The sequence below is a fragment of the Amborella trichopoda genome, chromosome 9 (assembly GCF_054954075.1).
Source record: "Amborella trichopoda isolate Santa Cruz 75 chromosome 9, AtrichopodaSantaCruz75HAP2 v2.0, whole genome shotgun sequence".
In the NCBI taxonomy this organism is placed as follows: Eukaryota; Viridiplantae; Streptophyta; class Magnoliopsida; order Amborellales; family Amborellaceae; genus Amborella; species Amborella trichopoda.
Genome location: NC_142344.1, coordinates 20,382,805 through 20,526,983, shown reverse-complemented (window position 1 = coordinate 20,526,983; position 144,179 = coordinate 20,382,805). Strand labels below are relative to the sequence as shown.

Genomic DNA, 144,179 nt, shown 5'->3' with positions numbered 1-144,179 from the left:
AGAGAAGTCAAACCATCTTAAGAATTTTTTATATCAAAATCACATTTATGATTTATTATAAAATTTAGAAGTACATCTTAATTGCATTGTTTAAGGTTGCAACCTTATGCAAACCACACTTTTTACCGAGATATGGATGTCAGTAAGAAGAAAAGGAGATATATAAAAAGAGAATTTATTTTACATATATATGAATATGAACATGCACTTCCGACATGGATACAACTGCGAAAGGTGCCATTCTAAAAAATGATCTTTTTTACAGAAAACTTTTATATGCAACTTAATTTGCATAGAAAATGATGAGCACTATGCGTAGAGTGATAAACATAACCTTCATATGTCACTAAAAGAAACTTAAATTGCATAGAGAATAATGGGCACTATTAAAATGGAAGAGCATGCGTAAACCAAATTTTAGCTTGATATCTACAACTTGGTTCTTCACTGGCAAATTTGCAACTAGGAACTTAGCCATTTGCATCTTATAACACCTCAAATAGTCTATTTATTTCGGAAAAGAGAGAGGTCTCCATAACAACAAGCATTAGTACCTCTTTCTATTGATTTTATTTTATTTTTTATTTTGGGTCAGCTAATTGCATTAGTACCCAAATCAATGAGTTAATTATTACAAAAAAAAAAGAAAGGAGTATTCTCCTTTGTAGAATAATAAACATCATTGTTTAAATATATAAAAAGGAGTTTAAAAAAAACAAAAAATAAATTCAATCACCTAGAATAGTATTCTCCTTTCTTGTCATGACAAAAATATTAATTAGAGTATTCAAATAATAGTCTATACACAATAATAATTGCATAAAAATATTGTCAGCCATATCAATTTGTTATTCAAAGAGGTCGCCCAAAAGAAGAAAAGACTTTTTATACCTACAACTTTTTAATGAATAGAGATAATATTCTTGCAGCACTTTCTCAAGGGAAATCTTTTTGTACCTCCCGTACTATATAAAAGTTATATGCTATCCCCTCTCCAGCCGTTCATTCTGAATGGACAGCTCAGATAAAACCAATCACAATGCCACATCTCTACTACACTATTTTATTTTTATCTTTTTTCTACATAACATTTTAACATCAAATTGTGGGCGTCCAATTCTCTCTTAAAATCGTATCTGCAAAAATTATGAAAAGTATTCTGGAAAAATTAAAATATCCAAAATGCCCCTAAAAGTATACTATTTTAAGTGTCCCCTATTGAGATGATGAAACATAGAAAATTTCATATTCATATGATTTATGGAAAAAATAAAAATAAAATACTCTAAAATACAAATCTAGATCAAACAGCTAGTAGCTCACTGGATTAAGGGAGAAGGATGTAAGTTCTATATAGTAGGGAAAATATAGAAAGCTTTTACTTTAGTTTAATTACATTTAAATATTAAAAAAATAAATTATAGAGAAAACCAGGAGTAGATCTCTATATTTTGAGAAATATGATGGGATTAGGGTTTTAGTTAAGAAAGAGAGTGCATGAAGTCAGGGTTCTAATTTACATAGAGTTAGAGATTGGGCTTCTGATTTACAAAGAGGGTACATGAGCTCGGGCTTCTAAATTCTAAATAATTCAATGAAATATAGTTCTGCAATTATGTGGGTAATAGATTTAGTTTGCCACAATTATAGAGAGAGAGAGGGAGAGAGAGCATAGGGTCCTGTTTGGTTCTTGGAAATGGATATCCTGAGGATATGTTAATCCATGAATTGTTATCTCTTAGAATTGGCACCTCCTAGAAAAAAATTATATAGTATAATGTTATACAATATTGTGATGTATAATAGTATATATATTATATTATATGTTATATTAATATATATTGTAATATTTATTAATTATAAAAATTATAATGATATATATTTATTATAATTTACAAATAACTTATATAGTAATATATAGTGAATTATATTATAATAATAATATATATTAACTGCAATTATAGGTAATTATTAGATACAATTAATGTTGATTATATATTATTTTATATTTATTGTTATTATGTTAAAAATATTATAATGTTATAACATATAGCATTATAATATTGTGTTATGCATGTTATGATATTATATTGTATTAGAAATAATATATAATATTATATAGATAACTAAGAATAATTGAATCATATGTAATTATTAGATACAATTAATAATGAATATATATTATTTTATATTAATTATTATATGTGTTAAAATATTATAATTTTATAACATATAGTGTTGCAATATTACGCTGCGTATGTTATGGTATTATATTGTATTAAAAATAGAAAAAGGTTTATATAAGGTTGTAATGTAGAATTACTGATGCACCTTAAAACTCTATCGAAAAAGTTGTTTTAATGTTTTAAAACCCTCTAATTGAGAATCTCAATATTGAGATTTATGAATATGAAAAAAATAAAATTTGAGTTCTGAAAATAATGCATCTTGCAAACATTATCTAAACCGTCCATTTGCAAAACATTATCTATACAGTCCATTTTCAAAATTTTATAGATCTACTTGATTTTAAACATTATTGAAGTTTAAAATTTTATAATTAGATATGAAAATAGAAATATTTTGCATCACAGTTAGATGTTATAATCAAATTTGAAATTGCGCCTTAATTAGATTGTTTAAAGTTGCAACCTTATAGAAACCACACGAAAAAGATAGGCTCAAAGTAGGTAAAGTTAGTCAAGTGGGTTAGAAGATAGGAACTTATAGATTAAAGTATAATTTAATAATTTTACCTGGTCTGTTCGTTAAAAAAAAGGGAAAGTTTAGAATAAGACTATTTACCTTTGGTACAAAGTAGTCACATTAATCTTGACTATTGGTTGTGAAATTCGGTGTATGCAATTATTCCATTGACCAAGCTCAAACTTCAAAAGAAATTTTCTCGAACTTTGTAAGACATCCAAGATATCAAATGTTACACCGTATGATTGTAAGTATTAGTGACCAAACTGTATCAAATGTGAATGGTCTTATTGTATACAATCCAAAACAAATAATTAAAAAAAAAAAAAAACTCCATTGTACTTTGGTTTTTGAAACAAATTTCAGCTTTGCACCTTGACCAAACTCAATTGATAAAATGGGCTGGATCATCTTGTTAGCAAGTCGGGGATTTTTAATAAATCGGCTTACTATAAAATCGAGAAAAAATAATTTTTATTACAAAAATTCGGATAAAAAATACGGATCAGCAAAAATACTTTATGTAAAGATATTGCTAATATATTGGACTAGGCTAAAAAAATCAGAGTCCAAAAATCGGATAAGTTAACAAAGATCACAACTACTTCATACCAAAAAAAAAACATACACGATATAAATTTTCATATTAAATAATTTAACAAAGATCACAACTACTTAAAAAAAAAAAAAAAAAGTACACCGTATAAATTTTCACATTAAATACTTCAACAAATATCAAATCTACTTAAATATCAACATACCCAAAAAAAGACACAATTGTTTACAAATATCAAATCTATTTAAATATCAACATACCCAACATACACCATATAAATCTTCACATTGAATACTACAAGAAATTTTTTTTTGTTTTTTAGAAAAATATAAATAAATATTCATTTTTTTGGGCCCGTTTAATTTGTTTTCCAATAAAATGCATTTTTAGCGTTTTAATAAAAAAAAGCGATTTTTTGACGAACTGTTAAAAAAAACGTTGTTTTAAACGTTTTTAAGAAAAACTCCGAAATTTTCAAAAAATGGGCGATTAATTGCCGATTTGTTAACTATGGTTCTCAGGGGACCAAATCTGGAGTTCGAAGCACTGAACTCCTTTCATAAATCGAAATGATTTTTGCTCTCGATGGAGCAAACTATCCATTTATTCTAGAGGGCAACAATTGAGCTAGTTGTATCTTTAGGACACCAAATATTTTGGGATGTATATGCTACCACGTGGAGACCAACTCCAAAATAACAAAAATAGATTTTATAAACCGCACAAAAATAATGTCCTAAAATTGAATGAAAATGTCTAATTTTTGGGCCGCACGATATAAGTGTGAAAGAGCTCATTATTTTAGTTCAATGTCTTATTTTTTTATGAAAATAATCATCTAATTATATGTAATAGATTCATATACAAAACCTTCTCCAAAGATGGCTTTTTACCCGACGGAGCAAATAAACAGCTTGCTCCCGTAGTAGCATAGCATACATTTCATAAAGGGCATAGCTTACCGAGTAGGCTAGACGGTTTTAAAAAAAAAAGGAGGGTGCTTGAGATGGAGTAACCAAAAATCCATCTGGATCGGTAAATCGGTATTTTAGATCAAGAACAGATCGAATAGGTTGGATTAGACTTTAAAAAGTTTTAAAAAAATTATTAAAAATCATTATAAATATTGTTTTTTAGGAATCCAATAAGAAATGGGGGTACTACATTAAAAGCTTTTATTTTTTTCATCAATATACGAATATTAAGATGTTCTTTCTCGGTATGAATAAATTTAAAATTTGTCTTATAATATCATCTAATTTTTTAAAAATATTATTTACAGCTATAATAAAAACAATACATTATATAATTTATAATGTAAATAAATAAACTAACAAAATATAAGAATCGGTGAGTCCGTGAAGAACACGGGTTGCAAAGTATTCTTCACGGGATTCTTCGAAATTTGTCATTTTTTGATCATTTTTCTTGTTTTTTTTAGCATGTGATCTAATTTGCATGCTGTAAACAGCTTTATTCAGCTTTTACAAGGATTAAATGGTTGAAAAATTTGGTGTTTTTGGATCACGAAACTTTCATTTTTAGGGTTTCCGCCTTTTCTGAAAGTTTCATGCCAAATAGGGCATGAATCTTTCAAAATTTGTAGGCATTTTGATCGTAAAGCTGTGAATCAAAACCTTTTGTTACTAATTTGTGATAATTGTTGAGAAAAACAGAGTTTTTTGGAGATTAAAGGCTTCGGTTCACAAAATCAGGTAAGAAGTTTGGGTTTTTTTTTTTTCCGCCATATGATTTATTTCACGACATATTTTGAACATAATGAGTTCAATAATTAGGGTTTTTAATCTTTATTGTGTCTATTATGATTTAAAATTTTCAATTTTATGTAATTTGGTCAATTACAGCATGAAATTTGAGATGAACACAGAGATGTCTGCGGAACAAAAATTCCGCTGTTTTTTTTTTTTTTTTTCCACCTTTTGATTTTTTTTTCATGATATATTAAAAATAATGTGTTAAAAATTTAAGGTTTTGATTTCTTATATTGTTGTTTATCAGAAAATGTACTCAATTGGATGTAATTTATTCACTTAGAGGTGGATTTTTGAGTTAAAATGGCTTATGTAAAATGGCTATGTGAAGAACAGAATTTTTTTTTTTTCTGTAATCCATGATCGAATGTTTTGTAATACTTGATCGATTTTTTTGTAATCCATGATTGAATTGTTTTTTTTTTTTTTTTTGCAATCCATGATCGAATTGTTTTTTTTTTTTTTTGTAATCCATGATCGAATTTTTTGTTCTTTTTTTTTTTTGTAACCCATGATAGAATTTTTTGTAATCCATGATCGAATTTTTTTTTTATTTTTTATTTTTGTAACCCATGATAGAATTTTTTGTAATCCATGATCGAATGTTTTGTAATCCATGATCGAAATGTTTGTTTTTTTTTTTTGTAATCCATGATCGAAATGTTTTTTTTTTTTTTGTAATCCATGATCAAATTTTTTGTTTTTTGTTTTTTATGTAACCCATGATAGAGTTTTTTGTAATCCATGATTGAATTTTTTGTAATCCATGATCTAATTGTTTTTTTCTTTTTTTGTAATCCACGATCGAATTTTTTGTTTTTTTTTGTTTTTTTTTTTTGTAATCCATGATCGAATTTTATGTAATCCATGATCGAATTTTTTGTAATCCACGATAGAATTTTCTGTAATCCATGATCGAATTTTTTGTAATCCATGATCGAAATGTTTGTTTTTTTTCTTGTAATCCATGATCGATTTTTTTTTTTTTTTTGTAACCCATGATTGAATTTTTTGTAATTCATGATCGAATTGTTTTTTTCTGTTTTTGTAATCCACGATCGAATTTTTTGTTTTTTTATGTTTTTTTTTTTTTTGTAATCCATGATCGAATTTTATGTAATCCATGATCGAATTTTATGTAATCCATGATCGAATTTTTTGTAATCCATGATCGAATTTTTTGTAATCCATGATCGAATTTTTTGTAATCCATGATTGAATTTTTTGAAAATTTGTGATTTTTTTTTTTAATCCATGATCGAATTTTTTTTTGTAATCCATGATCGAATTTTTTGAAATTTGTGATTTTTTTTTTTTAATCCATGATCGAACTTTTTGAAAATTTGTTAATTTTTTTTTTTAATCCATGATCGAATTTTTTTTTGTAATCCATGATCGAATTTTTTGAAAATTTGCTGTACTTTTTTTTTTTATTTCTTTTTATCCATGGTCGAATTTTTTGAAAAATGATGATTTTCCGAAAATATGTGAAAATCGTGATAAGGTTTTGATTATCATGATGTATTAAACCCAATTTTTAATTTTTATTGTTTGAGTTTGCTGTACTTTTTTTTTTTTTTTTTCCATGATCAAATTTTTTGAAAAATGTTGATTTTTCGAAAAGATGTGAAAAGCGTGACAAGGTTTTAATTATCATGAGGTATTAAACCATATTTTAAATTTTTATTGTTAAAGTTTTTGTTGAAAAAATTGTATGTTGATGGATTATTTATGCAAAAAAATGAATGTTATTAAATTTTTAATGCAAAACTGTATTTTTTTTATCTGTTGTTCATGGATTTTTTAGTTGGAATGACTGATGTTAGCTGGCTCTGTGAAGAATTGTTTTTATTATTAATTTTTTAATGCAAAAAATATATGTTCTTGATAATTGAGTTGTAGCCATGTTTTGAGCTTGCATTTTGTATTATATTATTCTGAATGTTTGTAATTGATATGTACGAAAATATGATTGTCATTAAAGGTATTTTGCAATAACAAATAACAACAAATATGACTACATGAACTACCGCAACATATTATCACTACACATGGTGATTATTTTTCTTTTTGAACTGTCAGGTTAATTTTATATTTTTTACATCTTAAAACAGTTGCATCATGTCAAAATCTGCAGAAGACCCTGCATGGCAACATGGGGTCAGACTTGATCCCAACAAGAAAGACAAAATTATTTGTAATTACTGTCAAAGAGTAATAAGTAATGGGTTACATAGGTTCAAGCAACTCTTGGTAGGGGTTAAGGGAGAAGTTTCTGCATGCACTAGTGTCCCTAGTAATGTAAAAAAACAGATAGCGGCAATTCTTAATGCTAACAAACGTAAAAAAATTGCCAAACATAGGATGAATGAGGAGATAGCTAGTTTATATATACCATCAAGCAGGAATGATACAGAAGAGCAATATAATAATGACCTAGAAGAGCAATATAATAATGAGCTGGACATAGCCACAAGATTGAGTTTACATGAACAATATCAGAGGGAACGTGGGTTTAGAATGCCTGGTGGGTCTAGCTCAGACATGCATAGTGGGCCTAGCTCAGATATGCATGGTGGGCTTAGTTCAAATATGCATGGCGGGCCCAGCTAAAGCATGTATGGCGGGCCCAGCTCAAATATGTATGGAAGGGTTGATGGCAATATGTATCAAGGAGAATCAGTTGTTGAAGAAATTGTTTCTAGGTTACCTAGGAGTGCCAGTATTGCAGGTCATGGTCGTAAAGACCCATTTCTCTCAAAGCCTAAGTCACAACAGATGACCCTAAAAGGCATGGTTAAAGGTACAAGAAACATGTTAGGGAGATATGTTGATAAATAGTTCTACGATAAAGGGATTCCCTTTGATGCAGCCAATAGCCCATATCCACCTATAGTTAGTGCAATCCAGAGAGTCGGGCCGGGGGTAAAACCCCCGACGGCATATGAGCTCAGTGGGCCAATATTAGATGAAGAGGTGGAGGAAGTTAAAAAGTGGATTGAAGAATATAAACATAGTTGGCCAAAGACAGGCATTACTCTCATGAGTGATGGTTGGTTGAATAAAGTTAACAAAAAGGAGTTTTTAAACTTCTTGGCCTATTCTCCAAAAGGTACAGCTTTTTTGTCTAGCAAAGACGTATCAGGGACAAAGAAGGATGCAAACTTCTACGTACGACTATATGATCAGATAGTGGAGGAGGTGGGAGATAAGCATGTAGTCCAGTTTATTACGGACAATGCGCGTGCATGTGTTTCTACGGGCAGCAAGTTGATGGATAAGAGGAAGCATCTAGTATGGACCCCGTGTACAGCACACCGCATCGATCTCATGTTAGAGGAGATCGGTGCGATCAAAATTGTGAAGGAGACTCTAGAGGAAGCAAGGTTGGTGTCGAGATTTATATACAACCACTCTAAAATTTTATTTTTGTTTAGGGAACACTCTAAGAAAAAAGAGATAATCAGGCCTGCCATAACCCGCTTTGCGACCGATTACTTAGCTGTGGACTCCATTCGAGAATCTGAAGGTGCATTAAAGAGATTGTTTACTTGTGAAGAGTGGTTAAATGACCGCCTCTCGAAGTCCAGTACCGGTATAAAAGTGGACAACATAATCTCAAATAGGCAGTTCTGGTCTCGATGTTCCAGTGTTGTAGAGGCCACTGCCCCTTTGGTTACGGTGTTAAGAATGGTGGATGCTGACAAGAAAGCTACCATGGGTATCCTTTATGAAGGTATTGAGAGGGCGAAATCAGCTATTGGGAAGAAGTGTAATTTTGCTAGCAAAGTGATCGAGATTATAGAAAGAAGGTGGAACACCAAATTTGGACGTCCAATTTATTATGCTGATAAATATATATTTATATCATTACAATGTTTCAGTTTAAATCATTTTTTTATAAAATTGTAAATGACATTTTTCTACCTATATATTTTTTAGGTTACTACTTCAACCCAAAATTTTTCTATTTGACACATGAACAACCCCACAAGATTATGGAAGGGGTCAGATACATTATTGCAAGGTTGGAGAGAAGCCATCGAAACCAAGTAGCAGCAATACAAGAGGTATTATTTAATGTTTGGGTAAGAACTTCATTGAGTTGTTATATTTGTGAGGAATAATGCACTAAAACGTAATATATTTGTTTTAGCTTGCTATGTATAGGGATGTTATAGGATCCTTCAGAACTAAACTTGCCAGAAATTCTCGAATTATGATGGATCCAGGTTATCCTCTCGCTAATATTTTGTTCATTCATATATTTAATCTTATGAATTGTTCTTGCCCTTACAATGCTTTTTGCATTTTAATCCAGCTGAATGGTGGGAGATATATGGTACTGATGCACCTCACCTAAAAAGGATAGCAATCAAGGTGCTCTCCAAGACATGTTCTGCTACTGGCTATGAGCGCAACTGGAGTACGTTCCAATGGTTGCACACTACTAGGAGGAATCGACTCGCTTCTGAGAAGCTTTATAAACTAGTCTACGTTCATTATAATTTAAACCTCAGAGAGCGACAAATAAGAAGGAAGCTTGAAGACTATGGGTCGATAGACTTAGACACAATATTTGTCACAGACACAGCAGACCAATGGGTAGTAGAAGAGGAGGAGCCAGTGTTGCACAAGAGAGCGTTCCTTGAGGCTATCGGTGATGAAGATATTGAAAAAAGTGATGAGCAGCATGAAAGAAGAAGCAGCCAGCCAACGTATCCACAATTCGTCGGAGATGTCGGTGATATTGTACCTAATGAGGAAGAGTGGGAAGGAGGTCTAAGAGAAAATGAGAGAGATGATGATTCTGAGGCCACCCTATCCCAGCCATATTATTCACATATCGAGTCCCAACAGTAACAGTGTAGGGATGAGCACAACAGTGCAGGTGAGCATGAAGGATGGACAAGCTTCAGAGATTTTGGATTGGGAACACAACAAAACACTAACACTCAGGGATTTGGGAATAGTCAGACGCCTGCTAATATCAATGATTCGTTTTTAGATCGAATCAATGAATTGTCAAACGAATTCAATCAATGGCACTAGTGTGACCAAGAATAATAACAACGTCGTCTATCATATTATTTTTAGATCGTATGTTACTAATTTTATGCTTTATTGTAGTCCATGTATGTTGATATACTTATTCCATGATAATTCTATGTTTATCCTTTTGTGTGATGTAAATTAAATGCTGAATGGCGGTTCATGCAGGGAAAGAACATATCAATATTCGCATATTCATTCAAAAACATAAAAATTCTTAATGGAGTATCTTTATTTCTTATTGAATTCCTAAAAAAAAATATTTGTAATGAATTTTAATAATTTTTTCGGATTTTTTTGAAACTTTATTCTGACCGATTCACCCGATTCCCGATCCAGATCACCGATTCGCCGATCCGGATCGGTTTCTTGGGTGCCCGATCCGGGTCACCGATCCGTTTTTTAAACCATAGGTTTTATTAGTGGATCCGAATCGTTCGATTTCAGATCGAAACGGCGATTTTTTAAACACCGGTCTAAACCCAAAGGGTCTAAAATCACATGAAATAAAAATATACAGAATCCATGGTCTCAACTCATAACCTTTTGAGACACCCAGCAAAATAACAGTTTGCCTTGATAAAATGAATGGTAAGGGCTACATTACAATTACAAGCACATTTGTTAATCTAAAGCGTCAGGAGGTAAAATAACGGGCCATTGGCCTATTTAGGCCACTTGTTATCGCTAATAATTTATTGTTAGGGTAAAAGATTTACTGTAAAGATTTTTGTGACACTTCGTTTGGGTTTTCATATAAGCTTATATAAAGAAAAAAAAAAATATCTAATGTTGCAACCTTATATGTAGTAGTTTAACTTATACCATCAATTTTATTTGGATAGTATAGATTTGACATTATTGTAAAAGGCGTGCTACTTTTTTAACTTGTCTTAAAAGTCATGTGAAATCTACTCCTCACTATAACAGACGGTGTAGAATATTGCACCTTTATGTCTATAAGCAAGGTTATAACCATATATAAATGGGGATTGTCTACAAAGAGACTCATCATCATTATAGTCGTTTTCTAATTAATTGAGATCTGCTACACGATATCTACAAGTAGGTTATTTATCTTTATTACAAGGAGATAACAACTCATTAGATGTTAAATTGGATGGCTTGGAGTTAGATGTCCAATTGGATGGCTTGAAGTAAGTCACGAAGTCTGAGATTTTCTTTTCGGAACTTTGTATCTATCAATGATACTCTTACAACCACTCATCTTGAAACTTAATAGATAAAAATGATTATGACCTCTTTGTACAAAAGATAAATAGCCTTTTTACAAACAATAAAAGTTATTATAACTATGTTTGTTTTAGTTGAGTCTATTTCTTTCGGACGAACCGAGTTATTTCCAAATGGAGGAATCCTTCATATTCTGATGGTACACTTTTCCCATAATCAATCAATTAGATAGATCACATATGAGCAATAAACACTAGATTTTATGGATTTCAAGATCAAAGTTTTGGACTTAAGTTTTTCCTGATTTAGGGATTATGGGCCTCTCACTCTCACCTCAGCTGCTGAGCCTGAATCTTGAGATTTGGTATTTTACACAAACCCATTCCTCTGTTTCTTTTTTTGATCTCTCTACATTACTGGGCTCCTCATCGCGTTAAATGTTTCTGATTTTACCTTTTCCACATCGGTACTGTTTTTCCTTTCTATATGTGAGAAAGAGCGAGAGAGAGCAACAAAGGTTATTGGGCATATAACACTCCAGCAAAAATCTAAAATTTTCATCTGAAAATGAAAGGTATAGTACGATACAGCCAAGTGACGCAGGGGAGATATTACCACACCGCAGACATGAATGAACGCATAAGCAGCATCACAACAATAACAAAATCGAGTAGGCTTAGCAAAGGATTTGACCACACGATGAGAACATGTGCTACTACACTTCTCCCTTGCTCAAACCTTGCTTGCTTTCTCCACATCCGCAATCATCTCATTTTTCTCTTCCACTTTCTCGTCGTTCTTATCGTCTTTGCTCTTTCCCCACATAACACAATAAAAGCCCACTATTATAAGAATTGCTCCAACCACACTGCAATTTAATAAGAAAAAAAATCAGCCATTACTATGTTTGATTAATCTGCTGTGCAATGTTATTCTTATTTCTAATCGAACAGGCCTGTTACGTTTCCTAAGTAAATTGAAAAATGGCACCATTTCTTGTAGTGACTGTCCTGAATTTCTCCATAAAGTTTGCCAAAATTGAATGAAATTTATAATCATAGGAGAAATGCAAACCTTCCCAAGTGAAGACGTTCCTTGAAGAAAAGGGCGGTAAGGATAGCTGCGATGATAAGTTGAAGGGGAAAAAACAGGGCGACAAACACCGGTCCTCTCTTGGCAATACACCAAGCTTGTAGAGAATATCCTACTGCAGAAACCAAAATCCCCTGCATCGCATTTCCATAATGTTAATTGGAGAGGATCATGACTCTTGAAATTCCATTCAATTTGACATGTTTTGACATGCATTGAGTTGGTTTTGAAGTTTTTAAGAATTTGGATTAAAAACTCTTCCAAAACTTTCTTGTGAAAAGTATGACATTGAGACACGGTTATCCTAAAAAGGGGTAAAAGAGAGTTCACATATTTTTTTGAAATGAGGCCACAGTAGAATAGGACCTCAATCAAACTCTTCCCTAGCTGTAATCTCCTCATATCCTTATAAATTCCACTGCTGTTCATCCAATTGTCATACAATTTCTCCAAATCATATATCAACCAAAGTAGGAAGGATGTTATTCTTCAATTCCAAATAATTATGTTACTTCTAATTTTATTTTATAAAACCAACATTTAGTAGTGGAAGAAGGTTCACTGCAAACCTATTTGTTTCTTCCAAATGTTCGATAGTGTTGTATACGATGACTGTTGCTCGTAAATCTTTTTAAGAAAATCCATATTCTTAGTTTATAATCATTTGATTATGAATATGGGACGTTTTGGGTTCTAATCTCTGTTGTTATAGTTGGAAGTGACACTGCAACATCATTGGCTGGATTGAGAATGGGACTTACATAATAGACATAGGATAAGAGTTCCAAATTCCAGCCAATCTTCCAAGGTGAAGCCGTCCTGTCGAAGATCACTGCGACTGCTGCAGATTGCATCACAGCAAGGAAAGAAATCCAAGCATTCATAGAAAGAGGGGCAGGATAGAGTTTGTAAACTGAATTCTGAAGGATCAAGAATACGCTCCAGCATGATGTAGCAACAATTGCAATGGAGGAGCCTTTAACCCAGTCTGGTTTGGCATGTTCTGTACCACCAGCAGAATTATAGCTATGAATGTTAATGAAGGGGATTTTTAATGGTGGAAATAGGTGACCCTTATAAAAGGCGAAGAGCATAGCGCCGCCTATGCATATCGAGGTACCCAAGAGCTTGGCTTGCCCTCTAGGACTTTTAATCTTTACACTTTCCATCCTGTATTTTGAGAAAAATACAAATTCAGTTGATGAGCAACTAAGATTATTTCACAAAAGAATCACATGCCATGTTCTAGTTTCGAAAGATATTCTTCATATTTCAGTAATTTTGAAAAGCAATTCCTATTTAATTGCTCAACTTTAGATAGTTGAAAGTTAATGCTGTCTAAATCCTGTTACTATGGTACTGTAACAAGGCATATCAGAGAGGTACCGTTGATAGATTGATACAATATCCTCAGATTTACCAGTAAAAGTGAAGGTTTTTAAGGTGATACTTAAGAGGAAGTATAATACCTGAAAATCATTGCCAAGATGAAGGTTATGGCCGGGCAAATGTTATTCATGGCACCGACTACGGTTGGAGAGGAGTACATGAGGCCAGCAAAGTAAGCATTTTGTGTCGCTGTAAACCCACATAAAGCCAACAAGAACAATTTGAAGAAGATCGGCCTCGTGAGAGACGGGCGTGTCTTCCTGCAACATATCAAACCTTTCATTATATTTTAATGGTCTATCTAATTCTAATCGAGAGCTTCTCCTTTAAGGTTGTGAATAATAAATGCTACTGCATCATTTCAGAAGATAAGAAGATCTGTTTAGATTATTTTCTTTTCTTTCGTACTCATGTGGTGACTTGTATTGATAATGACCGGTTCTTTTCTTAGAGTCTGATAATTACATCAAAAAGAGGAAATAAAAGAAAAGGGAAGAAATTAAAAAAGAACAACAGGAAGGAAAATTGTCTGATATTTTTGCTTGATTTTAAGTATTAGATCAAGAACTTCCCAGAAAAGTTAAGAAAAACAAAAAAAGAAGATTTGAAATCAGCTCAAATACTATTTATTTTTTTTGAGTAATTAAGTGGGGGAAGACAGGCTATACGTGGGGATACTACGACCCCAGCCCTTTTTCTATAATCGGTTCAATATGCAAAATAAAGATGCCTCTAGAATCTACTTTTCTTGCCATCAGATCGAAGTATGGAAAAGAAATGTAAGATGTATAAATAAATTATATCGATGTCTTCCCATAAAAAAAACTTGAGAAAACGAATTTGTTTTTAAGGGAAAAGATATTCTACTCCCTCGGGTAGAATGATTCTTCCATAATCTCACCTAGAGTTAATTTTAGGAGCCCAAAATTTGGGAATGCAACATATCAACCCATTGACAAGTTTCAATAAAAAAATATTTCTAATTGTACACTGCATGCACTTGAAAAAAAATAATGTTTGGAGATTGAAAAAAGATCATCTAATTTTTAGATGGAGAGATTGTTAGAAAACTAAAATTTCTTTTGTTTTGAAAATAATTATCTAGAAATTCATAAGTGGCTCCCAAAATTTCATATTGAAAAAAAATACATCCAAGTCTTCTAACCAAGGTAATAAAAATAAACTATGCTCCCGAAAGAACATACTATACGTACCTATTTCTTTATCAAATTCTATCCACTTATTTTTGATAGAGGTTATTTAGCACGTCTCTTTTTTTTATTATTTAATATTAGTTCAGCACATCTTTGTTCTTCCGGAAACCAGACAAATTTGTCACCCTTTTTCTTGAGTGGCTACTTTTTGATGAAATCACTCAAAGTGGGAACCTACAAAAATTGGATTCTAGTACGAAAGTTACAAAAGCATTTCATTAACACACAAAAGCAACAAAAGCAATCGAAATAAGAGGAATTGGTGTTTGTGAAGTGTTTCATGAATAGACATGCACTCGAATGCTTCATGAACAGTGCGCATGCCAAATATGGAAACCCTTACATATGAATGCAAGCATGCAAGTACACCCACGTACATCACACATGTCCACCTACATACACTTGCATTCAAGATGAAAATTAACATGACCTACATGTGTTGATGCTTTTTTATTTTTTTTCCGACAAATAGCCAATACAATCTCACATTGTCTTTCACTAGTTATGAAGCACTGAGGAATTGAGCTTGGGCTTCAGTGGTTAGCAATTGATGTCTAGCAACACTACATTTCAAGTTCGAGCAATTGATGTCAAGCAACACTACATCTCAAGTTTTATCCAAAAAAAAAAAAAAAAAGAGAGTTAAGAAGCACCCTATGAAATGCATAACGACCTGGCCACATTGGTAAATAAAATGGGGATTGGGATGGAGTATGAGAACTTCTACTCTAAAATATCTCAACAAAGAAGGCTATGAATTTGAAGTTTTTTTTGTTTTGGTTAATGAAGGTGTAATTGAATACTGGTTAAAAAGAAAAATGATGGTGTAATTAAATTAGGATTCATGTATGTGTGAAAGAGGTTTACCTCTCTAAATAGAAAGCAAAAGGAGAGAGAACGAGTGTGGAGACAACGTGTCTATACATAATGAAAACGTGGTAGCTCATGCCTCTCTCCATAGCTCCCTTGCTTACAATATCTGCTGTACCATATGCCAATTGCAGGAAGATCATCATCGCATAAGGAGCCCACCCTGCCATGTCTATCTCTCTCTCTAACCCTCTTTCTCTCTCTACCCCACTCTCTCTACCTCTCTCTCTCTCCTAATTGAAAGTTCAGAACTCATTTGGAGGGCTGTCTCCTATCGCTCCCTCTACTTGTGGTTCCAAATTTATAGCACGTAAACCATTAAAAAAAAAATTGTAGCATTGAGACTGTGGGGCCGCTGGACCATAGGGACATTGTGGGCTTCCCTTTTCCTTGTAGAATGGCACCATGAGAAGTGGGATGACGAAATGGGTTTGTGACATAGTTGATAAAGAAGCAGTCATTGGGCATTGTTTCGGATAAGGCTTCTCACTACAGGTGTTTTAGTAAGTTGGGTCTATTATTTTAGGAAATCTATTAGTACGTTACGTTTGGGAAAATTACGAGGCTAGACTTTACCCTCAATCAAACTTTTTTTCTCATTTTTTAGTCCAAAATATATTTTCTTAACAAATAACCCCTAATTAAAAAAAAAAAACAAAAATCTAAACTACCTTCCCTTATTTTTACCTACGCCTCTCTCTCCTCTTTCCCACGAAAAGGTGGTCCGGCTTACTCTTAGGGTGGTCCGACAGTGTAATGTCGGTCCAATAAATAACAGTAGCGGTCCAGCACTGACAAAGAACGCTCCGGTAATACGCCCATGTGGTCCGGCCCTGCCAAAGAGCGGTCCGACAATATGCCCATGTGGTCCGGCAATGTAAAAGAGTGGTCTGGCAGCCCTTGTAAGCCCACGTGAATATCAAGCTAAAATTAAATTTTTATGTATGAAAAAAGGTATTTCCTAAAAAAAAAGTACCTTTTTTTATTTGAGGGGTATTTACTAGAAAAATTTATTTTGAGAAAAAAAGTGAGAAAAAAGTTTGGTTGTGGGACCTGTATAAAAAGTCTAGTATTGGGGGTTATTTGTAATTTTCCTATTTGTTTTTACCTCGGAAGAAGCCACGTGATCATATCTTTGAGAGAGAGAGGGGGGAAGGCAAAGAAGAGCAATATCACACCCTCCACAAATAGGAATGCTTTCTATACTTCTTCTACTGTATAAAAATTATATTGAGCTGTCTGATCTGAATGGATATATGAGATGGGCCCAATCACAATGTCACACCTTTACACTGTTTTATTTTTAATTTTTTTCTACAAAATATTGCGACACCAAATTTTAGACTTGCACTCCTCTCTTGAACTAGCACCGGCAAAAAATATAAAAAAATTCCAAATAAAATAAAATGACCAAAATACCCCTAAAAATTTCAAGGGTATTTTGGTTATTTTATTCTATCAAGAATATTTTTCTAATATTTTTTTTTATGTGTATCTTTTTGAAACGATGTCACGTACCAAATTTTATATTCATATAATTTGTAAAAAAAATAAAAATAAAATATTCTAAGACGTTGGATCTAGGTCAAAGCGCAGCTTGATCTAAATTAGACGGCTGAATGAGGGCAAATTATATATATCTAGTAAAGGAAGTATAGAATGCTTTCCTTCCACATCATAATTTTAACAGCTCACTTGAAAAGTTGAAAATGGATGGGAAACAAAATTGAGCCCCAACATAAGAAAACTCTCCTTATTATGTTAGTCATTAACATAACAAAAGCACGATGGCTCACTTGCGAAGTTGAAAATGGATGGCAAATAAAATTGAGCCCCAACATAAGAAACGTCTCCTTATTGCATTACTCATTGTGGGTAGTATAAAAAAAGCATTATGCTTCAGTAGTTTGCCAACTTATCTCTCTCCCACTATGAGAAATTACCTTCTAGAAGCTTGGGAATACCTCTCCTCTCTCTCTCTCATTCTCTCTCTTCAATACATGTACTTTATGAAGTTCAAATGCCGCCAATTATATTTATTGGGAAAAATCTTGAAAATGAATACTCTAGATAATATATTATAAAATATATTATTTTTAATACTTGGAAACCTTTTTTTTCCATATTCATATATTTCAAGGTCACGATGATCAACTCAAGGTTTTTTAGAAACATCCTTTTTCCATAAACTTTCCCTAAACAAACAAAGGAAGCCACACCTTTAAATAGTATCGAAAGATGTTTTAGTCCTAGTAATTTCTATGATGGCCTGAAAATTTATTTTTATATTTAATTATAAACTTTAAAGCTTCAAAAGTAGTGTATATCAAGCATAACTATGAATATCTTAAAAATTGACGGTCCAGATAGTGCATTACATGATACACTACGACACGAAATCCATTTTTTCTTATGTCTATATATCTTGAGGTCGAGATGATCGATTTGAGGATTTTTTAACATCGAAACAACCTGTCACACCCCAAGAATTTACAATACTGCTATTCCTGAGATGTGACAGACATAACATATATACATCTATTGATAGGACAAATTTACAGTGGCGAGGTCTTACAAAGTAAATAAAGAAAGCTAGCACAACAACAATATCTTCCAAGGTTGATCTTGACTAGCACTCAAAATGAATCCGCAGTTATCCTGAAAAAATGTTTACCATAGTTTGATGAGTTTGGCTACTCAGTAAGTGATCATCATAATCCTAAAAATAATCATGATTGAAAGATATCAATATTTTCCAAAATGAGATTTATTAACGGAAATGCATCAACAGTTTCACTTTCAATAAATGCATAATTAAGTATAATCTGAGTAATTGAAATGCTTATAACACTTTTAACGGCAGTACATAATTCAAAGGATTTCACAAAATACCCTACTGGCGTCCCAAGTAGGTCACTTATATACCCCATCAGCGTCCTGATGGGTCCACTTAATCCCTATCGACATCCTAGATAGGTCCACTTAATCCCTGCAGGTCCACTTATACCTTACCGGCGTACCGGATAAGTCCACTTAATCCCTACCGGCGTCCCAGATAGGTCCACTTATACCTCACCGGCGAACCGGATGAGTCCACTTGCATACTTAAATTATTTCTAAATCTCTTTAAATATCGAAAGCAGCAATATCATGTACTCAACATATCACTGAAATCATTAATATGAATTTCACTTAAACCATTAATAACAGTCACTCTCTATAACATTTCAAAAATAACCAATCAAATATTTTGGGCTCAAATTTAGAAAGGTAGCAGTTTGTAAAGGCATTCTAGCATAATTGCCAATTTAATATGTATACAAAAACTCTTATAAAAATTCAAGAATACGGAATTATCACAATTTATGGGATATCAATCCACAAATAAACATTTCACAACAATACTATAATCAATTGCAAAAATGTCAATTTTTTTTTTAAATAATAAGGCAGTCATTTGCACATGAATTTTACAATGTCTAAATATTCAGAACAATAGAAAGAAATATCACAATTTTACTAAAAGCAGAAATATCACATTTATTTCTAATAATTTGATAGTATCTAAAATTTTCTAACAATAGCCAAGAAAAATAAATAAATTTATTTTTCTAAGAATTTACAGCATTTAAAATTTCTAACATAGATAAAATATCACAATTTTTATTAAAAAGATTATTTTTCAAGATAATGAGGTCGTGTGCGCATAAAATTTATCGCACCTAAAATTCATGATAATAAGCAGAAATAATTATTTCATTTTATTTTTAAAAAGAATGGATTATTTTTCGAGACAATGAGGTCACTTACACATAAAACTGATAAAATAAAGATCCTAGACGGAAATATCACTATTTATTAAAAATAGACTATTTTTCAGGAAGACGATGTCACTTACTCACAAATATTTGATAGGGAGCTTCCGATAAAAATTCGGTTCGAGAGAGGAGTTCACTGTGTTTCGACCAGAGAGAGAGAGATCTCAAAATTTTCTAGGGTGGAAGTGCTCACCTCCCCTATTTAAATTCTTATAACGTATTATTATTTTATTTTATTACGCTCTACCTCATACCTGAGGTGTCACGTTAAGAGTATGCTTTTAACATGCGAAAACCACGTCCACTAAAGGACGTGGCAAGCAGCAAGCAGCAAGAGGCAAACCGCAGCAAGCAAAAGTTTAAACCAAGTAAAAACCTTTTGAAAATAGTGATGGTCCCCAAGGACCATCATACTCAAACAGACCATCACCTATTTAAAAGCATATTTTCTCCTTTTTTTTTTTTTTTTTTTTTTTTTTTTTTTTTTTTTTTTTTTTTTTTTGAAATTTTAGGATTGTTACACAACCTCTTCTAGTGAATTTTTTAGGTGCGCCTTAATTTAATTGTTTACAGCTTCCTCATTGTATAAACCTTTTCCTTTCAAAAATGGAATCCTCGTTAGCTTCATAAGATTAGTATGCACCTTAGACAATATAGAGGTCAAGAACGTTATTTCCAACCGTAACCCTAACCAGATTTCGATAGGCCGTTTTAGTTATGCCAAGTGATTTAGGCTCTCACGGCTGCAAAGTGTCGATTTATTCTCCCTTGTAGATACCAAGATTGGGGTATTTTTAGGACCCCAATTTTTGAGGATACATGCCTTACTACCAAGAAACTGCTCAAAAATATTGATAAAAATAATAAGAAAAAGTGTTACATGAGTCAGCAGGTGTTATATGAGTCAGTCTCCACCTTTAAGATGGACATTGCGCAAAGAACATGGGTCAAATCAAATATGGATAATGCTAAAAACATTCCCAAAAAAAAAACACAATTTAAAGTTAATTTCTTTTGTCGTAGTTATGATCAGCCTCAGATGATGAATCTCTAAAATCCATCTTTAAGGTGAATTTTACATAGCCGCATGTGTACATATGAAGCTATTGACCCATAGAAACCCCATCCTAATAAAAAAGGGTGCGGGTATAGAGCTCTAATCAATCAAATAAGAGCCTACTTTCAAATAGTATCAAGAAATGTGATTTTAATATCGAAAATCTCTATGATAGCCTTAAAATATATTTTTATCTTTATTTATAAAGTTTAAAGCTCCAAAAATAGTGTCGATCAAAAGATATATAAAAACTTGAAAATCTTGACAATTAACTGTCCAAAAATGCGCTACAAAATACACTCTTTCCAAAACTTGAAATCGACTTTTTTCTCATTTCCATATATCCTGATGTTGCGATGATCAATTTGAAGATATTTGGGCATCAAAACAACCTCTTCTAGTGAAATTTTTGAGCTAAGTTCAAATTTGATTGTTTAGAGCCTCAGCTCTATATAAACTTTTCCCAATAAAAATTCAAACACACATTCTATGAGACTGAAAAAAATAATGTCCCATGAGACTGAAAAAAATAATGTCCCAGATTTCAACAAACCCTGACCCATTTGTAGACATCAAGATCTGAGTGTTAAAGAACCCAAAATCTAATTTCTTCTTTTTTTTAAATAATCATATGATGGTATTTAAATGAATTCAAAATTTTCAAATCCGAATAATCTTTCCAAGAACATTTTTGTGCCTATGAGAAAATGAACAGTTTGGTCGCACAAGAGCATAGTATATGCCCTCTTAAATAAAGGCTCCAATTATATAAGGGACCCGGTTTATGTGCAGCCAAGCCTGCATATGTAGAAATACGGGCCTCTTAACGGGCCTCTTAATAAATCAATTTTTGAGATCGATTTTAAGACTTAATTTTTAATCATATGTAATCTCTAACATGGAGATCATGAATATGAATAAATAAATAAATTTTAAAAATTAAAAAATAATAATTACAGTAAGAAAACATTTAGATAGAGCACCTACTTGCATTCACATTTAAAATGGATGTTTTACACTTTCTGGACCACATATGTAGAAATGCAGTCCAACTCGCATGAAACAATTTTCCTTATATATGTGCACATTCAAAGTCATCCTACTACTTTTGGAATACGCAGTTTTGATGCAAAAAATCCCTGCTATCCTTAACAACTATTTTTACCCCCAATTAGTTGTTTATTAAAAATCTCTGTTACGTCCAAAATAATGCAAATTAAACAAATCTATAAATACTTGAAAATTTGAAAATGAGTGGTCTAGATTATTTGTTATTACACCATTTTTAAGAGTTGAAATATTTTATTTATTTTTTTATATTCATACACTTTGGGGTCAACATCAATTGGAACAGCCTTTCCCATGGTTTTTTAAGTGCCCCTTGCTTTTATGGTATGAAACTGATGCTTTATATAAATTTTTTCTTTTAAATAAATACCATATTCATTGAATCCCATATCATTTCTTTATCATGAGAATAATCCCTAATATTTTAATTTTAAATTTTAGAAATTGAAATATTAGAATTCAAAGTTTTAAAAAGTAATCATTGTTATCTAAACTAGAAAACAAGGTCATATTTCAAAGACTTTGGCTGAATGAGCTGCTATGTCATAGAATTTATACTTATTCCATAATAAAGAACGGGATTATATACAATGAGATCATTTACCATTTACACATGGAGGTCACATTTACTTACAATCATCCGATGTAAAATCTGATAGCTTAGGTGTGTCATAAAGTTTGAGAAAATTTCTTTTGAAGTTTGAACATGGTCAATAGAGATGATCATATGAGACCCGTCCGTACCCATGTATGTAGGACCCCAAAGGATCACCATTAAATTTGGTACAGATCTTAACAAAAGTTATCACATGGGTGTGAGACTTGATTTTTTTATAGATTTGTGCCCAATTTAATAGTGATCATTTGGGGTCCTACACACATGGGTCTGGGAGGGTCTCATATGATCATTACTCATAGAATAAATACAACCATCAAATTTTATATCTAATGGTCATGATTAATTGTGATCACTTTGTACCAAAGATAAATAGTCTAGCTCTATACTTTTCCATAAAAAATATTATATAACTTTCATATATTGACTTCTTGATAAAATTTCGGTGATTACCACCCCAAAAAAAAGATAAAATTTCTCGATAATAATGATAACTGTGACTAAGCTTGTAGGCAGCTAGCATTTCCTCCAAATAAACTTTTACTGATGTTGGATTACTAAGGTTTACACGCCTACAATGCACTATTGCCAATGGAGCTCGTTTTGTGCAACTATTTTGTGAGTTTGAATCCACAAACTCACCATTCACATATTTTATTTTTTTTTGTCGCAAAGCTCGTTCTAGGGATCTGATATTGCATGTTCCGGAAAAGAGCTATTTATCTCCTAGGATAAGGTGAGTTGTGGTTCCAATCAGGTTGGGTCGATCAGAACCGGTACTGAGTTCAGACCAATTTTTGAACCCCGTGGGTCGTGTTTGGGTCCAAAAACCTAGACCCAAGTCGGACTCGGTCAGGTCTGGATCCAAGTCGACTCGATCCAAATCTGACCCAACACATACACATACACATACATATACATATACATATATATAATATTTTTGAAATATGTAATATTTTGATGAATTTGTGAAAATGTTATGGTAAATTTGACTATATATGCATGATATGTATTTTGGTAAATTTTCTTATATATTTTGATAAAATTTCCCAAATAGTTCGGAAAAGGTTTTGATGATTTAAAAAACAGATCTGTGACCAGGATTGGGCACCCCAAAAACTAGTCCGGATAGGTGGATTGGATCGTCATTCTACTATGCAGAGAAAACAGTGCACTTGCAAAACAATACGTGAAGAAATCGGGACCGACCAAAAAACTATTCCGAATTATTACCATTCCACTATACGGAACCTCCTATTCTCTTCTAGAATCGACCGTTTTTCTATTTATATATGCCGAACCGGAATGGGGCGTCCGATTCCTAAGTCGGACCCGATGACTCCCCCAGCATATTTAGATCACTGATGCTGCGATTGTCCTTTAGGGTACGGCATACCATATACCACTGTGCATGGTACAACACTAGCCTCTCAACTACTCATAAAAAGAAAAACAAGGAATAAAATACACAAACACTCTCTCTACCTTATGCATAAAATTATTGTGATATCAAAACCTGCGTGCTAGGATCCAAGAAAACAAAGTAGTATTGCAATAGTGAGAGAGAAACATTATTCAATGTCAGTAGTGGGCACAACGATGGCAAGTGCAAACCCTGATTAGATGCTGTCCATATATAGTCCAAACTTCTGATGACTCCAACCTGGCACAAAAATTCGAATTATTTTCGTTAGGTAAGATAAGCGTGGTACTAGAAGAGGAAAGAGGTCTCAAAATCTTGGATCATCTCCATGTAGTGGTCTTAGCAAGTGATTTACACGCGTTATGCATCACGTTGGTGCAACAAACAAGCATAGGGACCCATAGATACTGTTGGTCACCCATTAATGCACCTGAGCCATTGCTCCTAGAGAGGCAGGATCTGGATTGCACATAAAGGGATGGTTGAGATTTAAAGAGGTGAAACTCCTCTGTCAAATCAAAACCGTCCATCCCTCTAAGACCAATCATCCACTAACCAAGCGTATAGCCATCAAGAAATTGAAAATGTCTAGTCAAAACCAAAGTTTATGTGCTTGATAGATGACCCAAAACTTTGGTTGATGATATTTTTATGAGATTCATGATTGGATTTCGTTAAGTGCTACTTGTTTTTTGCGTTACATGATTGGATCGGCCATCAGACTCGTGTTTGGATGTTTTTCCAGTGTTACATGATTGGATTGGCCATTGATAAGGTTTTAGCCTAATCAAAACTAATTCACCAGTTAGATTGGATTTCAAAATAAAGATTTTTTTACGCATGAACCGGGTAAAACTGTCCAATCCAGTCCTGTCTGATCTCTCATTAACTATCAATTTTTCGCCTGCCAACTTGAATTTCGGCAAAACTCGAAATATTGCTGTGGCTTAGTGAAGGTATTACATTTATTTTTGGGCAATTAAATGAGGAAGACATGCCTCTGCCCATCTTTTCATGTAGATTCGGGAGTGCACAACGTGGTAACTATGTATGGGGGTGCAGGACCCACCCCTCTCTTAGATTGAGCCATTGTTATATTGGAACTAAAGCTGTCGACCACGACATTTACATGGGGACAAATGTATGGTCTAATTTTTTTTGACTTGGGCCTGAATTTAATCAAAGAAGATTTGGAGCCAAGTGTTGTCTGTTATATGTTCGGGCAGTGTCTCCCTCTCTCCATGCACTGATGAGCACCGTTTCTTCACCTTTTTATAAGGTAAGGCATTTTCTTCTTGCTTTTATTGTACTTATGTGTTCATTTCATCAATGAAAAATCACTGTTAAACCATTCAAAGAAAACAAAAAAATAACCAGAGATTTCAATAGGAGGATTTGGGCTCTCAGATTGGAGGTTTGGGCGTCAGTGCCATGTTGACAGTTTGAATCCTGTCCCAAAAAGGAAAGATGACCTGTCATAGAAAAGCCCTTTTCTTTTTTTGGTCGGCAAGCTAATTATAATAAAAACAAATCACATAAAGAAAAATATACGGTCACTAGTTTACCTTTCTCTAATAGGAAAAATGGGGAAAGAGAAAAAATATTTAGTAAATATTGAGATGTTCACCTTTTCCATGGGAAACAAGGAGATTATTAAATGATCCCTGAAAAGAAGGCAGGGTAAAATATTATTGGCACGTCGTTTCTCAAGGTCTAAGTGTCTATTAGTACTAAGACTCGGGGCTAATATGCACCTCAAAAATCCCTTCAAAAATATTATTTTAATGTTGGAATAATATATAATTGATCATTTTTGGCATCAAAATATTAAATATGGAGAAAATAAAGTTTTCAAGTCTTAAAAATAGTACATCATGTAATACATTATTTGGACTACCTATTTTCAAGATTTTCATTCATTTTAGAGTTTAATATATTATAATTAGATGTGAAAATAGGTTGTCACGCCATTCTTAAAATTTTCGACACCAAAATTGCATTTGTATGCCTTACTTTGATTGTCTAAGTTTGCAACCTTATGCAAACCACACTAATCACTTTGGTGATAAATTGATTAATTTAACTTCATTAATCATTCTTAATTGTTTAGACATGTTTTGTTAAAGAAATGTATACAATGAGACCATTTACTTTTGATACATAGTTATCGCAATTATTTACAACCATCCGATGTAAAATTTGATAGCTTGGACGTGTCACAAAGTTCGATAATTTATTTTTTGAAGTTTGTACTTGGTCAATAGAATCGTTGCAATTGCCCAATTTCAGATCTAATCGTCAAGATTAATGTGACTACCTTGTACTAAAAGTAAATGGTCTCATTCTATACCTTTCATTTTGTTAATAATAATAATGAAAATTGTTTCATGCGGCCTGCACCGCATTTTTACATATGCAGTAAAGTATAAAGCATCCATCTTAAAGATGGATGCAAGTAGGTGTTCCATCTAAAAACAATGGAAACTAACAGTCCAAATGTTTTCTTATTAGAATTATTATTTTTAGTTTTTAAAATTTATTTATTTTTTTCATATTCATAATTCTCTAACGGAAATTACATGACCTTTAAAATTAAGTCTTAAAATCCACCTCAAAACTATATTTATTAAAAGGCCCGCATTTCTACATATGCGGGCTTGGCCGCATACAAATCGGGTCCTAATAATAAATATACATCGGTTTGACATATAAAGCTAATCGAATTTTGTCATGCATAATGAAAACGATTATCTATGGCCTGCTCAAAGAAATATTTTCCCTCTTTCCCATGAATGATTTTTTATTCCTTCATTTTTTAGATTCCATATGATGCTGCTTAGGTCATAAAATATGTTTGCACGTGAACGTGGACCCACACGCTCATTCTAATACACTTGGACATTAGCATATACCAATAAGAAGTTGCATCGTGTGAAAAGCAAGTGATGTGAAATATGTGATAGGGTGCATTTTGTACACGCTCTCTTCAATTAAACTTAATTTAGTCACATCCTTACCTTTTCTAGGAGAATATCTTACGAGACGGTTAGGATGGGGATCAACACATGTAGAAATGGGGCGTCTCTTAAAAATTTATTTTTTTAGATGGATTTTTTTACTTAATTTTTAAGGACATATAATCTCTAACTTGCAGATCATGAATATGAAAAAATAAATCATTTTTATTAATAATTTTATTAAAAAAACATTTGGATCATTAGTTTTTATTGTTTTTAGATAGACCACCTACTTGCATCTATCTTTAAGATGGATGATTTACACTTCGGGTGCTGTTTGAATAGAGCATAGGCTCTAAACAATAAAATTAGAGCCAACCCTTCCAATAGTGTTGAGAATTGTGGTTTTAATATTGGAAATCTGTGATACCTTTTTAATATTTATTTATAAAGTTTAAAGCTTAAAAAATAGTGTAGATCGATAAACTTATGAAAACTTCAAAATATTGAAAATTAACGGTCCAAAAATGCATTACAAAATACATTATTTTCAAAACTTAAAATCCTTTTTTTCCTTATCTTCATGCATCTTGATATCAAGATGATCAATTTGAAGATATTTAGGCATCAAAACAACCTCTTCTAGTGAAATTTTTGAAGTAGGCTCAAATTTGATTGTTTAGAGCCTTGGTTCTATATAAACTTTTCCCTTACACTTTTGGACCGCATATGTATAAATGCCCGCATGAAATAATTTTCAAATATCTTAAATGGTCAACTTTTTCATACAAAATCATCAAAGGAAATGTAGAGGATAAAAATTAAGGTTTGAAAAAATAAAAAGAAAAAAAAAAACAGCACAGAAAATTAAAAGAAGTAAAATACCAAGTTTTACGTACTTCGGCAAATTACCTACATTTATGGGGCAGCAAAATTCTCTTCTACTAATTAGAAAAACACCATGCAAGCATGGAGAATACAAATGTTTGCAAGCTCTCTGTCACATGCTCTAAAATATGATCTTTCTCTCTCTAGTTCTATTGATTTCTTCTCCTATCCCTCCATTGTGGAATTTTCACAAATACCTTCTACACTTTTTTCCATCACAAACCATGTATCTATCTAATTTCTCCATTCATATATTTCTACACCAAAATAAACAATATATAACCTGACTCTAATACCAATTGTGGGGATCCGCGGAACCCTTCGTTTGCAAAACTAAGAATCTCAACTCCCAGGATCCCATCCAATATCGTGTGTGTAATTGGCTAAATGCAAAGTACATTAGTATAACTATAAATCAAGCACAAGAAATAAAGCAATAACAATCACACCTCTGCAACACACTTTTTTTGTGGTTCACTTCGTAAGGCTATGTCCATGGCCTCGGTAAATAGAAACCCACTATCTCAATGAAGTACAATTTTGAGTTACAAGATGTATAACTTTATCTAAACATCGGCAAAAACCTCACTTATCTTTCCTCCTAAACTTGCACTCTTTGATCAATATAATTTTTTCCACTACTGCATTGCTACTGAGTAGAAAACATTGAGAGCAACCAAGAGATTTTCTTTATCTAGGAGTGTAAGTTTAACCAACATCAAATTGTTGTGTGAGGAAGCTTTAAACCTGATGGATTGATTTTTGGCAAATAAAATAAGAGAAAAATAGAGACAACAAGCAAGAAAACTAAAACAAGAAAGAAATAACAGAAATAGAGAACACCAAAATTTACGTGGTTCATCACAAATGTGACTACATCTACAAGCAAAAATGATCGATGTTTTTCTATCAAATCAAATAAAAAAAAGTACAAGGCACGTACTTGAGAGAACCAGAGGCACAAAACTCAATCTGCCACTAATCCTTCTTCTTTCTATAATTTTCTCTCTAGAAAGCGACAAAAGTTTTCCTCTATTTTTTTGTTACTTTCTGTCTACAAAATAACCCAATATAAAGAAAAATAACAAACCCAAAGAGTGCATACAGATGGCCCCTACTTTTACCTTATGTTTCTCTCTAGAATATAACTTAAATACCGAGTATAAAAACCCAAAAAAGTAGATACATGAAAATCAAAGCTTTTACGAACTTTATGGAAAAATAGCATTATTTTTATCATCTATGGAACTAAAAGTCTATCCTAACCTGAATACGACTCATCCAAATCAACTCCTATAATTTCGTTAATCACAATTTTAAATTAATATGAATCCCAAAAATAAATGAAACGAATCTCATAAATAGGGATTCAAAATATAATTATCAACAAATCTTCACCTTGGCTTGAATTCTAAAAGAGATTCTAATTGACTATCTTCTCCACACATGCTCTCGTGGGTACTCACCTTGCGTTCCTCTGCGCATGGCTTTTTGCAACCAAATGTGTCTTAAACCAATCACCACCAATCTTAGATGACCTATCTTTCTTTTATAAACTTATTTACATCGAATGACTCTCTTGCCTTTAGGCAACTTCACAAGATACCAAGTACGATTCATCCAAAGAGACTCCACTTCTTCATACATGGGATCACTCCACCTGCTATTGTCAATATCCTGTGTAGCTTCTTTAAAACTAGATGGCTCTCACTTGTGACATCCAATGTACAAGCCATCATGTCTTCAAAACCGTATTCTCTTTTTCTTTTTAAGCTGATATTCTTCCTCAAGTGGAGTAGGTTCAACGACCTTCTCATAGTCAACAACTTGCTCCACTCTTGCAAAGGGACTTTCTGGCACATATTTTAAAGTATTTTTTGGAGTTTCTATTGCGTTTTCCTTTTCTTGTACCCTTCTGAATGTGCTTTAACATGACAAACTCATCAAACTTAAGTTCACAACTTATCATAAACTTAGGGGACTTAGGATCTGGGTACTAAATTCTATAGCCTTCAACTCAACCGCAAAACCAAAGAAAATATACTACTTTGATATAGGACTCAACTTATCATCCTTCACATGAACATAAGCAAAAAAAAAAAAAAAATACTTAAATGAGAACAATCAACTGGTTTGCCGAACCATACTTCTTGTGGTGTTTGTAGTCTATTATTGTAGATGTTGACTTGTTGATGATGTAACATGCCGTATTGACTGCCTCTCCTCAAAAGTCCTTTAAAAAAGCAGTATTACTCAATATGATGCAAGCTTTCGCTAAAAGTGCCATGTTCATGCACTAAACAACTCCATTATATTGCGATGTCTTTGGAGTGATGAAGTGATGAATAAGTTATTCGCTCTTGCAAAAATTCATAAACTCCACTGAAATGTACTCTTCATTGTTATCAGTTCTCAAGCACTTGACTTTCTTCCTATTCTGTCTTTCGATTATAGCTTTCCAATACTTGAACGTGTTAAATACCTATGTTTTTTTTTAGTGTATAAATCCACATGTTATTTGAGAAATCATCTATGAAGGAAACAAAGTACAAAGATCCAACTTTTCAGACAACTGATGCAGGGCCCCATACATCTGAATCAATATAGTCAAGACTGTCTTTTGTGGTATGTTCTGATGTGCGAAACTGTATCATATATTGCTTATTATAGACATAGTGCTCATAAAATTCCAACTTGCACTTCTTCATGCTTTTGATCAATTGGCATTTGTTAAATTCCACCAATGCTCTCTCTCCTATGTGGCTCACTTGCATATGCCACAGTCAAGTCAGAATCATCATCATTACCTTCAGATACGAAAACTGCTGCTCTACTTGTGATAATAATCCTAAGAAGCACATATAAATTTGGTCTAATCTTCTTACCTTTCATCACAACTAGAGCACCTTTTAGGACCTTAAGAACTCCACATTCTCCAAGAACTTTGCAGGCATTGGATTATAAGGTACCCAAAGAGATAAGATTCTTCTTCAGATCTAGAATATGTCTAATAACAATGAAGTTTCTCACAACTTCATCATACATTTTGATAGTAATTGTCCCAACACTAATGGTCTTGCAAGTTGTCAAACTGATCCATCATCAAAGCTCATGTATGTGGTGAACCAATTCTGATGAAGGAACGTATGATAGAAACATCCTGAATCAAGAACCTATGATTATTTAGTGTAGTCACAATTTTTCGAGGTTGACAACAAATTATCTGTTCCATTTTCTAAGCTTCCATCAATTGTATTGGTTGCTTCAAAGCGCCACCTTTTTTTCCCTTTGAGTTTCTGATAATATTTCGTAATATGCCCATTTTTTTTGTAATAATAATAATGAATATTACCTTAACATGATCTGGATTTGGATATGGATCTGCATTGACCTTCATATCCCTTTTCATTTCTCTTAACATATCTCCCTCTAGCCACAAAACCATTTGTATGTGAATGAGGATTACCCTATCTCTTCCTCAAATCATTAGAGAGAAGAGTCGAAGTCACATTCTCCATCTCTATGGTATATTTTCCATAAAGAAATGTTGTGATAAGATGCTCATACGAATGAAGGAATGGGGACAATAAAATTATAGTCTTATGCTCACATCCTTTTTAACTCCAATATTCAATAATTAATAAGTAACTTTATTAAAATAATTCAGGTGATCATGGATATTTGTACCTTTATTTATTTGTATGGTATACAATTTTTGCTTAAAAAATAATAGATTTGTGAGGGACTTTGTCATATACAAACTCTCAAGCTTTGACCAAGGACTTGATGCCGAATCTTCATTGACAATATTAAATAGCACTTTGCTCAATAAGCACAATCGAACAGTGCTAATAGCCTATAGATTTAAGTTTTTTTAATCCTCATCAGATATGGATTCCAATTTCTTCGACTTTTCTTTTAGAGCTTTATGTAAACCTTTGCACTAGTAAATCCCGAACATTGATTTGCCAAATTCCAAAATTGTTTTTGTCATCAAATTTCTCCACCTCAAACTTTGCATTCGAAACCTTTACTACTATACCGACAACCCAAACCAGCTTCTGATACCACTTGTTGATTTTTGGTAAATAAAGCACGAGAGAAATAGAACTAGCAACAAACAAGAAAAATTACGCAATAAAGAAATAACAAAAAATAATAACACTAGAATTTACATGATTCGTCACATATGTGACTTAATCACTGGCGAAGACAATCGATGTTTTTTCTACTAAATCAAATAAATAAAATTACAAGGCACTTATTTGATAGTACTAGAACCATAAAAGTCAATCTCCTACCAAGCCTTCTTCTCTCTACAATTTTCTATATTTAAAAAACCTTAAAAGTTTCTCTCTATTTTTCTAGTACTTTCTCTCTACAAATACACCCAATATAGAGAGAAAAAACAAATCTAAAGAGCACCCTCAGATGGCCCCTACTTTGTCCTCATGTTTCTCTCTCTAGAATACAATTTAACCATAGAGTAAAAAAACCCTAAAACTTAGATACATGAAGGTCAAATTTTTTCCTAACTTTACGGAAAAATAACTTTATCTTTATCATCTATAGAGCCAAAAGCCTATCCTAACCTAAATACAAATCACCCAAATCAACTCTTATAATTAGGTTAATCACAATCTTAAATTTATAAGAATCCAAAAAATAAATAAAACCAATTCCATAAAATAGGGATTCAAGACATAATTATCAACTCAAACTCCATGGGAATACCACCTCTTTAAGAGGTCATGTCTCTCTCCCTTGGAGACCCATCTCCTTCTTGGAGATCCCTACAACATGACCCCAAGGGAGTGATTCAAAAGGATGAGTATTATGTCTTCGTTGACCCTTTTTATAGAAATCATTAAGGCTTCTTTCTGGCTAAAAAAAACCGTTTTTCTTTTTAGCAAAATAGCCTCAATCTTTTGAAAAAAATATAAGTATTGTGATTTTGACCATCACCAAACGTTACAAAAAAATTCCCCAACCAATATTAGATTATCAACTTTAATTATTATTTCTAAGGTCGCTTCAAATAAAATTTAAAATATCAAATTACTTTGTTTAGGATTGAGGACTTTGAGTAAATAGACACATTTCAAAAAATTTCACCCACCACAAACATGCGTATTCTCTCGTTATTTTTGGGGGCTCCCTTGTGGGTAAATTACTGAAATGTCCTTACTTGTTCAAGATTTCTAGCCCATAATATGGTAATTTAGGCACTTTTAAATTAGAAACTTATCATTCAAGGGTCAAAACTTATTACAAAATTATTAAAGAGATCAAACCACAGTAATTAGCATGGAATAATTTATTTTTATTTTTCAAATCAATTAGATAATATCTTTAAAATTGGTTTTTTTTTTGGTTGCAGGGGAGACAAAGACTATTACTAAGAATGCGTACTAAATCTCCGACGACAATGTCGTTTGTCTGTTGTATTCATGTGTATATTTCTTATTCTCCTTTGCCCTTGGCCATTCTTTCCAATATTTCTTTTGTGATCCTATTTCTGTATTTTATAAACTCCATTGGCTATGATTTTCCATTATGTAAATTGTGACAAATATATTACTCCCATGCTTTTTCTTTTTGACTGTAACACATGTATATTGAGTATCAGTAAGCATATTTGATATTGTCACTTTCAACTCCTCAAAGCACCTGTACTTTACTTTACGCTGTTTTCTTCCATATTTTACAGTTTTGATTCCTACCTTCATATGTATCAAAAAGCTACTTTCATATGTATCATAAGGCTACTTTTTGAAAAGTACTTATTATTGCTTTTTTTCTTTTTGTGTTTTGTAATTGCATTTAAATCAGTGGAGGTGGAGGGGGTATGCGTCAAATCCCACATACTTTAAAAGGCAAAGGCTAAGGAAAATAAAAGGGAGAAAAGAGTCATGGTCCCCTTCTATATTTTGTTTGGTATATGAATCAAAGGTCTGTTCGAGGAGCACTTCAAGAGAGGATATTTCTTCCAAAGTTAGGGAAATGTATGCATTTCAAGCTCACGCGCTGGAACATAGTGTACACTTACACCCTCACATAGAAGTCCTAATTGTGAGATTCAATTTGTAATCAAAGTTTATAGATGCCTTTGTCAAAAAATTCGACACTCACCATTCAATCTGAGGAAGTTATCTTTCCAGGCAGAGATAAACTGCTTGCTGAGTGTTTCGCTTTTTAAGTCCTCAAAATATTTATTGAGAGGAACCCATCTGAGGGAGTGAATATACAATATGCTCGTGCATGTCCACGTGCAGGTCAAAAGAGAGAAATTTGGTCAAGATCAATGACTTTAAATAGTTCATTCTTAATTAAACTATATGAAATGAGAATTAGTGGGTCTTTATTGTATCAGAGATCATGAGTTATGGCAACTTTCCTAGACTCCTAGTTGTAGGCCTCTCAAAAGGAAGAGAAGAGAAATAATAAGCAACCCAGTGAGGTACAACAATTAGTGCTATCTACAAGTGTAATTTACTAGTAGAACTATACTTTTTCATGAGGCAACGTCCTCCACTAAATTGTACTACTAGAATTATACAAAGTGCAATTTTCTACTTTATTATTGCTCAATAGGATCATCATTTTCTTCAATTGCATCTCTTTCTTTCGAGATTACTTAGCACATTTCTAATAACGAAAGAAAGTTTCTTTCATGAACAATTCTCTATTCATTCATAAGGAGATAAAAAGCAAAGATCTTGTACTAAAATAGTTTAGAAAACCAATTTCGCTAAGTCCACTGGTTCAAGCAATCAACTAGTTTCAATGGTTTTCGGGCCCCAAAGAGAACCTGTTTCACTTCAAATCTATTTATTTAACAAATATACGAATTTAGGGTTCCAAAAATAGCATAGCAAAGTGCTTTTTTAAAAATTGAAATGAGCATTCCAAAAAATGCATTTGAGGCTAAATATTTCACTGTGGTTATAGATATGATCATAATGTTGGGTTTTTGTAGCTATTAAAGGCCTTATGAGAGCTTGTAATCAAAGTTTATATAGTGGAACATAAACTCAGTGGGAGTGAGGTCCTTTCTGGACCATGATAGGTAAATGTTATTTGCCGAAACTCAAACTTAGCTTGATGTGCTAGGCCGGTTGAGTTGGAAAACCCCTAAATACCTAGGCATAGAATAAAATCAATGAGTGTTTATAGGTTTTCCCTTGAGGAGGTCGGAGTTATCCAGGGGAGTGAGCCAAGGGACTATGTGATCCGTATATGTGATGGTTGGCCTAGAGACGGGGTCAAAGTCTCATCATTGAACCATCTTATGGCGTGTGTATATGATAGCCATATCAGGAAAGCTAGACACCATTGAGGGTGCAGTATGCACATATACGAGAGATTACCCTATACACCACAGAGCAATGGTTGCATCCGGATTTGGTGACCATGGGTCCGTCTCTAGGGGAGAACCTATAATCCATAGACTAGGATTATGTCCCCTTACTTATTGGCTGACTTTGATAGTCCAATCATGAACCCTGCAGTGGTTTGTAGGTCATGAAAACTATTTGGTGTAGACATCCCATTTTAAAATTGGCAAATTTTATAGTTTTCCTGAACCCATAGGACCACACTATTTCAGTTGACCCCTAGACCAAAGATCACCAAAGTCCATACGCCTGTCTTGTGACTCAGAATCTTGAAAAATGCCATGTTTTAGTAAAACAATAATTACAAGTAGCAAACACCTCGTTTTGACCCAAATTTTGGTATGCAGCATCACAAGAGCTCGTAGATCCCCCCAAAGCTAGAAATTTTCAATTTTGGGCAGCTTTGGTCTAGGTGACGTTCCCAGTGTCGCCCAGGTGACGCTCCCAGTGTCGCCCAGCCCAAACTAATGCAAATCAACTGATTTTGGACAGGTCATCCCGACAAACCCAAAATAGGAATCTACCGATTTTGGGCTGGTTTGGTTTGGGCAACACTCCTAGTATCGCCTAGCCCAAAAAGACCCAAATCAATTGATTTTTGGCAGGCAGGATCCTAACAGTTCCAAAATCACCTCAGACAGTAATCTGCTAATTTTGAGCAGATTTGGTTGGGGCAACACTACCAGTGTCACCCAGACCCAACTGCCTTAGTGTCGCCCAGAACCAACTACCCCAAATTGATAGTTTCCATATGCCAACACCTCTCGAATCATTTTGGGCTAGGTTTAATGAACCTGGACCACTTTGGTCACCCAAGCCTTACACCACCAAAACGGTAGTCCAAGCTAGGAAATCTTCTGGTTATGGTATGTTACTAATTCTTGATGATTTTTAGCTTATAAAAATGTCATTTTGGGATCATTTTAGGTGAAAATTTTGAGAATTTTGAGGCTCTTTAGACTCTAGAGACTCTTTAGGTCTAATTAGCACTTGTGCTCATAAAAACTTGGAGATTATGAGACTTGAGAAAACCTAGACCAAGGAAAACCCTAACTTTAGACCACTTGCAGCCCTTATATAAAGAAATCCATCCAACCAATCCAAGGCCTGGTCAAAACTTGAAGAGAGACAAAGAGGACGCACGCCATAAACTCATCTGGTCCTTATACAGGCGAGGCCTCAAAGCCTTGGGAGTCTCGGGCCAACTGGCCCGGTCTGGTACATATTTACTCTTTCTTGTTCTTTTTTTTTATTAGAATTAATTTTTTTTATTGCTTTTTACACTGTATTTCGTGTTTAGGATCAATGCTGGCTCTGCCATTGATTTGAGAGCAGATCTGCTCACTTTTGAGTAGATCTGACATTGGATCAGAATTTGATTGTCCCACTCTCTATCACACTTTTTAAGATCAGTTTGTCGTACGGAACTAAGGAATCTTCCTATGAAGATCTCTCTTATTTGCACTGTAAACAGTTTGGCGCCCACCGTGGGGCAGTTCGAGCTTCATCCAAGCTTCTAAATACGTGTTTTGTTCACTATTTTTCATAGTTTTTTGGTCCAAAATAGTCCCAAGTTCAGCTGCAACCAGAACCCAGGGTTTCTACTGCTGCGAAGCCCTGTCTATTTGGGGCAACGCTCCCTGTGTCGCCCAGGCGATGCTCCCTGGTTTGGCCAGGCAATGCTCCCTATGTCGCCCAGGCCAGGAGATGCTCCTTGTGTTGCTCAGGCGAGGGTCCCTACGTCGCCCAGAATCAAAGTCCTGGAAAAATCCCGGGGCACAATAGCCCTGTTCCAAGACCTTTTCTCTTGCTGCTCACCAATTTTGATGTCAAAGTAAATTTTCTAAAAATACGAAAAAAATAGTTTGCTAGGAAGCAATATTTGTGTTAACCCTGGAGGATTTTTATTTTATTTTAATTTATTTTTTCTTGCAGCCATAATGTCCCTGGTTTAACATGTTTAGTTTAACCCTACTTAATAATAATGATAATGATAATGATAATGATAATGATAAGGATAATGATAATGATAATGATAATTATAATTATAATGATAATGATAATGATAATAATAATAATAATATTAATGATAATAATAATGATAATAATGATAATCATGATCATGGTGATGATGATGATGATGATGATGATGATGATGATGATGATGATGATGATGATGATGATAATGATGATAATGATAATGATAATGATAGTGATAGTGATAATGATAGTGATAATGATATTGATAATGATAATAATAGTAATAATAATAATAATATTAATAATAATAATAATAATAATAATAATAATAATAATAATAATAATAATAATAATAATAATAATAATAGTAATAATAATAATAGTAATAATAATAATAGTAATAATAATAATAGTAATAATAATAATAGTAATAATAATAATAATAATAATAATAATAATAATAATAATAATAATAATAATAATAATAATAATAATAATAATAATAATAATAGTAATAATAATAATAGTAATAATAATAATAGTAATAATAATAATAGTAATAATAATAATAGTAATAATAATAAAGTGTCGAGTGCTCACTTTATTTCTTCTTCTTGTATGTTTGCTTGATTGCCATTTTCTTTTCATTTGCATGCTTGTTTACAAACTCTTGCACACAACGAACTGGAGAAGCCCGAGAAACCAACAAAAATTTTGAAAAATCCCCAAAATCCGGCATTAACTGTCGTGAGAGGAACCTAGCCTTGAGAGCCGAGGTGGTTGGGATTCGCATAACTTTAACTGTGAATGCCCCTCCATAATCCTTCACCTCAAAGCAACTCTACACATAATAGGACCTAGTTGATTCCTTTAACAGGTGACCAGGACCTACGTGGGGACCTACTTAGCCTAGCTGCATTTCAATTGTTACGAACCCACTCAGACCTAGCCTACCTACAGTTTAGGGCAAAGTTTTTGAGTATTTAGTTTGCTTATCTCAGTTGATTAGTCTTAGATATCAGTCCAGATCTACTTCTGGTTTGAGCTGAAACCATCTAGGTCCAAGTCCAGGCTTGTACCGGGTCTCACCCGGCTAGGACATTAGGAGTTCTCGTTGAAACAAAGGTCGTTAGCCCACCGAAGGCAAACCATCAACATGATCTCCCAGAAAACGGATTTTGGTGAAAACTAGAGAACGCCCCTCAACAAGCCACCGGACCACTAGAAGCCACTTTGGTCACCCCCCGGTCAACAGAAAAGCTTAGCAAAGTCTACCCCTCAAGGATTGCGCCGATGCCGATGATCAAGAAAAAAAATATACTTGAGAGCCAATAAACACGTCTTAGCAAGGATTTGCTAGAGGAGCTACAATGTTTAAGTTTTCCGAATGTTGCACTTCTAGCTTCTCTCGAAGCACAACATCTGTTGGGGAAGTTGTTGTACGTCATTTTTGACGTACTTTTGCAGCCCATAAGAATAAGGGGAGAGCCGACGACAGCTTGGTCTTGAAGGTGTCTGAGGACCAATGTTGTGCCAAAAAATAAAGCTTGGGGGCCGTGTGACCTGGGTGCGGTGCTATCCTACAGAAGAAAGACCCTTCAATTGTAGCCCTATGCTAGCAGCTGTAGAACTATACCAGGCCACTGCCATTGCACTCAGAATACCGAAAAACCCCCGAGGACCAAATTTGGGCTCAATCGGACCTCTCCGAAGGGGTTTGCACACATGCGGCCTTGCAACTGGTAGGTTTCATACTAGCGCAGTGCGGCTTCACCAAACCAGTCCCCGAAAATGGGGACTGCGACAACACTTTCTGATAGTAGCTTCGCCAACCCATGGCGCCTTCCTTTGAAACCGGAGAGAGCTCGAAAGTTGATATGTTCTAGATCATGCCAACCCCATCATTTTGACCTATGGCACACACTGTGGCATGATCAGGAACCGCATGGCTCCGAGGAAGAAGGTGCTCAAGGACTAGAGGAAGAACCAGGGCTCAAGGAGAAAAACCCTCAGATTCTGTGAAGCATAGCTCGACATTCAAACCTTGGATCATTGCGAAGGAGAGTTCAATGCAACCTCCTCGCAAATAGCTACACACGGGTACAATTCTTGCATTCAATCCAAGGTCCAATGAATGCAATTCCCCAGGTCACCAGAGAAGTAATTCCTGTTGGTTGTCAGAGTCCATTTTTCCGGTAACCTCCCAAATTAGGCAAATGCACAAACCGAGATCAAATCAGCCCAAACTTAGTACAAAATGACTGTGACAGCTCCTCTCTGACTTGCAAGCAGATCCAAGAACCAAAACAACGCAGCTCGAAGAAGCATTGGCAAACGAAATTCGCAAATCTGGTCGAACTTTCTATAAGGACCCAGACTATCCCAGCCGGTTGAGTTGAGTGCATGGTGGGATGAATAGAGGGTGGGTCACGCGGCGATTGAATGAGAGAAGAATCACGTGGCGATGGCTCGTGCGACAGCATGAGCCGCGCGGTGATGGTGTGTGTGGCGAGGGTAGGCGTGAGGTGAAGGGAGGTGCACAACAAGAGTGGTCGCGCAACAGTAGGTGTTGTGGAGGCGCACAGCGATAAATGAGGAAAAGAGAAGGATAGCATGTGGTGAAGCAAAGGCCGCACGACGCTGTGAAAGGAAGAAGCGCACAGTGAATGAAGGGCGCACGACACACGCAAGTGGTAACGCCACGCGAAGAATGGGCTATCGCCGGCTGGTCACTGCCCCCCGTGTTCTTGGCATGCATGAGTTGTAAACGCCACTTGGAGAGTGCATGCTGACTTGAAGCTATGTGTCCTGATGTTTAAGCCTTTTTGCACCACTTGAACAAGCCACCCCACCTCCAAGAATACTTAAGCGTCTTCCCTCTCTCACACCACTCATTTTTCCCCTTCATCTCTCTCTCTCTAAAGCAAGTTGGGGGAAAGGTTGGTGGGAAGCCATTGTTAGAGTGGGGGTGGAGCTGTGCAAGTGGAGTTGTGAGAAGACACCATTGCTATGCAGGTAAGTGGATCCTTCACCATTACACTATAGTCATAAGGATGCATGAAAATTTATGCATGTGAAATGAGAAATGGAAGTACATGTTGTCGAAAATCCTTACGCCTTTTTCACTGAAATTTGGGATTTTATGTTATGATGAATCTGAATGTTATGAGTGAATGCATGAATCATGATTGTGTGAGAAATGTATGTTTATGTGGTTATATTGTGAGGATATTGTGATTATCATGTTCATTGGCAAGAGATTGAAGTTATGAAGCATGTTCTTGAGGCATGCTTAGTACCACTGTGAACTTCCCGGAACTTACCTGTTTTTGTAAAAGGGTTTTGAATAGACAAAAGAGGTCCAATTTGCCTCAAATCACAGCCATTGGAAATCTATACGAGTGTAGTAAAATGTTTATGTTTTCCCCTTGTTGAAAGTCTTTACAAAAAGGGAGATATATTTCGAATTGTGTGGGTAGTTCAATGTTTGACTGTTTTCCTAGATTTTGCACTAACCCTACTATCATTAGTTTTCACCAACCAAATGAAGTCCAATTCCTACCAAACTGTAGCCATTTTAAAGATCCTTTGAAGGACTAAAAGTTTCATGGACAAATCATTTCCTCATAGATTGGAAGATATGTCTCATTTTGTGAAGATGTGTCACTGTTGGCAGTTTGATAAAAACCTAAACTATCACCTTATTTGGAACGGACTTTTGAACAACCAAATGGAGTCCAAATTATTTAAAATTGACCTTGTTTGAAAGATATGTGTCTTGGCATGAATTTTGGTTTTTTTGGAAATGTCTCCAATTACTCACAATTCTAAAGTTATAGCATTGTTAAGTAGGGTATGTCGTTGTTCCATGCACACAGTAGAGTACAGCGACTAAGCTGCATTCTCGTGAACCTTTGGGGGATCAAATAAGATTCAACTATATTTAAACCATCTTCCTTTGAAATATTGGTGCGTCTAGTAAAAAAATGGTGTTGGAACCGTTTTCAAACTCTAATTGGTCCAAGAGTTACGACCCAAATTGTGAGCGCATTTCATGGTCTATGAATGCAGAAATTGTGCTATATGCTTAAGTGTGATATTGCCATTGTTATCATGATATTGCCACTATTAATACGATATTACCACGAATTATGCTACATGTAAATGGGAACCTACTATGTGAATGATGATACTATATTATTTATGTGATGTTATGCTACATGTAAATGGGTACCTACTGTGTGAATGATGGTACCATACTGTTTATGTGATGTTACGCTACATGTGAATGAGTACCTACTATGTGAATGATGGTACCATACTGTTTATGTGATGTTATGCTACATGTGAACAGGTACCTACTGTGTGAATGATGGTACCGTGTTGCTTATGAGATACGGAGATGGGCGTCTACTGTGTGAATAATGGTGCTGGTAGCAAAGATCTTCCCTAACTCCCCATGATAGGACAAGAGTCAGGATGTGATTAGTTGGGAGGGTCGCCCCCCCAGATCTATATAGGCACTACACATTGGGTCACCCAATGGTAGTGTCTGGCCAAAAGGGCATAAGGAGAGGGTCGTGTCTTGCAAGGCCACTTTATATCGAAAACCCTAAAGCGCTTTGATGATGTGTGTGTGTGTATGTGTGTGAGGACATTACGAAGTGGGGTACCCACTTGTCATTGTCCTCCCTCTTGAATGAGGGTAGAGGTTTCATGCAACAGGATTGGCTTAGCCTGAGCAATAAGACTTCTGCTTTGGGAGTCAGCCTTACTGGTTTTGTGGCTGTGATCTGTGGCCCTTACTGTTCTGCTTTAAGTAGGTGATTGTGAATTATGCATTGTATATGGAATTGATTTTATTATACTACTATTAAAACGTTGAGAAGCATGTCTAGGGACTTCATTTGGTAACTTGTGAATGTATGCATATATATATGTGCATTGCATATTGTATCATTGTTACGCTAGTGGGAATGTAATGGTGTAAATCTGCGTACTGGGCTAGTTAGCTCATTCCATCCTATCTTCATAACTGTAGAGTGAAGAGTGTGGCATCCGTACTAAAGGTGGGTGGCCGTTTTGGGGACTCGAAGCTCGAAGTTCAGAAGTTGGAATGTGAATACTTTCATAGTATGTTTTAGTGGTCTCAGATTTATGATGAACATTTCATTTTGTGTATATTTTTTGGCCAGTAGTGCCTTGAGAAAATTGTAATAACTTTGATAATGAATGAATGAGATGGATGTACTTAACTTTTGATATTTTTTCCTGTTGGAGTGGTTTTTTTTTTATTCTAGTTTTCTTTCTTGTGTGCTCTTGATTCCATATATTATGCGTTGATCCACTCTTACCTGAGTGATGTTCGTGACCTTTGTGATCACGATCCCGTGCTCTGTCGCCCTCTGGCGGTGTATGGTAAGGCCAAGGGGCGGGGTCGTGACAGTGTCACCCCGACGGAAAACGGCACCACAACACGATTCAAGGGCATAAAAATGCTCACAATCAAGAGAACATTGAAGATACGTTGCTGAAACAACTGAACCATTGCCACAAGTTGCAGAACGATCTTCCAAGGTCTCGCTATGGCAGAGCAACCTGAATGCAAGGACGGTTTTGTCATTCGGGCAAAAGATCTCAGTGAAATTTTTGTCATTTGCGCCTAATTTCAGGATTTACTTTCAATTTCTTAAATTGTAATTAAGCTTGGCTTTTGAGCGTTCACCCCTGTTTAGTGAATCCTCTATATAAGCAAGCATAACCCACTTGTGAAAGGACTCTCTGGAGAGTCTTTTTCAACAACCCACTTGTAGAGGACCTCTGATCTCACCCCCTTTTGACTTTGTCTGGGAAGAATCAAGGCTAGATTGCGCTTGTCTCATTAGCTTGTTTTTCCTTGTGAGTCCCTAATCGCCCCGAGAGAGAGGAGAGGGAGAGAGAGAAGATACCCTTGAGTGTGCGGTCTTGCAGGCACCCCGGCCGCGGGGGTCACCTTCCCTCTCTCCTGAGGTGAGTCACCCCTTTTCTCTCTCTCTCTCTCTCTCTCTCTCTCTCTCACTCTTACCTTCGTGTGCAACCTCATCCGTGCGACAGTCTGCATCCACCCGCAAGCCCGCGGATGTGAGTAAACCAACAGGTCTTAACCCTCGGGTTTCCTCACGCCCCCTTTAGAGGCCAGCCAGTCCCCTCGGGAGGGCAACCAAGGAGGAGGGACATTCGGATCCCATTCCAATAGTTCAGAGAGAGAAGAGATAGGTAGAGAGCTTAAAGAGGGACCTCGTCCAAACCATATTGACAAACAGCCGAAGGGCTTCGTAATTGCTCAAAGAGGGCTATCTGCCCGGGCATGTCCCTGACGCCCCCAAGTGGCGTAAAGAAAGTCTGTGCTCTAGTCACAAAATCTCTCTCACCGTCGACACCTAACAGCAAGAAGCAGGGCCCACACGCAACACACCCGTCGGACCTCCGCGGTTGTTCGAGAGTGGGTTTTCGCCTCCTGGCTTGAGGGAAATCAAGACCCCACTGATGTCACGTATACATATTCGTGAAAGACAAGACCATGGGGGCAATGTTAGGACAATATGATGACCACGGAAAAGAACAAATTATGTATTACATCAGCAAAACCGTGGTCAACAATGAGACAAGATACACAGACGTGGAGAAGCATTACTTGACGCCTCTGTAGACTATGTAAAAATTAAGACACTATGTCTTATCTCATACAGTCAAGCTCATATCAAAAGTAGACCCACTCAAGTACCTATTAAAGAGACCAGTCCTTAACAGACGTTTGGAAAAATGGAGAATGTTACTGAGCAAGTTCGAGATTGAATATGTCACTCAAAAATCAGTCAAAGGACAAACCATTGCTGACCACTTAACTGAACACGCGCTGTCAGATAACACTCTCGTTAACACGGATCTCCCTGATGAGAACCTCTTCATAATTGAGGACTCAATTTGGGAGCTATACTTCGACGGTGCAAGAAATGAATACGAGTCAGGTGTAGGGGTCATATTATGCTCACCCGAGAATATTTTAATGCCAACAGCTGTCAGACTGAATTTCCCACATACCAATAACATTGCTGAATACGAAGCCTTGATAGTCGGACTCGAGAATGCCATGGAATTGAAGATCCAACAAATACGAGTCATTGGTGACTCCTTGCTAGTCATGAGCCAAGTTTAGAGGATTTGGAAGCTTAAAGAATAAAAGCTCAAACCCTATCAAGAAAAGGTGGAAAATATGATAAAATATTTTAAGCATATCACCTTCCAGAATGTAACTAGGGAAAACAATCGGTTCACCAACACCCTTGCAACCCTTGCTTCGATGGTCAACATTCCTTTAGGAGTCACCACGCTGCCATTTTACATCAAGCACAAGCACGACCCTTTCTAATCAAGGATCGAAAAAGAAATAGAGCAAGAAAATGAGAATGATGAGAAAGTGTCTTTCTTGACTTCAGATGCATCAGTCAAAGAGAAACCATGGTTCCATGATGTGTTATCCTTGTTGAAAGATGGGTCATACCCCGACGGAGCCACCAAAAAGGGTAAGGAAGCCCTTCGAAGGTTTTCTATGGGTTTCCTAATAAGAGATAACCTTTTGTTCAAGAAATCCTTTAACGGTGTCATCTTATGGTGCCTCGACCATCCAAAAATCGACCAAGTATTAACAGAATTACATAATGGAGGTCATTTTGGGGCAACTGCCTTAGCCTAGAAAATCAGATGCCAATGATATTATTGGACCACCATGGCTGAAGACTGTTGGAAATTCATTAAGAGGTGTCCCAAATGTCAGCTTTATGGAGACTTTATCCATGCGTCGTTAGTACCACTTAACTCAACACCGCCCGTATAGCCTTTTTCCATGTGGGGTCTTGATATCATCGGAATGATTTCCCCAAAAGCCTCAAATGGCCACTGTTACATACTAACGACTACATAATACTTCAAAAAATGGGTACGGGCCACATCATTTATCAAAATTGAAGGTCAGCATGTTGCCCATTTAATAAAGAACAACATTGCATTCAGATTTTGTGTTCTTGAATCAATCATTACAGACAATGGAACCAACTTAAAAAATGAAAGGGTCACTAAGGTGTGCAAAAAATTTGGGATAACGCTGAAATTCTCCACGCCCTACTACCATCAAGGAAACGGATAAGTAGAGGCCACAAACAAAGGACTTCTCTGAATTATAGATCGAATAATAGAGGTGGTAAAGATTGACATAAAAATCTAAACGACACGCTATGGGCCTACCGAACAACTGAAAAGGCTCTTACTAGCATGACCCCATACTCATTAGTGTATGGTATGGAGGATGTGCTACCCATTGAAGTCGAAATACTATCTCTTGAGTCCGCATTCATAAAGATTTAAATGAGGAACAAAAGATCGAAGCACGAGTCGCTGCCCTCGATACTTTAGATAAAAGACGACTGCAAGTAACGTAAAATATCGTAGATTACCATCGTAGAATCGAGATGGCATACCAAAGCAAAGTTGTTTCCCGTCAATTAAGAGAAGGAGACATGGTACTCAAGAAGATCTTCCACACTCTTGTAAATCCTCACCCATTAGGAAAATTCAAGCCTAGTTGGGAGGGACTATTCGTGGTAACCCGAGTATATGGAGGAAATTCCTATAAAATAAAAAATCTAGAGGGGTATGAACTCAATGACCCCATTAATGCAATGTATCTCAGAAAATACTACCTGTAACAGGCTAAAAAAAAAAAAGAGTGGTTTGTAGACATCCCATTTAAAATCAAGCAAATTCTGTGGTTTTCTTGAACCTTTATAACTACATTATTATAGTAAACCCCCCAAACTATAATCCGCACTGCCTACCCAATGATCTAGAACCATTATGCCTACCCTGTAACCCAAAATCCTGCAGATACCTTGTTTTCACCCAGAATCCTACAGACGCCTTGTTTTACCAAAAAAATCACCAAAAATAGTAAAATTACTTCTTTTTTTACCCAAATTTCTCTGGGAGCTTCACAACAGTTTGAACTACAAACCTGACAAAAGAAATTTCAATTTAGGACAATTTGATATGGGTGACACTGCCAGTGTTGCCTAGCCCAACTGGGCATCCCACTGGTGTCGCCCATCAGTGTGGGCGACGCCACCAGTGTCGCCCCACCCATTTTGAACCAAAATCATCAGGTTTTGGCAGGTCTGTCCAAGGATCAATGCTAAACAAGAATATGCCATTTTGGACAGTCCTAGATGGGTGACACTTCCATTGTCGCCCAGCCTAGACAAGTCCAAATTTAACTATTTTTGGCTTGATCTAAGCTCCAAAACATGAGTTTTATTTCATTGTTTTTACTGTTTTCAGTTACAAAAAAGTCCCAAAAATTGGTTGTGACGAGGACCCAGGGTTTCGGTGCTGTGACACCTTGTCGATCTTGGGCGACACCAGCAATGTCGCTCAGGCAACACCACTAGTGCCGCCTAGGTCCAGGGCGACAAGCCCCCCTGTCGCCCAGATCTTGAGGTCTCATAAAATTTCTGGGACCCCACAGTCCTATTTCAGGGCCCTTTGTGTGCTTGATCATCAATTTTTCAGTTAAAAATAAAATTTTAAAAATACTAATAAAATATTCTTCTTAGTATAGGTCTGTTCTATCTATGCTTTTCTGGTTTATTTTAGTTTAATTAATTTTGTTAGAAATCATGATTTTCCTACCTTTTCATGCTTAGTTTAACTTTGATTCATCAAAATTCATACTATATATAAATAGATTTTTTTTTTTTTTTTTATTTTATTTGTGGGCGACACCACCAATGCCGCCCTGGGTGACACCACCCGTGTCACCCAGTTTCAGTGGTCCCAAAACAATTCTGGGACCCCACAGCCCTGTTTCAAGAACTTCTTGTTACTGTTAATCAATTTCTAAGTCAAAATAATTTTTTTTAAAAATACAAATATTATTTTGCTTAAGATAGGTATGTTCTATTTGTGTATTCTGATTTTATTTTAGTTTAATTTATTTTAATAGAAATCATGATTTTCCTGCTTTATCGTGCTTCGTTTAACCCTGATTCATTAAGATTAAAAAATAAAAATAAAAAATAAAAAATAAATATTTTGTGGGTTGCTTGCACCCTCTTTGAACTGTGTCTCGTTCGAGCCACCCTTGACTCGGACCACGCTCGACTAGGCACGGACTGTGCTTGGTTTCACTGATTTTACTAAGTACCTTCTTTGGGGTTGCCTATCCGTCCATCTTAACTGTGCTATCGAGCGAGCCCCTCCTTGAAGCACACATCGCTAGACACGACTGGTGTTGAGCACTCGCTTTATTACTTTCTTGCATTATGTGCCTGCTTGCTTGCCACTTTATTTTTGCTTGCGTTCTTTTTTACACACCCTTGCACACACTAGATGGGGAATGCTCGGGAAACCAACAAATATTTTTGAAAACCCCCAAAATCCGTAATAACGGTGTGAGGGGAACCTAGGTTTGAGAGTCTAGGCGGTTGGGATTCGCGTAACTTTAACTGTAAGCACCCATCCATTATCCTTTGCCTCAAAGTAACTCCACATATAGTAGGACCTAGTTAAAATCCTATAACATGAGGCTAGGACCTACGTGGGGACTTACTCAGCCTAGCCACATTGCAATAGTTAGGAACCCACTCAGACCGAGCCTACCCATAATTTAGGGCAAACGTTTTCGAGTGTTGTGTTTGATTATATCAGTTGTTTAATCTTAACTCTCGGTCTGGATCTACTTTTAGTTCGAGCTGAAACCCTCTGGGTCTAAGTCCAGGCTTGTCTCAGCCTAACCCAGGTCCGAACCAGGTTCACACGCAAGTCCAAACCTAGGGCCCCTTGTGGTCCGAGCCAAGGGCTCGTGCCTAAACCATCTTTGATCCAATCCTGGTCCACACCTGGTCTAATCTTCAAAACTCTCTCTTGGTCCAAGGCCCGTCTTGTATCGAGCTTAGTCCAGGTCCAAACCAGGTTCACCCTAGGTCTGAACCTAGACCCACTCTTGGTCTGAGCCGATACTCGTCCCCTTTTAGTCTAGATCTTAGTCTAAGTCTTAGCATAGGTCTTAGCTTAGAATTGCTTCTAGAGCTAGACTAGGCTTACCTTAGTTCAAGGCCCAACCCAAAATCCACCGAGTCTAGCAGATTTCCTTCAGTCTAGGATCTAGCCTAGGTCTTAGTTAGGGTTTAGCCCCTAGAGTCAAACTAGGTCTACCTCGAGGCGTCCAGCCTAGATCTCACCGAGTCTAGGAATCATGACCCAGGATCATAGTAACACAAGGTCCAACCCTATAGCTCCAGCTCAGTCTAGATCCAGGAAACCTAGTCAGTCCGAGAGGCACCGTCACAGTGCTCACTCACAAATCATCCATAGCACTCGTGTCAATGAGCCAACTGTCGACCCGCAAGGAACCAAACCTAGCCGTCCAAGCTGCCTTCCAGGCCACCCTTTAGAAATCATGAGCCAATAGGTTGATAAAGTTCATAACACCTTGAATAATCAAGGGGTCAGGCCGGGGGCAATCGTCCAAGACACAGGGGTTAACCTCAAATCCAGTCGGCACAACAAGAATAAGGCCCCGGCCCAAATCTCTGAGTAAGCCAATCTCAGCCGTGTTAACCCCGATGGTTAATTACCAGCCCAACATTCCAGTCCTGGCAATCAGCCAGTTAGTGGGAGCGTGAGTTCACATAAAACTAGGGAAAGTCTACCCAAGCAACCCATCACTAGTAAAGATTAGGGTTTTAACCTAACTCGATATAAAGACCATCTTAAGGTGCATAGTTACTTTCAAGACCTGCTCAATAGATGATACACCATCCAGCGCACTCAATCTAGGAAAGTCAGATCAGAGGTTCAAGCCACAAGCCAAGTCCAATATTTTGGTTCAAACAGGATAATCCTAGGGCTGTTAGCTTGCCAATCCAACCCACTACGAGCCAGAAGTCTAATTCTAATCATCACTCGAGCCCAATTCTACCTCGAGAGCAGACTCCATCTGGCAATAGCTATGACATTCCTTCACTCTTTCAGTCCAGTGCCGGGGCAAGAGAACACCCTAACCCTAAGGATAAATCACCCAATCAAGGTCAGGGGCAAGTAGACCCTGCCACCCGAGGTCAGAGGTCTAGTCATCATAGCAGCTTGAGTCGTCCATCCCAGTTAAGTGGTGATCCTATCCTGCAGGTCTCCTTGCAGGAGTGATGGGTTATTCTCTGACCCAATTCAGCTCGGGTGAGTCTACAAGCCGACAACCGACACATCAAGTTCAACACATTCCTCAGGCTTAATCTTTGGGGCAACCCGCTACATGGGCCCAGCAACTAATTTATACGAGCCACTTACCATAAAGTCCAGTTCAACAGACCATACAGTCGAGCCAGCTCACAGCTATAATGATGGCTCAATTTGCTCGTATGAAACAACTCTAAGACTCATTAGAGAAAATGAGAATATGATATTTCTCAACTCCTAAAGCTTATGTACAAGAAATTCTAAGACACTTAGAAAATCTACCAGTCGGGTTTGTTATGTTACAGTTTAGAAACAGATTTTCAAGGAAAGAGGATCCTGAGGCACTCATCAACGCCTATTTATTGATGCCCCAACCAACTTAAGGTCATGTTCTCGCATAGCTTATTAGAAGAGCCCTGGATGTCGCACCGAAGATTCACGAATGATGACCCTCAACCAACTCCTGACGAAATGTTCAGGCAATTTTTCTCTCGTTATCATGGAGGAAGGCTAAGACCCGTCACCCTTGCTGAGTTAACTTCCACCGAACAGAAGTTGGGCGAGACTCCTTCTAACTTTATAATCAGATTCAGAGAGGCCGCTATGTAGGTTATTGAAACTTCACTCCCTGAAGCCGCGAAGGTAAGCAAGGCATTAGAGAACATGACTCCAGAATATGTCACGTTCTTCAATATGTGTGCAGTCCCTTACTTGTTTGATGTTATGCTTGAAAGAATATCACGATACGAGCAAGCCAAGGAAGATAAAGCCGTAGTCGAAAAACCCTCTCAAGAGGGAGAGGTGAACATGATCAAGAAAAGAAACTCCTCTGTAAATCATTCTCAAGAAAGGACTAAAATGCAGACTTCCACACCAAGAGAATTCACTTCCATTGATGAGCCTATGACTGATGTCCTTAAGAAGTTGCTTAAGGCAAGGCTCATAGAAATACTGGCAGAAGCCAAGATTCCTCCCCATGAGGGGGATACATCTTGATGGTGCGATTGACATCAAAACTATTCCCATAGCACTGAGGAATGTCGAGCTTTCAAACATAAAATTCAAGATCTCATCGATAATGGCATGAAAAGTGTCAAAAAGGAAGATGTTGACGAAAAAGAAGAATCATAAACTCTAAATGTCTCGAAAAATAATACTAATGTCAACCTGATTAACTCAGGAGAATCACAAGCTGTGCCCAAACCCGAAGAACATCCACAAAGGCCTTGGACCACAAGAAGAAATCAACTGGAAAGTCCAGTAGATGAAGAACAAAAAGAGCATAACCTCACCCAAGAGTTAATGACTAAGGATACTCAAGATCAAAGCAGTGAGGATGATCTTAGCTCTAAGCCCATAACCGAAGAAAGGGAGAAGAAAGGGGCATCGCATATGGAATTCCACTTTAAGATACACTCCCAAAAGTGGCACAAGAAATCCCTATCATCAAGAGTCACACTAGGGCATATGACCCCTTCAACTCATACTTCCAAGTTAACATAATAAATGGTTCATACGTGTGTGACAACGCTCGTAAGAGCAATATGAACTCGAGCATAAGCATAATCAAGGTTTTCAAGCTAAGAACTCCCAAGCCCATGATGGCAAGAAAAACCTTAATTTTGGGACAATAATTCATGAGGGGGCAAATGTGCAAGTAATAAAAGGAAGCTCTTCACCTCAAAACCTTAACGACCTACCTAAGTAGGATCAATATGATGAGGATGACGTGTTAGAAATTGAAGTGATCTAGATCAATAAGAAGGGATCATCTTCCAAACAAGGGGTCAATACCCAAAGTCTCCCATTACGCTTCCAAGCTAGGGGCCAACACCTCAAATATAAAAAAAAGTCAAACATTTGAAAATTGTAAGCGGCCCACCTGGGCCACCTTCACCAGACTTATTGGCTAACCCACTTATATGGGATGAAGAGCCAAGCTTAGAAGATTTAACCAAGTCACCTATCGAGGTGAACCCAGTTATAGAAGATGGAGAAGCAAAGAGCTCAAATTTGACTATTCCCAAAGATTTTGCATCTTCACTAGAGTTGATAGAGCTCGATCCTTTAGAAATTCTAAGGGGCCCACCTGAGCCACCTTCACAAGCTTTCTTGAATGATCCACCAATCTAGGATCAAGAATTGGATATTGAAAATCTGAACATGTTACCTCCTCAAGAGGCAGACTCTCTAAACGTCATTAACGATATGAGCACAACTTCGATAACTGGAGCATCACCATATCAAGAGAATTTATCATGTGATGAACAAGTTCCCAACGAAACAGAAAGCCCTGCAAGGGCAACCCCATCAAAATATTCAATAGGGAAAAACTCCTCTCATGAAGAGGATACAATAGGGGCAACTAATGAGATTGAACCCTTGTTTGTTGATTCTCAACACGTCATAAGGCAATTTAATACAACAGGGGGCAACTAATGAGATTGAACCCTTCTTCATTCACTCCCAACATGCCGTAAGGTCATATAATACTAACTCAATCACTTCTCTTGTGCGAGAGTCTTACCTAAGCTTGAGCACTGAAAAGGATCCTACCACGGAGTTCACCTCCGAAAAGCAATTCAAAATTTCCAATGAAAAAGATTACCGAACAGGAGTTGGGTGATCACTCGCCCTTTTGCAAATAACCAAATGAGGAATTCATGCCTCACACTTCAAGTACTCCATTAACGGGAAACCCTTATGAGCCTATCCATCGATACAGAAGATTGAGGGATTAAGAAATGAGAGTGATTTTTAGTCCCAAAATCAAAGTTCAAGTGGAGCAGTTTAAAGGGAAAAGTTCAATGGAGATTCAACAACCATTGTGAAAGAAATTTTGGATGTCAACTTGGGTCAAGGGAAATCAGAGGAAAACCGATATTAGAACCTCCTGCCACTTAGAGGAGGGAAAGATGGTCGAATTCTTACATGATCTTAAGGCGAATTGCTAAAAAAAAAAGGGCACCTTTGACTCTTCTTCTTCCCCCTCCTTTTCCTTTGTCGTTCTTTTCTTCGTCAAAAATAAAAATAAAACATCTCATCAGCTAGGCTAAAATCCGAAAGGATTTCCAAGTGTTGGAAAAAATATCGCCAAAGTAAAAATCCGAAAAAAACCTCGGGGCGATGAAAAAATAAATAAAAAATCTTATCCGTTGGGCTAAAAATCTGAAAGGATTCCCTAGAGTTAGAAAAAATATCACCGGGATAAAAATCCGAAAGGAACCCGGGGTGATGAGATAAAAGAAGGAAGTTCTTCCTTCTACTCTCCAAAGTCTTTTCTCTCTAAACATCTTATGTTCCTCCCCCTAAGTCAAAGTGGGGTTAAAAGAAAATCAATAAGCATTTGCCCGACGGAACATTATTAAGGACCTGATCGTCAGAAAATTCGAAAGGTGAGTGGTGGAGGAACGAAATCGGAAATCCAAAGAGATTCTGAACACCCAAGGGCAGCATCCTATATTTTCAAGACTCTGTTTCGCTCGAAACTCCAGAGAACTCTCATTAAATTACAATACAAGAGTTGAGGTTAGAAGATAAAAAAATACTCGATGATTCCTCGTCCCGAAGATTCAAGCAAGGACCCCGATACACTCACATAGGGTCCACCAAATGGGTCACAAGTGGTTAAACTGTAAGACTTATATTAAAAGAAAACCAACCCCCAATAGGGGCAGCAAAATAATAATAATAATAATAATAATAATAATAATAATAATAATAATAATAATAATAATAATAATAATAATAATAATAATAATAATAATAATAATAATAATAATAATAATAATAATAATAATAATAATAATAATCATAATAATAGTAATAATAATAATAATAGTAATAATAATAATAATAATAATAATAATAATAATAATAATAATAATAGTAATAATAATAATATTAGTAATAATAGTAATAATAGTAATAATAATAATAATAATAATAATAATAATAATAATAATAATAATAATAATAATAATAATAATAATAATAATAATAATAATAATAATAATAATAATAATAAAAAATAATAAAAATAAAAAATCCACAGTCGTATGAATATAACTGCCGACTACATCGTCCATCTTTGCATGACGTTAAACTGTATAGAGGGCTCTATGGTTGCAGGAGTTAAAACTGCTAACCAAAATTTGTTTTTCAAAATATCTTTCTCTTTCAAAATTGTCATTATATGTCTTGTGTTTTCAAAACCTTAATTTATTTGTTAAAATTGTAACCTGTCCAAGTTCTGGGTTCTATTTCAAATCTTCGTCTACTTTCAAAATTTCTAAAATGTCTTTTAAAACAAAGGGGCTTCCTCGTATATTATGATCACCACATTGTTGCCTCATCTTTCTCTTCAGAATTGACTTGGCCAAACCTTTTCCTAAATAGAAAAAACCTATAGAAAGCCTTAGGAAACCCTAAGGAAATCAAAGAAAATGTCAGGTTTAAGAATTTGAAATTGTGAAAACCCCCTGAAGTTAAGTGACATGGCCAGAAAATCCAACTCGAGTTTCAAGCTTATGTAACTCACCGACATTTCACGCTGAAAACCCTAAGATGAAAATGCCCTAGGTGGGTGAGCTCAGGAGTGCAATGAATTGGAGGGATTAGTTGGTACGCCCTCTAACCACGTAACATCATGATGAATTTTAAAATGTCTACATTATTTTGTCGTTCACCTGCCCTCGAAGGATAGGAAATGCCACCATCTTTGTCGCTCACCTGCCCTTCGAAGGACAAGGAATGCCAAAGTGTCTACTTCTTTGCTACGCACCTGTCCCTCAAAGGGTAGGGAGTGCCAAAGAGGGCAACTGTGGACACCCCATTTTAAATCTCACAAATTCTATTGCTTTCCTGAACCTTTAGAGCCACATTATCCTAGTAAATGCCCCAGACTATATTCCACACTACCTACCCAATGATCTAGAACCATTCTACCTACCCTGTAACCCAAAATCCTGTAGATACCCTATTTTCACCAAGAATCTTGCAGAAGCCCTATTTTACCAAACCAATCACCAAAAATAGAAAAATAACTCTTTTTGACCCAAATTTTCTCTAGGATCTTCACAATAGCCTAAACTACAAACATAACCAAAGAAATTTCAGTTTTTGACACTTTGGTCTAAGTCCAGATTGGGCAACACCACTAGTGTCACTCATCAGTGTGGTTGATGCCACTAGTGTCGCCCGAGCGACACCAACAGTGTCGCCTAACCCAATTTGACCCAAAATTGTCAGGTTTTGACAAGTCTGCCCAAGGATTAGTGTTGAACAGGAATCTTCCATTTGTGCAGTCCTAGGTGGGCGACACTACCAGTGTCGCCTAGACCAGACTCCCTAAAAATGGTAGTTTCTGCCTTCCAGAGGTTCCCCAACTGCGTGGGCCAAGTTTCCCAAAATTTGGCCCAGTTTGGCTGGGCGACACTGCCAGTGTTGCCCAGACCCGGGACTCCCGGAATAGCATTTTGGAGGTGGCATTTCACTGATGATGGTAAGTTGCTCTTTTTAGTTGATCCCCTGTCTATATAATCGAATTTTCGTGACTTTTGTGAGAGAGGTCAGAAAAGAATTAGCTCATAAAAACCCTAACTTGGAGATCTTAACTAAAACCCTAAACCTGAGAAGCCTAAACCTAACCGTAGTTCTTCAACTACCCTAGGGTAGAAACCCGTTTCAACCAAACTAAGGTCTGGTCAACACACCCATTCAACAAGGCTAAGGCCTGGTCAGAGAAAGAGAGGCAAAGAGGACACCGGTTATGACACAGGCGAGCCCTCAAAGGCTCAGGAGTCCTGGGCCACCTAGCCCGGTTTGGTATACTTCTTTACTCTTCCTTGCTTCCTTTTTTTTGCTTTATTTCATTTTAATTAAATTAGGCTAACTTTATTGCTTCTTTATAGTGTTTCAAAGTTCGGATCATGCTAGTGCTACCACTGATCTGAGAGCAGGTCTGCTTGTCTCTAAGCAGAATTGGCCTCAGATCAGAATTCTATTTTCCCCACTTTCTCTATCATTTTTTAAAAATCAGTTTGTGGTGTTCAAATCTGAGGGATCTTCCTCTGAAGATCTCTTCGATTTTCATCGTAAACATGGTGAAAACCCAAAAGGGAATCACGTGTAAAAAATTAATAATAGTGAAAAAAATTAAAAAAGAATGAAAATAAAGGATGATGTGAAAACCTGAAAAGGCATCATAGGTAAAAAAAAAATCCTTCAAAAAGGAAGTGCTAGTCCAAAATCTCAAATACGAAATAAGTGCTCAAGCCACAATAATACTGCATAAGCAGACCCTAAGGATGAAGATTTCTTCTAATCACCACAGGTTCCCAATAGAACCAACCTTGGGAAGACAACATGAATTGGAGACCCCAGACTTCAACAAACCCTGAGAAAAACATTGAGACCTCTCCAACAAGGAAGCTCGGCAAGAACCCAAAGAACTCCTCATGGTTCTACGAAACACAAAATGGGAGCTCCAAATGTCAAGAGAAACGTCAAGACTCTTGGGCCCTCATGATCTCATAAGAAAATCCTTTTCATTATCGTTAAATAAATGAATAAAAAAAAGAAATAAAGAAAATGACCATCGAAGGGTCACAGGTGGCAAAAATGGTAAGGCTCGTCCCTCTTTGAAAATGCTTTTCAAATTGACTTTTAAAATCATCCATTTTCAAAACATTTCCCTTTCTAGACAGTACTTTCTCCATCATTACAAGAGGTTAAACTGTTAATCGATCTGGCCTCGTTCTCGAAGCTAACTTCCTATGCCTGTTATGAAGGCTTGAAGCTAGCCAGGCACTCCATGGTTGTATGAGTATAACTACCAACAACCACATGTCGGAGATAGGTGAACCACGCCAATAACGACATTGGTTAGTTTGGGTGATTTCTCTCTCTCGATTAGATCCCCTAAGGCAGAAAGAGGTGAACCCATCACCGTTTATGTGTATGACAGTCCAATAACTAGAATTTTGGAACAAAAACCCTATACCTAGGGTGGCTGACTTTGTCAAAATTCGATCTAAAAAGCGAGCGCAAATAAAATGTCCATATCTACCAATTGCACACGTAAAGATTAGCAAATAAAAAACACCCCATAACTGGGGCAGTGGAGCAAAAAAAAAAACCAAAATCCCCAAAATAGGTGCAAAGGAAAAGAAAAAGGATAAAAAAGATAAAAACATATTCATTCAAAAGTTCAAAAAGAAAGTGCTCCTTGGTGGCATGAGACTAAACTGCCAACCAAAATCCAATTCAGAAAACATCAAACTCGTACGACGTAAAAGAGTCGAGATAGGAAAACATCAAACTCGTGCAACGTAAAACAGCCAAGACAGGAAAACATCAACCTAGTGCTATGTAAAAGAGCCGAGACAGAAAAATGTCTAACCCTGTATGACGTAAAAGATTGGGTATATCTGTCTAAACCCGTATGACGTAAAAGGTTGGGTGTATTCAAAAAACGTCTAGCCCCGTATGACGTAAAAGGTCGAGTGTATTCAAAAATTGTTTAGCCCTGTATGACATAAAAGGTTGGGTGTATCCCCCTAGCCTCTTATGACGTAAAGGGTTAGGTGTATTCGTCCATTGCTGCATGATGTTGAATTTCTTAAAAGGCTCAATAGTTGCAAGAGCTAAAACTGCTAACTAAAAATTTATTTTTCAAAAAACCTTTCTCATTTCAAAATTTTCATTATATATCTTGTGTTTTCAAAAAATTTAATTTCTTTGTTAACATCGTGACCTGTCCAAAGCTTCAAGTTCTATTTCAAACTTCCCCCTTGTTTTCAAAATTTCTAAAAAGACTTTAAAAAATGAATGAGCTTGAACACCCATATATGATGATTACTGCATTGCCACCTCATCTCTCTCTTCAGAATTGATCAAGCAAACATTTCCTAAAACAAGTAAAACTTTCAGAAGACCTTAAGAAACCTTAAGGGAATCAAAGAAAATTCCATGTTTAAAATTTTGAAATTGTGAAAACCCCTGAAGTTAAATGGCATGACCAGAAAATCCAACTCGAGTTTCATACTTGTGTAACTCACCGACATCTCACCCCGAAAACCCTAGGAGGAAAAGGCCTTAGGTGGGTGAGCGGGGAGTGCAATGTCTTGGAGGGATAGTGTGCCCTTTGACCACGAAACATCAAGATAAAATTAAAATGTCAACAGGGTCTACTTCTTTGTCACCCACCTGTCCCTCGAAGGACAGAGAGTGCCAAAAAGGGGCAATTGTAGACACCTCATTTTAATACTGACAAATTTTGTGATATTCTTTAATCATTAGGACCACATTATCCCAGCAAATCCACACACCATAGACCAACATTGTCCATAATACCTGTCTTGTGATCTAGAATCATGTAAAATGCCTTGTTTTACTAAGAACAATCATTAAAAATGGAAAACACCTCGTTTTGACCCAAATTTTGGTAAGAAATATCACAAGAGCTCCTAGATCCCCATAGAACTAAAAATTTTCCATTTTGGACAGTTTTGGTTTGGGCGACACCTGTAGTGTTGCCCATCCCAAATTTACCCAAATTGACTGACTTTTGGTAAGCAGCATCCCAATGATCCCAAAGTCACCCTAGATTAGAATCTGTCAAGTTTGAGCAGATTTGGTCTGGGGATGCAAATTGACAGTTTGCATGCCAACACCTCCCGGATCATTTTTGGCTAGGTTCAATGGACCTGGACCATTTTTGTCTAGGCGACGCTCCAAGTGTCGCCTAGGCCTTAGAACACCATAATGGCAGTCCAAGCTAGAAAATTTTTGGTTAGGGTATGTTACCCATTCCAAATAAGTTTTAGCTTATAAAATGTCATTTTGAAACTCTTAGACCCTTTAGACTCTAGAGACTCTGTAGACTCTGGAGATTTTAGAGACCATTTAGACTTGATTAGCTCTTCCAAGAGAAAGCGTAGAGACGATGAGACCTGAAAGGCTAGACTTAGGAAAACCCTAGTTTTTGGCCACTTGCACTCTTTAGATTAAAAAATCCATCCAACCAAGCCAAGGCTTGGTTAAAACCTGAAGAGAGATAAAGAGGATGCACGACATAAACTTAGTCGGCTGTGATACAGGCGAGGCCTCAAAGCCTTGGGGGTCCCCGGCCAACTGGCCCGGTCTAGTACATTTTAACTCTTTCTTGATTTTTTCTTGTTATTTTTGTTTATTTTATTTGAATTAAATTATTTTTATTGCTTTTTATATATTATTTCGTATTTCGGAGCAATACTGGCTCTGCCACTAATCTGATAGCAGATCTGCTTATTTATGAGTAGATCTAACCTCATATCAGAATTTGATTGTCCCACTCTCTATCATATTTTTAAAAATCAGATTGTGGTGTTCAGATTTGAGGGATCCTCCTATGGAGATCTCTTCGATTTGCATTGTAAACATAGGTCACAGATTTGCATCGTAAACATAGGTCAGCGGTGAAGTCGTCTTTTGAGCCTAACTGGCTTGGACCTACATCTTATATTCATGGACCGGCTGTTAAGTCTCCTATTGAGCCTAACCAGCCTAGACCCACATCTCATGTTCATAGGACGACAGTCAAGCCTCATCTTGAGCCTAACCAACCTGGATCTACATCTAATATTCATAGGCCGGTAGTCAGGTCTCCTTTTGATCCTAACGTGTCAGGACCTATATCTTCCATTCATTCACCGACAGTTAAGTCTCCTCTTGAGCTTAACTTGCAATGACCTACATCTTATGATCATAGGTCGGGGTTCAGGTCTCTTATTGAGCCTAGCTTTCCTAAACCCACAACTTATGTGCATAAGCGAGCGGTCAAGTCTCCTCTTGAGTTTAACTAGCCTGGATCCACACTTAATGTTCATAGGCCTAAGGTCAGGTCTCCTCTTGATCCTTACCTGCCTGGACCTACATCTTTTGCTTATAAGCTAGCGATGAAATCTCCTCTGAACACTAACTAGCCTAGATCAACATCTATTATTCATAGGCCGGTGGTCAGGACCCACATCTTATGTTTATGGGCGAATAGTTAGGCCTCCTCCGGAGCCTTACCAGCCTGGATCCACATCTAATGTTCATAGGCCAACAATCAGGTCTCCACATGAGCTTAACTCATCATGACTTACAACTCCTATTCATAGGATGGTGGTCAGGTCTCTTCCTGAATCTGAATCACCCAGACTTCTCTCATATTCATAAGTTGATGGACATATGTCCATTGCAATGTGACCCGCGGCTGGAAGCCAAAACCTGAGTTAAGCCTAACTCACTTGTACCTCACTTTGCGAAATCAACCATCACACACTCGCAAAGGTCACAAGTGAGAATCACCCTTAAAAAAGGCATGATGTGTCCCCAACAAATATGTCGTTTCCAAAGCACAGGAAATCCTTCCAATTAAATTACAATTCTATGGCTGAAATCTGGATGGGTTTGGAAAACTCAAATATTAGAATTGCTTTTGAGCAAATCAAACGTCATCTGGAAGATGACCTCTCTAAGGTATGCTCATATAACATGATGGGGATCGCCAGAGAGAAAGATGATAAGAAAGGCAAGAAAACCTGAGAGGTCAAAGTCACTTTGAACTTTGACAATATTTCATCTCTTTCTTCCAATGATGGATCCCCATCTATCAAGCCTCCAAGGAAGAAAGGAGGTAATAAGCAACATCAAGTGCACACTGATCCTAAGTACATCACCCTGGTTTGATAAGGCACAGAAAGCCTGGTAAGCACCAGTGGATGCCCAGATGGTATCGTTTGAACTATTGTAAATGGCACCACAGACATCAGAGAATTAATCATTTGGATTCCCATTGGAAGAACCCATGGCATATGTGAAGGTGATCGGTGGAGAGGATAACCCCCTGACAAGATCAGAAGAAGTGGTACACTTGAGGGCCATTTAGCTCAAAAGGAAGTAGAGCTTCGAGCACAGAATGTTGAACTTGAAGTCTAGAGAATAGTGTTTGTATCAACTACTTCAGGTGATGCCTTGAAACAACAGTCTTCCAAACTAAGTACGGGAAATCAACCGGCTAATGATCCAGTACATGTCTGCCTCCACAATAGGTAGAACCATGATAGCTGAAATGGTTGGGGAATTAGTTATGGAAATCTTATGGCCTCTACACCTCCTGGGCTTATGATTAATAGATGCTTATCAAAAACCAAATCCAGCCTACGTCGATGAGAATACCCTTCCTAACAGGTTATCAACGACCAAATTTTCCAAAATTTGATGGGCGTTGTTCACCACATCAACATTTGATGCACTTATATATCGGTCGGTGGGGACACTGCTAAAAATGAGTATCTTTTAATGCAACAATTTGTTCAATCACTATCAAAACCGACATTTACTTAGTAGTATCAATTGCCTTTGGGATCAATGCTTACTTGGAGACTATGCAAGAAGCATTCTTGGCATGCTTTCATAGTAATGAATGGGACATTTACCTATCCAATATCTTCAATAAGAAATAAATAGAATATGAAACTATACAACAGTACATTGCTCGTTGGCGGGAACCTTGATGTGGGTCATGCTACTCCATTACCTGAACTGGAAGAGATGCACATGTACATTAAGAACATGAGACTAGAAATTGCACTATATTTGCAAGCCTGTAACCCTCAAACCTTTACTGACCAAGTCTTTAACGCTGTGAATCTTGAGATCCTCATGGAAGGATCTAATCTTGGCCCTGAGCCAATGACCATCAAAAGAGACACATACAAAGGAAAGTTCAAAAGCCATCAGACAAAGACATCCATGTCTACAATACTCCTTCCTCAAAGTGGGACAGGAAGGAACTATCCTCTTCCAAAAGATTTAAGGCAGCCCACAGTGGTCAGCCTTGGATTTAAACCCGCTTGCTTTCTTTTTATGAGAAAAAGAAGAAAATATGTGTCACGGCCCCTTTGGTACATGCGTGTGTCGGCACACAGGTGACTCCAGTATGTGTGTTCATGAGGATAAGTGTGGGCAGTGCAGTGAATGATTTGAACCAAAAAAAAAAGGAACAAGGTAAGGCTTACCCTGAGGTGAAGGGTCAGATGAACTCAGGAAGATCTCTCTCTTAGATTCCAGTGCTCTGACGCACTATCAAAAAATCCTCGATTGTCTGTCCACACTGTTTGGACTCAACCCCATTGCTCTCCTCGACTCAAAACTCTCTTTCGAGTCATGTGCACATGTGGTCTGGGTATTATAGACCCTTAAGCTTGTCCCTTCGGCTTGGAAACGTTTGTGTGTAGGCTTGGTTCGGGGTGAGGTAGACTAGGCTAGGCTAGGTTGAACTAAGATCATACTAGACTAGGCTAGATTGGGTTGGGTTAGGCGTGTTAGGCTAAGTTGATGATGTTAGTCTAGGTGGGTGTGGGCATGCTAGGCTAGGTAGGTGTACGTGTGCTTGCTTGGCTAGGCTGGGTAGGCTAAGCTAGGTAGGCTAGGTTAGACTAGGTTAAGCTAGGTAGGCTAGGCTAGGTATGGGGATGACATGACCACTTAAAAATCTGATGGCCCTTTGGCGACACCTTCCACAAGGAGGCAATTCCGGCGGCGGTGGAAAAGGTACTAGGCACACGACCTAAATACCCCAGAGGATGCCAATGTCACGACACCATCCGGTCAAGCTCACTCAGAGGATGCCTCCAAAAGACTGGTCTAGGTGAGAGAATGTGGGTAGCTATGGAGTATGGTCTAATTAAGGGGTATGGATAAGTGTGGAGTACGAATGGCTAAATAGTATAGATGGGTTTGGGATATGAATGGGTATGGAGTATAGATAGATGTGGGGTATGGTCTAGGAAGGAATTGTGGTCTAACAAGGGAGTATGGTAGGAGAGCGGTGATATCTCTTTCTCACAAAGTTTCTCTCTCCTATTTCAAGGGCAAAGGAACTTCAAGAACGCACAATGCAAAAAGCCACACTCTCTCTCTCATAGCTTTGAGCAATTTTTTGTTTAATTTCTTAACTTCCCCCCCCCCTAAACATTACAAAGCATGAGGTTTATGTAGAGGTAAACCTTGAAACATGGTTGTACACTCAAAACCCATAGAAATTGATGTAAAATAGAGATAAGGAAAACAAAAAGTAAATTTAAAATAATGGAAAAATGACCAAAAAGAGTTCCTAAAAAAACATGCAAAGGACATATAGGTCCCCAAAAAGGGGCCTCTTCCCATCCACATAGCTTGGAGACTTCTTTTTGGCTTTTTCAGTAGTATTTTTTGCGATATGTTGTCTTAAAACGTAAATAGCATTCAGGTGATCATTTTGATATAAAATTTGCTTGGTATCCTTGAGTTTTGATGGTGTTCTTGTAATTTTTCACTTTTTCAGTCACCGTAAAAACTTGTATTTTCTTTATCACTCAATCTTGTCAAAAATGCCGCTTTTATTATCATATTTCCGTTAAAAAATCAAAGGGGATGTGGTCACGGTTGTTTTGCATCAAGAACCGCATGAAATTACCTCTGTTTGGCCATTTTGGATTTTTGGGAACTGATTTTCGTCGCTTAAAAAATTGTACCTACTTGTGAGCCCTAGGTCAGTGTCTTATCAGACTTCAATCTCAACATATCTTTTCTCAAAATGAAGCTTGTCGGGATACAATTGAAACACGTCCATTTTTGGGTCTATCACCTTCAAGTTTCGAGTTACAATCGTTGGAGTGAGAGAATGCCATGAACACATATTTTTCGCATATACAATTTTTGTGTGACTTTCTCTCTAAGTTTTCTCTCTCTCCGAATGTCTGCTTTGTCTATGGCATATGTCAAAAGTTTGTGCTCGCCGAAGAGCACAAAATATCCGAATTTCGGCTCGATCCGCCTTATAAATGATGAGATATAAGTGTGGTAAGTTTGTCCTATTTTTGGAAGAAGGTATCAGTCTTTTATTATTTTAGGAATCTGGTTTTGCTTGTCAACCTTGAATAGTAAATGGCTTACCTAGTTTAGGACAATAGGACCTAGAGAGGTCCATTTGGAATGAAACTTGCTAGCCAGGGGTTTTTCGATCTTCTTAAGTCATTTGCGGTAGTCTGGAAACCATCCGAGATCACTTTTAGGAATTTCAGTTATGGTAGTACACTTAAAGAGTGAAGTACTTCGAATGTATCTTCTTCGTGTCTCTTCGTGCCTTCTCCCGATCATGGCAAAATTTGGGGAAGGACTTTGAGATATCAAAGGCCACTTTTATACACATTTTGAGGCGAAGATGATGCCATTGCAGTGGCTCTTCAAAATTAGGTATATTCTACATGGGCTTGTGTAGTCCCTAGGCATATATGGCACCTATGGGATTGCAGTTGCCTCCTTTTTTATCCGTAAGGGGGAAAATGTGGGTAAAAAATACAAGCCAAAAACTTTCCTCGCTCTTCGAAAGGAGCGAAAATTGTGACATTCGGAACAAAATCGCTTGAGTTCTTCTTTCGAATCCTTACAGGGGCATTAGTTTTCTCTCAATTTTGTATTAGCTACTTTACCAAGGTTCAAATCGAGTGAACAGTTGGGGGCCACTTTGGGGCTTATAACCCAAACCACTAGAGCCCACATTGCAGTCAGGGGCCTCATGGGGCATGTGACCCAATGTCGGGGCATGGTTGGTAGTGGGGGCCTTATTGGAGGCCTATTTCCCATCTTACTGGGATATTGATTTGGCTTGATAGTCGATAGAATTTTGTGGGTTTGTGGCCCGCTCTGCCGGAGTTGCATGCTTGATTGATGTTCAGGGGCTCTCCAGAGGGCTTGTGACCTGGTCTTCCATCTTTCTGATTTTGTCGGACATTCAGGGACTCTTCAGAGGGCTTATGACCCAAACTATTGGAGATTTTCTTGAGCATTTTTTGGTTCAACGGTTGGGTGCCTTTTGAGGGAATTTTTCTCCCATGCTGCTGGGATTTTGAATCTTCGGTCGGTTGAAGCCACCTTACACAACGAGCACTGCATCAGCATGCTTATTTGTCCAAGTGCCATTTCGAGTTTTCACTTGAATTTGGTGGGATGGTGTCGTAGAGCGGTTTTCACCAATTCTATTTTTATTTGGCTCTTTTACCTGTGATTTCTTGGTTACATCCACCTTTTACCTTTTCTTACTTGTGATGTCCCTTGTTGTGTTTCCCATCACGCTTGGTTTTATTTGGGCACCGACGAGAGAGGTAGAGAGTGATAGAGAGATGAAGGCACCGACGACTAAGCCGTCAGTGCGAGGGAGTGAGACAGAGAGGAGATATGAGGGCACTAGGAGAGGCACCGACGACTAAGCCACTTGTGAGAGGGATAGAGATTGAGAGAGAGAGAGAGATGAGGGCACCGGTGGCTAGGTCACTGATGAGAAAGATAAGGAGGGACAAAGAGAGATAGAGAGTGAGAGAGGGAGGGGTGCCGGTGCCAAGGGGAGAGGAAGAGAGACCGGTGGCTAGGCCGCCAGTGAGAGGGGAGAGATGAGGGCACCCGCAGCTAAGCTGCCAGAGTGAAGGGGAGAAGGAGAGAGACTAACAGCTAAGCCATTAGTGTGTGTGTGTGAGAGAGAGAGAGAGAGAGAAATGGGTGGTGCTACCCCCCCCTTTTTGGCGCATGGTGCCCTCACCCTGGGGGCCTTTTTTGGCTCGAGGATGGCCCCTTTTTATTAGGTCGGGTTTTGGCTTCGCAATGGATTTAGATTCACATCATTTAGACCGTCAATTTTTAAGATTTTTAAATTTTCATAGATCTGCTCAATCTACATTATTTTTTAAACTTTAAATTTGATTAAAAATAAAAATATATTTTAAAACTCTTACAAAAATTTTCAGTATTGAAACCATATTTCTCGATTCTATTTGAATATGCACTTTACTTTGTTCCAAGTCACAGCTCTAAAAAACTGTACTGTACCCATTGGTTAATACCCTTGAATTAGAAGAGCGTCATAATGAGAAGTATTTTTTAAATAGTCGGTAGCACTTCTCTCTTAGTTGCATGTTGTCCTCTACTGTTACAAAGTATTTAATGCTACTTGTCTGTTATTTATTACTTTTCTTTTTACATTATCTTTAAATGAGTTCAAACTTTAAAGTTCACTCTTATTATTCCATTTGTTTCGGTGGCAAGTGAAAACCAAAGACTTCGGGTGCTTCGCACCAAAACGAATATAATAAAAAATAAAACAAAATTCTCTATCCCCCATGTGAAAGATTGAAAGCTTCCACGTTCACTTTCAATATCGAACCTCTCCTTTTAAAACCCAACCGAGTGTTCGTAAAAGTGGCCGATCTAACGGCCAACATATCAGAACCGGCTAGTGGCCGGTTTTAGTTTTTGGTGGTTTTGATGATCAATTGATATTTTAAACTTTAAATAAAATATTACTTTAAATTTATATCAAATACATTAGAATGGTTTATTGGTTAGCTTTCATGATTAACGTTTATATAAATCTTTGTTCGAATCCCGCCACCAGCTTGTTTTGTTTAAAGAATTCATTTCGTTGGTACTTGCCCATCGCTGCGGTGTTTGCTTTTAAGAATTCATTTCATAGGAAGAAGTATTTTCTTTTAAGAATTCATTTCGTAGGAAGAAGTGTTTTCTTTGAAGAATTCATTTCGTAGGTTCAAAAAAATTACTTGCCCATAGCTGCCAGTGTGTTTTCGTTTAAGAATTCATTTCATTGGTTCAAAAATATTACATCAAAATTACATGCCCATCACTGCCAGCGTGTTTATTTTTTAGAATTCATTTCGCTGGTTCAAAAATATTACTTGCCCATTGGGATCGAACAAAAATCCTCTCTTAAAGAAGTCCTTTATTATTAGACCAACTAACCAATACGCCGTTTACTGCTTAGTTGATAAATAAAAAAAAACACCTATATTATATATAACTTAATTTTTTCTTTATTTTCTTTTAAAAAAGAGTTGGTCAAGTCGATTTTTTTTAACACTATTTTAATATTCTTTACATTATGGTGAAGATTAAAAAAAAAATTGTTCATTGATACTCACTTCTATATTTTCCCATCTTTTACAATATAATTTAAAAATACCTATAGGTACAAATCGATTCGTTAAAATCCATTTTCTTCATTAATTTTCAACTTCATTTGAGTGTGTTTTGTTTTAATCAAATTATTTATATGCTTTTCATATTTTAGTAAAAAAAATTTGTAGCTTTTTTTATTGTTTTCTACACTTTTTTTTATCGTTCAGAACTTGTCTGGTTAGAGTGGTTGAATCAGCCGGTTTACCAGTTAAGCCGGTTAAAATCGCTTCTGGGCCCATGTCCGGTTAACCGGTCCAGTTCGATTTTGCAAACACTAATTTGTTGCGACCAAACGTGCGTAATATAATTTTCACATGAAAAAATTTTCTTGCAAATATTTTAATACATACCAAACGTGCCCTACCATGGGCATGTACTCTTTCGTTGAGGCCGTGGGTTTGCAAGATACTTTGCGTTTGAAAATAAGTCTACGTAGTAATCGTTATATTATTTCAACATTTTAATGAATAAAACAGAACACCCATTATATCCATTGCAATGCAGTGTTATGAGTTGCTAATCAGCTAACTGACGTTATATGAATAATTCAAGAGTTTAATTAATACAAATTTCTTCATTTTATGAGATTTTTTAAGAAGAAAAGAAAAAAAATGAAATGCTATTTTGAGAGGGTATCACAGGTTTCAGTTAAAATTGGCTACTGCTTATGCTAATATAATTCAAAGGGGCCAAACCCCCTTTGAATCAAGGGTAAAACAAAACACAAAATATCACTTTTGAGTGAATCAAGGGAGAAGAATTTTGTTTTGGCTTCTAAGCCATGAAGAGGCGACAACAAATTTGTCTTACTGTTTTACGTATTATAATAAAAACACTCAACAGTAAGTAGTGCATTCAAAGAGACCTTATAAGTCATAAAACTTGACCAACATTATCAAAATACGTAGTGAATAGAAAGGCCCAAGTGGCATATCATGTGGTAGCAATTTCCTTGGGGGGTGGTTCTTCAATTGCTTGCAAGTTGTGATTTGGGTTTTCTAATGATGAACGATGCTGGTATTCGTCCTTCTTCTTTCCCCATAAAACGCAGTAGAAGCCGATTACTATAACGCATGCTCCGATCAAACTACAAACAAATGACATTAGTCTACATCATATTTAGGCAAGTTCCTGGTCTTATCAAAACACCAATTTACATATTTTTTTAAATATGTCTTGTGTTGTTCAAAAAATCTTCAAATTTTTTTTTTTTTTTTATGAAGACAAGGTTTCTGTGAGTCTTAGTGGATTTTGGACCTAATTCTTAAAGAATATATAATCTCTAACATGGAGATCATGAATATGTAAAACAATTAAATTTTAAAAACCAAAAATGATAATTTCATGAAGAAATATATAGACCATTGAGTTTAACTCTCTTTTTGGAGGGGCCACACATTAGCATACATCTTTTTAAATATGGATGTTTTATGCTTCAAAGGACACAAATGTAGGAATGTGTCCCCCACGCATAGAACACTTTTCCTTGTATGAAACCGATATAAATATATATTTTATCCCTTTTCAAAAAGCCCTTTAGAAAAACACTTCCTCGTGACTTCCTTTAAACATCCTTTATTTTCATTGATTCTATACCACGAATTCTGGTATTGGAATTAGAAAATCACAAGTAGGATTAAGTTAAGAATCTAGATTTAGCAAAAAAAATTCATAGAACATCTTGACTTGCATATTCCTTTAAAAAATTGTATTAAAACAATAGAGGAACTCTTGTATCCATAAAAAGAACTCTCAAAACAATTGTATATCTCAAAATAATATGCAGTTAGCCGAATAATAACTCATTGGAACTAATCTTTTTCCCTAAACCAAGAGCATCAATACGAAGAGGAAGATATATATATATATATATATAGAGAGAGAGAGAGAGAGAGAGAGATTCAATCACAAATAAAGATTTAGGCATCTGGGAATTAGGGTTAGGTTTGAATATTTGATTTACTTATTCATATTGTTAATACAAGTAAACATTTTATTATTTTATTTATGTGTACAGAAATCTGATTAACTTTACCTTTTTGAAGTTTTTGTTATTTTATTGATGTATGCAACAAAATAATCTGAATCGACCGCATCCACACATTTGGTTTTTATTTTGTAGTTAATTGTGATCGTATATTGAGGGTCTTTACTTTTTATTATTATTCCTATCCCTTTTTGTTGTTTGTTAATGTAATTATTATATTTAGTATTGTTATTCTTTTCTATTTTACACTCTCAATAAAATCATTGTATGTTTTGTGTTGTTATAGTAAATGAAGCATTATTGTTGTATTTAATGAAAACTCTAACAATCTATCAACAAAGACCCCTAAATAATACAAAGAAAGAACATAGAACTATTGTTCAATGATTTTATGTTTTCTTATAATAACTGCATTTCGTAAATTTATCCTATATCATCTTTACATATCCTATTTTTTTCAACTTTTTTCTAGTCAAATTTGAATTATTCGGCATTATTTTCTCTACATAATAATGGTAAGAGTACTATCATGGCCATCATGACTTCATCAATGACCTTTTTATTGTTGGCAGATCACTGGAGATTACATACCCTTACAGTTTTTGTAGAAATAGTTAGTGTTTTTCGAATGCGGTAGTGGAAATGGAAGCCAAAACCATTAACTGAGGCTCCTGTGGTTCCACCACCGCAACCCCAATACCATTTCCACTTCATCAATGACTTCAATGGTGATGGAGCAAGAATGGGTGTGATTAGATTCATTTTAGAGCCACCTTTGTTTGGCGGGGGCAGAGAAACTCTTTAGTTCTTTGGCTAGTTGAAGGTAGTACATTTAGGTTTTATGAATTAAGAATATAAAAATCCACCAGAAAATGAAAATAAGAAAATACGAAAAGGAAAAAATTCACAATCTAAATAAGTGGCAACAAATACAGACATCTCTTTAACAAAATTGCAAAACTTGAAAGCTTTTACACAAACCATCTTCATCCATAGTTTACTAGCCATTTTCTTGATGAGTAAAATGCATAGCTCGGTTTCGGTTTCGGTTTGGGTTTGTCTTGTTAGTATCCAAAATGATTCATTGGGGGGGCACCATAAGGCATAGCGTGGCCTGGACAGAGCCAAGGCCATGAAGACCATCCAGCTAACGCCCCTAGGGCTGGTAGTAAGCCCTAGAACGGCTAGCGCAGGGACTCTAATGGCCCAGTTGGCCTGCAAGATCCTAGCCCTAATAATAAAGCAGGGTTGGCAAGACCTAATTCAACTTCCTTCCACATCATATTTGAGATTAGAGGAAAATGTGAAGAAGTAAGTTGAAGCTTGAAATACACCGATTCTTGAATAGAAATCACCTATTATCCTGGAAATTAACTTTAAGCGATCAGTTGCCAACGTATTCCGCCATTCTTTAGTTTAAATTAAGCGTAAACATTAGCGACTAGTAAAAAGTCCATGGTTTGCCGTACCGGCAACTTAGCCCATGATTAAGCTTGGACCAAATTTTCCATATTTTTTAGTTGGGCCGTATTCATATTTGATACCTAAACCGCATAATAATTTGTTATTGGATCTTTCCTTCTAAAAGAGCTACGTTCACAACTTCGAACATTTAATGAAACAAATAGTAGCTCTCCTCAACTTGGGGCCAGGAGAACTCCACAAAATTAGTGGCCTGTTAATGAGCTCAACGGGTGGGATATTCCTAGCACAACCTTGTGGTAATCCCATATTATAGTTGCAAAACAAAACAATATGGGATTCTATGCTATAACACTTTTTATCTTTGTTATAAAGAGATCATAAATACTTTTAATCGTTAGATGTCAAATTAGATAGTTTGGGATGAACATTAAAAAAAAAAAAATAGCTTGGGCTGTGTCAAAAAGTTCAAGATTTTTTTCTTTTATTTATTTATCTAGTTGGACAATTTCTATGCAATCTTGGGGCATAAATATTTTCTATGACATAGAGTTTAGTTTTTTTTTTCATTTTTTTCCTTGGGACTATTTAATGTGTTGTAAAGATAACATCTCCAAAATTTGAGATACAAAAAGTATACCAAGGGAGGAAATAGATAATTTCACTACATTTCCAAATAATATTCCATTATGCTTATAGGAAAGTGGTAAATTACGGACCTGCCCAAGTGAAGGCGCTCGAGAAAGAGAATGGCTGAAAGTAGTGCCGCAGAGATTAAGATGACAGGGTAGAACATGGCAGCGAAGACCGGACCTTTCTTTACAATACACCACATTTGTGCATAGTACACAATTGCTGATATAACAATCCCCTGTTACATACATTTCAAATTAGTGTTTACGTATTCAAGTGCTTGGGAAAAGACGCTGACCTATTCCCATTAGAGCTACCACCGGGCCTGGTGGGGACCGGCCCAGCTCACGGCTCGATAAAACACGAAAATAGTCCTGCCAGCGTAGTAAGACCTGGCCCGAAAAAATCCCTAAAGGCCAGGCCTTCCCCGGCCCGGCAGGAAAAGACTACGAGCCTAGGCCTGGCCCGGGCCATTAAAAAGCTTCTTTTCTTATCTCTTCAAACTTTTCTTGTTAGTAGTAAGCCTAAAACAAATATATGCTAAACGGTTTTCAGGATATTTAATATTTCAATGTGATTTAATATTTTTTATAAAGAGAGATTGGGAGAGATAGGGTTTTTAGAGAGAAAAAGAGAGATTGGGTTTTAGAGAGATTGGATTTCTAGAGAGAGAATGTGGGTTTATAGAGAGAGTAAAAGAGATTGGGCTTTTAGAGAGAGAAATAATGAGTTTTTAAAGAGATCAAGAGAGATTAAGTTTCTAGAGAGAGAAGATGTTTAGAGAGAGAAATACATAATGTTCTTTTTGAGAGAAAAAGTAAATTTGGAACTCTAGAGAGAGATAAAATGAGTTTTTAGTGAGAAAGAGAGATTAGGTTTCTAGAGACAGAATCGATTTTTAGAGAGAAGGTTTATAGAGAGAGACATATGGGTTTTAAAGTTTCTAAAAAAATATTTTAGCACCTTTTTTTTTACTTGCTTCAAAAAAAAGGTTTGAAGAGTGAAGATTTAAAAATAAAAATAAAATAAAATAAAAAAAGGCTTTTAAATGGGTTGGGCCGGATTTGGGATGGGTCGAAATGTTTTCGGGCTTACCAGGCAGCCTTGCCTGTTTGGCAAAATTCGGGCCTTTACGGGCCAACCTGGCCTAGTAAGGCCCAGATTTGAAGCCTGTAAAGGCCCAAAACAGCCCGGATCAAGGCCAGCCCGGAACAATGCCAGCCCGGAACAGGGCCGGTCTTGAAACCCAGCCCGATTCATTGGCAGCTCTAATCCCTATACTAACATTTTCCTTTTGTAATATAGCAATAAGGATATACGGTGTCGAGCGAGATACCCTTATTACTACAATTGAAGCAATACCAGCTTTGTACAACAATTCAAGACACAGTTCTTTTTTATTTTGAATCCCAGTCCCTAGTTTCTCATGGGCATTCTTCGGGCTGACTACCCCGCAACTGCTAGCCTAGAAATCTTTTTGCTCTATTTGTTTCCCTTTTCCGTTCTCAGTCAGGTGTTAGTACGGTAAAATAGTGACGGGTTACTTTAGAATACACCACATTAATTATGATTTTAGAATTTTGTACTTGAAAATTTTTAACAAGAAAGTTCCCTTGCAAAAAATAAAGTTATTTTTGAAGTCTTAATGGTCATTCAAAAACTCAATAGAATATTTTAAACTTTCAATTGAGTTTTTAAGGGATTTGAAAAAAAGACAAATACTCTTCTAAAGTAGATGAACTATTTAACATCAAAGGTAATTTTTTAACATACAAAGGCATGTTATATTAAGAAATTCTAAAGTAGTAAATCATAAGTTCACTATTAGTATGTTGTATTCTAGAATAACCCAATAGTTATTAACACTAAAAATAGGGTTGGAAAAGGCACATGTACTTAAGGCTGGCGATGGGCTAGGGGCCTGACCCAGCCTGATTAGTCTGGCCCTAAAAAGTAGGGCCTGGGACACAAACTGTAGCCTGATGGTCGAGCTAGGGCTAATGCAGGAGTGGTTCGGCATGGCCCAGCCCTCTTTTTTTCTTGTTTTTTCGTTTATCTTTTTTTCATTTGTTTTGTACCTGGCCTGGTTTTGTATGGCCTTCTTTTCTTCTTGTTTTTTTTTTTTTTTTTTTTCATCAATTGTTTTTTGGCTGGCCTAGCCCGGCCTCATAAGAGGGCATACCCCATGGCAGTATGGCCTAACCTATGGGGACAACAGCTGGGGCCAGACTGCCATTGGGTATGCCCTCTTATCTATACTCCATCATAAATAAAAAATTGAAGCGAGAGGTAATTGTTCAAAAAATGGATAAGGGTGTTGTTTCTCAATTTTGGTAAGCTATAGGCTTGTGGCACATTGACCGGTTGCTTAGACCTGGGTTTTTTTTTTTTTCGTTTGAGAAGATGAAAGGACTTAGTTTTTATGCGTCTAGGCCCGCACCTATTATGCTGCGATCCCCACATCCATGACGTCTATATGGGTAGGAGTTCATGATTCCCAAATTTCAAAATAGGGCAACCGGATAACAACGAGAATCCCATAATAGGATGAAGTGAGTTGCCTTCAAAGGTGATTACAAAAAATTTAGAGAGCCACGCATTCCTCATATTCCAATCCGTACATACAGCCCCCCTTTATCCCCAAAATTCTTGTCCCGGATTTTGAGCTCAATCTCCCTTGCTTTCATGTCGTCTCTTTCCATATTCTCCCCATCACCATCACCATCACCATGGCAGGGTGGTGTTTCAAAAAATATGTGTCATCAATCACTCACTAAAATTGAATACGAGCTTTTCAAAATAGCAACAAATTCAGGAGGTAGAGCACTTTGCCATGATTTTAGCTAATCTCCCTTATTACCTCATCTTTGAAGCCCCCTTACTCTCTTCCCTAATAAGCGATGAACAAATAAAATATCTAATATTCTTATCAAGAGAGAAGCCATTATCAAAAGAGGAATCAGAAGCCATTTGTCCCAAAGCATCCAACTTTCATACAACGATGCAGCACCAAGAATTTCCTTGATCATCTCTCATGTCAATACTAATACCCCAATCATCATACAAAGACGAAAAATTTCAAAGGGCAAAAAATTTCCACAAGTTCATAATAATGCCCCGTGCTTTCAAAAAGGAAAATGTCCACAAGAAAAGAAAACAAGAAATGCCAACAATACCATCAGACACTATTATATTTGGAGCATATATTGCCTCCTTAATAGTGTTGAAGAACAAAGACAAATAGAAGATGATGCCATCTGAGGAGTTCGACTTTAGGGGAAGATGGCTGGCCTTGCTAGTTCTCAATCAGGAAATAGACTTGCGCACTTATGACTCTTTACACAATCAGTGACTCTAACCTCTACTGGTTTCTGGATAAGATAGGATGTCAGGTGGTTTTCCAGGCTGTTTACGAATGTATCACGAGCATTTGGGGAAAATCTGTCCTCTAGCATGGCCATAGGAGGTTTGGTGCAGTATTGGCAAAATTGAACTGGAACGGTTAACTGGACATGGGCTTGGAACGGTTAGAATTGGAACCGGGTCAATCGGGCAGCTAACCGGACCGGTTTGGTCCGGTAGATTTTTTTTAAAAAAAAAAAAAAAAAAAGGATCAAAAACCCCCCAAATCAATTCTTTTTTTTTTTTTTTTTTTAAATAAAAAAAAAATGATTAAGTGTATACTATCTTATGAGTAATGATCATGTGAGACCCTCGTACAGATCACCATTAAATTTGGCACAAATCTCTAGAAAAATTATCACATGGGTATGAGACTTGACTTTTCTAGAGATCTGTGCTAATTTAATGGCGATCCTTTGAGGTCCTACACACATAGATGTAGGAGGGTCTCATAGGATCATTACTCTTATCTTATTACCTACATTTATCTTAAAAAAAAAAAAAAATTGAAACAATTTGTTGTTAAAAAATTGCAATCAAGCTCCTAAAGCTGCGATTTAAGCTGCTCCAAAAAATCTCCTAAAACCAAAATTAAAATACACGACATTTCTCATACAAAGTAACCTTATAATCATCCACCAACAATACGATAGACCTAAATGATTTTTAATTTTAACCAAAGAATCCTTCCCACTAGTTATGAAACCCAAACAACCAGCACATCAATAAAATAAAAAGTAATAAAAAAAATCCATATAACAAACACATGAGAGCCTGTTTCTAAAAAAATTAATTTTGTATTTAGTTTCTAAAAAGCACTAGTTTTTAAGTTTTTGAGATCCATTGAAACTAGTATAAACTATAATTCTCAAAAATAGATTAAAACCCATACAAACAACATAATCTTACATAGAACCATCAACCAAATATGCTGATCAAACTGATAAAATCTAATACACTTATACCTCCAAGAATATCTCTCAGTGAAACAAAAAAATACTCTCCAATAATAAATCTCGAAGAACAACCAAATTAATTAACATATCACATATACAAACAACGATTTTGAGTGTGTTATTTCAAATTTAAAAGTACCTTTTTGCATAATTATTTTTTTAGTAAAATAAAGTGGTAAACAAATTACTCGAGCAACTAAAAAATCATATTACAAAGAATACTGAATGAAAAATCAAATGAAATTCATACCTGTGATCTCAACTATAAAAATCGATCACCAAATCGAATACAAAATCGAGCGGTTGGAAGGTGTTTTCTGCTCGGTCCAAAAACTGAGTCAATGCCCTGATCTTTCAAAATTGAGCACCATATCTCGGATTTTCAATAAAATTAGGACTTGAACCTTTTGATTAACTCCATGATATACAAAAGCCCTAGATTTTGATTGATAAAACACCAAAAACGAATCAACAATCTGGAGTATGGCGGATTTTTTTCAACTCAATTCTAAAAAACTGAGTCGCTGCCCTAATCACTTTAAATTGAACCCCAAATCTCGGATTTTCAATGAAGTTAAGAGTAGAATCTACTTACTAACTCTATTATCTACAAAATTCATGGATTTTGACCGAAAACAATCCAAAAAAGAGGCCACTATATGCAGTATGGTGGATTTTTTTAAATCAGTTTTGAAAACTGAGTAGATGCCCTAATCCCTCTAAATCGAGGTCCAAATCTGTAATTTTTAATGCAATTGGGAGTACAAATACTGACTAACTCTATTATCAACAAAAGCCATAGATTTTTATTGATAAAAATCCGTAAAACTAGACCACAATATGCACAAAGGCGGATTTTTTCAAAAAGCGAAGAACAAGAAAATAATGGCCCAAAAATTCAAATTGCGGTGTGTTTCCGATTGAAATCCTTCATTTTATACTATGATATCAACAATTCTAGTCAATAATTTATTGAAAATTCCTTAAAAACTCTAAAAAAAGTAACCAAAATTGAACAAACAAAGGAATCCAACAAAAACTAAGGGTTCTGCATAGAATAACGGTTACTGATACAAATAACAGCGCATCGCTAAATAACGTGTTATTTCGACATTTTAACGTTATTTGGGCATTTTTTCTAAAAATCGGTCCGGTTAGGTAAAAACCCGCCCGGTCAGATTCCTGTCGGTTTTGGCCCGAAAGTTTTTGGGGTGTTAGATATATACTTAGTACAACACCAAAATCGGGATTAACCGGAACCATGAATGTCCCAGTTGCTTTTTCACCAGCCCGTTCCGGTTTTGAACCGGCTTTTTTTTCCAACACTAGGTTGGTGCAAGAGTTGCTGGGTAAGAAGGTCTGGGGGCTTTAGAGAACGAAAGCAATCAAATGACGATGATTTCGTGCTTTTCTAAAGGTGGAGAGATGAGGGGGGATCCGGACTACCGGTCACCGTTTCCTTGGGGCAAATCTACACCGTCCGATTATTTGGATAGTCCGGATTTCAGGGCCCGCACCACAACATATATGAGCTAGGACCAATCAAATACTTTTCATTAAAGAAAACTATGAACCTAGTTTGAGTCAAAACAAGTGTAATCTCTTGCGACTGCGTCACTCTATCGTTAATTTAGGATAGGTCAAAATTCTAGATTTCCTACTGAATGTTAGTGTCAAAACAAGTGTAATCTCTTGCGACTGCGTCACTCTATCGTTAATTTAGGATAGGTCAAAATTCTAGATTTCCTACTGAATGTTAGAAGTCGCCGAATTTTCGTGTGAAAACTACAATGTGTGCAATCTTCCAATTTTTTAAACTTCAAGGAAAATTATGGACCCTTTTTTTTTAGGGATGGAAATGGGTCTGACCTGGGCCTTGGCCCTGGCTCTAGTCTTTAATCGGCTAGTTAGAGCCCTACCCAGACTTGACAAGACTAAAAGGCCCTTGACTTAGGTCGAAGCTTAGTTCGGGGTAGACCGGGTAGGACTAAATACAATAAAAGTAAAAGAAAGGAAAACAATAAATAAAATGGCCAAACAGAGCCGAACTAAACTGGCCTTGTCGCAAAGATGCCCTAGGTTCTCCGGCCCTTTCAGTGGTCTCCAGCCACATTTTATGGCCCAGGTAGTTGCTTTATAGGAGGTCTCATCCAAATTATTGATAATTTTAAGCGTACATCCCCCGTTTTTTGCCTTATTATTCCATTTTTTACTAACTCTAATGTTACAAACATCAAATTGTATAAAAAATAAATAAATAAAAATTAGGCGATTGTTTGGACTTGAAATTATTTATTCTTTCATGTCTATAAATGTCGAGGTCGAGGTCGAGATGACCAGCTGGGGGGTTCTCCAATGCAGGAGCACTCACAGAATTTTTGAGGTGCATCTTACTTCAATACAAAAATTTCAACTTTTTATGAACTTTTCTTTTTGAGTGTTGGGGTCCAACATAACTATAGCCTTACCGTGTAGAAGATGCTCCAGAGCTTGACATCCCATGAAAATCTCCATGCCGATGACCTCCTCTCGAAGATTAAACCGACTGCAAGTGACTGCAAAGTTGCGAATAAGGAAATCCATGCCGTCATAGAAAGAGGAGCAGGGTAAGCCTTGTACACTGTAGCCTGGTAAATGAGAAATAAACTCCAAGCAGCGATACCGAGGACCACAAAGAAGGCACCTTTAACCCACTCTCCTACACCATGTCTTGAACGAGTAGAAATTGAATAATGGTGATCTATTTTTATGAATGGGATTCTTAGAGGTGGGAGTAGATAGCCCTTGTAAAAGATGAAAATCATTGCTCCTCCTAAGGAAATTAGTGTACCCAATATCTTGGCCTGGCCCAGAGGACTTTTCAAGCTTGCCCTCTCCATCCTGCATTCGAATGGGAAAAAAGTGTCAGATAATTTTTTAAGATAAACAGGGTTTAACCAAAAATAAAAGAAAAATAACTATTTTATTATTTGTTTCAGTAGTGAGTTTCCTTCATTCTTTGCTCTTCAACAAACAATTTTCCAATGTTTTCTTTCTTTGGATCTATTCTTCGTTTTGCGTTCAATTCGTTTCCCCAATATTACTTCATTTCTTGCACCATCTCATTTCATTTTGTCTGAATCGTTCATAGTTCTTGAGTTCTTTTAATCCCTTTCTTTTCCTTTTCTTTTGAATGTTAAACGATAAATCTCTTTCTTAGCCATGTTCTCAAAGATACTGTATTCTTCACCATTATGAAAATCATTCATCAACAAGCATTACAGAGTGGAGAGTTGAGCTTTAGATGATCATTTGCCTTTGTAGAGTATATTCCTTTGTTTTCTCCTTTATGTTTTTTCTTGAATTTCTTTTTGTTTTCCTATCTTGTTTGGAAAAATATAAGCTTTTCCACATTTTATGAGAAAGCTCTTACTCTAGTACATGAGGTCCATGGTAATGTGCAAATAAAAAAAGAGAAAACACCAATCTCAACATCCATTCATATAGCCAAAGCACAGAATGAAAAAGAGAATAAAAGATGGAAAAGTGGTTTCAACATAGCAGTACTAAAAGATGGAAGATGATTCCCTTTTAACAAAGTTCTCTTTTTAAGCCAAATATATGTTGAAAATTTAAGGTGGGTGAAAGGAGGGCTGGAGTATGTAGCGAGAAAAGATGGAAAGAAAATAATTAAAGAAAATGGACTTCCCGATTTACAACCATGCTAGATGTGAAATGACTTTTATGATAAAGCACGGTATATATATTTTAAAAAAAATTCTTTATCCCTACGCCGGCAAGAACACTTACAATGTCCAATTATAATCAAATCACTCTTGAAATAAATAAAACAAAAATAAAATCGATTCTCAATTGCTACCTCTTCAAATACAATTCTTTATTCAAAAAACAAAACTAGACTTTATTGCTTCATGGGACGAGAAGTAAATATTTAAAAAGGAAAAATTGCCAGAGATTACCTCAACTGGGCTTAGTACACCCACGCCGAGTCTCCTCCTTCCGATGTGTTAGGGATCTGTGATCGGTATGTTGATTTCCCTACTATGGCAAAATTCCACTCAATGACTTAATCTTGATCGAGCCTCTTAACTTGATTTTAGAGAGATAAGAGATGAATATGAAGAGAGAGGGAGAGATCTACTAGCAAGGGGTTCCACCCCTTTGCCACCCACAAAGAACAGAGGTGATTCATGCTACCAAAACATGGTACAATTTGGAGAGAGATAAAAAATTGGAGCGTGCCTCCCCTTTATAAGATAGCTACATTTTGGGTTGGGAGAGAGAGAATTGTTAAAGAGAGATAAGAGAATACGTATCTCATTTTATGAGGGGATACCTCCTTTTATAGATTTTCTATGTCGTAGATTTTGCCTCAATTCGTAGGGTCAAATCTCAACCGTCGATCTAAAGAGAATTGTGAGGTGAGAGATTTGAGACATCCATCTCTTTGATCCACCATCAAGATTCAAAGAGATGAGCTAGAGCCTTATCCTCAATTTCCTAAATCTATTCTTATCAAGGAAAGCTTATATTTTAATATATCAAATCCTTAATTATTGATTAATAAATCTTAATTCAAAGAATTAGTAAATATCTTAAATATTCAACCTTATCACATAAGTTGATTATACTTAAAAAGATAAGTCAACCAAGAGGATCAACATTCTTCCCAAGAATGTTATGTGAATGGGTGGGGGCGTCCCACACTTAGGGTGGCCACATGTAGGCCCACCTAATCCACATTTTAAATTTTGGGCCCCATATCTTATGGAGGTCTCAAATATTTTTAAAAAATATTTTATTTCATATTTAGAATTTTTAAATATTATATTTTATTTAAAAAATTGAAAACTTAATTTCTTTTAATTTATAAATCCAAATGACAAAAATAAAATATCAGAAGATTTACAAAAATTCAAATAAACATTCTAAAAATCACATAACATAAAATGAATTAATTTTGAAGGAAATTGGATCCGTTAGATTTAGGAAATTATCAATATATGGGAGCACTCCACCTTCAACTACGAATCACGATCCGTCGAGCTTTCTCAAACTGACCCACAGTCCACTGCAGGACTCATGATTAGACCACCAAAGTCAGTCAATAGACTAGGGGGACGCAATCCCAGTTTTTGGATTTCAGGTAGTCAGTTTTCAATAAAATAGTGATATTTCTATCCAATATCTTTATTTTATTAGTTTTATGTGTAAGTGACATCATCTTCCTGAAATATAGTCTGTTTTTAATAAATAGTGATATTTTCGTTCAGGATCTTTATTTTATAAGTTTTGTGTGTAAGTGACTTCATTTTCTTGAAAAATAATATTTTTTATAAAAATTATGCTATTGTATCTATGTTAGAAATTTTAATTGTTGTAAATTCTTAGAAAAATAAATTTATTTATTTTTCTTGTCTATTGTTAGAAAATTTTAGATACTGTAAAATTATTAGAAATAAATACGATATTTCTGCTGTTAGTAAAATTGTGAGATTTCTTTCTACTGTTTTTGAATATTTAGACATTGTAAATTTCATGTGCAAATGACTGGCTTATTATTTGAAAATTGATATTTTTGCATTTGGTTATGCCATTGTTGTGAAATAAATTGTGATAATTCCATATTCTTGAATTTTTATAAGAATTTTTCTATACATATTAGATTGGCAATAATACTAGAATGTCTTTAGGAACTACTACCGTTCTGAATTAGAGCCCAAAATATTTGACTGGGTGTTTTTGAAATTTTATTTAAAGTGACTGTTATTAATGGTTTCAGTGAAATTCATATTAATGATTTCAGTGATAAGTTGAGTACATGATATTGCTGCTTTCGAATGTTTAAAGAGATTTAGAAATATTTTAAGTATGCATGTGGACTCATTCGGTTCGCCGGTGAGGTATAAGTGGACCTATTCGGGACGCCGGTAGGGATTAAGTGGACTCATCCGGTTCGCCGGTGAGGTATAAGTGGACCTGCAGGGATTAAGTGGACCTATCTAGGATGTCGATAGGGATTAAGTGGACCTATCTAGGACGTCGATAGGGATTAAGTGGACCCATCAGGACTCTGATAGGGTATATAGGTGACCTACTTGGGACGCCAGTAGGGTATTTTGTAAAATCTTTTCAATTATGCATTGATGTTAAAATGTGATATGCATTTCAATTATTGGGATTATACTTAATTATGCAGTTTTTAAAGTGAAACTGCTAATGCATTTCTATTAAATGATCTCTTTTTGAAAATATTGATATCTTTCAATCATGATTATTTTTCGGATTATGATGATCACTTACTGAGTAGCCAAACTCAACAAACTATAGTAAACATTTTTTCAGGATAACTGCGGTTTCATTTTGAGTGCTCATCAAGATCAACATTGGAAGATATTGTAGTTGTGCCTAAGCTCTTTTTTGTTACTTTGTAAAAATTTGCCACTGTAAATTTGTCATATCAAGAGATGTATATATTTTTTGACTGTCACATCTCAGGAATATCAGTATTGTAAATTCTTGGGGTGTGATACAGGTTTTCTTCTAGAGAAAAAAAAATCACGGTTCTCCAGATGATGATGCAACTATAACTTTATGGTGCATAGGGATAATCTCTTACACAAATACACGCTTCACCCTCATTAACGAATCTCAAAATGGCTATTTATGTACATGTTGTGTGATGATATAACGATGAGGTTTTAGCCCTGTCTTTAAAGGATATTCATCATACGCAAGGGCCACACAGTCCCTTGGCTCTCATCTGAGCATACTCCAACATCATCAATTAATAACCCACTAAACCCTTATCGGTAGATCGCTATGGCCAGGTATTTTGGGTTTTTTCACACCTCAGCTGACCTGGCTCATCGAGCCTAGTCCTAGTATTAGCAAATAATATTTGCCTAGTATGGTCCACAAAAGGATCACACTCTCACTGAGTTTATGTTCCACTATATAAAATGCTCATACAAGCTCTCATAAGGCCTTTAAAGGCTACATAAAACCAACATCTCCCACTTGGCCTTTAAAGGTCTTACATTATTTCTTCCTCACTTTCTCTCATCTCCATCAATCTCTCTCAATACGTGAATCATGGCTTTTGTCGTCAATTCTTTTACAAAATGACCCATAGAGGTAACGCCTCTTTCTCTTTGATACTCGGATCTCATCCCGAAAGTGGTAGTAGTCCATCTTTCATATCACATCGCTAATCATTGATCTTTTGTCACAGAAAATCATCATATATCCTCATCGCATGGGCTCGTATCCTCATGGGCTCAAAGGAGTTCTTCAACCAAGTTGCTTCTTTCTGTAGCCATACAACCAGCGCCACACATCTAGGTTCCATGGGTGAACAACGCCATAGTATATTGTTCCAACTGGGCTGTCAAATACTAGGAACTTCCACAGAATATTTAGCTTTATACGCTTGGAGTTATTATGGAATCGTGACTCCCTTTTACAAGCATATAGTCGTCATTTTGTCGCAAAATATCCTCATTGCCTCACAACGCATAGGTTGAAAGTCAAGTCGATTAAGAAATTTATTAATTCATACGGCCTCCTTGGCCGCTAAATAGCACACAATGTATTCTGCCTCTAGGATGGACAATGCCATCGCATCCTGTTTTTGTTATTTCCAATAAGTTGTTCTCCCTCCAAGCATAAAGATGTATCCAAATGTAAACTTCACATCATTTGAATCCATGAGATAGCTTGCATCTGTATATCTTAGTATCCAAGCAGCTAAAAAAATTTGGGACTGTAGTAACTCCCACTAAATTATTACACATACAATGTTTACATTCTCAACATTCTTATGTCTATATCATAAGGTAGCATAGCAAGTCTCATGCAATAAGTAATTCAATGTCCATTGGTTTCACAATATTCAAAACCTTTATAAACCACAAAGGTTCAACCACACTAGTCATCTTAGTAGTAAATCCATACAAACCAAGTTATCTAATCAATATAACATGTGTCTAGGAAGCCTAGCAAAATAGTCGTCCTACAACATTTCCTATGGTTCAAGGTCTTAGGTAATTGAAGATTTTAAATAACTACAAACATGAGTCAAAGCGTATGGATATTTAAAAACCTATGCATGACAGTTTTTCTCCCAATTTTATAAATACCTTGAAGGCATAATGGTTTTCTTCTTTTTAAAAAATTGATTTGGTATATATATCACAAGCAATGGTTAGATAATAGTATGATGGTTTAAAATAATTTCTTATATAAAGACTCAAGTTTTTCTCAAAATATCCAATTTAATATTAAAATATATGTTGGCTTCAAAAATCATTTTACCGCATTCACCTACCAAATCATGTTTACAGCTACAAAAACAAGCCATAAAGTTTATATTACAATTCTATCTAAAACAAAGCATGGCAAAATAATATTTATCAAAATCTTGACAAAAATTTCTTTTTGGCAAATATGGAGACTTTATGAAGAGATCATTATTATATGCAACACATCATATTATTGGATATTGTTGGGAGGATGGTTACTAAGACCGAGTTCCATCAGAACACTCCATTCATGCTTATATATTTGAATGAACTATACCCATATCTCCTATCTCATACATAAGGCTCAAAGCGCTTGATTAAATCACATCTCCATGTGTATCACTACCTTAAGTAGTTCGTACTTTTAGCACAAGGAGGAAACACATTACATTATATTCATAAACATGCTCTTTCAAATTTGTTAGTACATATCACTCAATGTTCATATACTCCATACATATTCGTAAAACAAATTACCAAAATATAACCAAAGCATATTAAACATAAATAAAAGGTTATTGAATCCTCTTTCCCTATATGACTTTACCATGTAATGTGGGATAGATTTCATATCTCAAAACCATGTAGTGTGGTACCTGGCCTTTCTTGATTCATTGCTTTACTTGTTTGACAAGCATTTGTGATCTTGGAAGAGCACTCAATTGATGGAGAATATATTGGTCTTCGGTTTTACAAGTCATGAAGTGTCCATCCTTTTGGCACTTGGATTCTCCTTGTCTCACACCTTGAAGAAATAATCTTCTTCATCATATTATTTTAAATACCACAATTTCGATTCTCTCACTGATCTTTAACGTTTTTATGCTACCACCAAGTCTCCCTATATATATCCATTCATTTCGAAGAAACCAAAATGCTTTTATAGGTATTATTATTATTTTTTCTATCTGTTATTCCCAGATCAAATACTCTTCACATAGAGTGTCATATCTTGTCAACTCTGTATTACCTATCTCTGATGATTATTATAATAAACCATATTCAAAACACACTATAAAACTTTTAAATGAGCTTTAAAAATGTTTTCATTATGAGGAATCCAAAGATATGCCTTATCATGCCACATCTTTTAATTTACTGCAGAATAGAACTTGCGCATCCTATAATAAAAATATGATATCTCTCGACACATAAAGAGTTTATCTCTGAATCCTTTTGAGTATTGAAATAGACTCAAAAATATAAAATAGTTCTCAGCTCTATCCCTAAATCATATCATTTAGTGAGTTTACCTTTTAGTGAATTTTTACATCACAATGCAATTTTCTCAGCAGAAAATTAGGCTAAACATCTCTCTATAAAAAAATTGTTTCAGTCAAACCTCAAATAATTTCTTCCTAAGATCTCTTATGTTGAAAACTAAACTCAAAACCAAATCATAACATCATAGTGTGAATCTCAAATAATATCTTCCTTCAGAGATATAAATAAGGTGATATACACATCACAAAATAACTCATACTGTAGAATTCCAGGATGAATATTATCTAGTAAATTTATATTTTCTCTCTATCCTTGTGGAGTTTTCCTTTCAAACTAATTTTATTTAAAAGTAGACACATAATGGTAGCACATATATTTCTACAAGCCTCATATTATTCTGTTAAGTGGGCTTGATAATTATAGTTATTTAAGCCTCAATGAAGAAAACACCATAATTACAGAAAATTCAAGATGACATCTCTTCAATCCAAAATTTTTATTCCTCTCTTCAAATAATTATTTCTGTCTCAAATGAATTTTATTAGAAACTAAACTCAGAATGGAAGTTTAAAAACTTAGTGTGAGCCATAAAATATTCTGGATAGAAATAAAATCATAACTTTCAAGTCAAGGAAATAATTTTTATTACAGAAAATAGTACTTGCACTCCCTTCAATAAATTGATCATATCTTTCAAACCACAAGAAATTTCTAATGAAACCTTTTTTTGTTTGAAAGTAGACTCAATTTTATGATTCACGGTCCAATTTCAGCTACAAATAAAATCATATGATAGGTGAGAAAAATCATGGAACTCAATAGACAGTTCTTAGATTTTGCAGGGTCAAAACTGGCACCCTTCAGTCATGAGTCCATAACTTTCAATTTCCTTAGGATCTACCACTGAAATTTTGTATATAGATCCTACTCTCAAAGACACACAAAATCACTGAGTATATAATAGAGAAATACATCATTATCTTCTTCATATAACCGCTTCAAAATAGCACAAAATACTCATTCTACAAATTGTATTTCTCGGTGTTTTGAATATTTCAATAATTCTTAACCAGAGTGTATTATTCGACCACAAATATTAATAGCTTTCTTACATCTCATTCCCAAGATTGATCTCGACTCAATAAAGGGAAATGACATCTAATGGCTTCAATTATCAACATCGCTCTGATACCAATGAAAGGACTTTTATGATAAAGCACGGTGTATATATTTTAAAAAACAAATTTGTACCCCTACCCCGGAAAGATCACTTACAATGCCCAATTATAATCGAACCACTCTTGAAATAAATAAAATAAAAATAAAATCTGTTCTCAATTACTACCACTTCAAATACAATTCTTTATTCAAGAAACAAAACTAGACTTTATTGCTTTATAGGAAGAGAAGTAAATATTTAAAAATGTAAAATTGCGAGATTACCTCAACCTAGCTTAGTACATCACACGCAGAGTCTCCTCCTTCCGATGATGCTCGGGATCTATGATCAATATGTTGATTTCCCTACTGTAGCAAAAATCCATTCAATAGCTTAATCTTGATCAAACCCCTTACTTTGATTTTAGATATATGAGAGATGAATATGAAGAGAAAGGGAGAGATCTACAAGCAAATGGGTGGGAGATGAATATGAAAAAAGAGGGAGAGATCTACAAGCAAAATGGTGGGAGATGAATATGAAGAGAGAGGGAGAGATCTATTAACAAGGGGTTCCACCTCTTTGCCACCCATAAAGAACAGATGTGATGCATGTTGTCAAAACATGGTGTAACTTGGAGAAAGATAAAAAAATGGGGAATGCCTCCCCTTTGGAAGAGGGCTAAATTTTGGGTAGGGAGAGAGAGAATTGTTAAAGAGAGATAGAAGAGAATACATATCTCATTTTATGAGCGGAGACCTCTTTTTATAGATTTTCTATGTCATAGATTTTGCTTCAATTCGTAGGATTAAATCTCAACCGTCAATCTAAAGAAACTTGTGAGGGTGAGAGATTTGAGTCATTCATCTCTTTGGTCCACCATCAAGATTCAAAAAGATGAGCTAGAGCTTTATCATCCCTTTCTTAAATCTATTCCCATTAAGAAAAGCTTATATTTTAATATAGCAAATCCTTAATTATTAATCAATCAATTTTAATTCAAAGAATTAGTAAATATCTCAAATATTCAACCTTATCACATAAATTGGCTATACCTAAATAGGGAACTCAACCAAGAGGATCAACATTCTTCCCAAGAGTGTTACGTGAATGGGTGGGGGTGTGGCACCTTTTTGGTGGCCACGTGTGTGCCCTACCTAATCCACACCTTTTTAAATTTTGGGCCCTATATTTTATGGAGGTCCCAAATATTTTTTAAAAATATTTTATTTCATATTTAGAATTTTTAAATCTTATATTTTATTTAAAACATTGAAAATTAATTTCTCTTAATTTTTTAATCCAAATGGCAAAAATGAAATATCATAAAATTCACAAAAATTTAAATAAACATTCTAAAATTCACATAACATAAAATTAATGAAAATTAATTAATTTTAATGTGATTTAGATTCGTTAGATTTAGGAAATTATCAATATGTGGGAGCACTCCACCTTCAACTGCGAATCACGATCCGCCGAACTTTTTCAAACTAACCCAGCAGTTCCCATGACCCACAATCCACTGTAGGGGCTCATAATTGGACCACCAAAGACAGCCAATAGACTAAGAGACGCAATCCCAGTTTATGGATTTCAGCTTCTCCCTTAGATATAAAAAAATCACAGTCCTCCAGACAATGATGCAACCATGACTCTATGGTGCATAGGGGCAATCTCTCACTCACGTACACGATTTACCCTCACTAGCAAATCTCAAAATGGCTATCTATGTTCATGCCGTGTGATAATATAACGATGAAGTTTTAGCCCTGTCTTTAAATGTTATTCATCACACGCAAGGGCCACACAGTCCCTTGGCTGTCATCTGAGCATACACCGACCTTATCAAGGGATAACCCACTAAACCCTTCTCGGTAGATCGTTATGGCCAGGTATCTTGGGTTTTTCCAAACCTCGACTGACTTAGCTTGTCGAGCCTAGTCCGAGTATTAGCAAATAACATTTGCCTAGTATGGTCTACAAAAGGACAACACTCCCGCTGAGCTTATGTTCCACTATGTAAAATGCTCATACAAGCTCTCATAAGGCCTTTAAAGGCCACATAAACCCAACAAGATGTGCGTTATCAAAACTGTAATATGCCCCCTTATTGTAAAATAATTGTGTAAAAAATAACTTGGGCAAATCAGTCTTTGGGATATACACAAAGTTTTTCAAAATACTTGTCTATTTTTGCATCATAAGCAAGCCCACTAAGCACTAGAGTGGCCATAATTTAGAGAGAGAAAATGGGCATGATTTCAGGACTTGAGCCTGGGCTTAATAAGCGCTTGACGATTTGCAGCACTACGTCCTAGGCCTAAGAATTTGTTGGAAGAGAAGAAACCAAGTAAGTTAAAAGCTAAGAAATTCGTAGTCGAAGAGCCCTTTAGTGAAGTGCATAGAGATACTTAGAAGTGGTTGTTAATGTGAACAATCACAATTGTGATTTTCCACATTGGCATGTGAATGTTGGGTTTTTAATAGTTACAATCCAATGGTTAACAACCATTGATAGCCCAACAGTGACCTGCACACAAATGTCATCAAGTGCCCTGGACCCGTCCATGCAGTCTGGAGAGGACCGCCTCATGCACATATGCGACTGTACTAAATGCAAAGGGTGTCATCAAGCGTTATTGAACCCTCGCGCAAATACATGTGCGTGCACGTGCATGTCGCATACTTTGCGTGTTCCATACGAGTGTCCACATTCTCTCCTTTGTTCTATCAACATGTCTTATGAAAGTGTTCATATATTAATACTACTCTTTCCACACTCTACTCTTTAATGTGGGACTAAAACCCACTACTTTCTCTCTTTATAAAGTTTTAACTTTGGAAAAAAACACAAGTAGGTATATTACTTTGAGATATACTATAGTGTTTACTTGCAACTGTATATTATATACATATTATGAAGGTATCTTTCAATTTGAGCCTTCTCCATTCCAAATTAATACTCTTTACAAAAACTAAAATATCAAATGAAAAATAAACAATACTATGGCTAATTTCTAATGCATTTTTAAAATTTCTACAATACAATTTAGTCTTTCCAATGTATTTTTCTTCAATTTTAAAATAACTAGATTTGTTTTATTATAGTAATTTATCGTTTGTCCAAAATTATTGGGTATTTGCGGCCATTAACGGCCTTAAGAGAGCATGCAATCTATATTTTGATATAGTGGAATAAAGAACTCAGTAGGAGTATGATCCAGTAAGATCAAGATTAGCAAATGATGTTTGCTGAGACTCTGACTAGGCTTAATAAACTAGGCCAGTCGAGCTACAAAACCCTAAATACCTTGGCATAGAGTACAACCGATGAAAGTTAAAAAGGGTTATTCCTTTATGAGGTTGGAGTTGCCCAGGATAGTAAGCCAAGGGAGTAACCCTTGTATGTAATTGGTAGGTTTATAGGGATGAAGGTCAAAACCTCATCTTAAACCATCACAGAACATGTACTTATGATAGCAGTATCGGGAAGCAAATCACCATTAAGGGTGGTACACGTACATATGCGAGAGATAGCCCATATACATACCATTGAGTTGTGTGTGCACAGGTCTATATGACTTTGGACTTGTCCTTGGGAAGAACCTGTAATCTAAAGACTAGGATTGTGTCCCCTTACCTATTGGTTGATGTTGGTAGCCCAATCATAAACCCATGTGATAATCTGTAGGTCATAGGAACTGCTAGGTCAGTTTGAGAAGTGAGTGTGGATTATAGTCTCAGTAGAAGATTGAGTGCTTCAGCAAAATTATTATTTTCTTAATATAATTGGATCTAAATCCCATCAAATTATTTAGAATTAATTATTTTGATCTTAAATGATTTTTAGAATAATAGATTGAATTTTTAGAAATCTCTGGATATTTTAATTTCTCAAAATGGATTTATAAATTGTCTCAAACTAAAGTTTCAGTTATTTTAATATTCAAAGAAAAAAATAAAATAATTGACATCTTTTAAAATTCATTTATGTATGTTATAAATCATAAAATATATGGGTGCAATCATGGACCCACCACAAAAGCACATGTGAGAAGTGTGTGCTGCCCACATAAGGGCCCCATGAGAGGCACGCCCCACTTTGAGGGCTTCTTCCCTTATTTTATGAAGAGGCCATCAACGCACTCAATCAATTTAAGCGAAACAGAAAGTTTTAAAAATCGCAGAGATTTGATTTTCAAAGAAAACATGCGTAAGAGAGAATTTAGAAATAAAAAGAATATATAATATTTTTAATATTTTATTTAATTGATTGGATTATGTTAAAGAATGTGAAGGATAGGGTTCGAACACCTTCTTTTTAATCATGATAGATGTTCTAAGAATTGTAAGTCTAAAATCTCGTATCCCATATGGATCTATTCTATGTAAGAATGACTAATCTTAAGAAACCTAAACCCTAAGTTGAGTTTATAAATAACCTTTATGGGGTCTCATATTCTCTACACCTTGAGCTCTCTCTCTCTCACTTCCCTAAAGAGGCCACACACTTATCTCTCTCTCATTATATATTTCTCTCTCTAGCCTATCTAAAGATTGAAAAAATATTTCTAAGATTCAAAGAGGGCCACATCCCAAACCCTAATAGCCAAAGAACGAGGCACGCGCCAACATAGTAGGCAATGAGGCCTAATTTTGTTCTACCATTGTTCTCTGCATTGAAGGGACGAATAACCTAAGGTTTCCCATACTTATAAGATCTAAGATAGACTATAATCCTATGCGCCATCGGAGGATGAGACCCGGAGTAGGGTGTATCAAGTCTAGTTGAGGTAATCTTTTGGTAATTTGTTTTTTGTTTAAGCAGTTTGAGTTTCATGCTCCCGAGATCAAGTTTATGTTATTTTGCTTGTGTATAAAAAGTTGAAGTGGAAGTGAGTCCTTAGTATTCTATTTTTTATTGTGTTTCGTAATATATTTGGACAATTATAAGTAATCTGGGTAGTAAAAAATAAAAAAAAGATGAAAAAATTTTAATTGGTATACACTTGCCAGGGTTACATATTCCTACTTTCAAAAATAAGTTTACTTGTGGGTATTCATGCAGCGTAAAATTAATCATAAAAAGTTTTATTGTATTTATAAATATTTCAAGATAGCATATTAGGTTTATTAATATTTGTAATTCTTCTTTTATGATTTTTTTGCTCTAAAAAATTTTTATGAATGACTTTGAATAATTAAATTATAAAAATAAGAATTCGACTTTGTTTCCCCTTGTAAAATAGTCAAGATTTTGAATAAATTTTTTTGCCTCAAATTTAGTTTATAGTTTACTTCGGTTTCTTAAACTACAATTTTTAAAATTTTACAATTTTTAAAATTTTACAATATCTATCACCATTCCCCTCTCCCTTTTATAATATTTTGAGAATTCTTTTACTATTGTAATTTTGAAAAGGAAAATTGATTTTAAAATCTTGAGTACTTTAACTTTTTAAGTTTAATATCTCAAAATTTCAATGATGATTCATTTTATGGCGCTTTTGAGAACAGTCGATAAAAAACAGTGTTATTTTTAGAAAACATTTCATCCATAAAAATAGTTTACGAATAACTGTTGATTTTCTTCTAAAATGTTTCAGACAAATAGGTAATAGGAGAGCATCTTTGTTCCTTTTCTTTTTTGTTACTTTTATAGCTTTATGTTTACCATCAAATTTTTTGCCCTCAAAATTATTTTCAAATAAAACATATTTTGGTTGGGAGTGACGTCTAGAGATTTTCAATCTATTTTTTAATGCATGCTCTATTTGCTGCAAAAATAGCAAAATTATGTTGTAAGCAAAAAAAACTCCATTTATATTACAAATAAAGGAAATCATTTTTATTTTTTTAATTTTTTGAATACTTTATAACTTTAAGTACAAAGTTTTAGGTATTTAATACCTAACTTTGAAAGACAAAAAATTCAAATTCAAATTTGGAAGTGCCCAGATAAGATATATTGTATCCTCTGCAAAGGTAGAAACAAATTTTAGATCACTTATATTGTGTAAAATTTGTACTATTCAATGCTTTAAACTTTATTTTTATTTCTTTTTATGAAGTAAAATGGTAGGAATGGAAATTGGGAAGTAGTGTTGATTTATGAGAAATTTTTTTTTTTAATAGCTTTATAAATATAAAAGTTTAGCTGATGTTCTAGCAAATTTTCCGTTAAAAATAGCTTTTGATCAATTTCCCAATTTTTCAAAAAAGTTTTGAATACTCTTAACTCCAATATTTTGACATATTTGTTGTGACATAAAAATAGTGATTTTTTAAGCACCACCCAACACTATATAAGTATGTAATCACACTACACATGTGATTTGAACTATTTACATTTTGATCTAATTTTAAATTGCCACCATTCTTTTGATCAAATTTCAAAGAGCCCATCAAATGAAAAATCGAAATGGGTTCTGAAATTCATCAAAATACAGCTAGAATAAAATATTAAATAGTTCAAATCTTAGGTTTATTTTGATAAAGGGTCTTGTTTTCATAAGATTGCAATATTAAGCAATCAAAATGGGGCACACCCCCAATCTTTGTCATAAGACACAATTTTGGTCTTGAAAATTCTTACGATAGCCCAAGAGTCTATTTTAAACTCCGAAAAATAATTCAAAGCAAGCATATCTATATATGCATAACAATCTTGGAAAAGATAGTCCAGATAATGTATTGCAAGAGACTTAAAATCATTCTTTTACCCATATCCATTCATCTTGATGTCAAGATATCAATTAGATGGTTTTCAAAATAGGCTTTTTTTTATGTATTTTGAGGTGCACATTAATTCTACAATTTAAGGTATCAACCTTACATAAACTTTTCCTGCAATAAACTTTTCTAAAATTATATTATTGCTTTCTTTTATTCTTTCATTTTTATTTTCTTTTCCATCCTTCTCCTTACATCTATATTTAACATGTAACATTTCTTCTGAAATTTAAATATTCTTCTATGTGTCATTATAGTGATATATGGAAAATGGTTAAGTAAAGCCTTACCTCATAACTCAACCAAAATTACAATTCAAGTATTGGAAAACCTTTACATCAATCATCTCGACTTGAACATTACAGTTGTGAAAAAAACATAAGGATTTCAAGCTCTAAAAATAGTGTATATTATAACAAATTATCAAAACCGTCGAATTCACCCTAAAAATAAGTTTCACAGATCTGCAAGATCAATACCATTTTTTTAGTTTCAAATTTTATTGTTGACGTTAAAAATTGATATTAAAGTGCTTTCTAGATGAAGATTTGAGGTGAGTTTTTTTTTTTTATTATAAAGCCTAAGCCGTATAGAAACCTCATCCTTTTTTTAATTTGTACTTTCATAGTGTTTGGTAGTGCGCCATGATTTATTGGCATAAGGTGGAATCTCCAGTCAATCTTCACAAATTAACACGCAACAACCCAAGCAAGCACAATAGGAGAGAAGAAAGGGTATATTTAGGCCATAATTCGTGAGGAAAAAAAACACAAGAAAAACCATGAACGTTTTATTGCATTAATCTTGACTATTGGATGTCAAATTGGGTGGCTGTAATTATTTCATTGATCAAGCTCAAATTTCAAAAAAAATTCTCGAATTTTGTGACGCATCGAAGCTATCAAATTTCACATCGAATGCTTGTAAATAATTGTAATCACTTTGTATCAAAGATAAATGGTCTCATTGTATACAAGCCCATACATAATATAGAAAAGAGGGGAGCCATGGACAGTGAAATACCGGAATATAATGGCGAGTAGAAAAGTAAGTGCAGGGCATATATTTCCCAAGGCACTCGCTGCTGTTGGGGTGGTGTATGACAATCCGGCCAAGTAAAAATTCTGTTGTAGGGTGATCCCACAAAGGGCCAACAAGAAGAACTGAAGGTTCAAACGCTTTGTGAGAGATGGGCGACGCTTCCTACACATTCACAAGCCTTCAAAGTTAATGCAATATTTCTTACATCAAACCTTCAAACAAGAATTCTATTCGGTGTTTCCGGACTCGGCTGAGGTCTCGGCCTATGGCACCCCCTAGGAGAACCCACGATCCCTTGCTTGAACAGGCTACCAAAGCCTGCTAAACTAACGAAAATAACCATTTTGTGTTTAGCGATAGAAAATGATCACTTATGGGTAAATATGGGATTAGCCCACTAACTCATATGAACATATGAAACCAACGTTTCAGATTGATTCTGAGCCAATCTGATGATCACAGATGTCCAGTAGTATTTGAATTTTAGTTTTTTTTTTTTTACAAATCTAAATCACTTGAAATTTTAGGTGTGTGTTTATAAAAAACATATGAATCTTCAAAAAATATCAAAAACAAAAGATTTTACATGAAATAAATTGATCAAAATACCCCCAAAAATGTTTTGGGGGTATTTTGATCATTTATTTTTTGTAAATAATCTTTTTATTATTTTAATTAGGTGCGCCTTGATGAGAAAAACACACACTTAAAATTTCAAGTAATTTGAATTTGTAAAAAAAAAACTAAAATTCAAGCACTACCGGATATCCGTGATCGTCAGATCGACCCAGATTGACAGATAGACCCAGATTCAATCTGGGTCATTGAGCTCATATGTTCATATGAGCTAGTGGGCTAATCCCATCTGTTCCCATCAGTTATATATATATATATATATATATATATATATATATATATATATATATATATATATATATATATATATATATATATATATATATATATATATATACCTAAACAACATTTATAGACGAAATGCTACAGTGTTTCGCCACCACTAAGGACTTGCTATATCCGTGGAGGTCTATTGAACAAACCCGTAAGGGACGGTACGCCTTTCCCGTGATTTTTTGATTGTCGCTAACCTAGTATTTCTGTAACAGTACTGCCACAGACATGTCAGGTCCGTGACGGTCGAAAAACGCACGCCTCCTGATTTTTTGGGACGGTAATGCACCTATGGGTGAAAACACTGTTCATAGATAGATGCTTCCACATATATATAAAGTTTAAATAAGGTTGCAACTCTAAAAGGTAGAACTAAATATGCATCCCAAAAATCCATCATAAAAGGTTATTTGGATGTTGGAAAAATGTCAAATTGATCATCTCGATATCCAGATGGTTGAATATGAAAAAAAAAAAAGATTTAGGATCCATAATATAGAGTAACTTGCAACACATTATCTAGACCGTCTATTTTTAAGATTTTCATGTGTCTATAGATCTACTTGATTTGAATCATTTTTAGAGTTTAAAATTTTATAATTAGAGATGAAAATAGATTTTCAAGCCATCCTAAAAATATTTTTTATCAAAATTACATTTATGATAAAATTTAGAAGTGCGCCTTATAATATTTTACCAAACATATACAAAGGGTGGGTAGGCCTAAAATTTATTTTTATTTTTTATTTTTTGGACAGAACCTTTACCTTTCCAATAGATAGGCAATGGGAAATAGCACAAGAGTGGCCAGTGTTTCTCTATACACAACAAGGGCATAAAAACTGAGTCCCCTGTCAAAGGCAGCCTTGCACAAGACGTTTGATATCCCGAAGGCCACTTGTTGGCCTACCATAGACACATGAGGAAACCATGCCTTCATCCTCTCTCTCTTTCTCTCTCAAATGCACCAGGGCTTTTGAGGACACTAATCTCTCACCCAAATGGATTTGTTTGGTAAATGGTGGAGGACATGTATTTATGGGAGATGGAAGGGCAGTTTTAATGGAGCGATCACTAACTCAACTAGTCCCCACCCACCTACTTTTGCTTCTTTGATCAATGGTCCACTGATGCTCCCTGTGTACTTTATTACAAAAATTGTGATTTGTGGACTTCATATTGCTTCGAGAGATTATTTTATGTGTGATCTTTACACAGGCCCGTCTACATATAAAACATATGCTATTTCTGGCCGTGGCATCTAAATAAACAATTGGGACAATTTAAGTGATAATGTGATGTACCTAACAGTGTTTTTATTTTTTTTTCTTTTTAAAGAAATCGTCTTCAAATTGAAGCGAACATATTTCTTCTAGGAGGGTACCTAATTTAGAAAAAACCTTTTTTATAAATAACATGACTACAATACCCCTATATATGACAATAGTACTTGGTCATGTGTTTTTTAAGAAAGAACCTCGCTTATTTTTATTAGATGAAGTGGGCACATGTCATAGTTTTGAAAATGACAAATAAAATCAAATACAATGTATATTTTCAACCCTGTCTAATTACGCTATGATGCTTATTGATATTATAAATGAGGCTATCTCATCCATCCAATAGATTTTACAACGGGAAATATCAGCTTCATATCTTTCATATGTGGGTGGAGCCACATAGAAAGACAAAAGGTTTCATTGGGGGAGGATATTGTTAAATTTCAATATAATAATACTCTAAAATTTTAAGTTTTGGGGTTTTTTTTTTCCTCCACCCAATGACTATCTTCAAAAACGAGAAAAAGAAAAACGTCAAATGCATCTGGGGCTAAAATAACATCCCAAAATTGAAAGTTGATCATCCTGGACAAGTAGGTCTAATTGCAAAAGAACTCAAATCCAAAAACTTTTTGTTTGAAAAATAATAATCAAGTGATACTTAAGGGCCTGTTTGGACCCTTGGATTTTTCAATCCATGGAAAAAATCAATCCTGGAATTGAGATTTCTTGGAATTGACATTTTCAGAAATATGGTATATGTTGTTTGGATTGCATTGAGTAGAAATCAAGAAAATACAAATTCCCTATTTGGATTGCCTAGATTATCTTTTCCCACTAAAGGCAACTCCTCTCTCTCTCTCTAAAAATTTTGAGATAGTGTCTCTCTCTAAAATTTGATATGTTTTTTTTCTAAAATTTTAATACATTCTCATTAAAAAACTTATACATATTCTTCATTTTTTGACAGATTTTTTATGATAAGGGCTGGCAAATGGTAAAACACAATTCCATGAGCATTGCAGACTAAAAAATCTCTCCAAAAGACCCCATATTGAGAGAGAACTACTTTTGATTCTTTGAAAATTCAAAAATTGGCCATGTTCAAATTATCGGGAAAAAATCAGCCTCAAAACGGCTTTCGATCTGACCCTGATCATGATTTTGTATATACCATCTCGAATCTTCGAGTCATGAACGAAATGCACCTCTTTTTAGGCTCGAGATGATAATCAAATGATGAGTTGTTGTTGGAGAAGCGAGAAGAGGTTAGGCAAACTGGTTTTTGCAAAAACATGAAAACTTTGAATTCTCTCTAGGATTTCTTCTCATCCGATCGACGATCGTATGCAAGGCCTATTCCAAACGAACATGTTCATCAAGGTGAACAACATATCCAAATTTCAACTTGTATCGTGAAATTTAAAGGCATATTTTGCCAAATTTTGATGGAGAGTTGCAGGATTTTGTTATTTTTGGTAACAATTACAAACTTCCTAACCCTTAGTAGTATGAAAACATCTATTTTTTGAAAAGAAGGGGCTAGGAAAGCCCGTTTGGTGCGAAACTTGGGGGTTAGGGGTTTGTTTACCATTTCAATTCATTTGTGGCAGTCCCGAGGCCATCCTAATTCTGATTTCAAGGATTTTATAGTAATGTTCCTCTTCTCCACCTATACATGAGGTGTGATGCCCCTTCATCTTGTTTTCCTCATTTCTCCTTGCTGCGACACCCAATTGAGCTGAAATTTGGGAGGCATCTTTAAAGTAAAAGGACCCAATCTTTATGCGCCTTTTGGTGAAAATTGGGGTTATTTATATGCTTTTCAGACAAAGGACCTTATTGTGCATTCAACAGTGATTCTGCGCTGAAAAGGCTAGGTGGTGTCGTGGCTTATATTGGGTGAGTCCCTAGTCTAGAAACGTGGGGACTTCACTAGTTTGAACATAGGTGAATCTTGAATTGGGCTCGTTCGTGCTTCCACGGCATTTTTGGGCGTATTTGGTACCCGAAAGCCACAGTTGCAACCATCGCCTCTATTATTTGCATGTAGGGGGAGGGCATTGGGCCAAAAATGCATGCAAGCGTTCTTCTCTCTAAAATTTAAAATTTTATATAGTTTCACGACAAAAATCTTGGAGATAATTTCTCATTCTAAACACAATTTTTTTTATCATTGTTTTGCAATTTAATCAAAGAGGATTACAAAGAGATCAAAGAAAAATGAAATCCGAAATAAGCAATTCTTACATCCCACCACCTCTCTTGGCTAAGGCCTAAACTATCTCATTCCCATTTCTGCTAACATGTTGGAAGGTGCAGACAAATCTTGGCTCAGATCCAAAATCTCCAACCATGCTGATCTCAACTTCTATGGTGGTCAAGAAATCCCATTACACCAATTCACTACATTCAAAGAGTCACACTCAACCACACAATGTTCCTGCAACCCCAGCTCTTTAAAAATTTTTAGACCTTGGACCACAGCTAGCAGCGCCACTTCATTCGCAATTTTGACCCCACACGGACCTGCAAAATAAAAAATACACACACCAAGATGATTCTACAACACACTCCCAACTCTTGCCGACCTAGGATTCCCTATAAAGCTACCGTCACAATTTAACTTAAGGCTACCCAATATAGGAACAACCCATCACCCTCTACGTCGCACCTTAACCACCATCTGTGACATCAAATTCCTAACATTGATATCCATATCCACCTTAGACACCCCAAATCCTTTATTGATAACAAAAAAGCCAACTCCACATTATATGTTCTATTCTCTTCTTGACCCAATCACCCTCCATTACTAACCTCTTAAAAACTCATCTATTTCTCTCCAACCAAATCTCCCACAATACCACAACCCTTCCAATCTAAGAAATCAGCATACCCACCTGAGGAAGCCCGTCAAAAGACATCTAATTAATGATGTCATAGGTAGAGGGCCAGCAACACCAAATTTTTCAAATAACCAATTCCATATATCATGGGTGAAATGGACAATGTAAGAAAATGTGATCACTACTCTCATCACTTTGCTTACAAAGTATACAAACATTTTTTATGATCCTACCTCTCTTAATAAGCTTGTCTATGGTCAAACATTTTCCTTGAAACAACACCCAAAGGAAAACCTTAACTTTAAGTGAAACCCTCCACGCCCAAATTCTACGCAAAGAGTTCTGATTCTCCCTAATCCTATCATGGAACAAAAGATTATATGCTGATTTCACAGAGAAATCCCATCAGTCTTAGCCTCCCATACCATCTCAGCATGGAAGCCTTGATATAATTTAACATTTTACAGTAATTGAAGCAACTCAGACATCTGGTGGATAAACTCATTGCTAATCCTATTATAAACATAGGTAATATCCTACACCCCCCTCTCCCTGCAATACAGATCACTTACTTTAGCCATAGGGTTAGCAACAGCATTAAAGATCAATGGGAAGGAATACCTCAATGGTACATCCCCTATCCACTTCTCATACTAGAACGGGGTTTTTAAGTCATCTCCCACCTCCCATCTAGAGCCCCCAATCATGAAAGTGCTATTCTCATCACACATTTCTATATCATCTCATCAATTGTAACCTTGCATTTCGACTACTCCCCAACCACAAATTATATCTATCATCACCATATTTGAATCTAATTACCTCTTTCCACAACGCTACTTCTTCATCCATCGACCTCCACCACCATTTCGCCAATAGTGCTTGATCAGCATATTTTATTCTCCTTAAGTCTAAACACCCTTCAGAAAGCAGATTGCGCACTCTATCCCAACTTACCAAATGACACTTCTTCCCGAATTCACATGATCCCCAAAGAAAACATCTCGTCAACTTCTCTATAGCCTTTGACATTGAAGCGGGCATAAAAAATAAGGACATTTGAAACTCAGGTAAATTAGAGGGAGAAGATTTAATAAGTGTCGTCCTACCCCCAAGTGACAGGTTTTTTGACTTCCATAGATCCAGTTTCGAATGCATCCTTTCCATCACCGGATCCCACACTGACTTTGGCAACCTGCAATCATAAATAGTTAATCCCATGTATATCACAGGAAAAGCTTCAACTTTACACCCTAGTATACTAGCGAGTTGATGTACAATCTTACCCTCACATGTCACATCTATAATAGATGTCTTTGCAAAGTTCACCTTCAAACCCAACCCCAGTTCACAACATAATAGCATTCTTCTAATATTTAAAATTCGATCCCTTGATACATCACAGAATAAAAGTGTATCATTCGCATACTGTAGATGTGAAATATGTTGACTATCTTCAGAAACTTTAAAGCCCTTGAATCGTTCCTTGCTCACCACATTTGTAATACATCGGCTAAAGGCCTCACCCATTATTGTGAATAAAAATGAAGATAGCGGATCACCTTGTCTTAGTCTCCTCATTGCTTTAAAGAATCATTTTGGGCTCCCATCCACAAGAATAAAAAATGAGTACACCCTAATCCAACGACACCACCTCTCCTCCAAACCATTACACTTTAAAACTTCTAAAAGTACATCCTAATCCACCCGAATATAAGCCTTCTCCAAATCTAGTTTAAGCACAATACCTGGCTCCCCCTGAAGTTTCCTAGAGAGAATGCATTCTTGTGCAATCAGGATCCCATTAGTAATAATACTTCCATGAATGTATGATTAAGGACCCAAAATAACTTTATTTAGTACTCTCTTCAGACTTTCAACCTATACAAAGCAATAATCTTATACATGCTAGTTAATAAACTAATCGAGCGAATATCTGATTTCCCTGATATAGAGCCACTCTTCGGGATCAATGCCATATAGTTGAATTTATTGCTCTGCTTAGCACACCCTTCTCGAGAAACTTATTGACCATCATCATCAAATCCATCTTCACCATACTCCAAAAACTTTGGAAAAATATTAAAGGGAAACCATCTAGACCTAAAGCCTTATCAATGCAAACACTGCCAACTTGATCTCTTCTTCCATTGCGCATCCTTCCAAAGAAACAACCTCCTCCAACATCAATCTGTGAAAGTTAAGTCTATTAAATGTAGGAGTGAGTGCCATCTCCTATGTAAACAATTGTTAAAAATGATTAACAAATCTCAACTCCCACTCATTCCTATCACCTTCCATTACCCCCTCAAATTGAACTCCAGATTTATCATTTTGTCTTCTCCTAGAATTCGCAATTACATGGAAGTACTTTGTGTTCAAATATTCTTCTTTTAGCTATCTTACCGTTGATCTTTGCTGTCAATATATTTCTTCTGCTCTCAACTTTTCATAGAGAGAGCTAAGAAGAATCATTTTCTTTTCATGTAGAGCACTGGTCAAGTTGCCCCCATTCGGAATCTAAGTTTCAACACTCTCCAGATCTAGCAAATTCTCATGTATCCTATTTTCGATATAGAAATTATTTTCTTTCTTCCATTGAATCAACTTGTGTTTGATGCGTATGAGTTTCTTATGTACACGAAACCTACAAACCCATAATAATAGAATTTTGCCATGTTTGTTTGATAATCTCCACTATATCTGTCTCTTCAAGCCAAACAAGGTCCAATCGAAAAGGCTTTGGACCAAATTGAGATTTATCAATATATAAGCACAATGAAACATGATCAAAAGACAATTTGGTTAAAGCCACAACTCAAGCCAGAGGAAAATGTTGCTCCCATTCATTAGAAATAAAAAATCAACCAATCTTGCTTTGAATAAGATTGTCAGTGCTATTGTTTGACCAAGTGTAGTTCACTCCATTAATTGGTAAATCAATAAAGTAATGCCTCTAAATAAACTGATTATTTAGCCTCATGGAGTGATTAAGAGAAGAAATAGTCAAAATTTCAGAAGGCCATCTAATCATATTTAAATTTCCATCAACACCAACAGGCAAATCCAATTCAAAAATAATATTGGATAAAACATTTAAAAAATCTTCATTGAGTTCATTTGCATTTGGATCATACACGTTTAAGCATATCTAAGTTAAACCATTCCCTAGATTTTTCAAAATCAACATTACAATCATTTTCAACAAAAAGGAATGCATAAGATGGAACACGTAGGGTCCCACAGGGACCACAAACCACCAGATGCTCCCACCAAATCTGTAACTACAAAATCCATAGGCCCTACACTCCATATATCCCTAACAGAATTAACTGTTAGACTTGACAATTTAGTTTCTTGCAATAGCAAGGCTTTAAAGCCCTGACCAAGAGCTGTACTTCAGGTTTTCTTCTCGCCCCACCAAGCCCTCCAACATTCTAGAAAGCACAAGCATTTCTTGGTCAAACCAAGAGCTCTTCAGAGTTGGAAAAGGAGGAGCTTGAATCTGGAACTGCAACCACCTCCTTGCCAAGTTCGTCTACAGCTACAGCAAGCAATTTAGGTGTAGGCTCATGCCTAGCCACCAACCTAAGCAAAAAACGAGTGGGGGTAGCTATAGACTTGCTTGCTTCATTTAGTTAACCCCTCCCACTACACTCGCTCTTTTTAGCAGCCACCCCTGACTTCATTTTCCCACTCTTATTTGTAGGCTTAGTCCTCTCTTTGATCACCTCAAGCACCCTAGCAAAATGCACATTGAGGTCCATCCCGATATCCTTACACATGGCAGCAATTTCCTCCGATGTATCATCTACAACCCCAATACAAACACCACGTCCCTGCCTCTCCCCTCCCAGCTCTAGACCACCACCCAAACTATCCTCAGTGAACCTCTCGCCATTTACTTCCCCCTCTTCAACTATCTCCCCTTCCTCCCTGTGATCAACTCGATTACCCAATATCCCCTCATTCATTCCCTCCCCATTGCCACCAACACCCCAACCAGCCCCTATATCGTTCCCAGCTTCCTCTCCCAAACCTATGATCCCATCCTCAACAAGATCTAGAAAACCCTCAACCTGCTCTTGCTCCCCCACCTCCTCCAATTCAAAGTTCCTGAACTCCAGAGCCAAGTTCGTTAGTTTTTGACTTCTCCCTCTGACTCACTACCCTCCATCTCGGAGGAGAAGGTGAAGGATTATGCGGTCGGGATCACCTATAAAGGCTCAATATTAGCCTCAATTCCCACATCTAGCACCACTATCAGAAGCCCTTTCTCTTCCGGTGGTATCCTCAACCCCCGAAGCATTCTTCTATGGGCAGCCTTATGGAACGACAGATATCGATGATCCATGCTTCTCCATCACATAGCAACAAGAGCTAACGCAATGGCTTTATAGAGTCAGAGAAAAAAGAGGAGCACTGCAAGAGAGAAAGTCATAGATGAAACTCTTTCTATTCGAACCTTTCTACTAGAACCCCCCACCTTGCCCAAGGTCCCCCTTATACCCATTAAGTAATGCATCGCTACATCCCCAACGAACCCCTTCAACCAATGGGCAAACATTTGTCCCTTTAAAAGATGCATGATTGATAGGGACAAGTAAATCCCCCATGCAAATCTCCTTGCCAACCAAAGCCTCACATTGTACTTTCTCTCAACCACCCTCAAGATACTTGCTTTTGTCTCTATCATGAGTAGAGACTTTTCCATCATCTTCATTGTAACTCGTAGGCCCCACCTCCCTGCTTTGAATGCCATCTTGGTCAAATATATTCGAATTTGTAAAACCGTCACCCATAATAACCTGCTTAATTTTTAGTACCCAAATCTTTTTGATCTTTGTCACTAACTTCCATTCAAATTATCGTTAACCCAATTGACACATGTATGGCTATTGAACTCCATTGTTCGCTGCAACTCTACCCCATTTCCTTCGCTCACTACAAACTTTCTTTTAGACACATACCATCCTTTTCTGCATACTGTCTGTCATTTCGGTTCCACCACCCAATGAATGACTTCCTCATTAACTTCAGAACGCACAGGCACAACTGGTTGAATATCATTTCTTAGACCTTCAATTTGAACTCTGACTAAGAAATCATCACCTTGAACAGAACATCGGATAGCTTTAACGTTTGGTGATAATGAATTCCTATTAATCCTCATCTAAAAATAAGACAGATCACCACTATTAAGACCCGTCTGATGTATACTAACAAACTCACCACTGATATTCCCAAGTTTCTGAAAAATATCAAAGTTCCATGTATGCAATGGGATACTATCTCTATAAAAATATTTGGGTAGTTTCTCTCTCTAAAATTTGATGTAGTCTCTCTTGCTAAAAATTTAAAATATTTTCTCCTTAAAACTTACAATTTGAGATAGTTTCTATCTCAAAATTTTGAAATATTCTTTCTCTCTAAAAAGTTTTATGTAGTTTCTATATCTAAAATTTGATGTAGTTTTTCACACAAAATTTAAAAGTTACTTTCTATGTATAAAACTTACAAACTTTGAGATAGTGTTTCTCTCTAAAACATTTGAAATTGTTCCTGTGTCTCAAAATTTTCAAGTAGTTCTTGCTATAAAATTTGGTAGACTTTTTCTCTCAAAAAATTTAACTTACTTTCTCTCTCTAAAACTTAAAAATAGATATAGTTTCTCTGTCTAAAACTTTTGAGATTATTTCGCTCCCGAAAACATTTCAAGTAGTTTGTCTCTCTAATTTGATATAAGTCTCTTTCTAAATTTTAAGATACTCTACCTAAGATTTAAAATTTGAGATAATTTCTCGCTCTAAAATTTTTGAGATAATATCTCTTTTTAAAGAATTTTATGTAGTTTCTATCTCTAAAATTTGATATGGTTTCTTACTCAAAAATTTTAAGTTACTTTCTCTGCATAAAACTTTAAAAAATTGATATAGTTTTTCTATCTAAAAATTTTGAGATAGTTTCTCTCGCTAAAAACTTTCAAGTAGTTCTCGCTATAAAATTTGATATAGCTTTTCTCTCTAAATTTTTAAGGTATTTTTTCTCTCTAAAACTTAAAATTCCATGTATTTTCTCTTTCTGAAAATTTTGAGATGTTTTCTCTCTCTAAAATTTTTAGGTAGTTTGTCTCTCTAATTTAATATAGCTTCTCTTTTTAAAACTTTAAGATACTCTCTCTAAAATTTAAATTTTGAGATAATTTCTCACTCTAAAACTTTTGGGATACTTTGTCTCTATCAAAATTTTCAGGTAGTTTCATTCTCAAAAATTTGATATAGTTTCTCTTTCCAAAATTTTGAGATACTTTCTCTTTCTAAAACTTAAAATTTGATATAATTTTTATTTATCAAAAAGTTTCATGTACTTTCTTTCTAAAATTTGATATAGTCTCTATCTCTAAAATTTTTAGATATTTTCTTTCTCTAAATCTTCAAATTTTGATATAGTTTTTCTCTAAAAATTTTGAGACAGTTTCTCTTTCAGAAAAAATTTTAGGTAGTTTCTCTCTCTAAATTTGATATAATTTCTCTCTTAAATTTTAAGATATTTGCTCTCTCGAAAACTTAAAATTTGATACAGTGTATCGCTCTAAAAAATTTTGAGATAGTTTCTCTCACTGAAACTATTCTTGTGGTTGCTCTCTAAAATTTGATATATAATCTCTCTTTCTAAAATTTTCAGGTACTTTCACTCTTTAAAATTTGATGTAGTCTCTCTTTCTAAGCTCTCTTTGAAACTTAAAAAATTGATATAGTTTCTCTCTTAAAAAATAATTAGGTAGTTTCTCTCACTAAAATTAGATGTAATTTCTCTCTAAAATTGTAAGAAACGTTCTCTCTCTAAAATTTAAAATTTGATATAGTTCCTCTCGGAAAACATTAAGATATTTTTTCCCTAAATTATTCATCTATTTTCTCTCTCTCTAGAATTTGATATTGTTTCTCTCTTTATAATTTAAGATACTTAATCTATCTAAAACTTAAATTTTGAGATAGTTTGTCTTTCTAGAAGTTTTGAGATAATTTCTCTCCCAAAAAATTTGCAAGTAGTTTCTCTCTATAAAATTTTATATAGTTTCTCTCTCTAAAATTTTATGATATTTTATCTAATATTAAAATTTGAGATAGCTTCTCCCTCTAAAAATTTAGAGATAGTTTCTCTCCATAAAAAGTTTTTAGTAGTTTCTCACTCTAAAATTTGATACTTTCTCTCTCTAGACTTTCAGTTACTTTATCTCTCTAACACTTCAAATTTAATGTTGTTTCTCTCTAAATATTTTGAGATATTTTCTCTCTCTAAAATTTTTTAACTAAAAGTTTTTAGGTGGTTTCTCTTTGTAAAATTTGATTAGTTTATCTCTCTAAAATTTTAATAGACTTTCTCTCTCTAAAACTTGAAATTTGATTTCCCTTTAAAAATTTTAACATAGTTTCTCTTTCTAAAATTTAATATACTTTCTCTCTTTAAAATTTTAAGATACTTCCTCTCTCTAAAATTTAAAAATATTTTCTCTCTCTAAAATTTTTAAATAGTTTCTCTCTGAAATCTTATATATTTTGTCTCTCCAAATGTTTAAGATACTTTTTCTATCTAAAACTTCAAATTTGAGATAGTTTCTCTATCTAAAAAATTTTGGCAGTTTTTCTCTCTAAAATTGGATATAATTTTTCTCATTAAAATTTATAATTTTTCTCATTAAAATTTCCCACCTCATGCGATGCAGTTCTATTTGTACATAAATTGGTCCAATTTGTGATAAAAAAAATTTCCATGGAAAAATCTTCTACGTACGTTATTTTCATGCGTATCAAACATGCCCTAAAGTTGGCTGTGGGCATGTAGTCTTTCCTTGAGCCCAGGGGTCCATAAGATCTATTGCCTTTGAAAATTAGTCCACTTGTACCCGTTATATTTATTCAACATTTTAATGTATATAATACGGAACACCCATTATATCCATTGCAATTCAGTGTTATGAGTTGCTAATTAGCTAACTGACGTTATAGATTAGTTTGAAGAGTTTAAATATTACATATTTCTCCATTTTACTGGACTTTTTAAAGAAGAAAATTAAAAATGTTGTCTTGAGAGGATATGATAGGTTTCAATTAAAATTGGTTACCACTTGCGCTTATGTATGCCTAAGCATTCAAAGAGCCAAAACCCTGTTGAAAACAAGGTAAAACTATTGTTCGTAAAATCGCTCGATCTAACCGCTAATTGCTCAGTTAGATAGGAACCAGCCATTGGTCGGTTCTGAATTTGAGCGGTTAGGGCGATCAATCGGTATTTAAAAAAAATATTCAAAAAATATATATAAATTCTCAAAAATAAGGAATTTGATTTGTATTGTATTTTTAAATATTCTTTATATTATGCTAAAGATTAAAATAAAAATTGGTTATTAATACTCACTTTTATATTTTCTCATCTATTTTAGAATGGGTTAATATAAAATAGGTTAATATCCATTTTTTTCATTAATTGTCAACTTCATTTGAATGTGTTTTATTTTAGTAATTCTTTATATGCTTTTCATATTTTAGTAGATTTTTTTTTGTATTTTTTTTCAACACTTTTTTTACCGCCCAAGACTTGTCCAGTTAGAGTGGTTGACTTGGCCAATTTAATAATTAGGCCGGTTAAACCGCTTCCAGGCCCAAGTCCGGTTAGCCATTCCTGTTTGATTTTGCAAACACCAGGTAAAACACAAAATTCAAGCTTACTTTCTTCTATTTCAAGTAAAAATACCATTATAACATAAACACCAACAGTAAGCAGTGCATTCAAAGAGACCTTATAAAGCATAGAATCAAAGTACGTGCGATTAGCAGGACCCAATCATGGGGTAGCAATTTCCTTAGGCGTTAGTTCTTCAATTGCTTGCAAGTTGTGATTTGGGTCTTCTAATGATGTACGGTGCCGGCATTCGTCCTTCTTTCCCCATAAAATGCAGTAGAAGCCGATGACTATAACGCATGCTCCAATCAAACTACAGATAAATTACATTAGTCTACATCATATTTAGACAACAAATTTAGATATTTTTTGAAAAATGTCGTGTTGTTCAAAGATCATTAAGATATTGCATGTTTTATGAAGGATAAGATTTCTATGAGTCCAAAGACTCGTATGATTTGAGATGGATTTTGGACCTAATTCTTAAAGAATGTATAATCTCTAATATGGAGATCGTAAATATGTAAAAAAAATAAATTTTAGAAACTGATAATTGCATGAAGAAATATGTTGACTATTGCGTTTAACATTATTTTTTTTGGAAAGGACCGCACATTAGCATCCATCTTTAAGATTTATGCCTCGGTGGACACCAATATGTCCCCCGACACTTGGAACATTTTTCTTTTTGTGAAACCCATGTAAATGTGTACTTTGTTTCTTTTTGAAAAACTCTTCCTTGTGACTTCCTTTAAACATCATTTATTTTCATTGATTTGATACCATCGAGTTCTGGTACTGGAATCACAAGTAGGATTAAATTAAGAACTAGATTTAGAAAAAAAAAAATCATAAAACTTATTAACTTGTATATTCCATTCAAAATTTTTATTTAAAAAATAAAGACAATATTATATCCATTTCAAAGAACTTGTAAAATAACTATATATCTCAAGATAATCGATAGAATTAGCCGAATAATAACTCAATGGAACCATCATGTTTCCCTAAACCAAGAGCATCATTACGAAGAGAGAGAGAGAGAGATTCAATCACAAACAAAGATTTGGGCATGGGAATTAGGTTGAGGTTTGAATATTTGCTTTGCTTATGCATATTGTTCAATACCAGTAAATCTTTTGTTATTTTGTTTGTATATACAAGAAATCTGATTAACTTCACCTTTTTGGAATTTTTATTATTTATTAATGTATAAAACAAAATAATTTGGATGGGCTGGTTGTTATTTTGTAGTTAATTGTTATCCAATATTGAGGGTCTTTACTTTTATTAGTAATCCTAAGCCCTTTTGTTGTTTGTTAATGTAATGGTTATGTTTAGGATTGTTATTCTTTTTTATTGTACACTCTCAAGAAAATCATTGTAAGTTTTGTTTTGTTATACTGAATAAAGCATTGTTGTTGCATTCAATGAAAATTCAGACAATCAGTCACATAAGAGAGTGATACGAAGTAAGAACATAGACCAATTGTTCAGTGAATTTATATATCTTTATAATAACTACACTTCATAAATTTATCATATGTAATCTTTACATATCCTATTTTTTCACCTTGCCTTTTTTTGTTAAATTTGAATTATTCGGCATTATGTAACTTATCTAGTTTTTGGATATTGATATTCTTGCCTTAATTTTTTACACCCGATTTTTCTAACAAAAATTGGTATATTACCAGTGTTAAGACTGGTTTAGAAATATATTCTCAATTTCCCACTTAATAACTATGATCTACATCAAGCAAAATCAAGAGATGATTCTAAACAACAAAGAACATGTTTGTTTCGTGGGTCAACTGGACCGCCACCTTCCCATTTTCGTTTCATGGAAAAGTGGTGAACATGTAGCTCTTGGGAAAGCCCTCCATTTGGTTCCTTGAAAATGGGTGATACCTCTCTTAGAATTGGTATCTCATGGAATGTGGGTGTTTGTTGTTAGGATAACATTTAATAAGCGACCTAGAAGATGTGTGTCCAATGTTTGCATTGCTTAGAATATGTATATCTTATAAAATCATAAATTTATTGTATCCTTGCTTTTCAAAAATAGAAATTTACCATTCCCAGTATTTGTACTTCTTATTATTTTTTAGATAGTGTTTACATTATTATTGTAGGTGGATTTTTGCAATATTTTTTGTAATTTGTACAAATGAAGAATAAATGGAAAGTTTTTAAAATTGTCGAGTTTGTCTTCCAATTTCTAATGTTGTTACACATAATTGAACTCAAATAACAACAAATTAATTGAACGGGGTTACACCAATGAAACATATTTCGCATCAAATATTTCACTAAATTTGTGGCCCAAATCTGAATTAGTAATTGACTTTTTGTTTACTAAACATGATACGAGTGTTATTATCTTTGAGCACAACATTGTAGAAACGAAAAACAATCCACGATAACAAGAAAGGACAAGCAAATAAAAAAAAAAGAGACAACAAACCACAACACAAAAATATACGTGGTACGGCAACGTGCCTACGTCCACGGGAGATGAGAGCTTATTTACTGGCAATAGAGAATAGGGTTACAATAGTTATCTTCCTCACACATCTTTGTTCTTTCTGATTACCAAGAAATCAACGTTTTTTCCTTAACCCTTAATAAACCCCTATCGGAACAATATATATCAAATCGCAACGATGTATATCGAGTCGCAATAATATATATTAAGTCCCAGATAAATGGTACAAATTACCGAAATACCCCAAATACAGATATATCTAGAATTCCAAATATATCAAATCTCATGTACGGATATCCGAAATTTTTCTCGAAGGCTACTGCTCTCGAACCCCCACAAGAGCCCAGTCAACCAAGTCTACCTAGGCTAACACTCTTTCGGGCCTCAAGCCCGCCGGAATCGTCCTTTTGACTCTACCTTGACAAATCTATTTCTTCATAATACAATACATCAATCCTCAACAAACATTTCATCCATATCAACCATTTATCTCATTGTCTCCCTCCAAAGGATTAGAAACAATTTTTTATTGAAAAGAAGGGATTGAGGGTAAACTTTGTAGGTGTTTTTTGTGTTATAGAGAAAGAGAAGGGGGGTGGAGGGAATCCACTGTATGAGAGAGAGAGGGGGGGTGGACAAAGGTTACAGAGAGATAAGTGGTTACAAATAAAGTAGTAAAAGAGAGAGAGGTTAGAGAGAAAGAGAAGGGGGAATAGAGTGGGAGAGAGACTAGAAAAGATAGAGATAGAGATTATAAATTTTCAGGGAGAGAAAGGGATAGAGAGGTTTCAAAAATATAGAAAGACCAAAGAGAGAGGGAAATCTACTTTGTGAGAAGAGATGGGTTGACAGAGGCATGAGAGACCCACGTATTGGGAACCAAACGGGCCCTTAGTATACCACAAACGTACCAGTGATATATTTCTTTAAACAAAAAGCGCATTTTCCTATGCTCATAAGGAAACAACTTTTCAGTGTAGTGACTATGCCTTTAGGTAAAATGATCTTAAGTCTCTACATAATAGCCATCATAACGTCATCAACGACCCTTATTTTATTTTATTTATTTTTATTTTTATTTTTTTTTGGAGTAGATTAGTGGGGATTATAGGCCCCTACCCTTTCTTTTGGGAATAGCAAGTGGTTTTCGAATGTATAGTGAGAATGGAAGCTTGGACCGTTAGTTTTTTTTGGGTAAGTCCTGGACCAATAGTTGAAGGTCACATGCTACCACTGTAACCGCACTTCATTACTGACTTGAATAGTGATGGAGCGAGAACGGGTCCCGCCAAAGGTTTTTCATTAATCGATTTTCTTAATCACTGCGCAACCATTTGATTGCCCCATTAATTGGATAGTGATACAATATGAACAGATTCATTTCACTGCCGCCTTCATTTGGCGGGACCAGAGAAACTCTATTGTACTTTGGCGGGTTGAAGGCAGTATATTCAGGTTTTATGAACCAAGAATATAAAAATCAACCAGAAAATGAAAAATTAGAAAATAAGAAAAGGAAAAAATTCAAATCATAAATAAGTGACAACAAATATAGACCTTTTTTTAATAAAATTGCAAAACTTGAAAGCTTTTAAACAAACCAGCTTCGTCCATAGTTTACTAGCTACTCCCTTGATGGCAACCAGGGGTTCAAAGATTAAAATGGATTGATAGGTTTGGGTTTTTCTTCTTGGTACCAAAAACCGATGCATTGTGTACATTTTGTGTGTAGGGAACAAAAGCCAGCGATTGGGCAAACATAGCCCTAGTCAATAACACCTGGCGAGTCACACGAATTCCTTTTGGGTCCTAAACTCCCATTAGAGTCAAGAATCATAACATATCGAAAGTGTCAAGGCTTTGAAAGGCCACACAACGCCAACATTATTAGTCCAAAGGGCAAGGCTGGGATGGGCGGAGGCCTAGCTTATCTAACCTAATCCAGGTGGGGTTTTTATTTCCTTATGATTTTCATGAAAAAATTACCATTAAGCCTAGCGTGACCCGAAAAGTGCCAGGGCCAAGCAGGCCATCTAGCTAAGCCCCTAGGGCTGGTAGTAGGCCCTAGAAAGGCTGGCGCAGTTGAACTACCAGATCCTAGCCCTAACAATAGGGGAGGGGTTGGGTTGGGTTGGGTTGGCAAGAACCAATTCAACTTCCTTCCTCATTATATTTTATTAGACGAAAATGTGAAGGAGGTTGAATATTGAAAATACAAAGTTTCTTGAGTTGAAATTAACTTTAAACTATCACTTGCAGACCTATTCCGCTATGATTCAGTTTTAATTAAGCTTGAGCACGAGTAACCAGCAAAAACTCCATGGTTGGCCTTACCAGCAACTTAGCCCATGATTAAGCTTGGACCAAACTTTCCATGTAAATTTTTAGTTGGGCCGTTTTAATATTCGCCAGCTAAAAATTTCATAAAACATTTCGGATGCGGTTAGCATGCAGCCAGCCCGCATATAATAGAAATGCGGGCTTGGCAATAAATATATTTTTTAAATATAATTTGATCCTAATTTTTAGAGTACATATAATTTTTAACTTAGAGATCATGAATATGAAGAAGAAAAAAATCTGAAAACTAGAACTAATAATTATGAAGAAAACATTTTGTCAGTTACTTACAAGTCTTCTTAGATGGACCAGCTATTTGGATCCATCTTTAAGATGGATGATTTATACCTTGAGACCGCAAATTGTAGAAATGCGGTTCAACACGCGCGAAACAATCGTTCAAATATTTCATTATTGAAAGTTGTTTCATGCGTGCTGGACTGTATTTCTACATATGCGGTCCAGAAAGAAAGTACAAAGCATCCATCTTAAAGATGGATACAAGTAGGTGTTCCATCTAAAAACAATAGAAACTAACTGTCCAAATGTTTTCTTACTAGAATTATTATTTTTAGTTTTTAAAATTTATTTATTTTTTCATATTCATGATCTCCATATTAGAGATTACATATATTTAAAAATTATATCTTAAAATTCATCTAAAAAATAAATTTATTAAAAGGCCCGCATTTCCACATATACGGACTTGCCACATAGAAACCGGGTCCTTTCGTTATTGCATCTTTCCTTCAATGAGAGCTGCTCTGACAACTTTAAATATTTAATGAAACAAATAGTAACGCTCCTCAACTTGGGGGCAGGAGAGCTTGACAAAATTAATGGCCTATAAATGAGCTCAGCCGGTGCGATATTCTTAGCACAACCTTGTGCTAATGCCATGGTATATTTGCAAAACAAAATAAGATGGGATTGCATGCTATTAAATATTTTATCTTTTGTTACAAAGTGATTATAATTACTTTTAGTCATTCAATGTCAAATAAAATGGTTGGGGATGAACATTAATAATAATAATAAAAGGATGGCTTGGTGTGCGTAAAAAAGTTCAAAATATATCTATATATATTATTATTATTTAGACATTTTTATCTAGTCAATGGAAATATTACATCTACCTAATTTGAAATCTGACCGACAAGAGTGATTTTAACCTCCAGGTAAAAAAAAATTAAATGGTATCTTTGTATGCTTTCTTGAGCTCATGTACGATGCTCCTTAGAAAAGATACTGTGTATCTCCTCTCTCGCCCCAAACACCTACTTGGGAGAATTTATTTAGTCTAAAATTTTGGAAAATACATAATAATTACTAGATGATTATTTCTAAAAGAACAAATTTGAATTTTAAGCTTTTTGATACTGAAATCTAGCCCTTCAAAAATTGGACAATTTCTAATCAATCTTGGGGCATAAATATTTTCTAGGACATAGAGTTTAGGCTTTTTTTTCATTTTTTTTCGTGGGACTATTTAATGTGTTGTAAAGATGACAACTCCAAAATTTGAGATACAAAAAGTATACCAAGGGAGGAAATAGATAATTTCACTACATTTCCAAATAATATTCCATTATGCTTATAGGAAAGTGGTAAATTACGGACCTGCCCAAGTGAAGGCGCTCGAGAAATAGAATGGCTGAAAGTAGTGCCGCAGAGATTAAGATGACAGGGTAGAACATGGCAGCGAAGACCGGACCTTTCTTTACAATACACCACATTTGTGCATAGTACACAATTGCTGATATAACAATCCCCTGTTACATACATTTCAAATTAGTGTTTACGTATCCAAGTTCTTGGGAAAAGACGATGACTTAGGACTCCCACCGGGCCTGATGGGGGACGGCCTGGCTCAAGGCCTGATAAAGCCTGAAAATAGTCCGGCCGGCCTAGTAATTTAACGATATAGATATACGATATGGAACCAGATACCCTTATTATTGAAGCTTCCATTACCAGGTATTTCCCAAAATTCAAATTAGAATTCTTTTTTATTGGGAGCCCAGTCCCTAGTTTCTCTTGAGAAGTCTTCGGGCCGACGACCTTACAAATGCAAGCCTAGAAATTTTTTAGGGCTATTTGTTTCCCTTTTTCTTTTTTCTCTTTTAAGTCCTACTTTTTATTGTTTGTAGTTTATAGTTTTGCCTACCTCGGCCTCCCATGTATTAGGATGGTAAAATAGGGTTATTCTAGGATACACCACACTAATTGTGAATTTACAATTTTGTACTTCGAAATTTTTGACAAGAAAATACTTTTAGAAAAATAAAAATTAATATTTAATAATGGTTTGCTGGAAAATATTTAATAATGATTTGCTTGAAAGTTTTGAAAATTGATATTTTAATTTTGAATTATTTTTGAAGTCTAATATTAATTTTTGAATTATTTTGTAAGTCTAATATTTAAAGTACATAAACTATTTAATATTAAAGGCCATCTTTGAACACATGAGGGCATGTTATGGTAAAAAAATTTAGGGTAGTAAATTCTAAGTATGAGGGCATGTTATGGTAAAAGAAATTGATGCCGTAAATTCTAAATTCATCGGTGTGTTATATTCTAGAATAACCCAATAATTATTAGCATTAGAAATAGGATTGGCAAAGGCACATTGACTTAGGGGTTGCAATTGGCCAAGGCCCGACCCAGCCTGGTCAGCCCGGCCCCGATGGCCGGGCTAGGGCTATGGCTAGTGCCAGCCTAGTTCGACACAATCCATCCCTCTTTATTTCTCGATTTTCTTTTGTCTTTTTTTTATTTGCATTTGGCCTTGTCCCGGCCCTCTTTTCTTCTTGTTTTGTCTTTTTTCATTTGTTTTTTTGCCAACCCCGGCCAGGCCTTAAAAGGGCCAAGGCTAGGCCTGGCCCTACCCTACAAGGACAAGGGTTGGGCCAGACCGGCCCTGGCCTAGGCCCTCTTATGTATACTCCATCATAAAAAAGCTGAAGCAAGCGGTGATTGCTCCGGAAATGTAAAAAGGTCTTGTTTCTCAAATTTGGTCCACTATAGACTTGGGGCACATTACCATAAGGTTTAGTTTGTAGATTTGTAAAGAAAGGAGCAAATTACGCACGGACACTATTGGGAGGGGTCAATTAACAAATGAGCACTCATTTGCTCAAAATTACGAGCACCCTCCCCCCCTCCTGTGGCAAATTATTTTTTTTAAATTGCCCCTCTCTCCGAGGAATACAAACATTGGATAAGGGGCATCCGTTTAAACTTCGGTGAGTTTGTTGTTCGGTGTTTAAAATATCAAACAGCTATTTAACTTTCTAAAACTTTCGCTTCTCTCTCCCTCTTTTCTATTCTTTTCTCTTGCTCTTTTCTAGGGAGGTGAGGGAGTAGTTTTCCAGAGAGGTTTCTACCTTGGGTTGATGGTGATGGGCTATGGAGAGGAGAGGGTTCATTTGGGTGCGAGCCTTGGGTTGGTTAGGATATGAGAGAGGGGGTGCAGGTCATAGAGAGAGAAATTAGGATATTTGGGGATTTCTCATAGACTTAAAAAAGATCTCCTCTCTCTAAAAGGCCATCTTTCTCTCCCTCTCTAAAAGACCCTATTTCTAATATGAGGAGGCGCTTCCTATCTATGAAGCCTCACTTTCTCTCTCTAGAATGAGGATTGATTAGTAGAAACTTCTTGGTAGGACAAGTGGAGGAGCTTCTTGAAAGAAAGACTAATGCGATCTTGTCGGAGAAATTTTTTTTTTTTTTTCTGCTTTTTACCTTTTTTTTTGTCTTTTTCTTTTCTTTTGGCAAAGATCACTTACAATAATTCTAACTTCAAATAATATAAAACTAACAAATCCAAAACCTTAAAAACCTTGATGTCATTAAACCAATTTTCTTTAAACAAAGAAAATATCCACAATTATTATGCTTGGGAATATAAAATCAATATAATTAAATATAGCAAGAAACAAAAAAAAAGAGTGCCGAAAAATACCTCAACCAGGTTTATTACACCCCACACCGAGTCACTAACATTCGATGGCACGGGATCAACAGTTTAGCTTCAATCTCAAACCGAAAAAGCAAATTTCGGCCAAGCTAAATGTTCACCCTTAAATCTCTAGGCTTACTCCTAATTTCCCAACCCTTAGTATTTATAAAGCATGAGAGAAAAAATGGGAGACCTAGGGTTGGGGTGTGCCCCTTTAGAAGCTTAGGAGAGAGAAGATTAAGAGAGAAAGTTGGAGAGAGAGAGACCCAGAGGAGAGAGAGTGGGGCATGCCCTTATGGGAGATAGAGGAGAGAGAGAGTTGTGGGAGAGAGAAAAGTGTAGAGAATAAAGAGAGGGTACACCCTTATTTATAGAGAAAAATTAGGTTTAGGGTTTCTCATAGTTTGTCTCTTCTTTGAGATTGAATATGAACTGTTGATCAATGTGACTTGTGGGGTGAGAGATCTGAGTCATCTATTTCGTAAATGGGCCATCAACATTATGGAAGGCACTTTGACTATTATCCCCCTTTCCTTAAGCCATTTTCCCATCAGTATATTTAAATAAATTGAATATTATTTAAATATTATTCATTCGATAAAATAGCATATTCTTTTTCATACTATTCAAAGATATGTCAATTCAAGATACGCTTTCAATATTTAGGATAAGTTGTTGTCAATCTTTTTCATATCTAATATTAGATCACATGCCACAAGATACATTTCCTAAATTTGAATAACTTGACAACAAAGCAAACAACCAAGAGGTCGGGCATGCCACCCATGTGTGGCACGTGTGGGCCCTACCCACATGGTACGTGGTGGGCCCATGTGCACTATGGGCTCCCATGATATATAACAAGTTAATTTCTAAAATATTATTTGAATTTTATATTTTTATAAAATCAATAACTTTATTTTTATAAATCCAAAAACTATAAATAAAATATCAAAAGACTCATAAAAATTCAAATAATAATTCTAAAACAATTTCTATCATAAAACAAATACAATTAAATTAATATGATGGAAAATAGATCCATATGGTTTAAGAATTGAATTACCAATCATGTGACACTCCACTTTCAACTGTGGACTACGGATCATACTTGCTTTATCAGACCGACCAAGTGTTTCTCATGACCCACAATCCAATCAGGGGCTCATTAGCGGGTCACCAAAGTCTGGTTGATGAGTCATGGGGTCGCAATATCAGTCTGTAGATTTCATATCCTCCCCTAGAGAAGAGTCAAGGTCACCAAGACCTTATGCGACCACAGCTTTATGACGTATAGGAGTATCTCTCGGACATGCATACGTTTCACCCTATGTCGTGATGGATTATCGATATGCATGTCGTGTGATGGATTATGGATGAGGTTTTGGCCCTCATCTCTATACACCCACTATCACACACAAGGGTCACACAGTCCCTCGGCTCATTCATCCAAGCATAACCTCCAACCTCATCAAGAGATAATCCAAAATCCTTCTTGGCTTGTTCTCTATGCCCAGATACCTTGGGTTTTCCAACTGACTGACCTAGATCGTCAGCACAGTCCAGTATTAGCAAACATCATTTGTTTAGTATGGTTCACAAGGGACCACACTCCCATTGAGTTCATGTTCTGCTATATTATTTCATTTTACAAGCACTCATAAAGCCTTTAAAGAACACATAAGCCCAACACTTCTCACCTACTAAGGAAAAAAAAACTTATTTCTCTCTCTAAAATCCTGTGTCTCCAAATGGGGATTGATGTCCCTAAGGCACTTGGTGTCCCTAAATAAAACCCCTACTTCTCTCTCTAAAAATGTCCTCTGTGAATCAGAAAGAAACATGTAAAAAATCCTTTTCTCTGTCTAAAATGCCTTCTCTGTGTCAGCTCACATTGAAATTTAATTTATTGGTAGCCGTTGATTTTTTAAATGGGTTGGTTGGGCAAGGAGGTGAAGCTTTCTCTCACCTCCAAAAAATCCTCTTTGTGAAGCACCTTCCTTTCTCTCTCTAAAATGCCTCCTCTGAAATGAGTATTCCACATACGCACAAAAGGGGCAACAAGAAAGGTATCCACCACTTACAAAAACAACTCCCTTCTCTCTCTAAAACTCCTCTATTAAGATCCAACATCTCTATGTCTCTGCATGTTTCCCTCTATCTCAAGCTTTTCTATACTACTATTGCCCTCTCTTTCTCCCCTAACTTCTCCCCCTCCCAAGTGCTAACCTCTTTATTTCTCTATCTCTAGAAAGCCTTCTTCGTCTCTAGTTTCGCCTGATAAGAGGAATCCCTTGGAGAGCTGTATTGTAATTCAAACACCGGACAGCTTTTTTATTTAAAAAAAAAAATTAACCCTCTTCCTATCTGGCATATGAAATGCCGAACAGGGGGGCAAAAAAAAAAAAAACCAGGACAAAGTGGAGGTGGTGCTCATAATTTACTGCTCATAGGGTAATTGACCCCTAACGGCACGTATAAGCGGCAAACTTGAGTCAAAACAAGTGTGCTCTCTTGCGGCTGCCGTATTCTATCGTCAATTTATGATAAGTCAAATTCTAGATTTCTTGCTAAATGTTAAAAGCAGCCGAATTTTCATGTGATAACTACCATGTGTGCAATCTTCCATTTTTTAAACTTCAAGGAAAAATTATGGACCCGTTAATTTTTAGGGATGGTGCAATCTTTCGTTTTTTAAAAGGGTGCAGTTGCCATACGGATGCATCCGTAGCTCTAGAGGTAAGGTACACCTTCAAATTTTATCATGGTGTATAATTTTGATGTAAATGGTTATTAGGATTATTTCAAAATCTATTTTTATATCTAATTATAAAATTTTAAATTTCAAAAATGGTTAAAATCAAGTAGATCTATATACATATGAAAACCTTGAAAATGGATGGTGTAGATAATATGTTGTAAAATGAACTATTTTTTAGATTTAAAATCTTTTTATTTTTCATGGTCATACATCGCGATGTCGAGATGATCAATCTAAGGGTTTTTCAACATTAAAACTACCTTTTCCGATGGATTTTTGAGGTGCATCCGGACTATAGAGGTAAGGTTGCAACCTCATATAAACTTTTTCCTTTTTAAAATTCAAGGAAAAATTATGGACCCATTTATTTTTTGGGATAGCAATGGGTTTGACCTAGGCCATGCTAGACCTAGCCTTAGCCTGGCTCTAGTCCTTATTGGGCTAGTCAGAGCCCTGACCAGATTTGACTAGCCTGAAAAGGCTTTGGCCTAGGCCTGGCCTTCAAGATTGGGCCAGATAGGGCTAAATACAAAACTAAAAGAAAGGAAAACAATAAATGAAAGGGCTAGGCAGAGCTGAACTAAGCCGGCCTTGTCACAAAGATGTCTTAGGTCCCCCGGGCCTTTCCACGAGCCATGGTGGGCCAATCCTTCAGCCACATTTTCTGGCCCAAGTTGTTGTTTAATGGGCTGAGCAGACTGGACCGAGCAGGACCACTCAATCCATTAGCAACCCTATTTATTAATTATAATTTTGGTATGGTCCAAATTTTTGGTAATTTAAAGGGTTGACCCACCTCTCTTTTTTGCCTTTTTTTATTTCATTTTTTTACCAAGTCTAATGTTGCAAACATCATATTGTATTAAAAATAAATAAATAAGAATTTGGCCAGTCTGATGCCTTTAACATTAGACCAACACTAAGCCCTTTTTCTTAATATGGCTATACATATGCTGTCAACTTTCATATTATATGACATCTAATAACTAAAAATGATTATGACCTCCTTGTACCAATCACAAATTGTTGAGAAGGAGATGAGAACTATCCAAACAAATTCAGATCTTGATGGGCAACATTCATTAGACTGTATATCACAAAGAACCAGGGTTTTTCAAGAACGATTGAAAAAAGATTTTCTTTTTTGTGTGTGTTATCTCATGGCTATAAAACCCTAATTAATATAGAGATGGGAGGAGGCAATTCTCCAATGTTCGGCTTTTCTTTTTAAAATCTCTGAAAAGCAACCCCTAATATCTTGCAGATAGGGGAATTATTCGTAATCCGTTGAAAAATAACTTTTTTCTCTCCAATTTTTTTTTTAAACGTAAATAGTAAATATTATAATATTGGGCAATGCTTTCATGCAAAGGTTGTATCATAGTATAATGCAACAACACTTCTAGAAAACTATATTTGTGGTATATGTATGACCCAAAATTTTGTATGCACTCTCTTCATCATAATAATCAATCCCAAAAAAAAAAGTTCAACTTGAACCCTAAAAATGGTCAAAATGAGTCCCCTCCAAAAACGAATCTAGACCATTCATTTAGTGAACTTCAAGATCTTAGCCTTTATAAACTCAAAATCATTTTTTTCTTTTTTCTCATTGTTCATCTAATGGTAATAAAGCCATCCAAAAAAATTGGAAATGAAAAACTTCTTCTAAGGCCTAGATCTAAGCATCTTACTAAAATGAACGACCTATATTATTTGGGCTAAAACAATACTTTCTAAGTTGTGTTTTCAAATTTTTATTTTTTATGATTGTTCATTAGAATGAAAAAAGTGTATACTTCAAATTTTGGATCAAACACATAGTCATAACATGACTTTTGAAGATTGTTGCATCATATTACCACACAACCATTGCATATAATCATTGCCCTTTAATATTTTTTAAAAAAGTATTAATCAATGGTAATAAAAAAATTATGAATTCGGGTGATAGAGGTGAAGGATTCAAACTATTGACATTTGTCATAAAAAACCTTGACTAACTTCTTTTGAATCCCAAAGTAAAGGAGAGGGTTTCTATGAGCCCCTAGAGGTCAAGGATTCAAACTATTTCACATTTGTCATAAAAAACCTTGACGAGTTTCTTTTGAATCCCAAAGTAAAGGAGAAGGTTTTTATGAGCCCCCCGTCTCATCTATTTAAATAATCCACTCTACAAATTCCATTTTAAAGCTAGATTTTGGATCTAAAATTTTTTAAATTGAAAATCTACACCATGATAAGCATGAATCTTAAAAAAAAAAAAAAAAAAAAAAAAAAAAAAAGGCTGTTATAAAAATAAAAGGTGAGATTTTTTAATGTAATTTTTGACAGGAAAGGTTTCTATGCTTCCTCTAAAGCATAGAAGTTCTATCCTCCCCCTACCATCCAGCCATCCAATTTTGATAAAGAATCACTCACCTTTGATCTTAGATCCGACATCTCAAAGTATTTTATTTTTAGTTTTTTTTATACAAATTGTATGAATATGAAATTTGGTACATATCATCTTCTCATGGGGGCGCACCTATAAAAAATATTAAAAATAGTTTTTTGATGGGTATTTTTATCATTTTCTTTTATTGAAAATAATTTTTTATATTTTTCGCTAGTGCGAGTTTACTAGAGGAATAGACGTCCAAAATTTAATATCAAAATAGTTTATAGAAAAAAAATTCAAAATAAAATAGTATAGAGACGTAATATTGTTTTTAAGACAATCTTAGCTCTCCATTGATAATGGACAGTTGAATAAGGGGAAGCATAAAACTTTTACGTTGTTGGGAAAGCATATAAAGTTTTTGCCCATTTGTAACCCCTAATTTTGAATCTAGGAGGGCTACAACGGTTGGCATCCATCTACACGATCGATGTCGAATGCGTCAGGGAAGATATTGTAGAATTGTGACCCCCTTACGCACCATGTACTTTTTCCAATTCAAAATATGCTTTAACTTAAAGGTGAGGTTTGTATAGGGCTGCTTTCATATACTATAGAAGTACGGCACACTTCTAAATTTGCTAAGAAAATTCGTTTCGGTATCAAAAACCATACGATAGCTTGAAAATCTATATTCATCCATAGCTATAGAATTTAAAATTTCAAAAATACTATAGATCGAGTGATCAATAAATATCTGAAAACCTAAAAAAATAGGTAGACTAGACAACCTATTACAGGATGTACTATTGTTTGGACTTAAAATTATTTATTCCTTAATGTCCATGCATCTCGTGGTCAAGATGACCGGCTGGGGGGTTCTCCAATGCTGGAGTACTCTCCTCTATAGAATTTTTGAGGTGCATCTTACTTCAATACTAAAATTTCAACTTGCTATAAACTTTTCTTGAAGGGATGAGGTCCAACATAACTTTAGCCTTACCGTGTACAAGATGGTCCATAGCTTGACATCCCATGAAAGTCTCCATGCTGCTGACCGCCTCTCCAAGATCAAACCGACTGCAAGTGACTGCAAAGTAGCGAATAAGGAAATCCATGCCGTCATAGAAAGAGGAGCAGGGTAAGCCTTGCACACTGTAGCCTGGAAAATGAGAAATAAACTCCAAGCAGCGATACCAAGGACCACAAAGAAGGCACCTTTAACCCACTCTCCTACACCATTTCTTGAACCAGTAGAAATTGAATAATGGTGGTCAATTTTTATGAATGGGATTCTTAGAGGTGGGAATAGATAGCCCTTGTAAAAGATGAAAATCATTGCTCCTCCTAAGGAAATTAGTGTACCCAATATCTTGGCCTGGCCCCGAGGACTTTTCAATCTTGCCCGCTCCATCCTGCATTCGAATGGGCAAAAAATGTCAGATAATTTTTTAAGATAAACAGGGTTTAACCAAAAATAAAAGAAAAATAACTATTTTATTATTTGTTTCAGTGGTGAGTTTCCTTCATTCTTTGCTCTTCAACAAACATTTTTCCTACGTTTTGCTTTCAATTTGTTTCTTCAAGATTGCTTCATTTCTTCCACCGTCCCATTTCATTTTGTTTGAATCGTTCCCAGTGTTTGAGTTCTTTTAATCCCTTTCTTTCCCTTTTCTTTTGAATGTTAAATAAATCTCTTTCTTATGTTGGTGCTGTAATTTGAGCAGTGTATCTAACGCTTGCAAAGATATTGTATTCTTCAGCATTGTGAAAATCAGTCTCCAACAAGAATTGCGGAGTTGAGAGTTGAGCTTTAGATGCTCATTTGCCTTTGTAGAATATATTCCCTTGTGTTATCTTCTTCTTCTTTTTTTTTGGAAAATTATGGATACCTCCTAAAATAAACATTGTAGACATTCTACTAGGGTGGCAATGGACCTGGACCCAACCCATACCTGCTGGGTATACCCGACACGGGTCCAGGTATGGGTCCAAGTTTTGGACCCGCGGGTAGGGTCTTGGTCCAATAAAGGATACCTGGATAGTCCCAGGTCCGGATACAGGTCCTGCTATATCCGCCCCAATGGGTACTCGGCCTTGAATTTTTAGTTTACCCAAAAGCCAAAGCCCCAACCTTAAAATTGTTTCAATACTTTTCGTCTTCCCCTGATTCCCCAAACTGCCAAACCCCATCGCCATCCTCCCTCTCTACAATTCTCCATCTCTCAATTTCTTAGAGACATATAGTTGTCACTTTGGATCTCGAATGTATCTCCCTCTCTATCTAATCGCCCACCCCTTCAAAAATCAATTCTCTATTGTTCACTATTGTAGGCTACAAAAAAGGAAACTCATGTGAGGGTGGCAGTGGACTCGAACAAACCCCGAACCCGACAGGATAGACCCAGAACCTGACGGGTACGGGTATGAATCCAACTTTTGGACCCGACGGGGTCATGTCACTGTCCAAAATCAAGACCCGAATACATTCGGGTCTAGGTTCAGGTCCAACCAAACCCGACCCATTGCTATCCCGACATTCTACCCCCAATACTTTTAGTGTCACACCCATAACCCGGTCATTGTTTTTCCTTGCTTTGACCCCAATTAAAAAGTAAATATTTTACAGGCTAAATTACCTTTTCCCTACCTTACTTCCTACCCATTAATTATCTATATATCTCTCTACCTACCCTCTCTCTCTCTCTTTAAAAATTAAACAATGATATGACTAATTTTCAAAGAGTTTTTGCAATGTCTACAATACAATTTAGTCTTTCCAATGTATTTTTCTTTAATTTTTAAATAACTAGATTTGTTTTATTTTAGTAAGGGCAAGCTTTTTACGCTTCCCCTATAACATAAAACTTATATATTTCCGCTTATCCATCCGTCCATTCTGAATGGAATGTTAAGATTGTCTCAATAACAATGTCATCTCTCTACACTATTTTATTTTTAATTTTTTTATATAAAAAAATTTGACTCTAAATTTTATGCATCCAATTCTCTAGTATACTTGCACTTGCAAAAATATATAAAACAAATATTCTCAATAAAGTAAAATGACCAAAATACCCCTGAAAGATTTTAGGGGTATTTTTGTCATTATATTTTATTAAAAAATTATTTTAAATATTTTTGTAGGTGTGCCCCAATGAGATTTCAAATATAAATTGAGTAGTAGTGTTCATTTATGAGTACTTTTCTTTTTTTAATAGCTTTGAAAATACAAAAGTTGAAGTAATGTTCTACAAAAATTTCCATTAAAAATAGCTTATGATCAATTTCTGAATTTTTATTTCCTTTTTATGTGGTTCAATGGTAGGAATGGAAATTGAGAATTATTGTTCATTTAGGGGAAATTTTCCTTTTTTAATAGCTTTAAAACCATAAAAGTTGAGGTACTGTTCTAGCAGATTTTCCATTTTAAACAGCTTATGATCAATTTCCAAATTTTTCACAAAAATTCTAAATATTCATAACTCCAATATTTTGACATATTTGTTGTGATGTAAAAATAGTGATTTTTAAGAACCACCTAAACTCTACATAAGTATGTAGATTATGGGAAGTATATCAAACTACACATGTGATTTGAACTATTTACTTTTTTATCTAATTTTAGATAAATTTTCTACAATTATATTGAATATTTCTTTCACTCTTTAATTTCTATTTTCGTTTTCATCCACCTCCTTACATCTATATTAAACATGTAACATTAATTTCTTTTGAAATTAAAATATTTTCCTTTACTCTCCTACTTGTCATTATAGTAGTATTTTTTAATTTGTACTTTTGTAGTGTTTGGTAGTGGGTCATGAATCATTAGCAAAAGGTGGAATCTCTACCCAATCTTCACAAAAAACACGTAAGCGCCTATGCAACCAAGAGTTGCAGATCAAAATCCATACAAAAAAAACATAGGAAAAACCATGGACGTTTTATTGAAAAGAATAGCAAATAAAGAAACAAATACATAATATAGAAAAGAGAGGAGGCATGGAGAGTGCAATACCTGAATATAATTGCAAGTACAAAAGTAAATGCAGGGCATAGATTTCCCAAGGCACTCGCTGCTGTTGCGGTGGTGTACGACAGTCCTCGAAAGTAAGCATTCTGTTGTATGGTGATCCCGCAGAGGGCCAACAAGAACAATTGAAGGTTCAAACGCTTTGTTAGAGATGGGCGGCTCTTCCTACATAATCACAAACCTTTCAAAATGAATGCAATTTCTTGTCTGTATATCTTTCATCAAATCTTCAAACCAGAGCTCAATGCAATGTTTCGGGACTTAGCCGAGTCCATGTGGGCCTTCAAAAAGGGCAGCCCCGGATTGAACCCAGGATCCCTCTGTTGAAGAGGCAACAAAGGCTGCTAAATTGATGAAAAAACCATGTTTTTGTATAGAGCTAGAAAATGATCAGTGACACGTTGTATTTTGCAGTTCAATGATATGGTGGTTTTGCAAGAACGGAGCCAAAATAATATAAAAGAAAACACGATTGAAACTCTCTGTATGAGCAAGCCAACAAAATCCCAGAGATTTGATTAACTAGGATGGTCACTTTTCAAACATAGGGTGTTATCTATTTTTCAAACATATACAAAGTTAGGAAAGGGGTTACGTTGTGGTGGTACCTACTCACCACATTGTGGTTTCCAATCTTATGAAAAAACAGATGGGGCCTATCTTTCCCACTAAATTATCTAAAAAAACATATACATAGGGGTAAGCATGAGACTTCTCCTTTGTTTTTTTTTTTTTATTTTTTTTTATTTTTTGAGGTTGGGCTCTAGGTGACGGAGGATACATAGGGCTAGATACTACTTCTTTTAAGACAGGCCCAAACGGGCCGGGCCGGGCAGGGCCGAAGGATTGTCCCTATTTTCTTTTTGTGACAAAACACTGGGAAATAGCAGAGGAGTTTTACCTTTCTACGAGATAAGCGGCAGGAAATAGCAAAAGAGTGGCTAGTATTTGCCTATATACAATAAGGGTATAAAAATTGAGTCCGCTCTCGAAGGCAGCCTTGCACAGGACGTTTGAGATCCCAAAGGCCACTTGTTGACCTACCATTGACACAGAAGGAAACCATGCCTTCATCCTCCCTCTCTCTCTCTCTCAAATGCACCGGGGCTCTTGAGGACACTAATCTCTCACCCAAATGGATTTGTTTGCTAAATGGTGGAGCGCATGTATTTATGCAAAGGGAGGTAGGAATATACGGGAGTTTTAAAGGAGCGATCACCAACTCAACCAGTCCCCACATGCCTGCGCTTTGGCAAGTGGGGTGATCAATATCACATTGATGATCGATTATCCCTACTGACTTTACAGTGGGATCATCAATGTCGCCGACATTGATATTTGGCATCTACTTTTTTTAAAAAAAAATTGTGATTGTGAACTTCATATTGCTTCCAAAGAGTATTTTATGTGAAATCTTAATATAAGACCCACCAAAATATCTCCATCGAATCCAAATAGACATTTGGGACAACTTAAGTGATAATGTGATGTACCAAACATTGTATTTTTCTTCTTTTCTTTTTTAAAGAAATCATTTTCACATTAAATTCAAGCTTACATACTTCTTATTAGAGGCCACCTATTTAAAAAATAATATTTTGCATATTTTTATTAGTTGAAGTGGGCATATGTCACAAATTTCATGTACAAATAGTTTTGAAAATGAAAAATAAAACTCAAATACAATATAAAGTTTAAACAACGTCTGATTGCGCTATGATGCTCAATGACATTATAAATGAAGCTACATTGGCCATCCATTAGACTTGACAATGAGAAATAGCAGCCACAGTTTTTTACATGTGGGTACTTACCCAAAAAAAATCTTTTATAGGCGGTGGTGCCACGTAGAAATACTTCGTTTATTGTATAATAATATTTTAGGATATCTTCAATTAGAGGATATCCTCAATTTATTATTTTTTTTGATAAATTTTAATATAATAATATATTAGGATTTTAAGTTTTATGGATTTTTTTCACCTTAACCTAGTTACTATCCTCAAAAAATAAGAAAATAAAAAATTCAAACGCATTTGGGCTTAATATAACATCCCAAAATTGAATGTTGATCATCCAATTGTTGGACAAGTAGGTCTAATTGCAAAAGAACTCAAATCCAGAAAAACTTTGTTTGGAAAAATAATAATCAAGTGATTCTCAGGGACCGTTTGGATACATGGATTTTGGGGCATCCATTTTTTATATCTTAGATATTACCAAAATTTATCATTTGGATTGCTTAATGACTAGGGCACTTAAAATCAAGAAAATCAAAATTATGGAAATGAGGCCTACTTTTCCACAATCTCACTTCCTAACAAAAACTTAATTTGTTCCCTTTCTACAGCATCATTTCCATGCCTCTAAATCTCCGTCAATCATCCAAAACATTATTTATATATAACTTAAAACCAGTGTTTGAAAAATCACCCATCCAGATCGAAATTGTCCAATCCGGATTGGATATCATCCAAAACGATCTTAATTTAATAATATATCGGGATCGAAAGAACTAGATTTTTTTATTATTTTAATGTAAAACTTTCCTTTTCTAACACGTACCTGGAGCTGCTGTTTGCATTATTTTAATATAACTTTCTTACACTTCTACCGCAAGTACCTACCTACACGCCACCACCATAATTAGCACAGGACTCTATATATGGGCTAATAGATCAAGTTTTATGTGGCTATTTTTCAAATGTGCGACTATCCCTGCTTGCTTTTCAAGTGCGATGAAAGACTTATGTCATTTTTCTCTAGCTAGTTCTTCTTCTACTTGATGCCATTTTTTTTTTTTTTTGTCATAGAAATAAACATGATTGGATTGTGGCAATGTCGAGCAATGAATAAGCCGCTTTTTTATTTTTTTTTAATTTTATTATCTTTATTTTTTCTATTTTTTAGGGTAATTTGTTTTGTTGTAATATCATAATATTAAAATTTATAGTTTTTTTTCTTTTTAATCCTACGAAATGAAATTACTTACCCAAAAAAAAACAAAAATGGAATCGTTTTCTAATAATTTTGAAATCATGTTTATTATAATATTATAATTAATAATTATACAGACATCCAGATAGAAAAACAGTGTCACAATATTCATCTATTTTTACAAAGTAATGAGAATACATAATGCATCAGTTCTAGTTTCTTTTAGAAACTAAAAGAACACTATTTTTAAATATTCATAATGATTTTTTAAAAAATATTTTGAGACAAAATTTGCTGATTTGTCCGATTCTCATAATTTATAGTTAAATTTTTAGATTTTTAAATTAGATGATATTATAAGACAAAATTCAAATTTATTTTTATTTGTATAGTAAAATGATGAGAAAATAATAAAATACATACCAATAACTCTAATTTCAATATATAATATTGTCTTTAGTTAGATTTTAATAAATATTTGACGACAAGAAACGAACATCTCAATATTCGCATATTGATAAAATAAAATGAAACTTAATAATGTAGTACCCCAAGTTCTTATTGAATTCTTAAAAAACAAAATTTATAATGAATTTTAATAATTTTTTTGGATTTTTTTTAAAACTTAATCCGACCGATTCAACCGACTCCCTATCCGGATCGCCGATTCACCGATCCGAACGGTTTTTTGGGTGTCCAATCCAGGGCATCGATCCGTTTTTTAAACCATTGCTCAAAACACAAACTCTCTCTCTCTCTCTCAAACCTCTCTCTCTATTTCTCTCACTCTTTCAGCACTCAATACCCAAATATCTTTTCCCTCCCCACTCTCACTCTAACCTGACTACAGCCCCGCTCACTTTCTCTCTCTCTCTCATCTCACTCTCTCAGCACTGAGATCTTTTTTCCCTCCCACTCCCTGACTAACTAGACGCACCTCTCTCTCTCATTCATTAGTGTTTTGCTTCGAATAGGACTCATTATCTCTCTTATCATTTATCCATTATCTCTCTTTTAATTTTTATAAGTTTTTACATATTTTCTGAAAATATACAAGGTTGGCTTGTTTAATCCCTCCGCAAGCACACAAGTAAGTTTGCAATTTGAGATTTTTGCTAGATATTATATAAATCTACTTATTACTGCATAAATCTATTAGTGGGTAGTTGGCTATTGAAATTTCGTGAGTTTTTTCTTTATCCCTGTTTTTAAAGCAATTTTCTCAAAGCCATTAATGTCTGAACCCAAAAATATATTGCAAAATGCCGTCGGTTGAGTATTGCTTCTTTATAGAACAATTTCATCTTCCATTTCAAAGTAAGAGCTTTATGAGTATCTTTCATTAAAATTGGGATTTGTAGCTTTTGGGTATTCAAAATTCTGAAATTGATGTTAAAACCAAGATGGTTAGTAGGAAAATAAAGCGTCATGTATGACAGACTTTAGGCTATATTTTATAAATTTAGTCGTCCTTGTATTTATCAACCTTTCTTGGGTGAATGTGCATACCTCAATATTGTCACTCTAATAGTCTAAGCATCACTTTTCACGAAACTTAAGAATTGTATAGCTTTTTGTTTTTATGTTATTTATATTTCTGATGAAGTGCATGTCAATGGATATTTGAGATTTCCTCCCCCTGTAAAAAAAAACAGAAAAAAAAAAAAAAGAAAAAAAAAAGGGGTTCTAAGATATTTTATGCATAAAATTGTTCATTTCAATGCATGTGCTCTTGGGATTTAATAAAGTTAGACAAGTCAGATGGAGGAGTTGGAGAATGGGGAGATCTTTGAAGGTAATGGTTCTACTGGTTCTATTTGTCCGTGTTTGTCCTTAAATCCATCTGTGGTGTCGGATCTGTTGGAAATATGGCCTATCAGGCCCTGTTATCCTGGGAACTTAATTTTCAATAATGATGTAAAGTCATATTGTATAGTATATGTGAAATCCTGTGTGGTTGACATGAGGCAATGCCATATACTAGGATCCATTTTGGAGATTTTATAGGATATTGCACTAGGGGAAAAACCCAGTGATATGTTTGGATCCTTTGTAAGAATTGTTTTTTTTTCTATATTATAGATGTACAAAATTATTTAATTTCTAAATATATTTTATCAAAATTATTGAAATATTTGGATGACATCCTATCATGTGAGTCATTAGTGCACTAATGACAAGTTTAGCTCATTATATAGGATTAACTATTATATTAGATTAAAAGTTTGGTAACAACTTGTTAATCCTAATTAGCTAAACTTAAGGGAATTAAGGCAGGAGTGATACTTGGATCTCAACTCCTATAGACCATGAATATGAGAGTTACAAAATATATAAAAAGAGGTTAACCACTCTAAATACAAAGACAGAGTGAATGATGGATAACAGGTGAAAGAGATTCACCAAAGAGGACTCTCAAGGTAACATGTCACCAGATGGCTTGGTCTATAGGGTTTGGTATGGAACCTTAAGTCCCTCGTGTGATTTAAGGACAGATCCAAGTAAGTTGTTTGTTTATTTTTTGTTTATTGATGTTTTTTATTAGGACTAATAGGATCTACTGTCTACGATGAAACTGGTGGTGGTGGGTTCCTTCTCACTACCTTCTAATGACACATTTGGTTTGGATGATTGGTCTAAAAGGGGATGGGCTTTTCTTGTGCTCCTGAGGTGAAAGTTTTTTATATAAACAAGGTCGCTTGTTTGCTTAAGGAGGAGGATGTTCGTAATGCTCTTCGCCATAGATTTCCTAGGGTGAGAGGCAAATTACTCTCATTTGATCTTTGGTCCCCAGTGGCTCATGGTTCCTTTGCTCAAAGAGAAATTGTGAGGGTCTCTTTTGGGGGCATTACTTTCCATGCTTGGAATCTGAAGATTATCCAAAGGATTGTTAATTATTGTGGGGAATATTGTGATCTAAATTGGGATTCTTTTTTGGGGAAGGATATCACGTTTATTAGAGTTAAAATTTGGAGGCTTGCTGGTTTAGATATTCCTGAGGTCATTTGTTTGAAGCTGGGCAAACAATCTTTCATGATTGTTGTCAAGTGTGATGATGTTGCCAAGGCTGTTAAGGTAGTGGAAACAACTATGAAGATTGACATTGATGAGAATTGGCATGTTGTTGCACCTCGAAAAGTTGTGGTTCAGCCGTCGGAAGTTTTAGTTCCACTTGTAAATGACCAGAAACCACACTGAAAGGAGATGAAAAAATTCTATAACGGCACCCTTGGGAGGAAAAATGATTTTCAAAATTTAAAAATTTGCAAGATATGGATTCCGATTGGTAGGTTTTCTGCTTCAGTTATGGGTTTTCCAATGTTCTCTACGTCTTTAGTGAAGGAGTTGTTGAAGGGTGGTTGGAAGGTGTCTTTGATTCATAATTCTCTCGATGGTCTAGCTGGCACACCCCCTATTTGAAATCTAACTGTTGTGGACAAGTTTGGGTACATTGGGAGTCACCCATGCATCAATAATGATGGATATGGGAAAGAGATCAATACATCCTATATGGCAGGGTGGTTTCCTTATTCTGCACCCATGTTTGAAAAGGAGCATTTCTTTGAGGTCAAGGATAGTGGGGTGATACAGGATAATTCCATTTTTTGCAGTTATGAGGATAAGCAAGTGGACCCTATCTATACTTTTAAGGTCAACATTGTATCCTATAGACCCTTGGATCCACCAATTTCTTTAATTTCTTCTTGCAAAGGTGGTGGAGTGAGATTTTGTTGCCTTCCCCGAGATCATAATGACCCTACTTTGGAAAAGGATATCGTCATCCTTATGTCTTGTCATCATGGTTCCCTTTTCTTTCCAAAGCTCCCGGTCTTAGCTATCATCATCTCCTTATGTTTCTGTGTGAAGCTTTGTGCTTCCAAAAGCTTGTCTCCCTATGCCTGGTTCTGGGTATTCATTATCTTCTCCAAGATGTACCCTCTTCCTTTATATTTGGCTGCAATGAAAGGCCAAGCTAATCACTCAATGAACAAGTTTGATCCTCTTGATATTGACCCTTTAGCCTTGGTTATACTGGACCCTATGGAGGATTTAGATGCCCCTGTTTAGGGTTTTGAGATTGCGGATGGGGAGGTTGCTGATGTAGTGAATCCAGAGGAAGATCATGCCACATTGGAGGACAACTTGGAGATGCACAAGAACGAAGATGTCTTAGAGTCTAACTTTGCCTTGGTGGAGTTGGATACAAAATCTCTGTTGTATGTTCTATCACAACCTGAGCATCACCTCTTCCCTTGGTTGTTGTTGCTGCTGATGAGAAGTGTGATATGGCAAAGGTGTGGACTATGACGGAAGACATGGTTATGGACTTTGATGTCCCTTTGTGTGTAATCGTGGATGATATTAAGGCTAAGATGAGGGCTAGAGCAGTCACTGGTAAACTTCCTATTGATGGTGCTGCCCCTGTTGTGTCCTCTTTGAAGACTCTAATGAAGAAGGTGGAGAAAGTAAAAAAGGTGTTGGTTGTTGGTACGAGATCATTTGCTCGTTTGGAATCCAAAGGTGTCATCAAGAGTACCTCGAAGCCAAGGGAAGTGTCTCGTGAGGAACAATAGGTGATTTGAGTTGAGCAGTGGTGTTTCTTCTGAAGCTACTTCATTCTCAGAGTATGCTGCTTTGGACTAGGTCCTAATGCTGGAGGAAGTCTATTTTAGACCTTGTGTGGAAGGTCTAGGTTCGACTTCTAAATCTCCCTTTTAATGATCATTTTATCTTGGAATGCAAGGGGTCTGGTAACCGAGACAAAAAAATGATATTTTATTTTTAGTTTCTATGTTTAAGCCAAACGCGTTGATTCTACAAGAAGACCAATTTGCCCAACCCCACACTTACTGGGGTGTGGGAAATTTGGGGCTCAGGGGCTATTAACTTTTTGTTAGTTGGTTTTATTGGACCTATTTCAGGTTTCTCTTGGGATCTAGTTTAGGAACGAGTTTCACTTGGTCTAATATTAGTTTGGTTCATCCATCTATGTTTAAATTGGATAGATTCTTAGCCTCACCTGATGGGTTTGATTTCTTTCCCCTAACCTCTGTCCGGGCTCTCTCTAAGATTTTGTTTGACCATACCCTAATTATGTTGACTTCTAAAGTGTGTTCTTTGGGCCCTGAACCATTTAACTGGAGATTGGGTGGTTGGAAGAGCAATAAGTGGTTGATTTGATTAGCTATAATTAGGAAAATACCATTTCAGTGGGATCAGTTGATTTTTCAATTACATAAAATCCTTATTGAGATAAAAAGGAGATTGATCAAATGAAAGAGGAATAACATATATGTGGTTAAATAAAAAATTGAGGAGACTTTTACTTGATTTAGAGATGATGGATATCCATATTCAGCAACCAGGTGTATTGACTGAAGAGATGTGTTTAGATAGAAATGTTAAATTTAAGTCTTTTTTTTACTTAAGGAGGGTTGAATAAATTCATTGGAAACAACGTTCCCATTACAAATGGTTGAAAGAAGTGAAAGAAGGGGACCGCAATACTAAATTCTTTTATGCTATTACAAGCGCTCGTAAAAGGCAGAATGATATCTCATGTAGTAATATCCCAGGTGTTGATCCTAATGATCGTCATGCGTTTGAAGGGGCAGTAGTAGATCATTTTAAAACGGGCCTTCACCTCAAAAGTGTCCTTTACCCCAAGGTTAAATGAGATTCCATTTAAATGTCTCATCCCTGGTTTTTGTGTTCAGCTTGTAGCTGAGGTATCTTTGGATGAGCCTAAAAGTGATGTTTTTTCTTTGTCAGGAAATAAGGCCCCGGGACCTGATGGTTGATTTTCTTCCAAAAGCTTTGGAGCCTAACTTGTCAGGGCCTGTTAGAAATGGTGTGCAACTTTATGAGGATGGGTGGGTTGTTTAAGGGGGTGAACTCAACGTATATTGTTTTGATTCTTAAAAAGTCGTTGATTGCTAATTTGGGTGATATTAGGCCCCTTAGTTTGTTTGCAAACTTGTATAAATTGTAGCAAAAATCTTGGCTGAAAGGTTTAAAGTGGTTCTCTCTCTTGTTGTTTCAGGCCCTCAATCAGCTTTCATTCAAGATAGGTTAATCACTGATAGTACTCTGATAGCACAGGAGTATATTCACTCTAGAATACTTAGCCAAGATCCGGGATTATTATCAAACTAGATATGGAAAAAGTATATGACAGGGTAGAATATGGTATTCTCCTTGAAATTATGAGAAAGATGGGGTTTGGGCCAAAAGTGGAGGGGTTGGATATTTGGTTATCTCTCTTCAGCACACTTCACTGTTCTTTTTAAGCTTAGCCCTATTAGTTTGTTTAGAGCTTCTAAGGGGTTAAGGCAATGTGACTCCCTATCTCCCTTTTTCTTCACTCTTTATATTGAATGTTTCAGTTTGATGATTAAAAATATTGAGGATAGAGATCATTTTAGTGGATTAAATATTGGGAATGGTAGGGTGAAAGTTTTTCATATGCAGTATGCCGATGATACTCTGCTTTTTTGTGATGTTGATGAGGTTCAGGTCAAAAATATTGCCACCTTTAATATTTGTGAGGCAACCATTAGATGTAAGGTTAATTTCTATAAAACTTCCATGAATGGTATCAACTGTGGGGAGGATGTTGTACAAGGTCTTGTGATTGCTATGGGTTGCAAAGTAGACCATTTCCCTATCACCTACTTGGGATTGCCAATCTTTGACGAACGACTTCCATCTCTGCCTGGGATATTGTCTTTCATAGGATCCAAACTAAGTTGGACCTATGGAAGCTTAAATATCTGTCTTTAGGTGGGAGAACTACTTTGTTGCAGTCATATTTGGCAAACTTGTCCATCTATCAAATGTCTTTACTTCAAATTCCTGCAACTGTTTGGAAAAGAATTGAGAAGATGATGTGTGATTTCTTATGGGGGTCATATGCAGATGATAGAAAACACCATCTTCTGAGGTGGGATAGAGTTTATACTCCACAGAGTGAAGGAGGGTTGGAAATTCGTATAATTAAGCTTGTGAATCAAGCTCTCTTATGCAAGTGGTGGTGGAGTATGCAGTGTATGGATCGGTTATGATTTAAAGTACCGGCCGCAAAATATGGGGTGGATAAGTATGGTATGTGGCTGGGTTCTGGTAGAGGTGGGTGTGCTTCATCTTTTTGGAGACCTATTGCCATGTGCAAGCCTCACATTGACAGAAGTATTAGATGGTTAGTTGGTAAAGGTGTTCAGGTTTCTTTGTAGCATCACAAGTGGATTGGGAACTGTTATTTAAAATTACTATTCCCTCATTTATTTGAGAAGGTTTCCTATCCTAATGTTAAGATTACATAAATTTGTGAAGGTAAGGGAAAACATGTTTTTTGGAATGTGAGATTACCTTATAATAGGTTAAGTGATGCTCTTATAGGCCAACTTAGCTCTCTTTTGGATCATTTAAAGGGGTTTATATCCCGGTAGATTCTGAAGATGAGATCATATGGGAAGAGGGAAGTGATGACATCTTTTCAGTTAAGAAGTATTATCGATTCCTTTTTCATGACTGATGGAGATGGTCTATGCCACAGCGGGCACATATTTGGAAATTGCCACTACCTTACAAAGTTTAGATCTTCATGTGGCCAACGGCACGGGACAAAATCCTAAGCATTGATAACCTTATCAAAAAAAAGGAAAAATCATTCCTAATGTCTGCCTGATGTGTATGGAAGATGCAAAATCTGGGACTCACCTTTTTCTTCACTGTCATTTTTCTACTAAGATATGGCATTGGTTCTTACTGGTGTTGGGTTTCCTATGTCTTTACCTCAATATGTGATAGGTGTTGTAACCAATCTCTGTATTCCTAGCTTGCCAGAAGTTGGAAGAACCATTTGGAAGACTGGTCGATGGGTAATCATGTGGGAAATCTGGTTGAAACGCAATAGGCGTACTTTTGAAAGGGACTGCTTGCCATTTGACAAGATTCTCTCTAGGATCAAGCACTCTTTATAGTGTTGACTCTTTATAAGGATGGTTGGGGCATTTCTGAGAGTGATGTTATGTTTCACCTTCATAACTTAATATTGCTTGGCTCTAACACAAATAGGCCCATAGGTATTTGGTCTCCACCTTCGGGTGGTATGCTCAAGTTAAATTTTAATGGGAGTTCACAGGGTAATCCTGGTTTGGCAGGTATTGGGAAGTGATCGAGATTCCATTGGTTTTGTTCTATCTTTTGCAATTCCAATTGGTATAGCTACTGCAAAATTTACTGAAATGACAGCTCTCCTTCAAGGTCTTGACCTTTTTGTTGCCAGTTTTGAGGGTAGGTCATTTATTATTGAAGGAGATTCGCCTAATGCTATTAAGTTGTGTAAAAAGGAATTGAGAGTTCCTTGGGAACTTAAATCCTTATGGCTTGAAATTATTGATCTCATGATAGGGGCAGTTGGTTCTTTTCAACATATTTTAGGGAAGCTAATTGTGTTGTTGATTCCCTTGTGAAAAGGGGTGCTTCTCCACCTCTCTCTCTATTTCGCATGATGGAATCCCATATGGGTGATCCTTATTAATAAAAAAAATTTATATTTGTCAAAAAAATAAAGTTAGATAAGTTGAAGGTGTTTGGTACTTAATGTCAATGGATATTTGAGATTTCATCCCCCTCTCCGCCCCTTGAAAAAAAAAAAAAAAGGTTTCTATGAATTTTATACATAAAATTGCATGTTAATGCATGTGCTCTTGGGATTTGGTTAATAAAGCTAGACACGTTGAAGGTATTTGGTTGGATAGGTTTTTTGTTTGACCTGATGCTTCATGTGATTTAACCTAGATTTAGTCTATATTTGCTTGACTTCAGTTGTATGGAGTAAATTTTCAAATAATAATCTTTAGAACTGTATTCTTGCTCTTTGTCTTGATTTTTTCTTTGATCATAGAATGAGTCTAGATAATACATAAATTATTATTTTCAATTGGGGAGAGTTAGAGTATGAGAATATGCATGCTTGGTTGCATGTTATGGCATATTGTGTTTTGCACATGAGCCATGACACCACGTGTTCACTGCTTTAGATTATCTTGATATCCAATATATTTGTTTTTCTCCCTCATGTGTCCAAAATTATGTGTATTCACGATCAATTTTGATTATATGGAAGAACTTTTATTATTTTTTGTGTTTGGATGATCAATCCAATGCTTTTTGGCTTCTTGCTTACTTTTCTTGATCTTCTATTACAAGTTGTTGACTTAAAATAGGGCTACCATGTTTTTTATTTCATCTTTTGGTTGGACTTTGCTTGAGTACCCTTTATTACATCACTTTTTAAGAATTATGAGTAATGTATTTTAATAATTTGTGACTTGCTACCTTAGGATTGGAATAGTTATTTTATTGAACTATTGATTCACTGTAGGCAAAGTTCCACCACCCCAACATAGTTCAGTTTCTTAGATTTAATCATGTGGATTGTTTTTATTTGATTTTCGTAGTGAGGACTCAACAGTTTGGGAGACTATGATCTTGTGATTAGAACTAATAATGTGCATCAGCATTCCAATTTGAAAGCATTTGGATTCTACTATAGCGGTTTCTTTATTCTTCATATATAATTGGTTAGTTTTCTATTTGATGTTTAGTTTTGTTTCTTGTCTTCTTGTGAGTTATTTAAGTTTTATGCAACTTTAAGAATGAACTGTCTAAGAATGTGGTTTTATGAATGATAGATGTCTAACAACCAAGGGGAAAATGTCTAGACTAATAAAATGGAGACGAAAGCAAATGATGAACTTGATATGTTAACCATGCTTATGTTTGTAGCGGCAACTACATGTGTTGCAGTTTGGCCTGGTATCATACAACTTACATAGGTAGATAACCAAATGTGGACATGGACTTAGAAAGAACCAAATATATAAATGGAATCATTAATGCCTCAAATGTAGAATGTCGAAACCAATTGAGATTTTCATAACATCTTACGGGATAAAGGTCTTTTGCGTCCCACATAAAGAGTGTCTCTAGAAGAACAATTAGGAATATTACGCACACTTGTTACCCATAATATTACGAAGAGAGTGATTGGAAACCGATTTTCTCGTTCTGGCGAAAGGGTTAGTCGACAATGAGCTTATTCAGGCTTTGTGAAACAGGCTAACTCTACAACTCCTCCAGAGATAAACAACAACAGTAGTTGAGCCTCATATTTTAAGGTGATTACCTATCACAATCTCACATTATTTCATATAATAGAGCCTTCACAATGCCATGGTTACCACCTTCTTTGTGGTGGATTACCTATCACAATCCCACTTTGTTTTCAAATAAACAGAGCTTCCTATATCCTGATTACTACTTTCTTAGTGGTGAATTTAAATAGGATTGTGTTGGTGCAATCCATGGTACATACATCCCAGCCCTGCTGACAGAGCATGCAAGGTTTCGTAACATAAAGCCGTTTATATCACAAAATGTTATGTTAGCGATCTCTTTCGATATTAAATTCTAATGCGTACTTGCTGGTTGGGAAGGATCGGCGTCTGGTGCACAAGTATTGAACTCTACACTCAATAGAGAAAATAGGCTGATTGTCCCCAAGGGTAAGAGACAATATTAAAAATTAGAGAATATGAGTTTGTAAATACACTTATATAAATCGATAACATGTTGCCTATTTTTCTATAAGGAAGTACTATGTCATGGATGCAAGATATGCTAACGCAACTAGTTTCCTTGCTCCATATCGCCATACTCGATACTACTAGAATGCTTCCAAGACTAGTTCTGCCCCCTAATTTGCTTTTGAATTATTCAACTTATGCCATTCATCATTGAGGACTATTGTAGAATGTGCTTTTGGAGTGATAAAGGGGCGTCTCACTATCCTCAAAACACCGCCAATGTACAGTGTTCAAATACATGCAAAGATTATCAGAACTTGTTGTATTTTATATAACCTAATAAGGGAGGTAGAGGGTGATCAATTTGACATGGATAATATTGAGGAAATAGGGGGCTAGATGATGATGATAGTGAGGAAGAATTCGCTATGGTAAAGGGTAGGTCACAATGAGTAAGGGATGAGTGGTGAAGGAAAAAGGATGAAATAGCTGAGTTGATGTAGAATGACTATAAGGCATAGTCATTTATTTTGTTCATCATATGCGATTTTGATGAATTGTATGAACTTGAATTTATATATTCTTCATTTTTAAACATTGGCTCACTAATGTTAAATGACAATATTGAGACACTATTCATTCTTATGGATTGACTCATAGTTTGATGTGCGTGTATTTTGGGTTTGGTTCATAATAGTAGGTGATGACCTTTTTATTTTATTTTGTTTTAGTTATTCATAGTTGAATGTGAAATTTAGCAGTATTGGATTTCATCCCTAGCTTTTGACTTAAGAATTGGAAGTGTTTATGTTCAATTTGCTTCAAGCTCATATAGATTTAGCCCATATGTCAAATTTCCATGGCTCATTTTGTACCTTGTAGTATCAAATCCCAATTCCATGCCATTTGCCCCTCATTTAGATCATCGTTTTACTATGTTTTCTTGACATTTTGAGTTAGATCATAAGATCATATTCCTCAAAGTTTATGGATGATTTGGTTCAATATCTTGAACATATGTTGTTGTTTTTGTTTCCTGCAAAGTCAAAAGCATAGTGATATGAGTTGACTTTGGTTTGAATATCAATTTGTTGAAATTGCATCAAACAGTGTGTGATCGAAGTCTGCAATTGAATGGTTATTTATATGATATTTTCAGTTTGCACGATAAATGATTCTTACTTTCCAATAAAACAAACCATGTTTAGACAATTATGGGCATACTTTTGAGGGCCGATTGACCTATGTATTTAAAATTGGTCAATAATTATGGAATACTTTCCTATTCCCATTTGAAGCTTTCATTTAATAAGTAGTTTTCTCTAGGCAAATAGAGTTTCTTGTCCTAATCAAACTTTCCTAACCTCCTTCAATTTGGACTTTCATGACAAATTTAGTTGCCCATCCTGACTTTGGAATGCTTTTTGATATTGGTTTTATGTCATGGTTTGTACGGAAATACTCAATGTGAGTTTCTTGACTTTGGAATGCATTTTGGTGTTGGTTTTATGTCATGGTTTGGAGGGAAATACTCAATGTGAGTTTGTTCTAGAGTGGAGTTCTGCTCAAAGAGCTCCATTATATTTTTTTCTTTTCAAATTTCGTATTTATTTTAACTTTGATATTTGTGGATTGTCTAGGGTTCCTCTACATTTAGAGGAGCATTTAGGGTTGTTTTTTTTGTTGATTTGGGGGTGTCCTCTAGTGTCAGCTTTGCTCTAGGGTTTTGGAACTGGTTCTCTCGGTGATTTTCAGTGGAATTTTACCTTTGCTTTTTACGCTATTGTATCTGCATTTTTTATTTTTATAGGGTTAGAATTTAGGCTTGCTTTGAATCAAGAGGAGTATTTGGGTTTGCTCGAATTTTGAAAGGTTCATTTTTCTGTATTTTTTAGTTGTTTTTTTCAATATTGGTTATAGAGTGCTAGGTTGTGGAACCATTTGTATCAAGTTTAAGGTAGAATCTCATGAAATCATGCTCCAAAAGTTAGGCTTTCCTTTGAATTTTATGCCTTTCTAGTGGGGTCTTTGTTAGTGTTTATGGATAGGTTGGGAGGTTTATAAGACTGGTTGTTTGCTATTTTAGTTCTGTAAGGGTGGTAACTTCCAATCTTTTAAGTTGCATTGAGCTTTCTTTTTCTCTATATGGGGAAATTGGGGTTCTTATATTCTGTTTTTGCTTCTAGTTTAGTCACCTTTTAAGGTAAGTTTAGTAATCAAAGGCTTGGATGAAGCTGGAATCCAAATAAGATGCATTCCAAAGACAAGGGCAGGCTTGGTACGTAATATGCATTTGTTTTCATAGTTATTTTGTTCTATCAAAGGTGGTGAAAGATTTGTTTTTTCCCACTTTTATGTCTCCTAGCTTTTGTTAGTTATATATGCATCGAAATTACATATCTCAAATTTTCCATTTGACTCATCTTATTGTAGATGGTAAAGGCATTGTTGCATCTTGCAAGGCAATGTGACAATAAAACATTAGTTGTTATTACTAAATATATAAAGAATTAAGTACGTTCTTTTACTAGTTTATAACATTTGATGGGTTGCATGAACTTTTTTTTTTAATAAATGCAATGCAGATTTCTTTTAGTTATCAATAATAAAGGCTTTTGCCTTATGTTGATGGTTTGTCAAGTCCTATTTATCTTGGCATATTTCTCTCTTCTTTCTTATTTAAGATGATATATTAATGGATGGATGTTTTTCCTTATCGGAGCTTCAATAAATATAGGGATCAATGGGATTGTCTGAAATTGTAAAATGTATTTAATTGCATTTGGATCCCTTTAAAATTATGTCCAAAAGATATTTGTTCCATTATATTTTGTAGATCGAATTACAATTTATCTGAACCATAATTAAAAAGTTAAACTCGACCTACATTTTATTTTGTGCGCACCTTGGGCTTGGCCTGCCTGTTCTATGTTCTTTGAACTAGCCATGTCCACTAATATTAATAATATGGACTTGTCTTATTTTATGTGTAGTACATTTGAATTGATGTGTTTGTGTATTTTTTTGGAACTTGATAACAGGAATGAAGAATAATAAAAAAAAGTAACAAGAAGAAGAAAAATGATATTAAAGGAAAAAATCTAATGTGGATAGATGAAATGGGCACCTGTCTTGTAGAGCAACTACTTAAACAAGTGCAATTGGGGCGTAGAGATGAAAATAGTTTCAAGCATGAGGCGTATACTAAAAGATACGATGAATTTAAAAAAGGAATTGGGATTGCATTGACTTCGAAACATCTAAAGCACATAATGAAGACCTGGAAGTAACAATATGATCAAGTGAATGTCACCAAAAGTAGCTTTGGTTGGGATGATAAATTACACAAGGTCACATCTACAGATGAATTGAGTGATTACATGAAGGTTAATAGTTGTTATTCATGTATTTTAATTTTATCAATGTCAATATTATTTGCTTCTAAATGTATGCATTACTCAATGGCAGGATTATCCAAAAGCTAAGATGTATAGAACCAAGTAGATACCCTACTTTCGTTCATTGCTCATTGTACTTGGGAATGATAGGGCCGATGGAAGATATAATGTGGTTGGGACGGATTTGGAAGGCAATAGGCCCCCCATCGATTATATTGGATGTGACAACGAGGGGGTGATGACCATGACTTCAATTAATGAACATCTTCTATGCATGGAGATGGTACATCCTGATAAGATACTACTTTATCAGTTTCAAAGAGAAAACAACCAGAAACGAAAAAAAGTCGTGTGGATGAGGTAATTGGCTCTTTTATATATGAGATCATAGTTGCTTTTGGTATTGCAATGTAAAAGATGAATAAGAAGATGTGAAAATTGTAAATAATTAGGTGTTGATTACTTAACTAAAAAAGGGTCGAGGGACTTACATCCTATGATTATTTTAGAGTAGTTAAATATCTTGTCGAACACCCTGATATTGCAACAATATTGATAGATATAGAGTTGGAGTCATTCAAGGACCGGTTTCTCTTTTTACTTGATGCTAGTAATTGATTTGTAATCTACTAAAAATACTTCGTAATGGGTCAAATGGATTTATAAAAGTTATAGTAGTTGGCATGGTTGATAACTTTTTTTTTCTTGGTAATATGATATGGATTGTCATACCTTGATGGTCATGACCGGTTTTGGATTGTGTTTGATAGTTAAGGCCATAACTATCGAATACTACGGTTATGTATTGTAGGAATACTATCGAATACTACGGATATCGAATACTACGGTTATGGATTTTGTAAATGTTATGGAATATTATCGAATACTACTGTTATGGATTGTAGGAATGTTATCAAATGTGATTTAAGTTTTATGTATTGAAATGGTCATGAATGTTATGAATGGTAGGGAATATGATGGTCATAAATGTTATGAATGAAGGGAATGTGATGGTGATGAATATTACGAAATATTTGATGGGTAAGTAGGCCTGATGGGCATGAATATTATGATATATTTGATGGGTTTGTAGGGTAGGTGGTGGTTATGAATATTGAGGAATAATTATGTCTTGCATTATTAAATAATTATGCTTTATGAAATATCCATTTTTAACAAAAATAATTTTTTTTAGATAATCACGAGTTGTTAAATAATTATTCTTAATAAATATTTATATTTTATTAAATATTTATTTATTGTAAAAAAATATGTAATCTTAATAAATGTTGTTTTATTAAATATTATTATTTTATTAAATCATCCCATCTTTTAAATATTCATAGCCTTGGTTTATTAATATTAGCGTTTTCTAGAAGTTTCATGTATTATTAAATAATTGGATAGTATGCCAATGTAATAATTGTATAATAATTTTTCACTTAATAATCATGATTCATGAAATTACTAAACTTTGTTCACAATTTTTTTTTTTTAAAAGTACAAATTGAAAAGTTCCAATCTTAAGAGGCCTAGGAGTTAGATAATCTTTCAGAGGGGCTTATGATGAATAATTGCACAACATTTGGTAAAAAATCCTCTTATACCTGGGGGGATATCATGGTCCAACGATCAAGCTCTAAGGCAGTTTGATGAGGACTATTTCAAGGTTAGCCACTTCTATATGGGAGATCCTTAGAATGCCTCTCTCCCATGATTGAAGAGAATTATATGAGGAATCCAATGGTCCTAGTCCCCAAGAGAAAACTCCTTATAAATTAGAAGACATCACAATTTCAATGTCTGAAGGTCATCCTAGCTACTGCATATGTTCTTGGCAGTCGGTGGATATAAGTTTGGCAACCATTGAGGGATCAAATCATCTCATGTTGAGTGGATACTTCAATAAGAGGGTTATCATACCTCAAATATGACTCTTCTTAAGATTTCCGATCAATCCCCAAGTATCAGGAGGGGGTTCAGCAATTAAGGCATATCCTAGTGGACAATAAATGAAGAAATGTATCAAATGATGTCCAATTTCGATGATTCTTAGACTAGAGGAATATAAGGTCTCATTATGAATATATGTAAATTTTAACTTCATTTTTAACATAATTTGATGAGGTTTCATATGGTTCAACTCTCACGCTCCGTTTAGCTATGGTGCTCTTCAAGATGTATTAATTTATATTCAAACTTCAATATTGCGTGGAGAGACATACAAGACTATGGGAATATAAGTCCATAATTTGGTCTCAAATTGAGATCGTATGATAGTCTTTGAAAAAGGTTAGTTGTTAGCATGTGTAATGATCGGCTGCAAGGCTTTCAAGGCATATCAAAGGCCATAC

At 35.4% G+C, this 144,179-nt stretch overlaps 2 protein-coding genes and 1 non-coding gene across 9 annotated transcripts in view; all 3 read right to left on the bottom strand.

Annotated features, from left to right (window-relative positions):
* The window catches only part of LOC18436403 (GDSL esterase/lipase At5g45950), a 1,474-nt gene extending 996 nt beyond the window's left edge, over window positions 1-478 (bottom strand). The window contains exon 1 of the transcript XR_016041379.1: window positions 437-478. This is a non-coding gene — a transcript (GDSL esterase/lipase At5g45950). The remainder of the gene's footprint in view (window positions 1-436) is intronic.
* An 11,323-nt stretch (window positions 479-11,801) lies between these two features.
* Window positions 11,802-16,134, bottom strand: LOC18436402 (WAT1-related protein At2g39510). The gene is made up of 5 exons (XM_011625899.3): window positions 15,843-16,134; window positions 13,842-14,021; window positions 13,134-13,542; window positions 12,355-12,506; window positions 11,802-12,148 (listed from the first exon to the last, which is right to left on the bottom strand). Exons 1-5 carry the CDS (start codon window positions 16,013-16,015, stop codon window positions 12,013-12,015), a joined length of 1,050 nt encoding a protein of 349 aa, XP_011624201.2. The 5' UTR covers window positions 16,016-16,134; the 3' UTR covers window positions 11,802-12,012.
* A 50,948-nt stretch (window positions 16,135-67,082) lies between these two features.
* Window positions 67,083-126,075, bottom strand: LOC18436400 (WAT1-related protein At5g07050). 7 transcript variants are annotated; one of them, XM_088846781.1, is made up of 5 exons: window positions 94,886-95,131; window positions 93,192-93,371; window positions 77,216-77,627; window positions 70,476-70,627; window positions 67,083-67,434 (listed from the first exon to the last, which is right to left on the bottom strand). In XM_088846781.1, exons 1-5 carry the CDS (start codon window positions 95,056-95,058, stop codon window positions 67,281-67,283), a joined length of 1,071 nt encoding a protein of 356 aa, XP_088702907.1. In that variant the 5' UTR covers window positions 95,059-95,131; the 3' UTR covers window positions 67,083-67,280. The 7 variants fall into 7 exon arrangements, with proteins under 7 accessions (XP_088702907.1, XP_088702912.1, XP_088702909.1 ...); XM_088846786.1 differs by lacking the exons at window positions 93,192-93,371; window positions 94,886-95,131 and adding exons at window positions 78,707-78,785; window positions 85,718-85,757; XM_020668534.2 differs by lacking the exons at window positions 67,083-67,434; window positions 70,476-70,627; window positions 77,216-77,627; window positions 93,192-93,371; window positions 94,886-95,131 and adding exons at window positions 106,956-107,242; window positions 113,378-113,529; window positions 121,866-122,277; window positions 124,884-125,063; window positions 125,800-126,075.
* Between the last annotated feature and the right edge of the window lie 18,104 nt (window positions 126,076-144,179).

What these genes read in the sequence shown, in the direction of transcription:
- LOC18436402 (XM_011625899.3), bottom strand. Translation starts at nt 16,015, where the DNA reads ATGGCAGGGTGGGCTCCTTATGCGATGATGATCTTCCTGCAATTGGCA. An exon ending in TTTGCTTTCTATTTAGAGAG is followed by an intron (nt 14,022 to 15,842) that starts GTAAACCTCTTT and finishes GATATGTTGCAG; the next exon opens with GAAGACACGCCCGTCTCTCA. An exon ending in GAACGTCTTCACTTGGGAAG is followed by an intron (nt 12,149 to 12,354) that starts GTTTGCATTTCT and finishes ATTAAATTGCAG; the next exon opens with TGTGGTTGGAGCAATTCTTA.
- LOC18436400 (XM_088846781.1), bottom strand. Translation starts at nt 95,058, where the DNA reads ATGAAGGCATGGTTTCCTCATGTGTCTATGGTAGGCCAACAAGTGGCC. An exon ending in CTACTCGCCATTATATTCCG is followed by an intron (nt 77,628 to 93,191) that starts GTATTTCACTGT and finishes ATTCGAATGCAG; the next exon opens with GATGGAGAGGGCAAGCTTGA. An exon ending in TCTGGAGCATCTTCTACACG is followed by an intron (nt 70,628 to 77,215) that starts GTAAGGCTATAG and finishes TGTATGTAACAG; the next exon opens with GGGATTGTTATATCAGCAAT.